This window comes from Neoarius graeffei, chromosome 3, assembly GCF_027579695.1.
Source record: "Neoarius graeffei isolate fNeoGra1 chromosome 3, fNeoGra1.pri, whole genome shotgun sequence".
NCBI classification, from domain to species: domain Eukaryota; kingdom Metazoa; phylum Chordata; class Actinopteri; order Siluriformes; family Ariidae; genus Neoarius; species Neoarius graeffei.
The window spans coordinates 92,573,792-92,717,970 of record NC_083571.1 but is presented as its reverse complement, the minus strand read 5'-3'; the positions used below and the strand labels follow the sequence as shown (position 1 = coordinate 92,717,970).

General features: G+C 42.2%; 3 protein-coding genes across 5 annotated transcripts in view; 2 read left to right on the top strand and 1 right to left on the bottom strand.

Annotated features, from left to right (window-relative positions):
• The window catches only part of xkr6b (XK, Kell blood group complex subunit-related family, member 6b), a 167,680-nt gene extending 140,060 nt beyond the window's left edge, over positions 1-27,620 (top strand). Inside the window, exons 2-3 of the mRNA XM_060917649.1 lie at positions 25,221-25,417; positions 26,647-27,620. Of these exons, the coding sequence (XP_060773632.1) occupies positions 25,221-25,417; positions 26,647-27,620 (1,171 nt within the window). The remainder of the gene's footprint in view (positions 1-25,220; positions 25,418-26,646) is intronic.
• Positions 27,621-51,740: 24,120 nt separating this feature from the next.
• Positions 51,741-131,388, top strand: ccm2 (CCM2 scaffold protein). 2 transcript variants are annotated; one of them, XM_060917647.1, is made up of 10 exons: positions 51,741-52,086; positions 107,336-107,512; positions 108,862-108,945; positions 109,042-109,225; positions 109,772-109,902; positions 120,828-120,969; positions 123,271-123,325; positions 123,473-123,614; positions 123,730-123,868; positions 129,747-131,388. In XM_060917647.1, exons 1-10 carry the CDS (start codon positions 52,057-52,059, stop codon positions 130,031-130,033), a joined length of 1,371 nt encoding a protein of 456 aa, XP_060773630.1. In that variant the 5' UTR covers positions 51,741-52,056; the 3' UTR covers positions 130,034-131,388. The 2 variants fall into 2 exon arrangements, with proteins under 2 accessions (XP_060773630.1, XP_060773631.1); XM_060917648.1 differs by lacking the exon at positions 51,741-52,086 and adding an exon at positions 106,566-106,764.
• Positions 131,389-139,714: 8,326 nt separating this feature from the next.
• The window catches only part of fam167ab (family with sequence similarity 167 member Ab), a 14,464-nt gene continuing 9,999 nt past the window's right edge, over positions 139,715-144,179 (bottom strand). For both annotated transcript variants that reach the window (XM_060917646.1, XM_060917645.1), the window contains exon 3: positions 139,715-141,060. In XM_060917646.1, coding sequence (XP_060773629.1) covers positions 140,797-141,060 — 264 coding nt within the window. In that variant the 3' untranslated portion in view covers positions 139,715-140,796. The remainder of the gene's footprint in view (positions 141,061-144,179) is intronic.

Genomic DNA, 144,179 nt, shown 5'->3' with positions numbered 1-144,179 from the left:
TTAGAAGAGCTTTAGCTTGTGTGTGTAAATATACCCCCCCCCCCCTTTTTAATTTTTAATTTTTTAAAGTTTATATCTTTTACCTATATTTTATATTTCATGTTTATTACTGTTTGCACCGCGGATAAGAGGGAAACGCAATTTCAATTCTCTGTATGTCCTGCACATATGGCATTATTGATAATAAAGTTGACTTGAACTTGAAAAATGCTTGTGGGGGGTGTTTTAGACAAATGTGCAGTTCGTTCATAGGAGCAGGTGGGGCAGAGTGCTCACTGCCCCAGTGGAGGACAAGCAGCAGACAGAAAGTTGAATCTTAGGGTTGCCAGGGTGGCTTTTATTTTTATTCCAAATTGGACTAGCTGAAAAATAGTTTTGTTTTATACCAAATAATTAAATCTAATAACATTCTGCAAGCAATGGCAAACCATCCATGCATCTATCTATAACTGCTTATCCTGTGCAAGGTCATGGGCAAGCTAGAGCCTATCCCAGCTGACTATGGGTGAGAGGTGTGGTACACCCTGGACAAGTCACCAGAGGCCTGACACATAGAGACAAACAACCATTCACACCTACAGTCAATTTAGAGCCACCAACTAGCCTAACATGCATGTCTTTGGACTGTGGGGGGGAACTGGAGCACCCGGAGGAAACCTGACAAAAAGGCCCTTGTTGGCCACTGGGCTCAAACCCAGAACCTTCTTGCTGTGAGGCGACAGTGCTAACCACTACACCACCATTCTGCCTCAAACCATTTCTACTCCAAGATATTTTGTGAATTTCAGGTAAGGTAAAGGGGAACAAAAAACTTCAGAAATGCATGTGCGCCACAGTGATCAATGTGTTTGGGGTCTGATGGTTGCTCCTTTAGGTTCCCACTACTGTAGCCTAATATAGATATTTAGGCACTGTCTAAAAGTGGAGCTCCTGATGAGTGTAGGAGTAAAATATTTGCAAGGGCACAAAATCAACCTGAATAGAACAATAATATTATAGCATACGAACCATCAAATTGTGTAGTGTATTTCACATCAATAAATTGCTGCATTGTCTTGTGACGCTGATATCAATAATGAGATACACATCACAGTCACGAATCCATATTTATTCCTTTCTTTGTCACTGCATACCATGTGCCAGAAACAACACCACGACATGGTGTGACTCTGCTGGGTGCCTGGTGGACAGCAGTGAACCAGAGCTTTCACTTTCCATCATTACTCTATAGTTATGATCAAATATTATTGGACATAAGAACTAATCGATATTGATCCACGGTAGATTTAGATTATCTAAAATTAAGGAAAGATGCTCATAACTGCTACTGAATTATACAATAATTATGTTTACATGAGTGTGCAGAGTAAAATAAGAAATCATTCTGGTAAAAAAAAGCATGCAGTGCAAAGATATGTTGCCCGCTATGAATAAAACAATTTTATTTTTTCATCAGTATTTTCCGTAGAATGTGTTAGCCAATAATCCCTTGTTATTTTTTAAAAAGCAAATTAAAAATAAGCGCTGGATAAAAACCCATCTAGCTTATGTAAATAAAGATACAAATTTCATTGTCTGGTGGTCAAGTGGACATGGTGGTGTAGCAGTTAGCACTGTTGCCTCACAGCAAGCAGGTTCTGGGTTTGAACGCAGTGGGCAATGGGGCCTTTCTGTGTGGAATTTGCACGTTCTCCCCGTGTCTGTGTGGGTTTCGTCCTGGTGCTCCGGTTTCTCTCACAGTTCAAAGACATGCTGTTAGGTTAGCATGGCTTGAGCAAGGCACCTAACCCCCAACTGCTCCCTGGGTGCTGTAGCATAGCTGCCCACTGCTCTGGGTCATTGCTTACTTGTGTGAGCATGCGTGTGTTCATTGCTTCTGATGGGATAAATGCAGAGGAGGAATTTCACTGTGTGCTTAGGTCTGTGCTTGAGTGTACGTGTGATAAATAAAGGCTTCTTGTTCTTGAAGTGTTAATGTTGCCTTGCACTTACTGTACATGGTACACGTTTGTTGTTCATATGTACAAATATTGTACAGTCAAAAAAGCCATCAAATATTAGGTCGATGCTTTACCATATTCTCTTATGTATTGAGCAAGGAGCTCCACTAGTAAGGAAAGTCTGTCCATCCATCCACTGTCTATTGCTGGGTTTCAGTCACATAACTTTTCTTAGCGGTTTCACCAGAAGTGAAATAGCTGGTGGTCTAAACAGCTGCCGTAGTGCAAACAACTAGCAATAACTTATCAGAGTATGCTCGTAATCTAGAAGCCACTGCTCACTTTAGATATATTCAGAAGATTGCTATGTGCAATGGAATTGACCCCTACAGTCTGGGAAAGAAGGATTTGTCATATGATCTTGAAAACCACCCTTCAGTCAAGTTCCCCAACATCTTGAACTATCTGGTGTTGCAGACGTCCTTCTACACCACAAAACAGATGAAAGCATGGAAGAGTATGGAAACTTACAACTTTTTTGTACGTGGCTGGGTAAAGGACCTCAGGATCAAGTTGTTGCCGAAAGAATCCTGTATTGTTTTTGCCCGTGCAAGTATGCTTTTTTCTTTTTTTAAGGTTTTCGTTCATGTCTTTACAACGAAGCACTGCAAGTTGAAGTGTAAACAAACAACAGTTCACTTAATTCTCACTTGTGTTGGCTCTTATCTCTCAGGGAAATCATTCACAAAGATCATCAGAAACCCCTTTAAAGACCTGGATCTTAGTTAAACAAGACGGAGAAGTGATCATGGTACATCGTAACTGTATGGCTGGGTAAGAATTTTGTTGCGACCTTCATGCATATGGACTTTGTGAGGAGTGAGGAGTAAACAAAGAAACAGCTGGGGACTTTAGCGCTTCATGACTAAAAAAAAGTAACGTAAAATAACACACATAGCAAGAAAAGTACTTGGAAAACACTAAGGACATAGCTGAGAAGGAGCTACAAACCTTTCACCAAGTGATCACTGCAAACTTAAGCATGCTTCGACTCCGCTCTCTTCGATTTCAGTGAGAGGTTCAAAAGCCACCTTTCTCGGCGTCTTTTTGTGAAATCCTGTGTTCATTCACCCTTTGTTAGTTCACGGGGAACCCTAAAGAAACTTTTACCAGTTTCACGGTTTGATCGATTCGAACCACCTAAAACAACGCAAGCATAAGGCATTTTTCATGCGAGCAATGCACCTTCTCTGTACAAACGCTTTGTCAACTGAGCTTTGGTAGACCACCAGCTAAAGTTTTGAATAACTAATGAGGCGGATGTGACGTCACATGAAACCCAGCAATACTGCTTATCCGTCAGGGTCATGGGTCAGACCAATCCCAGCTAACTTTGGTCGAGAAGCAGGGTAGTAAGGAAAATTTTTTATTTATGCCTCTACTTGCTTCAAACCACATCCAGTTTGAAGTTATGCCACACACAGTATGATTTCATGAGTATTCATTCATTTATTCCTCATTAGTAAGTGCTTTATCCTGATCAGGGATAGAGTGGATCTGGAGCCTATCCCAGAAACACTGGGTGTGAGGAAGGAATTTAACCTGGATAGGGCAGCAGTCCATTGCAGGTCATCATACACACACATTCACACACTCAAGCCAATCCACCTACTCGCATGTTCTTGAGAGGTTTCAGGAAAGCAGAGAATCCATAGGGAGAAGATGTGAGCCTGCTTGTTTGATTTATTGTAATCTATATAAATGAACAAGTCTTTACAGCTCTAACTGTATGCTGAAACACTATCTTCTAGAGTAGGGTGATCAGACATCCCCATTTTCTGGGGACAGTCCCCTTTTTTGATGGCCTGTCCCCAGCTGGAGCTGTCCCCGGAAATGTCCCTATTTTTAACCATGACCAACAGACCCACAAAAAAAAAAAAAAAAAAACAGACCAAAACATCTACTAGATTTCAGCAGATGCCTTCCGTATTGTTTTGTAGATCACTTTAAGACAGGCTCAGGGGCTCAGGCCGATAGCAGAGATGTTCTCGAACATGTCTTGTGAAAGCCTTTCCAGTATTTTGATTGGTGGAGCTGAGGAATAACTTTTTAGTGGAGCGCTAGAATCTTTGCTAGAATCTAAAAGTCATTCATTTATTCATTCAGCCTTGACAGATCGCTTCATCCGCTCCTGGACAGGTGAACCATAGTCTTTTCTTGTAGGCCTAAGTGACATTGTTTGTCATCTATGTTATTTAGCCTTTAAATGTGTAAGCTACATTTTGCAATGTTGTATATTGCTTATCATACTGTACTAAGATATAGCCATTGACCTAAGAAACCATAGCCTACTGCGGCCAATGCTAGCAGGAGAAAGCTCAGTGCAGCACCAATCAGTCAGCTGAAGTTTAATTAAAGTATAATTTGTTTTGGTGTGTAGTGGACTAGACATTTTGATTAAGGCTATTCATTTAGGCGAGGTCATCAATTTAGGCTATGGGACACTGGGAATAATTTGTATCCTCAATAATAATAATAATAATAATAATAATAATAATAATCAGTTCAATTTATATAGCTCCTTTCTCACACCCAAGGTCGCTTTACAATTAGGGGAAAAAAAAGAGAGTCCACCAAAAGAAGGTCAGGATGTAATTCCAATGGCGTAGCTACCACAGTCCCATCAGGCGCATGAAGATAAATCCCACACCACTTGCACAGCTGCCGTATTGCCACCAGGCAGCATCACTCGGAACACCGCTCCAAGCACAGAAGCACCGCCGCACAGAGCACTGGACAACCCCAGTGTTAAAAAGAGCAACAAGCTCACTGCAGTCCATAGCGAGGAGCACAGGCATCACCCACAGCACACCAAGGCCTGGAGGGAACCGACACCCAAAACTGGGTCCGGAGCTACGCCACAACCGGTGGACAAAACACTCAAACAAAAAACAAACATCAAACTACACGAACACAAAAAAGAAAAACAAAAGGAAAATATAAAAATGAAAAGCTCCAGTGAAATGAAAAGTTCACCAAACCCCTTATGGAAATAAAAAAAACAAGGACCGTGATGTCGCCTGGTATGGCGCAGCTGGGGCCCCACCCTGGATCCAGGCCCAGGGTTGGGGCTCATATGCGAGTGCCTGGTGGCTGGGCCTTTTCCCACGGGGCCCGGCCGGGCTCAGCCCAAAGCAGTGACGTGGGCCCGACCTCCTGTGGGTTCACCACCCACAGAGGTAGCTGTAGGGTGCCGGTGCAGTGTGGATTGGGCGGCAGTCGAAGGCAGGGGCCTCGACAACCTGATCCCCGAACACAGCAGCTAGCTGTTGGGACATGGAATGTCACTTCGCTGGGGGCGAAAAAGCCTGAGCTTGTGCAGGAGGTTGAGAGGTACCGGCTAGAGATAGTCGGGCTCACCTCCATGCACAGCTTGGGCTCCGGAACCCAGCTCCTCGAGAGGGGCTGGACTCTCCACTTCTCTGGAGTCGCCCACGGTGAGCAGCGGCGGGCTGGTGTGGGCTTGCTTATAGCTCCCCAGCTCAGCTGCCATGTGTTGGAGTTTACCCCAGTGAACGAGAAGGTCACCTCTCTGCGCCTTCAGGTCAGGGAGAGGGCTCTTGCTGTTATTTGTGCCTATGGGCGGAATAGCAGTATAGAGTATCCAGCCTTCTTGGAGTCCCTGGGAGAGGTACTGAGAGGTGCTCAGACTGGGGACTCCATTGTTCTACTGGGGGACTTCAATGCTCATGTGGGCGATGACAGTGACACCTGGAGGGGTGTGATTGGGAGGAACGGCCTCCCCGATCTGAACCCGAGTGGTGCTTTGTTATTGAACTTCTGTGCTAGTCACGGTTTGTCCATAACGAACACCATGTTCAAGCATAGGGGTGTCCATAAGTGCACGTGGCACCAGGACACCTTAGGTCGGAGGTCGATGATCGACTTTGTTGTCGTTTCATCTGATCACCGGCCCTATGTCTTGGACACTCGGGTGAAGAGAGGGGGTGAGCTGTCAACTGATCACCACCTGGTGGTGAGTTGGATCCGCTGGTGGAGGAGGAAGCCGGACAGACCTGGCAGGCCCAAACGTATGGTGAGGGTCTGCTGGGAACGTCTGGCCGAGCACTCTGTCGGGGAGGTCTTTAACTCCCACCTCTGGGAAAGCTTCTCTCAGCTTCTGAGGGAGGCGGGGGACATTGAATCTGAGTGGACCATGTTCTTTGCTTCCATTGTCGACACGGCTGTTCGGAGCTGTGGCCGCAAGGTCTCCGGTGCCTGTCGTGGCGGCAATCCCCGAACCCGGTGGTGGACACCAGAAGTAAGGGATGCCGTCAAGCTGAAGAAGGAGTCCTATCGGGCCATGTTGGCCTCTGGGACTCCTGAGGCAGCTGACAGGTATTGGCAGGCCAGGCGTGCCGCAGCTCGGGCAGTTGCGGAGGCAAAAACTCGGAATTGGGAGGAGTTCGGTGAGGCCATGGAGGAGGACTATCAGTCAGCCTCAAAGAAATTCTGGCAAACCATCCGGCGCCTCAGGAGGGGGAAGCAGTACTCTGCCAACACTGTTTACAGTGCGGGTGGGGAGCTGTTGACCTCGACTGGGGACATTGTTGGGTGGTGGAAGGAATACTTCGAGGATCTCCTCAATCCCACAGTCACATCTTCCATTGAAGAAGTGGAGGCTGATGACTCAGAGGTGGACTCATCCATTACACAAGCCGAAGTCACTGAGGTGGTTTGCAAGCTCATCGGTGGCAAGGCATCGGGGGTGGATGAGATCCGCCCTGAGTATCTCAAGTCTCTGGATGTTGTGGGACTGTCTTGGCTGACACGCCTCTGCAACATCGCGTGGTGGTTGGGGACAGTGCCTCTGGAGTGGCAGACCGGGGTGGTGGTCCCTCTTTTTAAGAAAGGGGACCGGAGAGTGTGCTCCAATTATAGGGGAATCACACTTCTCAGCCTCCCCGGGAAGGTTTACTCCAGGGTACTGGAGAGGAGAATTCAGCCAATAGTTGAACCGGGCTCGAACCTGGACCTTCTTGCTGTGAGGCGACAGCGCTAACCACTACACCACCGTGCTGCCCAATAATAGTTCTTGAAAAATAAAAAAGATACGTTCTTATTATCAAGTACTTTTATTCCATATTTTGTTTTGGTTTTTTTGTATTTTGGGGGGTTTTCTTCTTCTTCAGGGTTTTTGGGCGGTTGGCAAACCAACTTAAAGGTGCATTACCGCCACCGACCACAGTTGCTACATGCCCCAATACACATTCCTCCTCAGACTTCTTTTCCTACAAGTTATGACATGAAAAACTCCCCAAAGCTGTAATTCACGAACAGTCCATTCCACATACAATCTGTCAGTCTCTGTTTGATCACAAAACAATAAAGGTTTCCCAAATCACCATTTCAGCAACTTCAAATCAATATTAGTGTCCCCTGCTGATGATTTTCTGAATTGAGCCAAAAAGTTAATCTACTCCGCCGGCACTGCCATGATTGAAAATCATGTGATTGCATTCCTGCGCGCTGATTGGCCAAAGCTCGAGCAGTGTTCGTGAACCTTACGCACCGTGCTGTTTTACCTATCAGCATCCCCTAATCAGTGCGCCCAAATAAACTTGAGAATAATCATTTGAAGCCACATAGTGTATCATAAATTTAGACTTTGTGTACTACTTAATTTCCAACCCTTCCATACCATGACAAGGTGTGTTGTGTGCCTTTAGTCCCGTTTTTGTTATTCATTTTGATAGTACACATTTAAAACATTGGTGCGTGGTTTCTTGCAGGCGAATTCAACATCACTCACCTTTCAACCAATCAGCACGCAGCAATGTATGATGTCATTTCCAAAATGGCCACACCGGCAGGGTAGACTGGAAGTTTTCTTCTTAGTTGAAAAAAAACCCAAACATTATGATCAATATCAAAACGTTTGAATCAATATCAAAACGACTTGAATTGAATAACATGTTGGGTCAAGTAATCTTTAGTGGTTCATGATCAAAATAAGGTTGGAGGACTGGCTATAGAGCTACGAAATACATGACTTCTAATATGGGAACCCCCGGCTTTGGGATCTTTCCGTGTCATAACTTGTAGGAAAAGAAGACTGAAGAGGATTGTGTATTGGGGCATGTAGCGACTGTGCCACCGACTGGGCTGAAGTGTGGAACAGGAGATACTGGGGGGAGACAAACACAAAAAACCTATATTCTTTTAGCTATTTCTGTTTCTTTTAAATACTTGATAATTTTTGGGGTTTTGTTTTTGAGTGGAGTTTTATTTCATCCTCGGTTGGTTCAGCAACACACTCCGCCATTTTGTTTTTCTCTACTCAGCAGTATTTGAGCTGATAGTCTTGTAGTAGAGTAGCCAATCAGAGTGTGCGATTGCTCATATCCAGTGAATGTGGATAATATATATATATACACATACACACAAATTTCAAACTTTGCTATAGATTTGTATTTTATGACTTCTATGTTCGAGAGTCAGTACAAAAACACTGAAACATTTTAGATTCTCAAACATTAATTTTCCAAAGGAAATTTAAATGTGACAGAAAAACGTTAGTAAAGAAAGCAGCGCATTATGTAAGAGGCCACTTTTCAAATAAAAAAACATAATAAAAGCTACTGGGTTCCATCCATCCATTATCTGTATCCTGTCCTACAGGGTCGCAGGCAAGCTGGAGCCTATCCCAGCTGACTATGGGTGAGAGGCGGGGTACACCCTGGACAAGTCGCCAGATCATCATCAGAGAAAACCCATGCAGACACGGGGAGAACATGCAAACTCCACACAGAAAGGCCCCCATTGGCCACTGGGCTCAAACCCAGGACCTTCTTGCTGTGAGGCGACAGTGCTAACCACTACACCACTGTGCCGCCCCCAGTTCTGCAAAATGTTCAGTAAAACCTTCAGCTCATTTCCTTATAAAACTGCACTCATTGTACCTGAGACTATTTTTTTTTCCTTTTTTAATCACACCAAAAATGACTGTTTTATTAATGACTGGTTACTGCTCTTGATAGTATTTTTAATGTATAAGAATTAAATTTCCTTGCTTTTGAAGGCAACTTTGCTCTACAGCATTTGTTTGCATGTGCCTTCTACACAGTACTGTGTATGAATGGATGGATGGATAGATAAGAATATGCTCCTGAGCACTTGAAAGTGCCACATTCCAGTTGTAGCCCAGCAGACTAAGCTCACCTTAAAATAATGTTATATAGAAGTTTGTTATGGAACGGAAAGTAAATGTTTTTTCAGAGGTTTCCTGCCCAGAATGGGCTTCATATAACCAGATATTGCATCCCACTGCTCAGTCTAGATAGATAGATAGTCAAGTCAAGTTTATTTGTATAGCGCTTTTAACAATAAACATTGTCGCAAAGCAGCTTTACAGAATTTGAATGACTTAAAACATGAGCTAATTTTATCCCCAATCTATCCCTAACGAGCACGCCTGTGGCGATAGTGGCAAGGAAAAACTCCCTCAGACGACACGAGGAAGAAAGCTCAAGAGAAGCCAGACTCAAAAGGGAACCCATCCCCATCCGGGCAACAACAGACAACATTACTATAACATTAACAGTCCTAACAAGTCAGCTTCGTTGATGCTATAAACCCTCCACCAACGGAAACCCGAGTGCAAAACCGTTCACGACAACCACAGTCCCAAAGTCAGCAAGTCAACTGCAGTCCTAAAGTCAGCAAGTCAACTGCAGTCCCCAGCCACAAAAACACCACTGCAAGAGTCCAGAGCGTCCTCCAGGCGCGACCCCCAACTGTCCACATGGGGCCGCCATCCACAGGAGCGATGCGATGAGACTCCAACCAGACACAGGGCACCAGGATGGACCAGGCAGGTCCGAGGAGCAGAAGAGGCCAGCATCTCGATCCCAGGACCGACATGTAACTCAGAGGGACAGATTTGGGGGGGGGGGGGAGAGAGAGAGAGAGAGAAAATACAGGTTGTTAGGTATACCCAATGTCACCTGAATAAGTAGGAACAGTATACATATTGCACTGAGTACAAGCAGGGACTCCGGCAACTAACTATGACAGCATAACTAAAAGGGGAGAGCCAGAAGGTAACACAGGCATGAGGGAGCCCCGGGACATAAAGCAGCCAGCCACTACACCATCAACAAACTTGAGTGAGCAAGCAAGTGGGGACTGACAGCATCCATACATCCCAGTTTACCAAAACACTCTATGTCTGAGGACCCTCCAGATCTACACCTTTACCTCATAAACAACATTAACAAAAGGCTTGACTAAACAGATATGTTTTCAGCCTACACTTAAACACTGAGACTGTGTCTGATTCCTGAACACTACTTGGAAGGCTGTTCCATAACTGTGGGGCTTTGTAAAAAAAGACTCTGCCCCCTGATGTAGCCTTCACTATACAAGGTACCAGCAGATAGCCTGCACCTTTTGATCTAAGTAGGCGTGGCAGGTCACAGAGGACCAGAAGTTCACTCAGGTACTGTGGCACAAGACCATTCAGTGCTTTAAAAGGTCAATAGTAGTATTTTTTAATCAGTACGAAATTTGATTGGGAGCCAATGCAGTGTGGATAAGACAGGGGTGATGTGGTCATATTTTCTAGTTCTAGTAAGGACTCTTGCTGCTGCATTTTGATCTAACTGGAGCTTATTTATGCACTTATTGGAAACATCCAGACAGTAAGGCATTACAATAATCCAACCTGGAGGTAATGAAAGCATGCCCTGCCATGAACACCACTGTTGTTCAGTGTTCTCCTGATGGTGGACTCATGAAGCCAATGTGAGAGAGGCCTTCAGTTGCTTAGAAGTTACCCTGGGGTCCTTTGTGACCTGGCCGACTATTACACGCCTTGCTCTTGGAGTGATGTGTGTTGGTCGACCACTCCTGAGGAGGGTAACAATGGTCTTGAATTTCCTCCATTTGTACACAATCTGTCTGACTGTGGATTGGTGGAGTCCAAACTCTTTCGACATGGTTTTGTAACCTTTTCCCGCCTGATGAATATCAACAACGCTTTTTCTGAGATCCTCAGAAATCTCCTTTGTTCGTGCCATGATACACTTCCACAAACATGTGTTGTGAAGATCGGACTTTGATAGATCCCTGTTCTTTAAATAAAACAGGGTGCCCACTCACACCTGATTGTCATCCCATTGATTGAAAACACCTGACTGTAATTTCACCTTCAAATTAACTGCTAATCCTAGAGGTTCACATACTTTTGCCACTCACAGATATGAAATACTGGATCATTTTCCTCAATAAATAAATGACCAAGGATAATATTTTTGTCTCAGTTGTTTAACTGGGTTCTCTTTATCTACTTTTCGGACTAGTGTGAAAATCTGATGTTTTAGGTCATATTTATGCAGAAATAAAGAAAATTCTAAAGGGTTCACAAACTTTCAAGCACCACTGTAGAGACTTTAATATTTTTTTAGCAGATCTTCTAATTTCATTTAATATTTTTGTTACACATAACCCAAAAATATTACACATAACCCCATGCAAAAAACACTGCAAAACTACAAAGCTCTAATCAGCCTCTGCAAGATTGTAGCAACGTGACTGTCTGGCTGAGAGAGGGGTGAGAAAGACAGGGATAGTGTGAAGACAACATGAAAGGGTCAAGCATAAGGAGCATGTTGGGTGAACAGAATGGAAGGAGCAGACATGAGAGGGAAAAAGCAGGCTTCAAGGCTGTCAACCTCCTCATCAACACAGACCTTACATGTACATTATTCCCTCCATCTTCAGAGGAGAGAAAGGATTTTGGTGTTGAATAAAAACTGGCTGATCTTTAATAAACTGATGTCCAGTCAGGGTTTTGAACCAAGCAAAAATATATCTTTATGAATTAATTACAGGAATTTATAAATCATGAACAGCACAGAATTTGGCTTAGGCAGGGCTTCAGTAACCCAGTTACTTGTTTCAGTCCTCAAAAGTGAACAAAGGTATAAAAATGTATTCATTGGCACTGCTGGCGTTCACAAAGAGCGTATTCAAACATCCATCCATCCATTATCTGTAACCGCTTATCCTGTACAGGGTCATGGGCAAGCTAGAGCCTATCCCAGCTGACTATGGGCGAGAGGCGGGGTACACCCTGGACAAGTCTCCAGGTCATCACAAGGCTATATTCAAACCTACACTACACAAATAAAACAAAGCGTGAACATGGTTCACAGTGGTGTGGAGGCTCACACTAAAAATCACTATCCTACAACCCCGATTCCAAAAAAGTTGGGACAAAGTACAAATTGTAAATAAAAACGGAATGCAATGATGTGGAAGTTTCAAAATTCCATATTTTATTCAGAATAGAACATAGATGACATATCAAATGTTTAAACTGAGAAAATGTATCATTTAAAGAGAAAAATTAGGTGATTTTAAATTTCATGACAACAACACATCTCAAAAAAGTTGGGACAAGGCCATGTGAGACATCCCCTTTTCTCTTTACAACAGTCTGTAAACGTCTGGGGACTGAGGAGACAAGTTGCTCAAGTTTAGGGATAGGAATGTTAACCCATTCTTGTCTAATGTGGGATTCTAGTTGCTCAACTGTCTTAGGTCTTTTTTGTCGTATCTTCCGTTTTATGATGCGCCAGATGTTTTCTGTGGGTGAAAGATCTGGACTGCAGGCTGGCCAGTTCAGTACCCGGACCCTTCTTCTACGCAGCCATGATGCTGTAATTGATGCAGTGTGTGGTTTGGCATTGTCATGTTGGAAAATGCAAGGTCTTCCCTGAAGAAGACGTCGTCTGGATGGGAGCATATGTTGCTCTAGAACCTGGATATACCTTTCAGCATTGATGGTGTCTTTCCAGATGTGTAAGCTGCCCATGCCACACACACTAATGCAACCCCATACCATCAGAGATGCAGGCTTCTGAACTGAGCGCTGATAACAACTTGGGTCGTTCTTCTCCTCTTTAGTCCGCATGACACGGCGTCCCTGATTTCCATAAAGAACTTCAAATTTTGATTCGTCTGACCACAGAACAGTTTCCCACTTTGCCACAGTCCATTTTAAATGAGCCTTGGCCCAGAGAAGACGTCTGCACTTCTGGATCATGTTTAGATACGGCTTCTTCTTTGAACTATAGAGTTTTAGCTGGCAACGGCGGATGGCACGGTGAATTGTGTTCACAGATAATGTTCTCTGGAAATATTCCTAAGCCCATTTTGTGATTTCCAATACAGAAGCATGCCTGTATGTGATGCAGTGCCGTCTAAGGGCCCGAAGATCATGGGCACCCAGTATGGTTTTCCGGCCTTGACCCTTACGCACAGAGATTCTTCCAGATTCTCTGAATCTTTTGATGATATTATGCACTGTAGATGATGATATGTTCAAACTCTTTGCAATTTTACACTGTCAAACTCCTTTCTGATATTGCTCCACTATTTGTCGGTGCAGAATTAGGGGGATTGGTGATCCTCTTCCCATCTTTACTTCTGAGAGCCGCTGCCACTCCAAGATGCTCTTTTTATCCCCAGTCATGTTAATGACCTATTGCCAATTGACCTAATGAGTTGCAATTTGGTCCTCCAGCTGTTCCTTTTTTGTACTTTTAACTTTTCCAGCCGGCGGCACGGTGGTGTAGTGGTTAGCGCTGTCGCCTCACAGCAAGAAGGTCCTGGGTTCGAGCCCCGGGGCCGGCGAGGGCCTTTCTGTGTGGAGTTTGCATGTTCTCCCCGTGTCCGCGTGGGTTTCCTCCGGGTGCTCCGGTTTCCCCCACAGTCCAAAGACATGCAGGTTAGGTTAACTGGTGACTCTAAATTGACCGTAGGTGTGAATGTGAGTGTGAATGGTTGTCTGTGTCTATGTGTCAGCCCTGTGATGACCTGGCGACTTGTCCAGGGTGTACCCCGCCTTTCGCCCGTAGTCAGCTGGGATAGGCTCCAGCTTGCCTGCGACCCTGTAGAAGGATAAAGCAGCTAGAGATAATGAGATGAGATGAGAACTTTCCCAGCCTCTTATTGCCCCTGTCCCAACTTTTTTGAGATGTGTTGCTGTCATGAAATTTCAAATGAGCCAGTATTTGGCATGAAATTTCAAAATGTCTCACTTTCGACATTTGATATGTTGTCTATGTTCTATTGTGAATACAATATCAGTTTTTGAGATTTGTAAGTTATTGCATTCCGTTTTTATTTACAATTTGTACTTAGTCCCAACTTTTTTGGAATCGGGGTTGTATTACTATTATAGCTCTCGAGTTGTGCAACAGAAAAGCGTTCACCCTATTATCAGGAGTTTGTGTTTTGCACTCTCAGAAAACAAAGTACATCATTGTACCTTTAGGGGTACAATGGCTTGTCACTGGGGCAGTCCCCTCTAAGGTACTTATTTGTACCATTTATATACTGATTGGGAACATATAAGTACTTTTTTATACCCCTGCTCCGAAGTAGGGGAGGTATACTTGTTTTTTACCTCTGTCCGTCCGTCCATATCGCAGTATCTCCGTCCAAAACACCCTTTTTCTCAGCAACCACAAATCATAGCCACTTGGTACCAAACTTTAGCTTGGGGTTCTATACCGTGTATACAATATTCAGGTCTGTCGCACATCGACTTCCTGTTTACCGACTGAATGTATTTACAAAACATATAGGATGGATTTACAAAATTTTTGTAACATTTTTCTCAGCAACTACAAATCACAACTGCTTGATATTTGGTACCGAGCTTCAGCATGGGGTTCTATACTGTGTATACTGTTTTCAGGTCTGTCGCACATCGACTTCCTGTTTACCGACTGAATGTATTTGCGAAACCTATAGGGTGGATTTTGACGCTATTTCAAGAAGCAAAATGCTATTTCAAAATGACAGTTTACCAGGATGCTATTTGAAATCCCTGGGGAGAGACACTGCTCTTTACTTACTTGTTTCAGGGTTCATTATTTGTTGAAGTCAACATTCATAATAAGTGTCCTATTCCTTCGATTGCTTGCATTCAGATATAAGTGAGAGCGGGGGTGGATACATAAATGAGCAGTAGCTCACAGTTAAGCTTGTTGGCCCTAAAAAGGTACACATAGTTACCTTGAGGTCCAATAATGGGCTCTAGTGATACATTAGTGTAGATTGTACCTTGGAGGACAGAAATGGACTCCTACTGTATCCCTATTTCTGACAGTGTGGATCCCAGTGAGGACATAGCCACCTGTGACTGGGAATCAAAAGTGTAAACTCGGCTGTGCTCTCTGGTTGGAAGGGATGGCATACTCTCTCTGTCTCTCTGTCAGTTACAGTGACTCAAGCCAATTGTAAACATCTGTGAGCTCATGTATGCGGAAGAGCGAGGATTGCGCTTTTACTCATAGTGTTGTGTTGCCCTGTGACGCAGCATGTGCAGCAGTTCATAAAAGAAGAATGAAGGATAAAACCTGTTTTAGGTTTTATCCTTCAATCCTCCCTGTTTAGCTGTCATATGAATTGGCAGGTGATCAAACTAGTGAGAAAGCATGCAATTTATAATTTACAACAAATGCTTTGCTCAATCAATCAGCGAGACTCTTTTGGGTTTTCTGCTCTAAGAGTTGATCTTCCACAAAGAATTATTATATAGTTAATGTCAAAGTCTGTTTGAATTCTGACATGTAAACTGTACAGAGAGAGAGAGAGAGAGAGAGAGAGAGCTGGGGCACAACATTATCCTGGGCCAACATAAGAGATCCAAGGTTAACTGAAAGCGAGATGGCCTTTCAATTTCATAAAATCAATGAAATTTAGTTCCCTCTGAAATTTGGTCATTGTGATATATGTTTATTTCTGAAATATCTCACAAAAACCCAGGCCATTCTGTGACTGGGAACGTATTTAATTTAAGGGGATTCCCTAGCAAATAATGTGCATGAAATCGCTTGCTTCACACAGTCAAGCAGACAGAAGAAGTCCATGTGTGCATGCGCAGGTTTACCTTCTTCTTCTTTTGGGTTTTACAGCGGCTGGCATCCACAGTGTTGCATTACTGCCATCTGCAGGTTTACCTTTGACCGTGCACTGACAGTTCCATCATTCTGTCACTAAACAAACAGCTGATCACACTGAGGTGCTCGCTGACCGCTGATATTTATTAGTTTGGTCCTGCGTTTCCTTTCCTTCACAACATAACGTCTTTTCTTCTCGCTTTCCGTTACTGTAGTCGGTCTTTCACGTTTCATTTGCACACTCACGTCTTCCATTTTTCTCTCCTGTTTCAAATTTGTATCCCACAATGCCTCACGCGAACAGGGAAAGCCCACCACGTGATGCATGACGTAGTATCTTGAATTGCTCAATGGTGAAGCAAGAAAAAATAACGCAGAATTTAAGGCCATGTGGCCCTAAATTCATTAATTGTTCTATTTTTAAAAAACACTAATAAAATTGGAAGTCTGTGATTCGAATTCAGTAGCTTTTGGTCCACTAAACAAAAATAGTTTCATTTTCAGGAAACTTGGTGAGGGTTGTGGTGGATCTGTAGCCAGTTCCAAGAACCCATGATGGGGCTGGTATTGCATGTATAAACTAGGACAACTTGTCTAGACAAACATAACTAGTTAAAGATACACTGCCTTTCAGATTTTTCAAGTGTAGGTCATAAAAAGAATTTTCCCTGACACCCAATTATTTTTGTTTAGCTACTGAATTCAAATCACAGACTTCCAATTTTATTAGGTTTTTTAAATAGAACAATTAATGAACTTAGGGCCATGTAGCCCTAGATTTTCTGCTATTTTTTCCTGCTTCACCATGACGCAATACAAGATACTACGTCATGCATCACGTGGTGGGCTTTCCCCCTTCATGCAAGGTGTGAGAGTGCAGGCACTTACCGATATATGCGCAGAGGGAGCAGATCAGCAGACTGGCAATAAAGCCAAAACATGTGACTAAAATTGGTGTCTGTAAACTAGCGAGGGTTAGGCGATCGGTGGACAACGTGACGAGGAAAAAACAAAGAGCGAAAACAGAGAGGAAATAGCAAAAGGTCAGGAAACGCTAGAGACAGTCAGAAAAGATATAAGGCTCGGTATGTACTGAAATGGCAGGATGATAAATAGCAGAAGCGGTAATTAAGGAAATGCGTGACAGCTGTAGTTCAGTAGGCTGGGGACAGAGGGCGCTGTGTGTCATGGGAGTTGTAGTCCTAAGTGTTTGTAATCTGCTCCTTCATACCGGGCTTACTGACACAAGGCATTGTGGGATACAAATTTGAAACAGGAGAGAAAAATAGCGGACATGAGTGTGCGAATGAAACGTGAAAGACCAACTACAGTAACGGAAAGCGAGAAGAAAAGACGTTATGTTGCGAAGGAAAGGAAACGCAGGACCAAACTAATAATTATCGGCGGTCAGTGATCACCTCGGTGTGATCAGCTGTTTGTTTAGCGACAAAATGATGTAACCGTCAGTGCATAGTCAAGGTAAACCTGTAGATGGCAGTAATGCAACATTCTGGATGCCGGCTGCTGTAAAACCCAAAATAAGAAGAAGGAGGTAAACCTGCGCATGCGCACACAGACTTTCTTTGTCTGTTTGACTGCACGAAGTGAGCGATTTCATGCACATTATTTACTAGGGAATCCCCTCAGATTAAGTCACAACTGTTGGCTTTTTGCTGCTCTTCTACAACTTTTAATTTCATCGCTTTCTGTTATGGATTCACGCAGGCTTTTCAAAATCCAGTCTCAGGACAAACATGGTAGTCCCAAAATTAACCAAAGGTGAAGCCTCAGTCTTTAAATAGCAAGTCTCTCACATCTGGGAGGCAGGATTTTCCACTGCCTCCCTACAGAGCGTGAAGGCTTAGAAGGTTGCACTCTTTTAATAGGCAAATGCTATTTATCATTGAAGTATTACTGAATGATATCATTTTATTCTCAAAATATTTGTTAAAAAATCATGTCTCGCTGATGCTCTTTGCTTTGTAGTGAAATTCCCAGAGGAATGCTGAGATCATACGAATCTCCAGAGAAACAGTATTGGTGTGTATAACATACAGCAAATCTTGCAAAGTAGTGAAATGTTCCCTCTAGTGGTGCCACAGATGCAGCACAGCTATTTCTGTGATTTAGCTTTAATAAGCAGTAATCCTGTGAGTGCCATTCACCTCATCTTGACCTCATGATCACATTTTAAAAATAATGATTCAATAATTACCAGTTGCTTTTCTCCTCCTGTTGCAGGATTACTTCGATTACATCCATAAAATGAATCAGCTAATTATTCTCACATACTCACACAAGAAGCACAGTCACGTGACTGTTCTACTGTTCTGGGATGGTTCTTCAGATGTGAACTGAACGCTGAGATCCCAGACCTCTGGTCTCAGATTATCATTTCCATATGATTACTTACATGGAAGGGTGGCACGGTGGTGTAGTGATTAGCGCTGTTGCCTCACAGCAAGAAGGTCCTGGGTTTGAGCCAAATAACTGGCGAGGTCCTTTCTGTGTGGAGTTTGCATGCTCTCTGGGTGCTCCAGTTTCCCCCAAAGGCATGCAGGTTAGGCTAATTGGTGGCTCTAAATTGACCATAGGTGTGAATGGTGGTTTGTCTCTGTGTGTCAGCCCTGCGATGACCTGGTGACTTGTCCAGGGTGTACCCCGCCTCTCGCCCATAGTTAGCTGGGATAGGCTCCAGCTTGCCTGTGACCCTGTTGAACAGGATAAGCAGCTACAGATAATGAATGAATGAATGAATGGATGGATACTAATATGGAAGTCTCAGGCTCCATGTCTGTTCAGTGAGATGCCTGCCTCCTACTGGCAATTTGTGTGTTTGCAGGGTCCTTTGGAACCTCACACACTCAGCATACCCAAACAACAGTAATGTAATTCCAGTTAAAGGGGAACTGAAGTCATTTTTAAACTTGCTTTATTTCTTAATTAACGTGTTATTCAGTTACATTTTCGGTTTTAGTAACCTTATATTGTGACTCGTATTGGCAACTAATTGCAATTAAATATTATACTTATCGGGCTATTCAGTTTATAGCCATGTTGAATTTAGTTCGTTTGGTCCACGGCAGGCGTCACTTTTCCACGCAATCTTCACGAGACTTGTGCGAGACTTCGAAATATGAAGTGTCAGCCAGGTGTCAGTGCCGCCATTTTGAAAACCGTTCTCCAAACTAAATATTGCACAAAAACAAGTTTAAATGACGATTACTGCCTACTTTTTTCAAACTTTCCTGATTGCTATCAGAACAAACACAACTTCTGGCTTGATTACATCAGCATTCGAAAGAGGGCGCGCGCATCTTTTGACAATGTTGGCAGATGTTGGTCACTTTGATTTCTGCTGTATGTTTTACTTCCGTCCTACGATGTCTCGCACAGGTCTCAATGAATCTTGTTTACAGCCATTGCTTTGACATATGGACTGATGTATTCCATAGCATATTTCAAACACTCATAACTTGCTATAGCAGTGACAAAATAGCTATCAAAAATGCATTCCTGTATTTAATAAAATGAGAAATAGAATTTTGATCATAAAAAAATTTGCCTTCAGTTCCCCTTTAATAACTGCACATATTCATTTCAAATGGCTGATTCTACTGTAATTTCAACTAGATAGAGTGTGACTAAAGTAATAATAATAATAATAATAATAATAATAATGGGCATCATGATGGTGTAGTGGTTAGCACTGTCGCCTCACAGTAAGAAATTTTTGGGTTCGAGCCCAGTTGCTGACAGGGGCCTTTCTGTGTGGAGTTTGCATGTTCTCCCTGTGTCTGCATGGGTTTCCTCCGGGTGCTCCGGTTTCCCCCACAGTCCAAAGACATGCAGGTTAGGCTAATTGGTGGCTCTAAATTGACCGTAGGTGTGAATGTGAGTGTGAATGATTTTTTGTCTCTGTGTCAGAACCTGTGATGACCTGGCGACTTGTCCAGGGTGTACCCCGCCTTTCGCCCGTAGTCAGCTGGGATAGGCTCCAGCTTGCCTGCGACCCTGTAGAACAGGATAAAGCGGCTACAGATAATGAGATGAGATGAGACATTTTATTTGTAACGCACTTTACATTCAGAGCAAATCTCAATGTGCTACAAAGTAGAAACATCATTAAAAAGACAGTTAGAAACAACATAAAACAACATTTAAAAATGATACTTAAGAGTCATATATTCTGCTAAAATGTCCTTTTTTTAAAACTCTCAGCAGTTTATGGTGCCCTCAGATGGTCAGAGAGGGCATTTCATAGGCGAGGGACGGCAGAACAGAAGGCTCGATCACCCATGGTGCTGAGCTTAGTCCTGGGGTGGTGGACACGATTTGAGTGGAAGGATTGCGTTGAGGTTAGTGGGGTGAGTAATTCTTTCAGGTAGATCAGAGCATTTCCATAAATGCACTGGTGAGTAAGAAGGGAGACCTTGTATTCAATCCTGGCAGACACAGGGAGCCAGTGAAGTGAACGGAGAGTGGGTGTGATGTGTTCATATTTTCGCACTCTCATCAGGATCCTTGCAGTGCTGTTCTGAATGTATTGTAGTCTTTGAAGACTCTTGCTAGGGATCCCAGTGAGAAGTGCACTGCAGTAATCCAGCCTGGAGGAGACAAAAGCGTGGACTAGCTTTTCAGCATCTGATAAGGTGAGAGTGGGACGCAGTTTGGCACAGTAATTTGTGCTAGCTTTTACAAACCGGGACGTCTGGTCACTGTACCCTATAGATCCGGAATGGTAAGAGATAGAGAATGATGCTTAGTGAGGAAAATTGCACCCCGTCACCCTGAACAAAATAAAAAAAAAAAAAAACTAATTGACAAAATCATGAAAATTGACAGAGTTATAAGTGATTGAAAAAAAATCATCCCATTTTCATGCATCATTCCAGATCGGTGATCTGGATTAGCATCAAAAGTCATAGCAACATAATTCAGTCCAGAGGCATTCTACGTGTGAAATTTGGTGATTGATTGAAAACTGAGGGAGAAATAATGTCCTAAAAATGTTAGGAGAATAATAATAATAAGAAGAAGAAAGTAGAAAGATCCTGAGTGAGAGTAACAATTTGTACCAGCGCTGCTAATGCAAATTAACAAGTATAATATTTCAGTAAGTAAAATATTATTTACACACACATTCTTTTTTGGACACACATACACGCACACACACAGAGAAACGCCATAAAGAGTATCTGGTAGGCTGCAGTTCTGTGATCACTGATTGCTCGATTAAACAGTGATGTGTGGATTCAGCCATCACACGCTGATGATTGCTGTTGACTCTGAAAAGCAACGCTATTTGTCTTATGTGCCATTTAAGATAATTGTTCATTCCAAACATAATGGTGCACTGGCTGCATGTTGCCACTTTATTGTCAGATACATCAACTGTATACAAGAAGACAGAGTCATCTATATCCCCCGCCCTATATACCAACTGTATACCAAGTTTCAAGATATTATTTTGTCACATTTTTCAAGTTCTGCTGCAGGAAACCAACCCTACCACTTTACACTGACCTCAGCAGCCCATGGCATAAACCCACCGGACCTTTGGTCCAGGTGAGCTAAAAATTTAAATTTCTCACATTTTTTAGAATCAAAAGGCACATATACATTACTTAATCAACATATATACCAACTTTCAAGACCATACCACTCATAGTTTTCAAGTTCTGCTCCGGAAACAAAACCTACCCCTAAGACTAACCTGAGAGACTAAGTCTGAAATTGTTTCCATGGAAACATGAAAATTTTAAATTTCTCAAATTTCTTAGTATGAAAAGGCACATCTACATCACCTTGTTAACATGTATACCAAGTTTCAAATCCGTATCATGAATAGTTTTGGATATATGCTCTGGAAACGAACATTGCTCTTAGAAACTAAGTCAAAATCTATTTTCTATGTAAAAATTTGAAAAATACTTCTTTTTTTCAAAAATCCAAAATAGCAAAAGGCACCAGTTCACATGTTGCTTGATATGTATACAAAGTTTCATGAAGATATCTTCAGTAGTTTTAAAGATATGCCCCGGAAATTAAAACATGACTGGACGGAACCCGTTTCTATATCCCCCACCAAACTTCGTTTGGATGGGGGATAAAAAATGGACAGCACATTGTGTCTAAAAAGTGAAGCCACCACATGTCTAGCGCCCCTGCTGGCAGGTTATAGTGCAAATTTTAGCCCCGCCCATCCTCGTGAGGAATCCATCCATTATCCGTAACCGCTTATCCTGTGCAGGGTCACAGGCAAGCTGGAGCCTATCCCAGCTGACTATGGGTGAAAGGCGGGGTACACCCTGGACAAGTCACCAGGTCATCACAGGGCTGACACATAGAGACAAACAACCATTCATGCTCACATTCACACCTACGGTCAATTTAGAGCCACCAGTTAGCCTAACCTACATGTCTTTGGGAGAAACCAGAGCATCCAGAGAAAATCCACACAGACACGGGGAGAACATGCAAACTCCACACAGAAAGGCCCCCATCAGCCACTGGGCTCATACCCAGAACCTTCTTGCTGTGAGGCAACAGTGCTAATCACTACACCACCATACCACCCTTCTCCCAGACATTAGTTTTTAAAATGTAATTCTACTATGAAGTAAGAAGGTGTGGATAGGACTGGGAATGATATGATTGACAGGTTTTACAGAAGAGATTGGCTGCAGCTAGCCAGCTAACGTCGCCACAGAATTTGCTGCCACATACCTACTTATTAGCTCATCCAACCGACAGGCGATAAGCTTATCCCATCATGTGTTGTCTGTCTGTCGACTGGCGTCGTCCACATTTCACGAAAATCGCTTCTTCTCTCTCAATTCTTCACCGATTTTTATTCTTTTTGGCAGGAAGGTAGGTCTTTGCATAATTGCAATTAATAATGAAGATATGGAGTAATTAGGTGGCACAGTAATGTAGTGGTTAGTACTAGCGCCTCACAGCAAGAAGGTTCTGGGTTCAAGCCCAGTGGCCAACGGGGGCCTTTCTGTGTGGAGTTTCCATGTTCTCCCTGTGTCTGCGTGGGTTTCCTCCGGGTGCTCCGGTTTCCCCCACAGTCCAAAGACGTGCAGGTTAGGTTAACTGGTGGCTCTAAATTGACCGTAGGTGTGAATGTGAGTGTGAATGGTTGTTTGTCTCTATGTGTCAGCCCTGCGATGATCTGATGACTTGTCCAAGGTGTACCCCACCTCTCGCCCATAGTCAGCTGGGACAGGCTCCAGCTTGCCCGTGATCCTACACAAGATAACCAGTAATGGATGGATGGATGGAGTAATTAAGCCCTAACGATCAGTTTCCACACAAATTGCTTCTTCTCCCTCAATTCTTCACCAATTTTGATTCTTTCTGGCATGAAGGTAGGGGTACTTAGGGTGCATATGACTTCTACCTAGGTTTACTTAATTACAATTATTAATGAACTTATGGACTAATTAAGCCTTAATGAGCAGCTCAACAAAAATCGCTTCTTCTTGGTCAATTCCTCGCCATTTTGGATTCTTTCTGGCAAATATTTGAGCTGGACTGGTTGAGATTAGAACTGCCCAAGGAGATTAGAACTGCACTTTAGATCATTCCTTCTGGACTAGACGGGGCCAGAGTGAGCTACGCCATCATTGACGGTCTCGTTTGAACTTTTCTGGACACGTGCACTAATACAAACTGTTAGCCATTTCTATTTAAAATGTTTGAAACATCAAGAGATGTTAATATGAAAAAGGCTAGTTTAATATGCTAGTGCATATAGCAACCATGTATTAACAACATCCAGCCAGCCAGCTCTCAAAATTTGCTCAAAAGCTATTTGTTCATCAGTGTGCACATATACTACTCATAATATTAGGATGGATTTTGTAAGTAGGCATCCCAAATAAATGTTTAACTCACCATGCACTACCGACTGCAGTCTTAACCAGCTGCTCTTCCTGAAACCAAGGTTAATCTGTCAGGAAATGTCCAGTTCATAGCCAAGTGATAAATGCCCTTATTAGAGATCCAGAGCGATGTACAACAAACCCGGAACAGTTCGGGGTTAGGCACTTTGCTCAAGGGTACTTCAGCCATTCCTGCTGGTCCTGGGAATCAACCCAGTGACCTTTTGGTCCCAAAGCTGCTTCGCCAGCCATTCGACCATGGCTTCAAATACCAAAGAGTCTACCTCACTGTGCCTCTCGTCTCTGCTGCGTAAACACGAGAAGGAGAATGTCTCTACTGCACAGATGCCGGTTGTAAATTTGACAACATGACAGAGGTATTTTGGTTTCAGTTCTATAGAATGGGAGTGAATGGAGCCACACCGTCCATGTTTTCTACAGTCGATGATCAGATACTAAATTACTGTTTGAAAGTGTGTTGCTGTGATGAACAGTTGCATAGGTATATGCAGTACCATAACTTATTTGCAGTATCCTAATCTATGTAAATCAAAGCTTATGAACATAAGATGTATGTTAGAGGGTATAGGGAGGGAAAGTAATCTCATCGCCCCCTACTGGATGCGTTCCAACCTCTATGGAAAATGAATGGGAATATCTTTTCAAAAAATTACATTTCGGGTTACACTTCAAAGTTAAGACAATGGCTTCCATATGTTGTGCATGTCAGGCAGCTCTATCGATCCTGGTGATCATACTTTATTTTTTCCACCGATTTGAATTGTTTTGAATGTTTTTTAATAAGCTGATCAAAAACTACACGGACCTGGCGTCGCGTATGTGACGTCACCACAAGCCTAGCGCTTTTCCAAATCTGTAGCAGGTAGCGGCCGGCGAGTAGCCTACATCAACATGCCGATTTGTATAGCGGAGTTGGCGGAGTATTTCTGTACCAATAAGAAATGCATCTCTCGTGGGGATAACCATTACAGATCAGATAGCTAAGCCTACTGCTGACGTAATATGAGCGACTCTGACTACAGAGTTTGGTTGTAGTCCGTTTCTGACAGGTTAGGCGCAATTTCGATCTTTTAAAAGACAGTGAAATTTCACCTGATACTTTCACAGTTAGTAGATAATCCCAACATACACAACATATTTTTGGGGGTGTACAAGTTCCACGTCATAACTTTGTGGGATTTTTTTTTTTTAAATTGGGTCTATGGGATTTTCAATAGTATGGCTCTCGGCTTAGGAACGCTACCACTAGGATCGCTGTGTTTCACTTTCCCTCTATATTGAACTTTTCTTACTTTCTTTCTTTCTTTCTTATGGTTGGTATAATTCCCTGTTGTTTCCTCTCGTCTCAGACTGTCCCTACTTTCTTTTCCTTGTGCATCTGCATTCTGCAGGTATATCCGGACCATGTACCTCGGCATACAGAGTCGCAGGCAAAAGGAAAATCAGCGACGTTTCTATTGGGCCATGATGTACGAGTATGCTGATGTGAACATGCTTCGTCTCCTCGAGACCTTTTTGGAAAGCGCCCCACAGTTAGTGCTCCAGCTCTGCATAATGATCCAGAAGAACCGCGCTGAGACGCTGCAGTGTAAGGAATGCCCCAAGGCTCAGTGCTAGGACTGCTGACGTTTCTGCATTGTGTTACATTTAAACTGTGTCTGTGTTTGGAAACCATAATGCCCTCATTTGTGTGACTAGTCGATTTGTTAGGATTTGATGATTTATGAAATCTTATAGAATTAATATATCACAAAAGTAATTGTTTTAATTTATGTATAGTTGCAAAATACTGAAAATACTACTGTTGTACATTACAGAGGTTTCTGTTTGCTTGAAATTGTTTTGATTTGCTTTTCAGAGATATGTCGAATTTATTACACACATTGCATACGTAAGCTTTGTTTCTTGATTCGAAATTAGTTGAAGATTCACTTTTTCACGCACGTACTGGAGTGCTAAGCATTGCAAAACACACAGAGACAATTCTGCTTTTGAAGTCAGACTATATATATATATATATATATATATATATATATATATATATATATATATTTTAGTATATGACTCCCTGGATCTCATGATTTTGTGTTGCATCAATCCATTAACAACTTTTATATTCATGTATAGATGATGCACATGATTATCTTTCCATGTTGTATAGCTTTAAAAAAAAACCCACATGACTGACTTCTGTATGAGTCAAAACAGTCTAAGAACTGTTATGCTTGACACTTTTTGAGTGAGTATCCAGAATATGTGGGGACGAGCCTTTTCTGCAGTAGGACCGTTTGACACGTTTGAGGTCACAGCACTCACAGCAACTCAGACGTCTCCATGATCATCCTGAAGAACACTGAGTTGAGCAGGATGAATAGTAAACTTGGCTATGCTTTAAAAAAGATACATAGAAAAAGCAAGGGGTAAGTGTGAGAGAACGCATCTAGGAATAAGTATGAACTGGAGACATGCATATGACTTTATTACTTTGAAAGAAACAAAGTGAGAGTTTAGACTTAGTTTGATTTAGTGCTCGTTTTCTTATATTCTTATATTATTGCATTGTTTTCGCACACACTGTCACACTGTATGAATAATGTGGCTAGATCATTTTAATTTTCTTGACATTATTAAAAACACTTCAGCTGTTGTAGTCTATTAGATAACATACCTTATAACTTTGTCCCTTTTAACGTTGTGTTCGAGATAAACCTTTGCCCACTATTCAGTATGCTGTACACAACAAAGACATGTATGGTCAGTTTTATTCTTTTTGCCTGTTTGTCTTCCTTCTGTCATTCCTCCCCACCCTCACTGCAGGCATGTCAGCAGTTGCCTCTCTCTTGTCTCTCTCCTGGGTGCTGGCCTCCTACCATAAGCTTCTGCGCGACTCTCGCGATGACCAAAAGAGCATGAGCTACCGGGGAGCTCTGGTGCATCTCCTGTGGCGCGTCTTCACCATTTCCTCAAGGGCACTTTCCTTTGCCCTCTTTGCCTCGGTTTTCCACCTCTACTTCGGCATTTTTGTGGTGCTACACTGGTGTGCTATGGCCTTCTGGGTGATTCATGGTGGCACTGACTTCTGCATGTCCAAGTGGGAGGAGGTGCTCTTCAACATGGTGGTTGGTGTGGTGTACGTATTCTGTTGGTTCAACGTGAAGGAAGGCAGGACTCGATACCGAATGATAGCCTATTACTCACTGGTGTTAGTGGAGAACACTGTCCTGACTGCCTTGTGGTATGTCTACAGAGACCCCGTCACCACTGACTCGTATGCTGCGTCTGTGCTCTACGGCGTCTTCCTGTGCTTCGCCTCAGGAGTGGCCTGCATGATCCTCTACTATGGGGTTTTGCATCCTATGGGTCCCAGGCTGAGGGTCCTGGCAAGCTCTTGCTGTGCTGAGCTCCTCTGGGGCCTCCCCCTGCCCCCAGAGGCTGAGCCTATGGCCCCGACCCCAGGGCCTCGTGGCTCTCAGGCCACCCCCACTCGGGGCATGGCTTCAGGGGAATATGGAGAAGCTGAGGAGGCTGCCACGGATACCTGCCTGCCTGTATTCCAGGTGAGGTCCACAGAGCCCACTGATGCAGCAGGCCGGCCCATTCATCCCGAGGGGCCCCTAATTAAGATTGACATGCCTAGGAAGCGATACCCAGCCTGGGACGCACACTTTGTAGACCGTCGTTTGCGGCGGACCATAAATATCCTCCAGTACATCAGCCCCAATGCAGTGGGCATCAGGTACAGGGATGGGCCTCTCCTCTATGAGCTGCTCCAGTACGAGTCCTCCCTATAAAGGCACCCCCCCTTTTCTTTCTCTCTCTCTCTCTCTACACACACACACACACACACACACACACACACACACACACACACACACACAGCTTCACCTCTCTCCATTTGGGTGCTTATTTTCTTCAGTTTGATTCAGTTATTTAGCCAAGTTATTAGATTATTTCAAAGGTCTAAAAAGGTCTAAACAGAGAAAATGTAACATTTATTTTCACAAGTGAAGAGAATATTATTACAGAAATGGAGAACTGAGTCAAAAATAAGCAGTCCTTAAATGGGGCCCTTATGTGGATGTGTGCCACCAATGTATACAGTATGTTGGATAGTGTCTTTGTCCCTGTTAACTCTGAGATGCGCAAAGTCTCATGGGAATGATGGAGGACCATGGTACTCGTTTATCTTAATTTTCAGATTTCCTTGTAACTATTTTGTGCCTATTATAATTGAGTGATTGTGATGATATAGGACTGAAAAGGGATCAGGACTATCTAAACAGAGCACATTTGTTTGCGACAGAAAAGCACACAACGAACAATGTATGTTTTACACTTCTTTCTTTATTGATAAAAAGGCAAAGGGTTCTAAAGTAGATGACTTCTGGTGAAGTCTCATAGATATTTGTTTGATTACCATTACTGGCTTTCATTTAGTTTCCAATAATTAGCTATTTAAAGACCCAAATTAAGAGTAATAACACTGCAATCACTGGGCAAATAACACTGCCATAAACATTTTAGTAAATAAGAAGGCCTTAAAATATAAAATGCATTTCTGTATTCGTTTCATATCGGTTCGTGGAAGGAGTAAAAGTTAATTTTTAAAAAAAGTGCACGAGTGTTAGGCCATTTTACATCAACATAATTATGTACGGTATTATTTGTCAATGTTTGCACAGTCGATTCTATATTTTGGGTATATGGATAAAAGCTTATTAACTGTATGAGTCATTTCTATAAATAATGTCTGTAAGTGAAGAAATTCCAAAGACTGGAAGGTTCAGGGTTTAAATTTCAAAACAATGGTCAGTAAAAACACCTGTACCTTATAACTCCAACACAAAAGGAAATCCTTGCAGAACGCGGTGCTACGATTAATCTCTCCGATTCCTCCATCATTCCCTGTTCTTGTGAAGGTTCCAATTTGGATGGCTGGTAAAAATAAGCTATGAGTGGCACAACGTTTGTCAATTGTGCACTATTCTTACTATGAGTTTTTCATTAGGACGCTTTTATTATGTTGGTGTGCACTGTAAGACACACAAAAGAAAGGGTGATTTTAACTGATTTTAATTATAAAGGATGCATGCTAAGGCTGTGTACTTTGATGAATAACTCGGTTCTCCGTACGTGCCAGCCAGTGTGTGAGTGTTTCTATGGTGCTGCTCTTTTGCAAAATAACTGTAACTGTAACAGTTCTGTCACGTTATTGTCAATCTCTTGTACATAGAGCATTGCACCTCGTTTGAGGAAAAAGTAACACTAAAAGGGAATGTGGTGTGTGATGAGTTTGCCATGAAGACTGATGACGCATATGTATTATTATTATCAGTTGCACAACACAAACAGTTTTTCATTGTGTGCTATAACCTTTAGAAGTTTGTTTCTAATAAGATTTGTCTCAGCAGCTTAAATAGGTAATAATAATAATAATAATAATGACATAGAATGCCAAGGTTCACTGCAAAAACAGAGACATGGGCTACTACAGACCTCTTTGTGCCTGCTGTGATTTCAGAAGCAGACTTCAGACGGGTTGTAGTGGATGGGGTGATGGGGTTTTTTTTTTGCCAAGGATGGAAAAGAATGAGTGGACAGACAATAACGTGTATGTCTTTGCACACGCATTTCTATTCCACTGATCTTCGGGACAGTTGTTGTCCACCATTTCGGCTCCATCCTTGGTTGCTGCTTTGACCCTTACGCCCTTCTCATGAGATTAAGATTGGGTATATTCTGATGCAAATATGTTCTCCCAAGACAGCAGCCAGAAAATCATACATACCAGAATCTAACAATTTCAACAACATGCTCTTTGAAACACTATTGTTTTTGTTCCACTGAGAAAAATAATTAGCTTTAGAAAAAAGAAGAAGAAGAAAAGACAGCCCAGCAAGTTTAAGCTATACAGAGTAGATATACAGTAGCATCTTTGTGAACTGTGTAAACAACAATAGCCGGCTACACTCGATGAACCCAGAGGCCAACAGCTTTCCTAGGTGCTTGGCACATTGTCGCACTGTTGTTTGCTGGGATATTCCCTGATTCATGATCGTGTGGATGTGATGGTTGTATGAGTTGGCTGCCTGGCACCCCCTGCTGTGTTCACACTTCACATACAGACTCCGCTACTACAGTATTAACACTCTTTCACGAGAGAGATACACATTTAACCAGGTGCAAATACACTGTGATTCCTTCTCCCCTTACTCACTGCGATATCTGAAAGAATGTATACGGAGAGTTTGCATGAGGACTAAGCTGGCAAACCGAAATGTGTTAATATATTCAGATTACTGCCTTACAAGACAATAAATGACAGACGAAGAGCTGTGTAATCAACACACGCTCAAATCCTTCACCACATCATAGTACGCAGAAAAGAGTGGCCAACAACAGTCCTGTATTAACAGATACTTTGTGGTGCCTTGTTTCACTGGGTGCTCCTCTCTAGCCATGGCAGCCAGTACAGCAAACAACAATGCCAGTGTCTCTTTCTCCTTTCATACTACACACAGTACTGTAACCAAGTTTAACCGAAATGAAAAAAAAAAAAACATCGAATCGACTCGAAGTGCTAACATTCCCTAACCTTAAGAGGCTTCGTCTTTGCAAAACTAAATTACCAGAGAGATACGAACGCAAGGCAATACTTAGCATCTGCTTGAATACTGGGTTATATGTTTTCCTAATATGAGCAGATACACTGACGGCCTCTTTATGATTTTGGTCAAATTGGATTTAATCCCTAATTAGAATGTCCGTTATTCAACAGGGTTCACTTAAGCGATACACAGTTGTGAAGCTGCTTAGCAATTAATTTGATGTATTTCTGTCTCCGCCTTCCTCTGTCTTGCAAGATGAATGATCTGTCGTGCCAACAAGTTAACCTTTTTTCTGTCTGTTGTTTGTCTTGTGAACCAAAATGTCTCGCCAAATGGATTTCTGCCTGCAAAAACGTACGTAGAAACAATATGAGTAGGAGAATTATGTGGGATGTACAAGACAAGGTGCTGACTGGGTTAATTGTGGAAACCTGTATCAAGGACAGTAACGGTATAGGAAGCATCAAAGTCTCGGAAGGCCTATAGTACTGAATTCACCCATAGACTGCCCTGACATCAGCCGGCTTCCTAGCATGTCCACAGAATGCCTCGTGCGGTGACGCGTCCAATATGTTTGCATGTTAGCTTTCTTGAGTGCAGTGTTTCACTCGTTCCCTGGGTTCCTTCAAAGCATTGCCAAGTCGTGGCTCATTGCACCAGGTTCAATTTCAACCTGTACAGTTGTGCCATCTGTATTAAAACAGAGCCAAATGTTCTTTAGACAAAGTAAATTTAAAAAAAAAACAAAAAAAACAAAAACAAATGGTGCATTTATGTTCGTCGATCTGGTGCTTACAGACGAATTCTAAAGGTGCTACCACAGAATGTGGACTGCAGGACTCCATGTCGCGGCTCTCAGAGCAAGGCAGCCATCTGAAGGATCTGCTCCTTTAATATCACATACTCTTTAACTCTGGAAGAACAAGCACCTCAACACAGTTTACAGCTGAACTTCAGTCTCTTAAATACGGTGGCACTTATTATTTCTCAACATGTACAAAGAAGCAACAACGGAGGAAGAATTCAAGTCATTTCATCTGTTTTTATAAACGTACCTTGTTTTGTATGTACACTAGCAGCGTTTCCCTTCTGAGCGAGAAAAAAAAAGAGATACAAATCCATTATTTCAACATTCATTCAGAGGCGTAACAACAATAATGCTAAGAAAAGGGATTGCTGACAAAAAGAAAATGCAGAAGGTGATTGCTGTGTTGTATATTCCTGTCATCTCTATGTCCAGAACCTGTGTGTATCTTCTTCTTTTTTTTTTTTCGTTGTTGTTGTTCCTGTTACTGTAGGTCTGGCTGTAATATTTTGTTGGAAATTGATCTTATCAACGGCTATGTTTGTCAGATGAAATGCTACTGAATTTTAGAATTGTTATCCATGCTGTGAGAGACTGGTTTGAATAATACTGATTACATTTTAGATTGTGTTCAACTGTTAATGTGTTTGATGAGTATGTAACCGTATCCCAGAATTATATGGGGTATTTAAGAGCATTGATCAAATTACTCAGCAAACTATTTGCTACTGTGTGTAGCATCTACTTCTCTGACTATAATATTTACTTATGTTGAAAACATAAAGAGAGGTTTATTTGATGTTGTCAAATATAAATGAAAGTAAATTGTTTCACTGGATTCCCCGTTATTTGAAAGCAAATCTGATGTCCAGTATTGTATAATGCCCTATGTTTTAGGGAACAACATTAATGATGTTAATAACACATGGTGCTACAGTTGTTTTTGTATACTTTGATTTTTAGATGAAAAAAAAGGAATACTACAACAGAAGCGAAGAAAAAAAAACCTTGTCAAGCTTTACTGTCAATAATTAGATGAGACTTTTCCGTTAAGACACAAAAAGGAATATACAGCTTGAACGTGTGTGCAAATATACCATACGATGTATACTGTATGCACAGTTTGCCCAGTGACAGATCAAAAGTGGTTATATACAGATGTATATGTACAGATGTGTATGTGAATGTACTGATATGATAGAGATAGACTTCCCAGAGTAACATATTGTTGTTTAATAAAGAGATATTACATTCTATAATTCACTCTATCATGAAATTTCTTGCACTATTTGATCTCTTTTATAAATAGAACAATATGGATTACTATTCATGTAAAAAGATTATGTAGTGTTCCTGGGAATGCAATTGTCCTGGGACTTAAAGTGTGGTTCAGGGGTCCCCAGGGGCCCATGAGTCATAGCCAGTGGTTCTGTGATTATTTTTCTTTCTTTTTTTTCTTTTCATTGTTTGAAATCACAATCCACCATTATGAAAGTTATTATATTTATTACAGTACTTTTACAGCTATTAGACGAAGTAATGAGACTAATTTACATAATCGTTTCAATTACTGTCGCCTCACAGCAGGAAGGTTCCGGGTTTGAGCCCAGTGGCTGACAGGGGCCTTTCTGTGTGGAGTTTGCATGTTCTCCCCGTGTCTGCGTGGGTTTCCTCTGGGTTCTCCGGTTTCCCCCACAGTCTGGAGACATTCAGGCTAGGCTAATTGGTGGCTCTAAATTGACCATAGGTGTGAATGTGAGTGTGAATGGTTGTTTGTCTCTATTGGCCCTTTTCCACTACCCTTTTTCAGCTCACTTCAGCTCACTTCAGCTCACTTCAGCCCGACACGGCTCGCGTTTCGACTACCTTAGAGCAGCACGACTCAGCTCGCTTCAGCCCTGCTTAGCCCCTAAAACTCGCACGGTTTTGGAGTGGGGCTGAAGCGAGCCAAACCGAGCCGAGTGGGGATAGGGGCGTGAGCAGACACTCCCCTGTGCACTGATTGGACACTGAGGAGTGTCCTCACATGCCCACACACGCCCCGCGAGCACGCTGGGATCTGTAAACACCGTAAACCCAGAAGAAGAATAATTACGAATTACGAGAATTTCTGAAGCCTTATGCGCCTCGCCTCATCTATACGCTCTTGCCAGTATCTGTTGGCGTTGTCGGTGACAACAAGCCACAGCACCAAGACCAGCAACACTAACGACTCCATGTTTATTGTTTACTATCCGGGTTGTGAAACTACCGCTTAAAAGATCACTGATGTCACTGTTTGCGCCGCCTAACGACATCACGTGACATCCACCCACTTTCGCTAACTCCACCCAATGTGTCCACCCACTTCCAGCCAGCACGGTTCAGCGCGGTTGTAGTCGAAATGCAACTCCAACAGCCCCACTCAGCTCGACTCAGCCCAACTCAGCACGGCACGGCTCAGCCTGACTCAGCCGCGTTGGTAGTGGAAAAGCGGCATATGTGTCAGAACCTGCGATGATCTGGCGACTTGCCCAGGGTGTACCCCGCCTCTCACCCATAGTCAGCTGGAACAGGCTCCAGCTTGCCTGCGACCCTGTAGAACAGGATAAGCGGTTACAGATAATGGATGGATTTGAATTACATGAGTTAAATAACCCCAAAACAAATAGGCCAAAAAATAATGTCAACTTTGATTGAATTATACTTTGAATAAACAATGTGTTTTGTGAGTGTCAAGTTCAGGAAGAACAAGCAGTCCAGCTTTTCCAACTTATGCAAGTTTGGTTGCTCCCTGTTGATCCACATGTCATGTTAATTGGAGCACACTTTTACACCGGATGCCCTTCCTGCCGCAACCGTCCCATTTCCAGGCATGGGAAACAACCTATGGACAACTTAGAGTAGCCAATTAACCTAACTGCATGTCTTTGGACTGTGGGGGAAACCAGAGCACCCAGAGGAAACCCACACAGACACGGGGAAAACATGCATACTCTACAAAGAATGGCCCTCATCAGCCACTGGGCTCAAACCCAGAACCTTCTTGCTGTGAGGCAACAGTGCTAAACACTGCACCATTGTGCCACACGAAGAAAAAGCTCTAGTGCTTCAGAAAATATCAAAAATATTATTGCACACATTTAAATAATGAGATTAATATAACTGAATAGTTGGATTATGTTTATAAAATATATCTGTGAATTTTTTAATAGTTAATGGGATCCCTGACTGCAAGAGAAAGAGAGAGAGAGAGAGAGAGAGACTCTGCTATGGGTCACTATAGAATACAACGCATTAGTTTGTTAAACTGGAAAAGATTATGGTCAATTAAGGCCAATTAGTCTAAAATTCCAGTCATATTGGACCATGTGCACTATCTATGGAAGCCCGTTTCCACCACTTGAAAAAATGAAGTCACATAGTATGTCATAATAATGAGAGCATATCTCATAAAGATGATTTTGTCATAATTACTTGTCATAATAATGACTTATTCTATGGTGGTGCAATGGTTAGCACTGCTGCCTCACAGCAAGAACGTTCTGGGTTCGAACCCAGTGGTGTATGGGGGCCTCTCTGTGTGGAGTTTGCATGTTGTCTGTGTGGTTTTCCTCCAGGAGCTCCAGTTTCCCTGACAGTCCAAAGACATACAGTTAGGTTAACTGGCTACTCCAAATTGCTAAATTGTCCATAGGTGTGAATGGTTGTTTCCCAAGCCCAGAAATAGGAGGGTTGTGGCAGGACAGGCAGCCGACGTAAAACTATGCTCCAACTAGTATGACATGTGGATCAGTAGGGTCCACATTGGGAGTAACTCCACACATGTAAGTGGTAAAAGCTGGAAGAAGTGAGTGAGTGAGTGAGTGAGTGAGTGAGTGAGTGAGTGAGTGACAGAGGTGGACAAAGTACCCAACTTCATTACTTAAGTCAAAGTACAGATCCCACTGGTCAAATGTTACTCCGATACAAGTGAAAGTGCTCCAGTCAAATTTTTACTTAAGTTAAAGTACTGAAGTACTGGCTTTTAAAAGTACTTAAGTATTAAAAGTATATTTTCTGTCAACGCATCGTTGTATTATTGCCACAACACTTACAAAACCTAATGCCATTACCAAAGACAGAAATGTGAATTCACAAAATGAACGCATGCTGTGCCATCATGGTGGTTTAACATTAAGCTAGCTAGTCAGTGAAGCTCCACCTGACATGCTAGCAAACTCTTTTCAAACTCAAAATCATATTGGGTAGCTAACGCTACTAGAAAAGAAAGATTTCTACATTCTGTTTATTTGGCAAGATTATGCTAAAACATATTTCTGAAAGCACTTCAGATAAGTTAACGTTATTGATGTTAGCGTAACTCCGTTTTTACATGCTAACTAACAGTGTCCAAGTTAACTAGCTATGTGTTAACGTTAGCCGTGGACAAGGCTACGGCAACTTGGCGGGCAAATCCATAGAAAGTCATTTGATTAACCAGACTGCATAGCTCTAAAAGCACAGACAACTGCCTTGCAAGCTTTCTCTTGGAATAAAATGTTTATATCACTCAATATGCTTCTGCAAGTTGGATGGCGAGTTTTTGTAGGCTGTGATGTTGTTAATTTTCGGCAAACAAAGCAAACATTTAAAATGAAACGTATCTTTAATCCTTTCAGAAAACTGAAACATGGGTTCTAGGTATGGCCATGGGTGTGTGTGCGCATTCTCCAGAAGAACCGCCTCCTTCCATTCTGCCATCAACTGATCGTGTTCAAATAATGCTGCTGAGAAATAATTGAACTTGATTTTATACAGTCGATGGACGTGATGTGACCCTAGTGATTATTGATAGTCTGTCTCAGTGTCACCTGCGGAAAAAAACCCAATCATGTTTTAGAAAAGAAAAGAACATCCACTTTCAAAGCCGCTTCATAGTAACGAGTAACGAGGACCTTGATAGAAATGTAGTGGAGTAAAAAGTACTATATTTGCCTTTCAAATGTAGTGAAGTTAAAGTCATAAGTTTCCAAAAAGAATAATACTCAAGTAAAGTACAGATAGTAAAAAAGTGTACTTAAGTACAGTACTCAAGTAAATGTACTTTGTTACTGTCCACCTCTGGTGAGTGAACGAGTAATGACTTATTATAATAATGAGAACATTTTCTCAAAAATATGACTCAATATCTCCGCATGTTAGTATAAGTCAGTAGTGAGACCAGCTGTGATGTACGGATTGGAGACCGTACCCTTAATGAAGAGACAGGAGGCAAAGTTGGAGGTGGCAGAGTTGAGGAAGTTAAGGTTTGCAATGGGAAGTTGGACAGGATAAGGAGTGAGCACATTAGAGGGACGGCACATGTGGAGAGCTTGGGAATTAAGCTAAGAGAGCTGGGACTAAGATGGTATGGGCACATCCTGAGAAGAGATGCGGAGCATGTTGGAAGGAGAATGTTGAGGATGGAGCTGCCAGGCACACGAAAACAAGGAAGGCCAAAGAGGAGATACATGGATGTGGTGAAAGAGGACATGAAAGTGGCAGGTGTGGTAGAGAAGGGTGAGGAAGACAGGGAGCAATGGAGACGAAAGAGCCGCTGTGGTGACCCCTAATCAGGAGCAGCCAAAAGAAGAAGACTCAATATCTAACTATTATGTGAACATAAGTTACAAGATAGTCATAATTATGAGAAATATTCTCATGATAGAGTAAGTCATAATTGTAGCCAAATACGTCATTATTATGAGATATCACGTCATAATTATGAGATACTAAGTCATTGTTAGGAGATAAGATCTCAGTATTATATGATAGAAAGTCATAATTATGAGAAAACTCTCGTTATTATGAGATATCAAGTGATTATTGTGAAACCTTCTGGAAACAGGTTTCCATAACTATTAGTCAGGGAACATATGTAACCTACTTTGCAAAATTTGCCAAGTCTGGTTTCTCAGTATTAACCCTTTATTTATATCCCAAACAAATTATTTTTACTTGTTGTAATGTCAGCAATCACCATTTTCACCAAAAAAAAGGAAATGCTAAATATCGCATGTAAAAACATAAAAAAACATATATCCGTATCACTTAAGTCCATTATAATATCTGTATTTTTTTAAATGACCCGTTTACTAACTTTATGTGAAAATAAATCATATATTTACATAATATTATCAAATTAAGTTTAAAATGAGACATTTAAGTACATAGAGAACATAAAAAAGCCAGAAATACACTATTGCTACAGAACTTGAGAATATTTCCAGCTTATCTACATTCCGGAACTCAGCTCACAATCTCTCATTTCAGAAATTTCTGTGATACGTTTATTACTAAGCTGCTAGCAGTTTCTGGGGTTTTTTATGTCCAAACTACATCAAGAAGTAACACTTTGGCTAAGGATTCAAACACAAAACACGAAGATAAAAGCAGTTATTGGTAACACCTATTATGATCAGAAATAAAGCAGAATGAGCATTTTCTAAGAGCATGCATATTAAGCTACCTTCAAATGTGTCCACATGTTCATGATGCAATGAACTCGTCATCATTTGATATTCTATATTAATGAATAAGTAAAAAAAACGAATGATACTTCTAATTCAAAATATTATATTTGACGTAGAGGTTTCAAATTTTGTCTTATAAAATCTTTTATTCAAATAAGGAATCACTTATCCCAGCTTTTTATTGAAAAGTTGGTATGTGGACACATTGTTATTAAGCATTAGCATATTAGCACAAAGCACATTTACAGGATAGGTGCAAGGATGAGGAATCTGTTGTGGTACTGTATGCGGTTGTGTATGGAGAGTGCATGGACAGATAAGCATCAGACATTTCAGTAACTCTATAACTAACAGGTTCGCTAGTTATCTACAATTTGTAAGAAAGAGTTATATGCTTAATTATGGCTGAGACAAGCATGCAAACATACAGAAAGGCAAAGGTAGACACACAAAGAAGCGACTAACTTGCTGAAATATTTTTGCAACAGAGTTATGGGACCCCAACAGAAACTCAGTCACCTTGTTAAACACTTTTTTCATCAATCTTGAAACAAACATACTTTTAGATAAAGAATCTATAGAGTAACAAACTCCTAAAAGCAAAAAGTGATGTCAGTTGAACAGACTGAGCAGCACGCCACACCACCTCTGAGGTTCGAACTGATCCCACTCAGTAGTTTAGGTCCTTTTAGGGTTAAATGGGTATCTAATGTATGAACCATGCTTTTGACCTGAGTTAAAAGGTTGTGTGCTACAAATGACACCTATTATGGGTATAATAATTGCATATTAACAAAGGTGGACAGTAACGAAGTACATTTACTTGAGTACTGTACTTAAGTACACTTTTTGAGTATCTGTACTTTACTTGAGTATTTTTTTTAAACTTATGACTTTAACTTCACTACATTTGAAAGGCAAATATCGTACTTTTCACTCCAGTACATTTCTGTCAAAGTCCTCGTTGCTCGTTACTATGAAGCAGCTTTGAAGGTGGATGGGTTTTTTCTTTTCTAAAATGTGATTGGTTTTTTCGCAGGAGACACTAAGACAGCCTATCAGTAATCACTAGGGTCACATCACGTCCATAGACTACCGACTAGTGGCCTAGTGGTAGCGTGTCCGCCTCTCGATCGGGAGATCGTGAGTTCTATTCACGGTCGGGTCATACCAAAGACCATCATAAAAATGGTACCTACTACCATCTGGCAAGGCACGCTGCAATACAGATGTGAGTGGGAGTCAAACTCTCGTGGTTACCAGAGGACTAGCCCCCCACTGTAACCCTAGCTATGTAATAGGCGAGAGGCCGAGGGCTATGGAAACGGAGATCGGCGCCGCCCGATGCGCCACATACAGGATGGGCCTGGTTAGTACTTGAGTGGGAGACTGCCTAGGAATACCAGGTACTGTAAGGCATGGGAAGGACTTTGACGTCCATAGACTGGATAAAATCAAGTTCAGTGATTTCTCTGCAGCATTATTTGAACACGATCAGTTGATGGCAGAATGGAAGGAGGCGGTTCTTCTGGGGAATGCACACACACCCATGGCCATACCTAGAACCCATGTTTCAGTTTTCTGAAAGGATTAAAGATTCGTTTCGTTTTAAATGTTTGCTTTGTTTGCCGAAAACTCACAAAAACAATCACAAAAACTCGCCATCCAACCTGCAGAAGCATATTGAGGGATATAAACGTTTTATTCCAAGAGAAAGCTTGCAACAAAGTTGTCTGTGCTTTTAGAGCTAGCGATAACATTGCAATAGCTATGCAGTCTGGTTAGTCAAATGACTTTCTATGGATTTGCCCGCCAAGTTGCCGTAGCCTTGTCCACGGCTAACGTTAACACATAGCTAGTTAACCTGGACACTGTTAGTTAGCATGTAAAAACGGAGTTACGCTAACATGAATAACGTTAACTTATCTGAAGTGCTTTCAGAAATATGTTTTAGCATAATCTTGCCAAATAAACAGAATGTAGAAATCTTTCTTTTCTAGTAGCGTTAGCTACCCAATATGATTTTGAGTTTGAAAAGAGTTTGCTAGCCTGTCAGATGGAGCTTCACTGACTAGCTAGCTTAACATTAATCCACCATGATGGCACAGCATGCATTCATTTTGTGAATTCACATTTCTGTCTTTGGTAACAGCATTAGGTTTTGTAAGCGTTGTGGCAATAATACAACGATGCGTTGACAGAAAATGTACTTTTAATACTTAAGTACTTTTAAAAGCAAGTACTTCAGTACTTTAACTTAAGTAAAAATTTGACTGGAGCACTTTCACTTGTATCGGAGTAACATTTGACCAGTGGGATCTGTACTTTGACTTAAGTAATGAAGTTGGGTACTTTGTCCACCTCTGTCACTCACTCACTCCTTCCAGCTTTTACCACTTACATGTGTGGAGTTACTCCCATGTGGACCCTACTGATCCACATGTCATACTAATTGGAGCATAGTTTTACGCCAGCTGCCCGTCCTGCCACAACCCTCCCATTTCTGGGCTTGGGAAACAACCATTCACACCTATGGACAATTTAGCAATTTGGAGTAGCCAGTTAACCTAACTGTGTGTCTTTGGACTGTCAGGGAAACTGGAGCTCCTGGAGGAAAACCACACAGACAACATGCAAACTCCACACAGAAAGGCCCCCATACACCACTGGGCTCGAACCCAGAACGTTCTTGCTGTGAGGCAGCAGTGCTAACCATTGCACCACCATAGAATAAGTCATTATTCATCTCATCTCATTATCTCTAGCCGCTTTATCCTTCTACAGGGTCGCAGGCAAGCTGGAGCCTATCCCAGCTGACTATGGGCGAAAGGCGGGGTACACCCTGGACAAGTCGCCAGGTCATCACAGGGCTGACACATAGACACAGACCACCATTCACACTCACATTCACACCTACGGTCAATTTAGAGTCACCAGTTAACCTAACCTGCATGTTTTTGGACTGTGGGGGAAACCGGAGCACCCGGAGGAAACCCACGCGGACACGGGGAGAACATGCAAACTCCGCACAGAAAGGCCCTCGCCGGCCATGGGGCTCGAACCCAGGACCTTCTTGCTGTGAGGCGACAGCGCTAACCACTACACCACCGTGCCGCCTAAGTCATTATTATGACAAGTAATTATGACAAAATCATCTTTATGAGATATGCTCTCATCATTATGACATACTATGTGTCTTCATTTTTTCAAGTGGTGGAAACGGGCTTCCATAGATAGTGCACATGGTCCAATATGACTGGAATTTTAGACTAATTGGCCTTAATTGACCATAATCTTTTTCAGTTTAACAAACTAATGCATTGTATTCTATAGTGACCTATAGCAGGGTCTCTCTCTCTTTTGCAGTCAAGGATTCATTTAACTATTCAAAAATTCACAGATCTATCTATTATCTGTAGCCGCTTATCCTGTCCTACAGGGTCACAGGCAAGCTGGAGCCTGTTCCAGCTGACTATGGGCGAGAGGCAGGGCACACCCTGGACAAGTCGCCAGGTCATCGCAGGGCTGACACAAAGACACATGCCCCTTTTCCACCAAAGCAGTTCCAGGGCTGGTTCGGGGCCAGTGCTTAGTTTGGAACCGGATTTCTGTTTCCGCTGACAAAGAACTGGCTCTGGGGCCAGAAAAACCGGTTCCAGGCTAGCACCAACTCTCTGCTGGGCCAGAGGAAAGAACCACTTATGTCAGCTGGGGGGCAGAATTGTTAAGACCAACAACAATAACAAGACCGCGAAAGATCGCCATTTTTAAGCGACGAGAAGCAGCAGCTGTACAAACGCGAAGTCATCCATTATTATTATTGTTGTTGCTGTTGTTGCTGCTGCTTCTTCCGTGTTGCTTTTGCTTCGATGTTCGCGCCAAGGTTTATGCAAACGTAGCGACGTAACTGACGTATACAGCGACGTAATGACGTATACAACGACGTAACTGACATATACAGCGACGTAATGACGTGGCTTCCCTTAGCACCGCGAGCGATGGAAAAGCAAACTGGTTCTCAGCTGGCTCGCAAGTTGAACGAGTTGTGAACCAGCACCAGCCCCGAACTGATTTGGTGGAAAAGAGGTAACTGACAACCATTCACACTCACATTCACACCTACAGTCAATTTAGAGCCACCAATTAGCCTAACCTGCATGTCTTTGGACTGTGGGGGAAACCGGAGCACCCGGAGGAAACCCATGCAGACACGGGGAGAACATGCAAACTCCACACAGAAAGGCTCTTGCCGGCTGCTGGGCTCAAACCCAGAACGTTCTTGCTGTGAGGCAGCAGTGCTAACCATTGCACCACCATAGAATAAGTCATTATTATGACAAGTAATTACGAGAAAGTCATCTTTATGAGATATGCTCTCATCATTATGACATACTATGTGACTTCAATTTTTCAAGTGGTGGAAACGGGCTTCCATAGATAGTGCACATGGTCCAATATGACTGGAATTTTAGACTAATTGACCATAATCTTTTCCAGTTTAACAAACTAATGCGTTGTATTCTATAGTGACCTACGTATAGCAGGGTCTCTCTCTCTCTCTCTCTCTCTCTTTTGCAGTCAGGGATCCCTTTAACTATTCAAAAATTCACAGATATATTTTATAAACATAATCCAACTATTCAGATCTGTACTTTGACTTAAGTTGGGTACTTTGTCCACCTCTGCATATTAATGATGTTATAATACATAGGGCCAAATTACTCAATTCTGATTGACCAATCAAGGAGGGCTTTTTTCCTTAACACGGGGCCGTATTTCTGAAATGCTATTGGCTAGTTCGATGCTTGGTTACTGTTACAAAAATTAGCAAATTTTGTCAACAAAATGGCTGACTCTGCTGACTCAGCAATGCCGCGTTTCGCTATATTTGCTGAAGAAATGATAAACCAATTGAAAGCTGCAAACGAAAATGAAAATACCAAAAAAAAGTACAAACTTTTGGCTTTCCGTGTTTAAGAAATGGGCAGCAGAAAGACAAATAAACGACTCTCTAGTGGCATAATGAATGCTGTGAGTTAGACAAGGTGCTATCGCAGTTTTTTTGTGTCATGATGAAAGACGGGGCGTAGCGAGGATTTTTCAAAGGGGAGGGGGGGGTCACACAATGACTGGCAGTTGAAAGAAGGTTTCGCTTGTTTTGACATGGCGAATTATTATTATTTAAAGATTTTTGGGGGGCTTTTTTCACCTTTATTGGATAGAACAGTGTAGAGAGAGGAAATGAGCAGGAGGGGGGGGGGGGATTGGAAACGAACCCAGGTCCCCGGATTTATAGTATGGCGCCTTAGTCAACTGAGCCACAACACCCCCAACATGGTGAATTATTCACACAAGATGAAATACTCATAATTTGCAACTACAGCAGCTACACTGGCAGCTTGACCACTTTGTGTAAGATTGAATTTACTAAACTGAAAGGTGAAATGTTGTTCAAAATTGTCGTTAAAATAAAGATGGTGAAAATGAGTACAGTACCTCTCAAAAATGCTCTTAAAACTATGGATGGTGTAGAAATGAGGACGTCCTGTATCTTCTAACGTGAAACATTTCCATAACACATCCATGTGAGATAGCTGCAGCAGCCTTTTGCAGGTACTCGACAAGCTATGGAACACTGCCGAGAGCGGTAGGTGCTTCATAATCTTCAAGATTATTTCATCTGGCAAATCAAGAACGCCTACATCGACCAAAAAGAATGGTTGAGCTTACTGACCGTACTAATGTTTTGGGCTAATTCTATCAAACCAAACAACAGCAACTATAGCATAAGCAAACCAAGCTCATTCACCGGCAGCTTGAGCAGCTTGGGCTGGTGTTTCTTGGTCTGCCGAAGGCGATGATGCATCTTGTTTTGAGTCTGTTTTATCATAAAAAAATTGACTTAGTACTAGAATAGAACTATGAAAAATATGTAACAAAAAATAATTACAATTGCTAGTTTTAGGTAGCTTAGAAACCGGCTCTTCCATTATTGCTGTTTCTTCCACGTTTTCTTGATGTGTTCTAGAAACAGCACTAAAACTTAGCTTCGGAGCAACACAATGCAACTTTGATAGAAAAATTAGGAAAAAAAGAGTCTCTTCACGTCGAAAGAAGGAGGAAAGTTTCGCTTGTTTTGACATGGGGAATTATTAACACAAGAGGAAATACTTGTAATTCACAACTAAAAAGACTGCAGCTACACTGGCAGCTTGACCATGCTTTCTAGTGCGATCGTGTTGCGCTTGTGCGGAACTGGGTTTTCGCGCCCAACCCACAAGAAGTCCATACAAGGTTATAGAAACCCTAATGAGGCTGAGGTGACTATCTAGTTTAAAAAAAATAATGTTAGAAAAATTACAGTGGGTGCTTTTCTAATATTCTTATGCGGCTATTGAAAAAATGTATGGTCCGACAAAGGGGGGCCATGGGCACCCCAGGACCCCCCCTCCCAGCTACGCCCCTGAAAAGCAAAAGAAAGAAAGAAAGCACAACTTTATTTATCACACACTTGTTAAATTTCCTCTCTGTATTTAACCCATCTGAAGCAGTGAACGCACACATGCACACACACATACCCAGAGCAGTGGGCAGCCATGCTAACAGCGCCTGGGGAGCAGTTGGGAGTTAGGTGCCTCACTCAAGGGCACCTCAGCCAAAGGCCGTCCCATATTAACTTAACCGCATGTCTTTGGACTGTGGGGGAAACCGGAGCACCCGGAGGAAACCCACGCAGACATGGGGAGAACATGCAACCTCCATACAGAAAGGCCCTCGAAGGCCGCTGGGTTCGAACCCAGAACGGCATGGTGGTGTAGTGGTTAGCATGGTCGCCTCACAGCAAGAAGGCTCTGGGTTCGAACCCAGCGGCTGGCGAGGGCCTTTCTGTGTGGAGTTTGCATGTTCTTCCCGTGTCTGTGTGGGTTTCCTCTGGGTGCTCCGGTTTCCCCCACAATCCAAAAGACATGCAGTTAGGTTGACGTGGGGCGGCCTTGGGCTTAGGTACCTGACCCCTGATTGCTCCCCTGTGGCTGCCCACTGCTCTGAGTGTGTGTGTGTGTGTGTGTGTGTGTGTGTGTTCGCTGCTTCAGATGGGTTAAATGCAGAGGATGAATTTCATTGTGCTTGAAGTGTGCATGTGACAAATAAAGGTTTCTCCTTCTTGCTGTGAGGCAACTGTGCTAACCACTACACCACCGTGCCGCCCAAGACGCCTTTGAAAGACGCTTTAGAAACTGATTCAAACATGCAAGATAGTCTCGCGCCCTGATTGGTTCAGAAAATGTGAATAACAAATGTTGTGAACTTGAATGGCTTCCGAAGTATAAATTTGGCCCTGTATATTATAAACAAGTAATCGTATGGTTCCTTGTAAAATTAAGGATCAATTTCACTCGCGATTTCAAAGTTTGCCAATCTTCGAAATCACTCGTGAAATTAATCCTTAATTTTACTTGGCCCCATACGATTACCTATACTAATACTTTTATACCAATTTCCTAGATGTGGTTTCAGGGCTCTTTTTTATGCACAAAGTTCCCCTGAAGAATTAACTATGAAACAGCAGCCTACAAACATTACAACAAGTCCAGATTTATGAATTTATATCTGAACTTGTATATATTTTATGCCAAAGAGCAGCACATCGGATGCAATTTTTGCTTTAAGAATGTTAATGGAGAAGTACAGGGAAGGCCAGAGAAAGCTACAATCCTGATTCCAAAAAAGTTGGGACAAAGTCCAAATTGTAAATAAAAACGGAATGCAATGATGTGGAAGTTTCAAAATTCCATATTTTATTCAGAATAGAACATACACGTAGATGACATATCAAATGTTTAAACTGAGAAAATGTATCATTTAAAGAGAAAAATTAGGTGATTTTAAATTTCATGACAGCAACACATCTCAAAAAAGTTGGGACAAGGCCATGTTTACCACTGTGAGACATCCCCTTTTCTCTTTACAACAGTCTGTAAACGTCTGGGGACTGAGGAGACAAGTTGCTCAAGTTTAGGGATAGGAATGTTAACCCATTCTTGTCTAATGTGGGATTCTAGTTGCTCAACTGGCTTGGGTCTTTTTTGCTGTATCTTCCGTTTTATGATGTGCCAAATGTTTTCTATGGGTGAAAGATCTGGACTGCAGGCTGGCCAGTTCAGTACCCGGACCCTTCTTCTACACAGCCATGATGCTGTAATTGATGCAGTATGTGGTTTGGCATTGTCATGTTGGAAAATGCAAGGTCTTCCCTGAAAAAGACGTCGTCTGGACGGGAGCATATGCTGCTCTAGAACCTGGATATACCTTTCAGCATTGATGGTGTCTTTCCAAATGTGTAAGCTGCCCATGCCACACGCACTAATGCAACCCCATACCATCAGAGATGCAGGCTTCTGAACTGAGCGCTAATAACAACTTGGGTCGTCCTTCTCCTCTTTAGTCCGAATGACACGGCGTCCCTGATTTCCATAAAGAACTTCAAATTTGATTCGTCTGACCACAGAACAATTTTCCACTTTGCCACAGTCCATTTTAAATGAGCCTTGACCCAGAGAAGACGGCTGCGCTTCTGGATCATGTTTAGATACGGCGGCTTCTTTGAACTATAGAGTTTTAGCTGGCAACGGCGGATGGCACGGTGAATTGTGTTCACAGATAATGTTCTCTGGAAATATTCCTGAGCCCATTTTGTGATTTCCAATACAGAAGCATGCCTGTATGTGATGCAGTGCCATCTAAGGGCCCGAAGATCACGGGCACCCAGTATGGTTTTCCGGCCTTGACCCTTACGCACAGAGATTCTTCCAGATTCTCTGAATCTTTTGATGATATTATGCACTGTAGATGATGATATGTTCAAACTCTTTGCAATTTTACACTGTTGAACTCCTTTCTGATATTGCTCCACTATTTGTCGGTGCAGAATTAGGGGAATTGGTGATCCTCTTCCTATCTTTACTTCTGAGAGCCGCTGCCACTCCAAGATGCTCTTTTTATACCCAGTCATGTTAATGACCTATTGCCAATTGACCTAATGAGTTGCAATTTGGTCCTCCAGCTGTTCCTTTTTTGTGCCTTTAACTTTTCCAGCCTCTTATTGCCCCTGTCCCAACTTTTTTGAGATGTGTTGCTGTCATGAAATTTCAAATGAGCCAATATTTGGCATGAAATTTCAAAATGTCTCACTTTCGACATTTGATATGTTGTCTATGTTCTATTGTGAATACAATATCAGTTTTGGAGATTTGTAAATTATTGCATTCCGTTTTTATTTAAAATTTGTACTTTGTCCCAACTTTTTTGGAATCGGGGTTGTACATTGTGTGTTTGTATACCTGGAGAAGGCATACGATAGAGTGCCGAGAGATGAGTTATGGTACTGTATGAGAAAGAGTGGAGTGAATGAGAAGTATATTAGAGTGGTGCAAGACATGTATGAGAACAGTGAAACAGCAGTGAGGTGTGCAGTTGGAACGACTAAATGGTTCAAGGTGAAGGTGGGACTCCATCAAGGATCTGCTTTGAGTCCTTTTTTGTGTGCCATAGTGATGGATAGCTTGATGGATGAAGTGAGGCAAGAGTCACCATGGAACATGATGTTTGCGGATGATATTGTGATATGTGCTGAAAGCAGAAAGGAGGTTGAGCTGGGTTTGGAGAGATGGAGGTATGCATTGGAATGAAGAGGAATGAAGGTGAGCAGGAGCAAAACAGAATACATGTGCATCAGTGAGAATGGGGATGAGAGTGTAGTGAAGATGCAAGGAGTAGACGTAAAGAAAGTTGGTGAATTCAAGTACCTGGGGTCAACTGTGCAGGAAAATGGGGGCTGCTGCAAGAGTGAGGTGAGAAAGAGAATGCAGGCAGGGTGGAGCAGTTGGAGAAGGATTTCGGGAGTCGTTTGTGATAGGAAAGTCCCGGCAAAAGTGAAAGGTAAGATGCACAGTATAAGACAGTAGTGAGACCAGCTGTGATGTATGGATTGGAGACCGTACCCTTAACGAAGAGACAGGAGGCAAAGTTGGAGGTGGCGGAGTTGAGGATGTTAAGGTTCACTGCAAAAACTAGCCATCCTAATATAAGGAAAAACATAATAAATTTGAGAACATTTAGACTATAATCAAGTGAAATAATCTGCCAGTGCAGTAAGATAATTACACTTGGTAAGATTTCTTGAAATAAGAAAAAATATATAGGCATTAGACAAGTGAGAAATATCTTAAAACAAGTGGTTAAACACTCATTTCAAGCTCTTCATTAAGTTAAATAAACTCAAAATTAGCCTGTAAGTGCTTCTTTGAGTGTTGTTTCTTTCTAATTTTGAAAGAAAAGATCTTAAAACAGGAGCAACTAAACAAGATGAATAGTCTGAATTCAAGAATTGTTTTTAGGTTTTCTGTCTTAAAATAAGACAAAGCATTTACACTAAATGAAATCAAGCACAGTGTCCTCTTCAACAATATTTATTTGAATTGCTTCTTCAAATAGCAACAAATGCTTGAAACATTGCGCACACATATGTGCAAAAAGTTATAATGCAATTAATGACACTATGTCATCATTATTTAACTAAGCGTGTGATTATTACCGGGAGGTCTTGAAACAAGTTTTCACAACTAAAAATGGTTGTGAAAGATTGAATGTGATCTCAAACAATGTCTCAGTGATATAATTTGGCCTAATATGCATTTAAAGTAACTAATTTTATGATTTAGCAACTTAGGAAGAAATAAGACAAATATTCTCAAAACAAGATTAATAATTTTACACAATCTGCTATTGCTTAGCATATCACTCTCAAAAAAAAGATCAAAAAGTTTTTTTGTCTGAATAGAAGATTGTAAGGGTGGTGTAGTGGTTAGCGCTGTCGCCTCACAGCAAGAAGATCTGGGTTCAAGCCCCGTGGCTGGCGAGGGCCTTTCTGTGCGGAGTTTGCATGTTCTCCCCGTGTCTGCGTGGGTTTCCTCCGGGTGCTCCGGTTTCCCCCACAGTCCAAAGACATGCAGGTTAGGTTAACTGGTGACTCTAAATTGACCGTAGGTGTGAATGTGAGTGTGAATGGTTGTCTGTGTCTATGTGTCAGCCCTGTGATGACCTGGCGACTTGTCCAGGGTGTACCCCGCCTTTTGCCCGTAGTCAGCTGGGATAGGCTCCAGCTTGCCTGCGACCCTGTAGAACAGGATAAAGCGCCTAGAGATAATGAGGTGAGATAAGATTGTAAGACTTGGTTAGACAGCCAGTGTTTGCAATGGGAGGTTGGACAGGATAAGGAACGAGCACATCAGAGGGACAGCACATGTGGAGAGCTTGGGAATTAAGCTAAGAGAGATGAGACTGAGATGGTATGGGCACATCCTGAGAAGAGATGCAGAGCATGTTGGAAGGAGGATGCTGAGGATGGAGCTGCCAGGCACACGAAAACAAGGAAGGCCAAAGAGGAGATACATGGATGTGGTGAGAGAGGACATGAAAGTGGCAGGTGTGGTAGAGAAGGATGCTGAAGACAGGGAGCAATGGAGACGAAAGATCCGCTGTGGCAACCCCTAATCAGGAGCAGCCAAAAGAAGAAGACTCAATATCTCACTATTATGAGAACATAAGTTACGAGATAATTATGAGAAATATTCTCATGATAGAGTAAGTCATAATTGTGGCCGAATACATCATTATTATGAGATATCACGTCATAATTATGAGATACTAAGTCATTGTTAGGAGATAAGATCTCAGTATTATATGATAGAAAGTCATAATTATGAGAAAACTCTCATTATTATGAGATATCAAGTGATTATTGTGAAACCTTCTGGAAACAGGTTTCCATAACTATTAGTCAGGGAGCATGTTTAACCTACTTTGCAAAATTTGCCACACTGCAAAAAATATATTGCTAAGAGAAAATATCTTTAAAATGAGTGAATTTATCTAACATTTCTTATTAGAAGATTATTTGGACTCAAATATAAGATGTAGCTTACTTTTAGATGCTTTTCTTCATTTCCAGCTTGAAATTTTCTTATTCTATTGGTAGATAATTTTGCTAATTTTAAGCGTTCAATTCTAGAAAGAAGCAAAATTATTTGCCAATAGAATAAGATAATTTAAAGCTTGAAATGAGCAAAAGCATCTAAAAGTAAGCTAAATAAACTTGTATTTGCGTTCTAATAATCTTCTAATCAGAAATATTGGATAAATTCACCTATAGTAAAGATATTTTCTCTTAACAATATATCATTTTTTGCAGTGCAAGTCTGGTTTCTCAGTATTAACCCTTTATTTGGGACATTCCACCGAATGGGTGCCATTTGCTTGTTGTACCACTCCCAAATTAAACTTAATTTGTTATATCTTTTCAACACTGATTATAATAACACACATAGTTAACTATTCAAAATGTGTATTGGTCAACCTCAGGCTACGTTATTTATTTTTTACAAGGTTTGGAAATCAAAGATGGCTGCATTTTTTTTTAGTCCTGTTATCAAAACTCAAGTGACATCTGAAAGTAACAGGACTGAGTTTTTAGCCTAGGATTAGCTAATACATGGAATTAAGCCACATGGCGTCATTGCTAATAGTATGACCACACTTAGCACATTCTAGTGATTTACCAAAAATCTGTATTTTTAAAATAAACAAATATCATCTAAGAAATAATTTAAGTAACAGGACAGTATGTTGACATTGACCTTATCAGTCAAAGTTTAAAAAAAAATCATCAAATATACAGAAAAGTAAATGAGAGAACTAACTTTTGGTCTTCCCATGGCCTTCAGAAGACACAACTGATGTAACTTCCTGTTGAGCATGTGATTTATGGAAATGTTCCAAATTTGTCAGATGGGGTAATATGTTTGGGTAACAGGACTGAGTGAAAACCCAGGGACACAACTAAAATGTGTATTTTAACTAAGATATTGTGGATTTCTTATGAAAAAAAATATATTTAAACCATGGATAGGATATGGAGTCGCACAACTGCAAAAGAAATACTGTTCCTGAAGGATTTTAATCATGATATTTCATAGTTAAGTATAAAGTTAGAGTGCGGGGACAGGTAACACATGCTATTTTTCAGTGTTTTAGGTAGTTTTTATTAATCCTTGCAATTATATATCTTAAATTTGAAATCAGATCAATGTGCAGGACATTCTGCATCATAAGGAAATGTATTTTAAAGTACGGGCGGCACAGTGGTGTAATGGTTAGCGCTGTCGCCTCACAGCAAGAAGGTCCGGGTTCGAGCCCCGTGGCCGGTGAGGGCCTTTCTGTGCGGAGTTTGCATGTTCTCCCCGTGTCTGCGTGGGTTTCCTCCGGGTGCTCCGGTTTCCCCCACAGTCCAAAGACATGCAGATTAGGCTAACTGGTGACTCTAAAGTGACCGTAGGTGTGAATGGTTGTCTGTGTCTATGTGTCAGCCCTGTGATGACCTGGCGACTTGTCCAGGGTGTACCCTGCCTTTTGCCCGTAGTCAGCTGGGATAGGCTCCAGCTTGCCTGCGACCCTGTAGAACAGGATAAAGCGGCTAGAGATAATGAGATGAGATGAGATTTTCTAGGGACGGAAATGGCACCGATTCGGTGGAATGGCTCATTTACATCCCAAACAAATTATTTTTACTTGTTGTAATGTCAGCAATCACCATTTTCACCAAAAAAAAAAAGGAAATGCTAAATATCGCATGTTAAAACATTTAAAAAAATATATCCATATCACTTAACATCTGTATAGATATATATTTTTTAAAAAGACCCGTTTACTAACTTTATGTGAAAATAAATCATATATTTACATGATATTATCACATTAAGTTTAAAATTAGACATTTAAGAACAGAAAAAAGCCAGAAAGAAGAAGAATCTGAACTTGTATATTATTACCAAAAACAAGACTTGGCAAATTTTGCAAAGTAGCCTTGAAATAAACAAACATATAAATATAAACAAACACTGCCTGACTATATCTGTCCTTCCTGTAGCTGTAAACTTTCCTGTCCTCGCTAAGCATTCTGGGTAAAGCGTCCTACGCCCAAAATGGCGGCACGATTGAAAAGTTTGGTGCTGTTTTTGTTCTAGTTTGAAGTTTTATTTTCTTCACTTGGTCTGGTTTAGTTCTTACACAAGTACCTGCCCTGAAGTGAAGAAAGAAGGCAGTTTTCTTCTTATATTGCGGTAAATAAGTGGCAGAGCTGCGGTTTTATTCCAGCTTGTAGAGTTTCCGAGCGGGGGATCACTGCTCAGATTACCCTTACTGAGACAGAGAGAGACCACTGCTTACTGAAACAAGCCCTGGCAGTCTCCTGTATCCAATTAAACATGAATAGCACTTGTACATAGAGATGGGGGATGATGAAAAGAAAATTAAAAAGGTAAGTTTTATGCTCAACAGACTTTGTTTTAGCGGTGAAGCTAAAGACTACTTATTTACAGGAGCTAGCGTCCTAGCTTAGCCACAGAGCTAGCGAGTTCTCCAGTTAGTCTAATCCTGTTGAAGTCCTGCATTAACACTGTGTTGTTATGGATGATGATAATACATTTTATTTATAAGCGCCTTTCAAGGTATCCAAGGACACTGAACAGTAAAAAACAAACAGTATAAAGCAAAACAATAATAAAAATAATAAGAAATCAATAATAATAACGTTATTAAAAATCAAAGAGAAAAGGCCAAGCTGAAGAGATGTGTTTTTAGCTGTTTTTTGAAAGTGTTGAGCATTGGCGCAGGGCATTCCACAGCTTAGGGCCATTTACACTGAAAGCCCTGTCACCCATAGAGCAGAGCTGAGAGGAAGGGACTGCTAATAGACCCTTCCCACTGACGTCACCGGAAACCGGAAGTAAACAAACCCTGCGCCATATTGGAAGACCAACAAACTCGTGATTAGGGGGAAATAACGGCAGCGCGCGGAATTTAAACCCACGAGGCACTTGATTCATCATAAACCTACGATGGTAAACTTTTGTGCTGTGTTAGTGTTCCAACCAGGGCTTTGAACCGGTTCAAGGAACGAAAACCGGGAACTTTTTCTATTTCACATGGAACAGAAACGAAACCAGAAACTTTTTATTATTTTTTATGTTCCGTAACAGAAACGCTTATTAAAAATAATGGTAACCGGTTAATACCGGTTTTTATTTCGTTCCTCAAAGTTTCTGTAGCCTACAAATAAAGTCATTCTTCTCCTGCGCAAGTTTCTATGACCCGCTGGGGTTCACTTCCTGTGTGACGTTCGTTGATTGAATGGAGAGAGCGGGAAGGTGGACTACTAGTGAGTAAGTGCATTACTGAGTGTCTGAGCAAAGAAGAGCCTGAACGTTGCAACCTCCCTATTGGCTGTTTGTAAAAATGTATCATGGTGATGATACACGGGGCAACTTTTTGGGCAATGTTGCCGAGCAATGTTGCTGGCAACGGGCAACTAGGTGAGACACAGGGCAACTTTTCAGGGCAACTAACAATGGGCAACAACAGTTAGCAACGGCAGTTTACAGTTAGCTAAAAAAAACGATGTCTTAATTTTTGCTGTGACCATTTAATCAAGCTGTCTGTTGTTTTTTAGAGCTTTGGTGAGGTAAATTCCTCCATATAGAATATTAAAATAACTTACCGGCGTAAAAACAGATGAGGAGTCTCTCCATCGCTTCACTCCACTGACACTGAGCGGCCGCCATATTTGTTTGAAATTTCTGATCCGAACCTCACTGGAGGTCACATGACTCGATACTCGCGTTCTGATTGGCTTATCTCAAAAAGTTGCCAGAGATTATCAAAACCATTCAGAAAGAAACAATGTTGCCCAATCTCAATAGAAAAGAGTCAAAACGCAATTGCCCAGCAACATTGCTCGGCAACATTGCCCAAAAAGTTGCCCCGTGTATCATCACCATCAGTTGTTGTCCTTCCCACGGGAATCATCGCGGGCTCGAGAGACGAGACCTGACGAGTTAGTTCGTTGGTAGCAGAACAAAATGTCTGGACACAAATCGGGTTTTCAGAAAAGGAAAGAAAATAAACGGAGGGTTGAAAATACAAAAAAGGAGGCAGAAAATGCAAAACGAGTTTTAAGGTAGGACAAATGGTTACTTTTCTGAGGCAGCCCGCCGTGGCTGCCTGCAGGCTTATTTATTATAGCCCATTTAGTTAAAATAGTTGATATAAAATGTTTATAGTTATGTGATGGTTGTCCTGATTTAGACTGGTGTTTTGTTTTTTTGGGCGATGTTGCACCCGGGTCCAGATTAGGGCAGAACCGGCCCTGGCTACATTTCAGCTGTATTTGTTTTATGTATGTATGTACTTGCATAGATGTGTACTTGGTCTTCCAATATGGCGCGTAACAAAATCTCGCGGCGCGGTGACGTCATGCGGTAGCCCTCTATAGGGCCTGACTAGCCTTTGGTAACACACTCAACGAATTCTCTTTCATTTTTGGCACTTTTTCTGTTTGTGTGGATGGGAAGACATACTGAGAATCCAAATCGCCATCATTTGAAATAATTGTTTTGAATTATTTCTTGTCTTATTTAATGAAGGTTGTAATAGAATTAGCCTACATTTGGCTTAAGCTGGATGAGACAGAGACATAATTTTATAGCCATTTGTTAAACCGCTGACAGGGAACGTAATTAACCGTTCCGGTAACGAAATTTTTTTGTTCTAACCGGTTCGGGAACGTCTATTTAATGGTGGAACCCAAAACCGGAAACGTTAAAATTCCGTTTCTGTTCGGAACGAACCAATAGGAAAAAAATTCCGGTTCAAAGCCCTGGTTCCAACAAAGCTGATGGGAAAGGTGAAAAGAAGTCTTTCTACAGAATACCAGCTGTGATTGAGACACAAGCAAACCAAGGAGCTTTCTGCCAGGAGACAGTAGAACAAAATAGCAGAACAAAATGTCTGGACACAAATCGGGTTTTCAGAAAAGGAAAGAAAATAAACGCAGGGTCGAAAATACAAAAAAGGAGGCAGAAAAAGCAAAACGAGTTAAGGTAGGACAAATGGTTACTTTTCTGAGGCAGCCCGCCGTGGCTGCCTGCAGGCTTATTTATTATAGCCCATTTAGTTAAAATAGTTGATATAAAATGTTTATAGTTATGTGATGGTTGTCCTCAGTGTTCAAACTATGCCGATATTTTCGGGGGGTCCCTTTTTTCCCTGGGGGGTGCTTGCGCTTGTCTCGGAGCGCGGATCTCCAAGCACATGAGAAGCCTATCTTACGCACATATCACGCGGACTCCACACACGCATCGCGTCTGAAGTCATAACTCATCAGGGGAAATCGTGTCCGCATTGGCATGTTCAAAAAACAACCTCGCGTCAACAATGATCCCACACACAAGAAAAAAAAACAGTCAGGCTACTCAACAACCAACCTGGCAGCAGCAGTCGTTGTCATCTCATCTCATTATCTCTAGCCGCTTTATCCTTCTACAGGGTCGCAGGCAAGCTGGAGCCTATCCCAGCTGACTACGGGTGAAAAGCGGGGTACACCCTGGACAAGTCGCCAGGTCATCACAGGGCTGACACATAGACACAGACAACCATTCACACTCACGGTCAATTTAGTCATCAGTTAACCTAACCTGCATGTCTTTGGGCTGTGGGGGAAACCGGAGCACCCGGAGGAAACCCATGCGGATACGGGGAGAACATGCAAACTCCGCACAGAAAGGCCCTCGCTGGCCACGGGGCTCGAACCCAGACCTTCTTGCTGTGAGGCGACAGCGCTAACCACTACACCACCGTGCCGCCAGTTGTTGTCATATCGGTTTATTTTATCTTTGATGTAAACACACTTCGGATATGTAAATGATTCCCGTTACACATGATTGCTGTGTCAATAAACATCATTTTGCCAATATTTTAGAGACCCCCCCCCCCCCCCCCCCCCCAACATTTCCCAAATCACGTTTTCAAGGGATCTCATGTCTGTTTCAGGGGATCTCGGATCCCCCGAGTACCCCCGTAGTTCGAACACTGGTTGTCCTGATTTAGACTGGTGTGTTGTTGTTTTTTGGGGGGGGGTTGTGCGATGTTGCACCCGGGTCCAGATTAGGGCAGAACCGGCCCTGGCTACATTTCAGGTGTAGTTTGTTTTATGTATGTATGTACTTGCATAGATGTGTACTTGGTCTTCCAATATGGCGACTACCGAAATCTCGCGGCGCGGTGACGTCATGCGGGAAGGGTCTATAGGTGGACATCTGTGGAGCGAAGATTTAGAGGTAACTGGTATGGAGTTAGGAGATTTGATAAATAGGGAGGGGCCAGGTTATGTAGGGATTTGTAGACAAGTAAGAATTTTATACTGGATGCGGTATTTAACTGGGAGCCAGTGCAGGTTGTATGGACCCTTTTCAGTCACGTGACCTTCGTAAACGCGACCGCCATTTTGGACATGTAGTGGACTTCGGCTCAAATCGGTTTGAATGCGAGGAAGGCGACAAACATAAAAGAAAAAGGAGCGAGATGCAGAAAACTGTATTTACTAGTTTACTGTAATTATGATCTGGCAGCTATTTACACCGGATCCAGTGTAAATAGCTGCCGGAGCCAACGTTCGGCCGGGCCGCGAGCAAGCGCGCTCCGGAACCTCGGACGTTGGCTCCGGCGGCTATTTACACTGGATCCGGTGTAAATAGCTGCCAGATCATAATTACAGTAAACTAGAATGGAATGTTAACAGCAATGTAATGCCTTTTCTGGCTAATTTTATTCGTCTTACCTCCAACAAAGTGGTCACTACACAAGCGTTGGTATGCCGCTATCCATCTTCTCCGTCGGTCAGCATCTACCGGGATCCGATAATGATAACCCTTGCCTTGTTTGTTGATGGTTACTACATCCAGGTGCACAACAACATAGTGGCATGATGGAAGTCTTGCTGAAAATAACCACTTTCTTTGCTGCCGTTCCTCAATGCTGGCTGTGGTAAACTACTGGTAGTACATGTCCAAAATGGCGGCCGCGTTTGTCGTGACGTCACGTGAAAAGGGTCCATAGAATAGGAGTGATATGATCCCAGGGCCTGGTGTGAGTGAGCCATCGAGGAGGGTATTGCAGTAGTCCAGTCTTGAGGTGACAAAAGCATGTATAAGCGTTTCAGCTGCAGATGAAGTTAAAGAGGGACGGAGTTTGGAGAGACTTTTCAGGTGAAAAAAAGCTGTTTTAGTAATACTTTTAATGTGTGAGTCAAAAGAAAGAGTAGAGTCCAGAATAACACCCAGATTTCTTACTTCAACAGTAGTGAAGGTGAAATAACCTAGCCTGGGCCTGCCCATCCTAAGTGTGACGCAACACGAGGGCCTGTTGCGAGCTTATGGCCCTTTTCCACTACCCTTTTTCAGCTCACTTCAGCTCGACATGGCTCGCGTTTCGACTACCTCAGAACAGCACGACTCGGCTCGCTTCAGCCCTGCTCAGCCCCCAAAACTCGCACGGTTTTGGAGTAGGGCTGAAGCGAGCCAAACCGAGCTGAGTGAGGCTAGGGGCATGAGGAGACACTCCCCAGTGCACTGATTGGTGAGGAGGAGTGTCCTCTCACGCCCCGCGAGCACGCTGGGATCTGTAAACACCGTAAACCCGGAAGAAGAAGAATTACGAGAATTTCTGAAGCCTTATGCGCCTCGCCTCCTCTTGCCAGTATCTGTTGGCGTTGTTGGTGACAACAAGCCACAGCACCAAGACCAGCAACACTAACGACTCCATGTTTATTGTTTACTATCCGGGTTGTGAGACTACCGCATTTATTTATTTAAAATTGCTATTATACAACTTAATGTCCTTATACATGCGAATAAACTAACAATATTGCACATTGTCCGGTATTGCTTATTGTTAGGCTAGGCTACTGCTCCTTCCCGTCCTCTGTCCTCCTGTTACCCCTCCTCCCCCCCAGAGAGGAGTTGTACAGTCTGATGGCGTGAGGGACAAAGGAGTTTTTAAGTCTGTTTGTCCTGCACTTGGGAAGGAGCATTCTGTCACTGAACAGGCTCCTCTGGGTGCTGATGCCGGTCTGCAGAGGGTGACTGGCGTCGTCCATGATGTTCAATAGTTTGTCCATAGACCCCTTCTCTGCCACCGTCACCAGAGAGTCCAGCTTCATGCCGACCACAGAGCCGGCCCGCCTGATCAGCTTGTCCAGCCTGGATGTGTCCTCCTTGGATGTGCTGCCCCCCAGCACACCACGGTGTAAAACAGGACACTGGCGACCACAGACTGATAGAACATCCACAGGAGTTTCCTGCAGATGTTAAAGGATCGCAGCCTCCTAAGGAAGTATAGCCTGCTCTGTCCCTTCCTGTATAAGTGTTTGGTGTTGCTAGTCCAGTCCAGCTTGCTGTCCAGCCACAGCCCGAGGTACTTGTAGGAATCCACAGCTTCAACCTCAACTCCCTCGATCAGATCTGGTTGTGACCTTGGTCTGGACCTCCCAAAGTCAATGACCAGCTCCTTGGTCTTCGAGGTGTTGAGCTGCAGATGGTTCCTGTTGCACCACACAGCAAAGTCCCTCACCAGGCTCCTATACTCCGCCTCTGTCGTCAATAACAGCGCTTCCTGAAGTGGTTTATGCCTCTGATCAACAGCAATTTGCTAGTGATAAAAAAAAAAATTAGCTTAATGAATGACACAATGTACTTTTGTATTTCTTTATAGTTAACATATGATGTGGAACACCTGTTGGTTCCGGTTATAAAGTTTCCTTCTCTTAACGTTAAAGACAAAAAGGAAAAGAAAAAGAAAGCGCAACTTTATTCATCTCACACTTGTGAAATTCCTCTCTGCATTTAACCCATTTGAAGCAGTGAACGCACACACGTGAGCAATGAGCACACACACATACCCAGAGCAGTGGGCAGCCATGCTAACAACGCCCGGGAGCAGTTGGGAGTTAGGTGCCTCACTCAAGCGCACCTCAGCCCCAGGCCGTCCCATATTAAAGTAGTTTTAGAATTTGAAAATCGCCTTTGCATGTAACGATGAATACTAATATTTGTAGTATATTACAAAAAAAATCACTAAAAAATGTTTATCCGTAATGATTTTATAGAGGATTTTCTGCGATAGCCCACGAGCAAAACATCGTGCTGCGATCACGTGACCGATGACGTAGTAAATCGACAAGCTAGACAGCTCACTTCCTGTACATACTGTGACTGTGAGTGACAATTCGCGGATCTACGGATTATTTCCACTGTATACGATGGTAAAAAAGTGTGTCGCGTACGGCTGTTCTAAAACCAACAAAGACAGAGTATCTCTGCATCAGTTCCCTGATCCTGATAAGAATAATGGATACGATCTCGCTGAGTGGAACCGGCAAGTAAAGCGGATGAGGGCAGACTGGTGCTAGTTGAAGGCTAGTGCACATATTTATGCTGGTGAGTATAAAGGGAAAAGTGTTTTTTATAGTCCATGGGAGAATCTTGAGGCGCGCTTTGAACGAGCTTCCCGAACCTTTAGGACAATTAAAGGGTTCTTTAACTAAACAAGAACTAGACGATCCCTGGACGAGTTCCTGCTTTGCACTTCTACGATACAGCCGTGACTGTCCCCATTCAGGCCCGCATTTTTCTTCTCCCCAAGCTCCGAACTCACACAAAGCAGACTTTGACAGCTGCAGTCATTTCCGTGTTGTTGGAAAGGCCGCTTGAACGCCATCGGTTCGCCCCAAATATACTGCCGATCACGACGCACATTTCGGCCCAGACCTCTGATTTAGTAGAAAAAATGTTGTGCATCGACTCACCTCGACTGGAACACGATTCACTTTCGTCTTCAGACACAATTTCGTCTGAATAATCGCTGTCTGATTCACTCATTTCGCTTGTGTTTATACTGGATGCTGCCATCCTGGTCAATTTACTACGTCATCGGTCACGTGACTCCCGACTGGGATTTCCAGGAAATGCTTCCCAGAAGCTCGGTTTTGTCGCTCAAATACACCCCTTTGATGGGGAAATTTTTTATTTTTAATTTGCATACATTGAATATATATACCCTTATACTACATTTTCATCAATAGTGGGTTCTAAAATTCTAGAACTACTTTAACCTAACCACGTGTCTTTGGACTGTAGGGGAAACCGGAGCACCTGGTGGAAACCCACGCAGACACGGGGAGAACATGCAAACTCCATACATAAAGGCCCTCGCCGGCCGCTGGGCTCGAACCCAGAATCTTCTTGCTGTGAGGCGACCAGTACTAACCACTACACCACCGTGCCGCCCTGCGATGTTATCGAGAACAGGGTTAAAAATTAAAGGGGAACTGAAGTCATTTTTAAACTTTTTATTTCTTAATTAACGTGTTATTCAATTACGTTTTCAGTTTTAGTAACCTTATATCTTAACTCGTATTGGCGTATTATATTACACTTATCCACCTTTTCGGTTTTTAGCCATATCGAATGTAGTTTGTTTCGTCCACGGCAGGTGTCGCTTATCCGCGCGAGACTTCAAATGTGAAGTGTCAACGCGGCCATTTTGAAACCTGTTTACACAGCGGCCAGATCGCCATATCATTCCAATTTAGATTAATTTCGAGATTTGCCAGCTTCATCAGTGATGGAGATTATTCCATTCGACTTCGAACCAACGTGGAGTAGAGAAGAGTTGGAAAGACGACAGGATAAAGATTAGTCCGTCATGCTGGTATTTACGTCCTTACTGTCGCACAATTAAAACGTGCCAGATCAGGCGGCTGGTGGGTTTTCAAAGTGATAAATATATGCATGTATTTTTGTGATAAATACATATTATACTGAGCGCATTTCCCACATAATCCTCACTAAGGTTTCGGACAGCACTACAAAGTGGTGTCCGCATTATATAGTGAGTAGGGAGCAATTTCGGACACGGAAAACTTCCGGCTTGATTACGTCAGCATTCGATGGAGGGCGTGTGCGTCTTTTGACAGCGTTGGCAGATGTTGGTCACTTTGATTTCCACTGTACGTTTTACTTCCGTCTTACGCAGGTCTCGGCGAATCTCGTTTATGGCCATTGCTTTGACATATGGACTGATGTATTACATGGCGTATTTCACTCATAACTTGCTATAGCAGTGACAAAATAGTTGTCAGAAATGTGTTCCTACATTTTATAAAATGAGAAACAGAATTTTGATGATAAATTTGCCTTCAGTTCCTCTTTAACTTCAGTGCTTGGTCGCCACTTGGGCCAGCATCCCTGAATTCTTAGTGGCCCAGGCCAAAATAAAGTGGCCCTTAAGTTTCCTCTAGTCGAAGACAAAAAAAAACAAACAAACCATTTTTTACTTGAATAACACCCCATGGTGATTAACTTATTCCTCCAGAAATGGATTAATCAACAGCATTAATTCTGTGTAATTGTTGTTTAGGTATTGTACATTATTCAAACATTACACTACATTAGTCATTTATTTAGCTGACGTTTTTATTCAAAGTGATGAACAATAAGTGCATGTAGCCAAGAGAATCCAAGCGCGACCAGTGCTGAAGCACGATCGTAAGCACACAGTCTACAAATAACCATCCGATATCTGGAATGATCGGGGGAGTTAAGAAGTTGAAGAAGCTTGGACAAATACATAGACAAGGAATTAAGTATGGTATGTTTGTTTCCAAAGTTTGGTAGCATTTGCATCTGCATTAAAATGGTGAGCCTATGCTTCTCTGGCTGAGCTTTTGCTTCTTGAGCCTATACAAGAAACGTTACGGTACAGTCGGCTGGTAGAGTTTGATTAGACTAGAGCTCGGTGCTGATGGCTAATATGGTTGTAGTTATGGTATTTGGCAGTCGCTTTTGTCCAAAGCAACTTACAATATATAAACACTACATTATTAGTAAACCAGTACAGTAATCCCATCGCTCTACTCTGGCATGGCCTACCTTCCAGATGATAGCTGCTGCATGACTGCATGTTTTTTTTTTTTTTTTGGGCGCTCTGGCTAGGCTCGACCTCAGCCTTTAAGTAAATAAACTCATCCTCTCTTTTACACACAATTTTTCCAATTTTATTCCTGTGTAGATAATTGTACGCCTCTGCGCTTTTGTAGTTCCTTTGCTCCTCGCCATCAACGCCCTCGCTAAGAAAAAAATAACCAACAGTGTCAACGTAGCTGACGTCAGGCCACAACTTCGTCATCTATCCATTCCGTGAGGGGAGATGGATGGGGCACTTTGATCGTATTATCCCCAGAGTACATCAGAAATTCGGACCCGTATAACCATCTTTTAGTCATCTTTGATCTTAACTACCTAGCAGTTAGCGTTAGCTACAAACGTCAACATGTACCCCTTTTCCACCAAATCAGTTCCAGGGCTGGTTCGGGGTCAGTGCTTAGTTTGGAACCGGGTTTTCTGTTTCCACTGACAAAGAACTGGCTCTGGGCCAGAAAAACCGGTTCCAGGGTATAGGCCTCCAGACTAACTTTTTGACCTAGGAGCACTGTGCTCCCAACCCTTAAATTGGGCGCACCAGCAAAAATCTAGGCGCACCACTATTAAAGGTTGGGAGCACAAGCAAACGTCTTTGCCATACCAAGTATTACTCCTGTTAATCAATGTTAACAACCTTCCATTAAGTATTTGTATAGATTATAAAAGAAAAAGCCCACATTGATGGGTGCAAAAGAATTGACAATGTGTGGTATTTTAGGTGGTTCTTGGGGAAGAAGGACAAATCACACCATTTGTTACAACCAACTACTTTATTCCAGACTTGAACCTGCAGTCATGTCCAGGCATAATACTGATGTCAAGTCAAATACACAGCCAGGCATACTGACCTGACAGAACATCCTATAGAGCGGTATACAGGCATACTGACCTGACAGAATATCCTATGGAGTGGTACACAGGCATACTGACCTGACAGAACATCCTATAGAGCGGTGCACAGGCATACTGACCTGACAGAACATCCTATAGAGCGGTGCACAGGCATACTGACCTGACAGAACATCCTATAGAGCGGTGCACAGGCATACTGACCCGACAGAACATCCTATGGAGCGGTGCACAGGCATACTGACCCGACAGAACATCCTATAGAGCGGTGCACAGGCATACTGACCCGACAGAACATACTATAGAGCGGTGCACAGGCATACGGACCTGACAGAACATCCTATAGAGCGGTGCACAGGCATACTGACCCGACAGAACATCCTATAGAGCGGTGCACAGGCATACTGACCCGACAGAACATCCTATAGAGCGGTGCACAGGCATACTGACCCGACAGAACATCCTATAGAGCGGTGCACAGGCATACTGACCCGACAGAACATACTATAGAGCGGTGCACAGGCATACGGACCTGACAGAACATCCTATAGAGCGGTGCACAGGCATACTGACCCGACAGAACATCCTATAGAGCGGTGCACAGGCATACTGACCCGACAGAACATCCTATAGAGCGGTGCACAGGCATACTGACCCGACAGAACATCCTATAGAGCGGTGCACAGGCATACTGACCCGACAGAACATACTATAGAGCGGTGCACAGGCATACTGACCCGACAGAACATACTATAGAGCGGTGCACAGGCATACGGACCCGACAGAACATACTATAGAGCGGTGCACAGGCATACGGACCCGACAGAACATCCTATAGAGCGGTGCACAGGCATACGGACCCGACAGAACATCCTATAGAGCGGTGCACAGGCATACTGACCCGACAGAACATCCTATAGAGCGGTGCACAGGCATACTGACCCGACAGAACATCCTATAGAGCGGTGCACAGGCATACTGACCCGACAGAACATCCTATAGAGCGGTGCACAGGCATACTGACCCGACAGAACATCCTATAGAGCGGTGCACAGGCATACTGACCCGACAGAACATCCTATAGAGCGGTGCACAGGCATACTGACCCGACAGAACATCCTATAGAGCGGTGCACAGGCATACGGACCCGACAGAACATCCTATAGAGCGGTGCACAGGCATACTGACCCGACAGAACATCCTATAGAGCGGTGCACAGGCATACTGACCCGACAGAACATCCTATAGAGCGGTGCACAGGCATACTGACCCGACAGAACATCCTATAGAGCGGTGCACAGGCATACGGACCCGACAGAACATACTATAGAGCGGTGCACAGGCATACGGACCCGACAGAACATCCTATAGAGCGGTGCACAGGCATACTGACCCGACAGAACATCCTATAGAGCGGTGCACAGGCATACTGACCCGACAGAACATCCTATAGAGCGGTGCACAGGCATACTGACCCGACAGAACATCCTATAGAGCGGTGCACAGGCATACTGACCCGACAGAACATCCTATAGAGCGGTGCACAGGCATACGGACCCGACAGAACATACTATAGAGCGGTGCACAGGCATACTGACCCGACAGAACATACTATAGAGCGGTGCACAGGCATACGGACCTGACAGAACATCCTATAGAGCGGTGCACAGGCATACTGACCCGACAGAACATCCTATAGAGCGGTGCACAGGCATACTGACCCGACAGAACATCCTATAGAGCGGTGCACAGGCATACTGACCCGACAGAACATCCTATAGAGCGGTGCACAGGCATACTGACCCGACAGAACATACTATAGAGCGGTGCACAGGCATACGGACCTGACAGAACATCCTATAGAGCGGTGCACAGGCATACTGACCCGACAGAACATCCTATAGAGCGGTGCACAGGCATACTGACCCGACAGAACATCCTATAGAGCGGTGCACAGGCATACTGACCCGACAGAACATCCTATAGAGCGGTGCACAGGCATACTGACCCGACAGAACATACTATAGAGCGGTGCACAGGCATACTGACCCGACAGAACATACTATAGAGCGGTGCACAGGCATACGGACCCGACAGAACATACTATAGAGCGGTGCACAGGCATACGGACCCGACAGAACATCCTATAGAGCGGTGCACAGGCATACGGACCCGACAGAACATCCTATAGAGCGGTGCACAGGCATACTGACCCGACAGAACATCCTATAGAGCGGTGCACAGGCATACTGACCCGACAGAACATCCTATAGAGCGGTGCACAGGCATACTGACCCGACAGAACATCCTATAGAGCGGTGCACAGGCATACTGACCCGACAGAACATCCTATAGAGCGGTGCACAGGCATACTGACCCGACAGAACATCCTATAGAGCGGTGCACAGGCATACGGACCCGACAGAACATCCTATAGAGCGGTGCACAGGCATACTGACCCGACAGAACATCCTATAGAGCGGTGCACAGGCATACTGACCCGACAGAACATCCTATAGAGCGGTGCACAGGCATACTGACCCGACAGAACATCCTATAGAGCGGTGCACAGGCATACTGACCCGACAGAACATCCTATAGAGCGGTGCACAGGCATACGGACCCGACAGAACATACTATAGAGCGGTGCACAGGCATACGGACCCGACAGAACATCCTATAGAGCGGTGCACAGGCATACTGACCCGACAGAACATCCTATAGAGCGGTGCACAGGCATACTGACCCGACAGAACATCCTATAGAGCGGTGCACAGGCATACTGACCCGACAGAACATCCTATAGAGCGGTGCACAGGCATACTGACCCGACAGAACATCCTATAGAGCGGTGCACAGGCATACGGACCCGACAGAACATACTATAGAGCGGTGCACAGGCATACGGACCCGACAGAACATCCTATAGAGCGGTGCACAGGCATACGGACCCGACAGAACATCCTATAGAGCGGTGCACAGGCATACTGACCCGACAGAACATCCTATGGAGCGTTGCACAGGCATACTGACCTGACAGAACATCCTATGGAGCGGTGCACAGGCATACTGACCTGACAGAACATCCTATAGAGCGGTGCACAGGCATACTGACCTGACAGAACATCCTATACAGCGGTGCACAGGCATACTGACCTGACAGAACATCCTATAGAGCGGTGCACAGGCATACTGACCTGACAGAACATCCTATACAGCGGTGCACAGGCATACTGACCTGACAGAACATCCTATAGAACACAAGTCAACTGTTGAAAAAAATAAACAAAAAATGATAATAGCAGGCAGAGTCATGTGGAACTCTGCAATGAAGCGCTTCATCTTGTCTGAACAGAGACCACAGGGCCGCAGAAACTTCTGACCAATCATACGCACGCTTACTAACCGTGTTTGTTGTTTATCTTTATCAATCTGCTCCTTGATTTGCTGATTATGGTCAGCTGATCGTTTAGCAAGTTGATTCGCCAATCATGATCAGCTGTCTCGCAGGATGCATTACATCATGGAAAATTTCTTGGAACGGCCGGCGCAGCACTAGTGCTACTTCCGGGTTTCGCGTAGCGGGCGAATGGCACGTGTCAGCCGGCTGGGGGGTTATAAAAATTAATTTGATCGCATGTTTCTGCCGGGGGTGGGCGGGGACTTGGTTTTCGCGCTTCAGTCAACCAGCCGACTTGAAGCTTTTTTTTTTTTTTTTCCCTCCAGACGGCGGCTTTGTTCTGCAGCCATTATATAGGCGCAGGCCTTAATTTTTGCTCATTTTTTTTTTTTTATTGGCGCACTCTGCGACCGTGATTTCAAATATAGTCGCACCCTCAAAATTCTAGTCGCAAGTGCGACTAAACCAGTCGCACTCACGAGCCCTGGGGTAGCACCAGCTCTTTACTGGGCTAGAGGAAAGAACTGCTTATGTCAGCGGGGGGGCGGAGTTGTTAAGACCAACAACAATAGCAAGACTGCGAGAAGGTGCCATTTTTAAATAAGCGACGAGATATCATGGATGCAGTAAAGCAGCAGTCATTTATTATTGCTGTTGCTGCTTCTTCTCTGTGTTGTTGCTTCGATGTTCGCGCCAAGGTTTATGCAAATGCAGCGACATAACTGACGTATACAGTGACGTAATGACGTGGCTCCCCTTAGCACCCCGAGCTATGGAAAAGCAAACTGGTTCTCAGCTGGTTCACAAGTTGAACGAGTTGTGAACCAGCACTGGCCCCGAACCAGCCCTGGAACTGATTTGGTGGAAAAGGGGTAACAGTGGAGCAGAAGAAAGATCCTGGCTTCCACTATGATGCAGCAGTGAATCATGGGAAAGGTCAGAGTTCGGGAAAGTTGTGGGTATTGTGGAGCAATCTGAAAACTCACAAACGGCTTTGAATTTTGCGCTTTAGAACTAACCTTTTACTAGAATTCACAAACTTTGAGTTGAGGAAAAGAAAGGTACTTCAAGGAAGGAATGTTTTCATTTTTATTCTAGTATTCGTACTTCTCAAATTGTAGTCGCGTTTCAAACCAACTTTTTGTGGCCCTGGTCGTTTTTTTTTTTTTTTTAAAGATTTTTTTTGGGCTTTTTTCACCTTTATTGGATAGGACAGTGTAGAGACAGGAAATGAGTGGGAGAGAGAGACGGGGAGGGATCGGGAAATGACCTCGGGCCTGAATCGAACCCGGGTCCCCGGATTTATGGTATGGCGCTTTATCCACCTGAGCCAAGATCACTTAATTGTTTTCTTATGAAAATATAATGTATTATAGACGTATTAATAATTTGCATTTTCAAATACGAAATATTAAGTGGTTGCGCATTGCACAAAATACATTTCACATAAATCACGACTAAAACTGGCACGGTAGAACAAATCTGATTGGTTGTTATGATTCTTACGTTGCAATCGTAGAATTCAACTGTATTAAGGTAGGATTATTTCAAAAAGCCTGAATTTAATACTAACCCTGTTTTAGACATATGTATCAATCCTAACTACTGGGGACTAGTTATTGTGGGTGTGTGTGTGAAATGCTGACACAGCCGCGCACACACAGACCTGTGATAAGGACAAGGGGAGGGGTCGTGCGGGCGGGGGTTTTACATGCACACATATGGCCCTTTTCCACTACCCTTTTTCAGCTCACTTCAGCTCACTTCAGCCCGACACGGCTCGCGTTTCGACTACCAAAAACCAGCACGACTCAGCTCGTTTCAGCCCTGCTTAGCCCCTAAAACTCGCACCGTTTTGGAGTGGGGCTGAAGCGAGCCAAACCGTGCCGACTGAGGCTGGGGGTGTGAGCAGACACTCCCCTGTGCACTGATTGGTGAGGAGGAGTGTCCTCACATGCCCACACACGCCCCGCGAGCGCGCTGGGATCTGTAAACACCGCAAACCCGGAAGAATAATAATTATGAATTACGAGAATTTCTGAAGCCTTATGCGCCTCGCCTCATCTATACGCTCTTGCCAGTATCTGTCCGCGTTGTCGGTGACAACAAGCCACAGCACCAAGACCAGCAACACTAACGACTCCATGTCCTCGATGTTTATTGTTTACTATTCGGGTCGTGAGACTACCGCTTAAAAGATCACTGAATCAGTGACTTACAGAGCATCGTGGAGGAGTTCGCGGAGCGCAAGGCTCGTCGTATGCCCTTCAAATAATGCGCGCAGTAGGCTATTGATGTTTTATCATGAGCCATGTACAGTATGTCGCCGAATGTTTTTTTTGTTTCTGAGTTACATGTTCGTTTGAAGGACTTAATGTACAAAATAACATAGTTGCACCCCGGAGTGTTGAAATTGGTAAACACAGTGCATTCAGTGAGGTTTGCACCGCCCTCCTTTTATTTCTGACTCTTCCTGTCACCGTTGCAACCTCTGAGCGCTCATTCGTATGCCCTTCAAATAATGTGCGCAGTATAGGCTATTGATGTTTTATTATGAGCCATGTACAGTATCCTAATGTTTTTTGTTTCTGAGTTACATGTTCGTTTGAAGGACTTGATGTACTAAATAACATAGTTGCACCCGGTAGTGTTGAAATTGGTAAACACCGCAGTTGCGGACATTTTGTAGCCTAAAATGATGTTATGATAAGCTTTAATAAAGGGCCCGGTCATTTGCCCCGCCCCCGGCCCGGCTCTGACTTGTTCCGCCACTGTCACTGATGTCACTGTTTGCGCTGCTTAACGACATCACGTGACGTCCACCCACTTTCGCTAACTCCACCCAATGTGTCCACCCACTTCCAGCCAGCACGGTTCAGCGCGGTTGTAGTCGAAATGCAACTCCAACAGCCCCGCTCAGCCCGACTCGGCACGGCACGGCTCAGTCGCGTTTGTAGTGGAAAAGCGGCATTAGAGTCACCAGTTAACCTAACCTGCATGTCTTTGGACTGTGGGGGAAACCGGAAAGAAAGTTTTTTTTCTTTGTTTTGTTTTAAACGGGGTAAAGCCTTTACAAAAAACAAACAACAAAGAAAAAAACTCTCATATATACTAACCCTGATTAACCTGTATACCCTGTAGCCCCCACATTTTGTATGCTGCTGAATCTGTCCTTTTTTCAGTAGCTTTGTATAAACAATAACCGCTAAATGTAATGCAATGTTATGTAAGGTGATCGCCTCGGCATTCTCATTGTGAAAAGTAAGTCACATGTACATGGACTGGCATTTAATGTTGTATTTGTTCCTTTCTATTTGTTTTTTTGTCTGTTCATATTCTTTTTGGGGGAGTAAAGTCAGTTTAAAAGTGCCGTTAAATGCATAGGCCTATAGGCCAAGTTTAATGACCTTGAGGTTATCAGAGGTCATATGTCGTTTTACAAATGAAAAATGAATTCAGCACCCAAACATTTAACAAACAAGGCCATTTGCTAACTTCATTAATCATTTTAGTGCATTTCATTCCTTAGAAAGCTGAGAAACTGGGTTCAGCTGAGACGTTTACAGGCCCAAAGTTCAATGACCTCTAGAGGTCAACAGAGGTCAGATAGAGCTCGGCTTATTGCAGATTTGAATTCGGCACACCCAAATTGACAAAATAAGACTGTTTGCCAACTTTGTCTCAAAAATGCCTTTGGGTGTCACAATTCTGGATTTTGGTACCAGTCTAAAGGCCCTTTTCCACTACCTTTTTCAGCTCACTTCAGCCCGACACGGCTCGCGTTTCGACTACCAAAAAACAGCACGACTCGGCTCGCTTCAGCCCTGCTTAGCCCCTAAAACTCGCAGGGTTTTGGAGTGGGGCTGAAGCGAGCCGAGTGAGGCTGGGGGCGTGAGCAGACACTCCCCTGTGCACTGATTGGTGAGGAGGAGTGTCCTCACATGCCCACACACGCCCCGCGAGCACGCTGGGATCTGTAAACACCGCAAACCCGGAAGAAGAATAATTACGAATTACGAGAATTTCTGAAGCCTTATGCGCCTCGCCTCATCTATACGCTCTTGCCAGTATCTGTTGGCGTTGTCGGTGACAACAAGCCACAGCACCAAGACCAGCAACACTAACGACTCCATGTCCTCCATGTTTATTGTTTACTATTCGGGTCGTGAGACTACCGCTTAAAAGATCACTGATGTCACTGTTTGCGCTGCTTAACGACATCACCTGACGTCCACCCACTTTCGCTAACTCCACCCAATGTGTCCACCCACTTCCAGCCAGCACGGTTCAGCGCGGTTGTAGTCGAAATGCAACTCCAACAGCCCCACTCAGCTCGACTCAGCACGGCACGGCTCAGCCCAACTCAGCCGCGTTTGTAGTGGAAAAGCGGCATTACAAGTGCACAATCCTGTAATATGCAGTCAAGTTTACGGGAGTAGTCTTTCCCCCTCCGAATTAAACGAATTCAATCACAATATTGTGAATCCATTTTCTTTCTATAGGCTAAGTTTATCTCTGTTTATGCTGGTGTGTGTGTTCATATATGGTCCGCTTTGTGCGCAAATAGCGTAAGAATGTGTGTCGTTGACGTCACCCCCCATGCAGCGGGGGTGAAAATTCATCACTTCAGAGTGTTTAGTCCCCTACACACCTAAACTGGGATCGCAGATTAAGTGGTTGGCGTTGACTCGGTGCGAGTCAGGGAGGCTATTACTGGTGCAGCCGCGGGGTCTGTTGATTTTTTTTTTTTTTTTTTTAATTATGATTTTGGCCGCCGAGCCAAGTACCTTAGACTTGCATTGACGTTTTGTTTTCATGCCGCGGAGCTATTTGTATGTATTTTAAATGTAAAGGACTTGCCTGTAGGTTTGTGTGTGTTGTTTTATGTTTGGCATCTTTCCGGTTGTAACGCGTGTCTGTGAGAAAATTGGAGGGGAGGGTTAACAGGTGGGCACGGGTGCTGATAAAGCGCAACTGCCCTGGTAATATGCCACATGATTTTCCCGTACTAAAGCAACCTTCGGGGCTGTGGTTTTGTGGTTGGCGCAGTTAATTGTTTGAAACGCGTTGTCAGACCGCCATCACGACTACACACTATATGAAAAATATTTGCCCCCTTGCGATTTCTAATTGCCCCCTTAGTAAACTGTTCCTGGCGCCGGGCCTGGGTGTCGGTGGAACCCTGACACTTCGGGCAGAGGTGCTCTGGATTTTAAAAACAATTACGGAACACCACTCGTACAGCTCGAATGAGGGCATAAGCGAACTCTTGAAGGCTATGTTCCCAGACTCGGAAGTCGCTACAACGTTCTCCTGTGGAAAAAAACAAAACGTCTTGCATAACAAAATTCGGTCTTGCTCCTTATATAACGAAGGAGTTGGTCAAAGACGTTAATGAGGCAAGTGGTGGATTCGTCATAATGTTCGACGAAAGTCTTAAGACGACGAAAAGTAAACAAATGGACATCCACCTCCGGTACTGGAGTGGCGACCGTGTGAACTCCAGATATCTTGGCTCCCAGTTTATGGGTCACGCAAAAGCTGAAGACCTACTGAAACATTTTAAAGTAAGCGTTTGTGATTGTTTGTGTTGTGAATCGTTTGTGATTATGTATCGCTTCACGGAGGTGCCTTAAAGGTTCCTCTAACATCAGGACTTCTTTCGTCAGTTGTGTCTGCAAGGAGCAGATACAGAATGCACCTCGAAACCGAAAAGCAAAAAAAAAGACATCAGAAGCACAGGGCCTGAAGCGAAAAGCAATTGAGGAGGAATTGCAGCAATTGAAAAAGAAAAGGTTATCTGTTCAGCAAGTGTGCGATAGCCTAGTAAGGGATGCAGACAGTTTAGCAGAGAAGGCGGAAACGAAACAAGGGAGCAAGATGGCGGAATTAATTTCGAAATCAAATGCTTTCAGGAGGAGCCGCAGAGAAAAACAGGCTGAACTTAAGAATATAGATGAGGAGATTGTTCAGCTTAGAAACCTATAGGTACTATTGTAATTTCATGTTATTGTGATCTACTGACACCACTCTCCTATCTGTCTGTCTCTCTCTCTTACACTCTCTCATATGTCTATCGCTCACTTTCTCCTGTCTGTCTATCTCCTATCTATCTGTCGGTCTGTCTCTCTCTCTTAACTGTCTACCACTCTGTCCTATCCATCTATATATCTCACTATTCTATCTATATCTTATCTTTCCTCTCTGTTATCTATCTATATTATGTCTATTACTCTCTCTCCTATCAATCTCTTATCCATCTGTATACCTCTTTCCTATCTATCTCATTGTGTCTCTTATCTATCCACCTCCACATCTATGTCTTCCCTCCCTCCCTTGTTTACTAGGAGTATTTACATTTCTTTTTATTCTTCAAAATGTAAAATGGTTGAAGCAAGTTGAATGCTGGGAAACTAAGACAGAGTTTGTCTGTTTATCATCTCTGGGTGCATGGTCATAATTAGTTTAGAGACCGTTCTTTAGGCCTCGAGTTGGGCCCTCAGTTTGGCTTTTTGGCTGGTGAGTGCACACCATTGTACTGAGTATTGGTACGCCAATTGCATTTTTGTGCACCTTTAAAAGACTTTCGGCTTACCTCTTTTCTTTCTATCTATCTCTCTTCCCATCTATCCCCCTCATCTCTTATCTATCTATGCCCCTCTGTATCTCTCTCCCTCCCTCGTTTACAAGGGTACAAAATGTAAAATGGTTGAAGCAAGTGCTGGGAAACTAAGACAGAGTTTGTCTGTTTAGAGTGTTGTGAATGTTTTGATATTTCAGGCTTTCGTCTAAACCAGGGAACAGGGGCGCTGCGCCCCCTTACCAAAATGCCGATTGAACCCCAAGTCGCACTTATGCTACTGCACAACATGCAATCTTTCTCAAAACGATCTTTTCTCCGTGAAAACATCCCAGCAACACCACGTGACAATGTGTCTGATCATCAAATACGTTATTACTCCAAAAATATTCCAGTCATAGTAGATACACCGCCAGACGGTGCAAAAACAATCCGAATTGGCGTTTTCCAGACTGAGGCGCCATGTTGTTTACTTGTCGCGGCTGCTCTCGCGAGATTTGACATGGGTTACATACAAGGTCAGCTGACTTGTAGAGCGAGATTTCTCGAGACTGAATGACCTTTCACCCACCGGCGCGGGAGCTTTTGACAGAATTAGTTCGCGAGTTTAAATGGCATTTAAAGATGTCATCCCGCGGCACGAAACGGAAGAAAGCCAAAGACTGTCCGGGGCAGAAGATTACTTTTCTTTTTCAATGTTGACAATGTGTTACAATTCCCCTCTCAGATAGCCTCAGAATGTCCCATTGTAGCCTCAATTTTTCAAAGGCTTCGCACGGCGGAGGGAGGGACGGGGGGACGGACAACCGGCCCCCCCCGCGCGCTTCGCTCCCTTGCCATGGTGAGCGCCCTTATACTAAATTTTTCTAGAAAAAACCCTGATATTTTATTTAAAAAAATACACCCACATCACTTTTTTATTTTAAGTATCGTCTCTGGGTGCATGGTCATAATTAGTTCCGAGACAGTTCTTTAGGCCTCGAGTTAGGCCCTCAGTTTGGCTTTTTGACTGGTGAGTGCACACCTTTGGCATTAATGTGTTGGTATGCCTATTGCATTTTTGTGTGCCTTTAAGGCCATGACTTGGACCCTACGTTGTGCTCCTTTCTTCCAGGTTTAGACTTGATTTATTTTTTTTTTTGTCTTGAATGTGAAGATTCGACAAGCAATGCACATAATGACTTAAGTATATAACTTTTATAATAAAGGTATTTTTACTTGAAACATTTGTCATTATTGGGAATTTGATCTGGTGTTCTACGACCGCATAATGGGTGCAATGTAGGTCTTAATTCTCGTTTAAGTGGTCTTAAAAAGGTCTTAAAGTCTTAAATTTATGGTGGTCAAACCTGGGGAAACCCTATTAATGTACATGAAAGCAAAAGGCTTAAAAGTTATAACTTGTTTTAGTGAAAATAAGTACTAGAATGCAGGGTTTTGCGTGTTATGTTAATTTTTTGGGGGGGACGTTCCCCCCCCCCCACCCATCACCACCACCACACACGCACCTTAGTTTGACTTTCAAAAGTTCAGGATTTTTTTCTTTGCTCCACTTTCATCTCTAATATTAACAAACGAAATGAAACATGAAATATCTTGGGCTCATGCTGTCCGCAATGAAATACAAGTCAGTGAATTTAGAAATCACTGCGTTCTTTTTATTTGCTTTTTCCATACCGTCCCTATTTTTTTTTTTTTTTTTTCTGATTTGGGGTTGTGAATTTGTAAGACCTTATTTTGTAATCATGCCGCATTGTAAGGAAACGTTGTGGCATCTTGAAAAAGACTTGCCTCACTTCATTCAGCTGCGTTATGTGTTCGTAGGCATGTCAGTCCTGCCTTGTAGACTTTCCCTGACCATACACAAGGGAGAATAAAGGGCAGGGCTTGCTAAAGACTCAGACAGGATATGACTCCCCCGTGACTGCCTACTCAGGAACCAGGGTAGGAATCTCCCCAGCGTTGTTTCTTTTTCTTGTTAATCTGGAAAACAATAACACTGCTCCAGCTGAGCCGTCATCGTAGGAGTTTCTCAGGGAGTTTAGACCATGTTGAGGAAATGAGTGCCATTTGCTCTGTCAGCAGGTGTGGCAGGCAGCTGGAAGTGCTGCTAGGTTTTTATTTATTTATTTTTAGTTTTCGGTGACCGAAAGTAAATACGTTATTTGGATTCATTTGTTTATACGTCGTACACTGTAATACTAACTGCACAGATCATTAGGTGATGAGACGTTGCGGTGTTTTAATTGTTAATCTTGAGAGGATTAAAGCGCCCATGGAACTTGTGATTTGATCCCACATGTTGCTACGTTTCCTTTTAGGACGAGGAAGTTAGGGTGGGATCTGTCGTGGGCTTGACCATCTCCCAACCCCCCACCCACAAGTGTCAGGGGCCAGCTTTCAACATGCATCAGTATAGATGGTTTTCACATGACGTCACAGAGTCGGGGATTCCCTCGTGGCGGCCATCTTGGAGGGCTAGCTTACCGTACGGGTCACTGAGCACACATTGTAGCGCGCGAGTTACATTCATTTATATATTACATTTATAGTTACATTACTACTAGGGCTGCACGATGATAGAAAAATGTGATATTCGATAACATGACTGAATATCTCGATATCGATATGTATCACAATAATTAAATATATGTTTTTCTTACCTCTACTCGCCGTTCTGCCCTGTATCTAGCACTTTAAAAAAACACCCAATGCATCGCTTCCATTCCAACATTATTTTTTTATTGAAAAAACATGGCTACACCTGCAATGGTGTCCATCAATCATCTTTAAATCTCTTAATTTTTGTGAGCGCAGCAGAAGATGTCTTAAGTTGAAGTAAACAAAAAACTGAAAACTACATTACATTAACATAAAGCATTCAAAATGGCAATTTCAGCGGCTCCCGGGAGATGAAGGTGAGCGACACAGATTCACCATAAACTCAAATACAATCTGTTAATAACACATGCGGGTGAGAGAGCAGTGGTGTGTGTGTGAGAGAGAGTGAGAGCGGTAGTGTGTGAGAGTGAGCGAGCGGTAGTGTGTGTGAGAGCGCGGTTTTATGTTTTTATGCTTCTGTACAGCAGTGTTTTGTCCCAGTGAGCCGCCCCACCACTGTTTTACAGGTACATGTCTTGCAAAGTACCGGAGTTTGCAGTACATCACCCCTCCTGAATCCAAAGTACTTCCAAATAGCAGACGTGCATTTTTTTTTTTTTTTTTTGGAAACCAGTTCCTCCTCACACAAGTTTGTCTCGCCACACTTGCTCCCGCCATCACCACGAGGCTTTTACTTGTTTTGCAATAGGGGGCGGAGTTATCCCGCGGCGCTTGTTGACATTCAAATGTGATTGGACGGCACAGAAAAATGTGCCTTTTATCGAAATTTAAGTAATTTTTGCGGTATGTGTATCGCAAACTATGATATCGCGATATCGATACTTTTTCGATATATTGTGCAGCCCTAATTACTACTATTTAAAGCTAGCAATGGTGCACACCTGTTGTATTCACGGCTGTCGTAATAGGTCAGATGATGACGTCAAGTGGAGCTTTTATGGAATTCCCACTGTACGGGAGCACGAATCCGAGCAAACCTCAGCATACAAAGGAGAAATCTATGGCTTGCGAGAATCAACCGCAAGGATTATCAGCCTTCCAAACACAGCAAAGTCTGCTCCGATCGTTTTATAAGTGGCAAGTTGTTTAAATAAACAATCAATTGTGTTCAAGTTTGTTTTTGGAAACCAAAACATCATGTGAACACTCTCTGGAGAATGCCTAACTGGAACCGCTGAGTGTACGTTTACATTGTAATGTACACTTAATATCGCTCGTTTGTCACGTTTCTATTTGAAACTTGTCACTTCACTCACGCAAGGGTCATTTTTGAAAAACATTTTAAGTCTATTCTGTATGATTTGATTTGTGTTTGGGATGCAAACAGCGCGCCTTTTGGCGGATGCTGCCTGAATCGCGCAGATCCGATTTTTTTTTTTTAGGGGGGGCGTTGGAGTGTCTGATTATAATTTTAAAGTAAATTCTGTATTAAAATTGCTAAATAAGCAAATCCGTTACAGTCCATGAAAAAGGAAGTATAAGGATGAGAAAAAAACAGTTTAAATCGGGAAGCTGCGCACATTTGCGCAGCCTGAGTGGTGTGCAGGACTGCGCATATGTGCGCAGCTTCCTGATTTAAACTTTTTTTTTTCTCATCCTTATACTTCCTGTTTCATGGACTGTAACGGATTTGCTTATTTAGTAAATTTTAATACAGAATTTACTTTGAAATTATAATCAGACACTCCAACGCGCCCCCCCCCCCCCCCCCCCCCCCCCCCAAAAAAAAAAAATCGGATCTGCGCGATTCAGGCGGCATCCGCCAAAAGGCGTGCTGTGAATATATAAAGTTGTATATATCAGACAGCCTTTAAAGTTTGATGAAGTCAGTTTCAGGCTTTGGAGCAGGCTTTGGCAGTTTCAGGCTTTGGCAGCCCTGCATAGTCACTTGAAAATGCATCTTTGTCCACTTCGTAGGGGTCAATTCCCCCAATCAAGGCCAGTTTGGCTGCATACCGTTGTCGTGAGATGTCGTCTAATGTATCTATATACTGCTGTTTGCTTGATTTTGCCGACATTGATCTTTATTTTATAAAACTGACTATACAACTTCATAAATTCGTCCAAGATAACGTAGCCGGTAGTGGCGATGGTCCGTTTTGTTTGCCCTCCAAGATGGCAGCTGGGGGGCGTTCCCCGGAATGCCATGATGTCAGTGAAAACTATCTATAGAGGACACACACAACTTGAACAGCTATCCCTTGATCAAATGACGGTCTGCAACAAATCCATGATTACACAGATGATGAAATTTGATTGACATGGATTTATTTTATAGCCGATATGTTGGAGACAATGATTTTCCGCTTCGTAATTGAGGATCTTTCAGTTTTACTAAATTCCATTTCAATACCAGTTTCAGGTTTTCCTGTATGAGACACAAATTTTAAGGACTTAGGACTGCTTTAAAACACTGTTTGTGTGGTAGGTATAAAACGAAGAAATACGCTTGTAAATTATATTTTGATTTATATTTATAAAGTTTAATAAATGCTGAATCCATAAAAATGATCAATTCTTAAATTGGCACATTCAAATTCGACAGACAGAGTACTTATTTTCTACTTTTAATATGAAGATTTTTGTTAGGACCTTAAATTTTATTTTTTTTAATTTGGAAATTAACCTTGGGCACAGGCTCGAAATTTTGATAAACTGGAGTCAAAATTATAATTTTAAATGTATAAATTAAAACAGTCAAAATTTGCCAAAAAACTTGCACAGTATACTTTGTTTATTACTGTGACACTGTTTATAATATTTTAATTTATGCAGAGTTGCAGACCTTTAATGATATTACTAAAATAACAAAAGTGTTGCCAGGCAAAACAAACCTCGCCCGGTAGCACTTATGATGAATATAAAGGAAAATATCACAAAAAAATGATCTTGATTTTGACTGTGTGTGTGTGTGTGTGTGTGTGTGTGTGTGTGTGTGTGTGTGTGTGTGTGTGTGTGTGTGAACAGACTTGGCCAATAAACATGGTTCTGATTCTCTGCTGCTCTCAGCCAATTGGAACAAGTCAAGTTTATTTGTATAGCGCTTTTAACAATAAACGTTGTCGCAAAGCAGCTTTACAGAATTTGAACGACTTAAAACATGAGCACGCCTGTGGCGACAGTGGCAAGGAAAAACTCCCTCAGACGACATGAAGAAACCTCGAGAGGAACCAGACTCAAAAGGGAACCCATCCTCATTTGGGCAACAACAGACAACATGACCATAACATTAACAGTTTCAACATGAAGTCAGTTTTGTTGATGTTATAAACTCTTCATTGATGGAAACTTGAGTGCAAAACTGTTCATGACAACTGCAGTCCTAAAGTTAGCAAGTCAACTGTAGTCCTTAGCCATAAAAGCATTACTGTAAGTGTCCAGAGCGTCCGCCAGGTGTGACTTTCAACTGTCCACATGGGGCCGTCCTCCACAGGAGCGATGTGATGAGACTGCAACCAGACACAGGGCACCAGGATGGATCAGGCAGGTCCGAGGAGCAGAAGAGGTCAGCATCTCGATCTCAGGATTGACATGTAACTCAGAGGGACAGATTGGGTGGGGGCGAGAGAGAGAGAACACAGGTTGTTAGGTATGCCCAATGTCACCTGAATAAGTAGGAACAGTATATACATTTTGCACTGAGTACAAGCAGGGATTCCGGCAAAGCTAACTATGACAGCATAACTAAAAGGGGAGAGCCCCAGGACATAAAGCAGCAGCCACTACACCGTCAACAAACTTGAGTGAGCAAGCGAGTGGGGGACTGACAGCATCCGTACATCCCAGTTTACCAAAACACTGTCTGAGGATCCTCCAGATCTACACCTTTACCTCATAAACACCATTAACAAAAGGCTTGACTAAACAGTTGTGTTTTCAGTGTCGACTTAAACGCTGAGGCTGTCTCTGATTCCCGAACACTACTTGGAAGGCTGTTCCATAACTGTGGGGCTTTGTAAGAAAAGGCTCTGCCCCCTGATGTAGCCTTCACTATACGAGGTACCAATAGATAGCCTGCACCTTTTGGTCTAAGTAGGCGTTGCGGGTCATAAAGGACCAGAAGTTCACTCAGGTACTGTGGTGCAAAACCATTCAGTGCTTTGAAGGTCGATAGTAGTATTTTTTTTTTTTAATAATCGGTACGAAATTTGATTGGGAGCCAATGCAGTGTGGATAAGACAGGGCTGATGTGGTCATATTTTCTAGTTCTAGTAAGGACTCTTGCTGCTGCATTTTGAACTAACTGGAGCTTGTTTATGCACTTATTGGAACATCCAGACAGTAAGGCATTACAGTAATCCAACCTGGAGGTAACGAAAGCATGAACTAGTCTTTCTGCGTCATGTAGTGACATTAAATTTCTTATCTTAGCAATATTTCTGAGATGAAAGAAAGCTATCTGGGTAATGTTATCAGTGTGAGTTTCAAATGAAAGACTGGGGTCAATAATCACTCCAAGGTCTTTTACTGCAGCACGTGAAGAAACAAAGGCCATCTAGAGTTTTCTGATTACACAGTGACTTCATCAGGTTTTGCAGAAACATAGAACCGTGTGTCATCAGCATAACGGTGGAAACTAATGCAATGTTTACGAATATCATCACCCAGAGGTAACATATAAAGAAAAAAGCAGTGGACCCAAGACAGAACCTTGTGGAACACCAAACTTCAGTATGTCTAGAAAAATCACCATTTACATCACCATACTAATAGCGATCAGTTAAATAATACCTGAACCAGGAGAGGGCCGTTCCCTTAACTCCCACATTTTCTAGTCTATCCAGAAGAATGGAATGATCAATGGTATCAAATGCTGCGCTAAGGTCAAGCAACACAAGCAGCGAGAGACAGCCCTGATCAGACGCCAACAGTAGGTCGTTTACGACTTTAATCAGTGTTGTCTCTGTGCTATGATGAGGTTTAAATCCTGACTGATACATTTCATGGATGTTATTCCTATGTAAATGAGTATAACTGCTGTGCCACAGCTTTTTCAAGGATCTTGGAGATAAGGGGGAGGTTTGATATTGCCGACAATTGGACAGCTGACAGGGATCAAGGTCAGTTTTTTTTAATCAGGGGTTTGATAACTGCTAGTTTAAAGGATTTGGGTACATGGCTAATCCTAAGAGAAGAATTTATTATTTTTAGAAGCGGTTCAATTACTTCAGGTATTATCTGTTTGCATAGACGTGTAGGTAAGGGATCTAGTACACAAGTTGAGGCTTTTGATGCGGAGATGAATGAAAGTAATTCAGTTTCTCTAAGGGGAGTAAAACATTCTAATTGATGATCTGATAGTTATATTGTTAACTACAAGGTCACTTACATTGACCTTAAATTAGTAGTTTGAATTTTTTGTCGGATATTCTCAATTTTGTCTTAAAAAAATTCATGAGGTCGTTGCTTCATACTACAGGTGTGCATGTGTCTACAGTGGACTTATTCCTGGTTAATTTTGCTCCAGTATTAAATAGGAATCTAAGATTGTTATCTTCTATTAAGGAGGAGAGATTTGTTGATCTAGCAGCACTAAGAGCTTTTCTATACTTCAGGAAGCTCTTCTTCCACGCTAATTTGAACGCTACCAATTTTGTTTGTTGCCATTTACGTTCCAAATTTCGAGTGGTCTGTTTTAATGTGCGAGTGTCATTATACCAGGGTGCTAATTTTTTGTCTCTGACCATTTTCCTTTTAAGAGGAGCTACGTTATCTAAAGTATGGTGGAACGTTGACTCCAAGCATTCAGTTGCCTGATCAAGTTCTGCAGGGGCCAACAGTGACCCAATCAAAATTGGTAACTCTGGGAGATCATTTATAAAGCTCTGTGCAGTAGTTGACGTGAATGTACGTTTAATACAGTAGCGTGGTGAGGTGCACTGCGATCTCAAAAGTAGCCGGTCACCGGCGGCAAATCGCCGTCTGTGGCTTGTTATGCCGCCGGCTATTGTCAGTCGAGTCACACAATTTAATATTAAATATTTCTGACGGCAAAAAAAGTTGTGAACGTAAATTACATCCACTATGTCATGTATGTCCGTTGCCGCGTCAACTTTGTTTCCATCCTCGACATGAGTGCAGCCATTACTGCCCCTTGTGCCATATGTAAGCCGTACTCTGATTGGCTTAGAGTGTTCCATGGACTGTGAATGGTTCATACCATCATGTGACTCACAAATGGCGACGAAGAGAGTTGCAAGTGGCTCCATGCTGGATGCGTGGCTAAAAAGGTCTAGAGGGAAAGGTAAGTACGTTTTGAACGCAAGTTTATTGTCATTGTGTTGATATAGAAAAATAAATACGTCTTAGTCCACCGTTTCTCAGCCTTGCTTAAGACATTATAATCGCAGATCGTAAAGTTGACTCTGCGTTTGACAGCTGCTCGAAAAAACAAACTGCGTGCGTAACAACGCCAATCAAGCTTAAGCTAGACGACCCGCCTCAAATACCCGTCCCGGGTAAACGTTATCCCAATTTTAGATGACCTGTTCCAAACCGTTCCAAACCATCCCGCCCCATGAAAAATTCGTACTTGCATCTCTCTCTCTCTCTCTCTCTCTCTCTCTCTCTCTCTCTCTCTCGCTCTCTCGCTCTCTCATTCATATATATGAAATACACACACTCGTATAATATTTGTTGTGCCTAACCCGCACTAAATAACTAGATGTATATAACTTCTATTCAGTAGGCCCCTACATGATTAGGTTGATGAGATTTGGATAAAAGTTATTTTCAATAGAAATGCTGAGACTGTCAATGAGTGCTGCTAGCTGCTGTTTTTTAATAACGATGAAGTCAGCTGATGAAGTACATGTAGCTGCATTTTATGTAACAGTTTATCGACTGCCAAAAAATATAAACATTTTGATTATAATTGAAGTTGTTTTGTTCTTCATCTGTATTCAAGATTTCACCATATTCTTCAATAGTATTAGGGAATCTGGAGAAACTTGTCACCTTAGCTTAGTCAAAGTGCACATCAGACTTAATTATTATATCATCCATATGTGGATTTCAATCGGACTACTTATGTGTTTGCAAATATTTCTGAAATTTGATAAAATGATTGAGGTATGGTTTCATATTTCAAGTTTCCAAATAGTATTGATTACCCTTTATTTTCACTGTTAAAAGTTACCAGAGGCCACCATTTCTCAGTGCATTTCATAAAATTTTACGTGCCAAAAAGGGGGGCGGACCCCCCTTTGAAACCCCCCCTGCACGCTTTGCGTGCATTATGTCTGCCGCTAGCAGACATTTTACCATTTTGCACCCTGCTGTAAATTATTTGTACCCTGCTATTCTCCCAAACTTTGAAGCCCCTGGGTGCATATATTATTACTCAGACATATTTTTGAATGAGATAATGATCTGAGAACTTGACTGTGGAAGTATGACTATATTTTCTATGTTTAACCCGAATGTTAGTATTAGATTGAGGGTGTGACCACCATTATGGGTCGGTCCTATGCCATTCTGATTAATCCCTACTGAATCTAAAATGGACACACGCTGTTTTTAAAGGGTCTTCTGGGTTATCGAAGTGAATATTAAAATCTCCAACTAAAGCTTTGTCTCAGGAAATGACCAGATTGGAGATAAAATCTGCAAATTCAGAAAGAAACTCAGAATATGGCCCCGGGGACCTGTAAATAAGTAACGGAATTAACTAGGTAGACCTATTTTTCAAGGCTACATACATTAGGAGTATGAAGAACTTCAAATGTATTAAATTTATAACCAGGTTTTTGTGTTGCACCTAGATAATCATTATAAATAACCGCAACGCCTCCTCCTCTGCCAGTTAGACGAGGCTGGTGTATATAACTGTATCCAGGAGGACTTGCTTCATTTAATGCTATATATTCATTTGGCTTAATCCATGCTTCAGTTAAACAAAGTACATTAAACTCCTGATCAGTAATGAGTTCATTAACCATTAGTGCTTTAGATGCAAGAGATCTAATATTTAATAGCCCCACCTTTAGATCAAAGGTGCTGGCAGCAGCTGTACAGTCAGTATGATCTAATTTTATATTGATTAGGTTACTGGAACAAACTGAGTATTTCTACTTTTTTTGGTGTTGTGCTCAGGGAACAAATGTAGTGGACCCTGAGTGACTACTCTGTGCAGCTAGCAGACAGTCGGTTTAGCCTGTTTGTCTGCTCCCTGGCCTTGGCTCTGGATTGTCAGAAATTAACTGAACACACGGTGCTGCGTGATTGTTACATTCTTACAGCATGACGATACAGTGGCTACCACCTCTATATGAAGCAGTAGCCACAAAGACCTTGACCAGATGACCACCAAAGTGTTGGAGGTTCTATTTGAGACTAACGTCCATCTATCCTGAAAGTTTCATGAAGATTGGTCCAGCTGTTTTCCCGTAATATCATTAACAAAAACAAAGAAACCGAACCAAAAACAATACCTCGCTCCCTGGTGGACTCCGTCCCGGGCGAGGTAATACATTTTCTTTAGGGCTGTAATGATACACCCAACTCACGATTCGATTCGTATTGCGATTTTTGACCCACGATTCGATACACCCACGGTTTTTTTTTTAAATGTATTTTTAAAGTAGTAAATTTGACTTATTTACTTACTTACATTAACTATTTAATAACAAATAATTCAGACCACTGCAGAGAATGAGTAATATGTATGCAAAAATGAACAAATGTATATCCAAAGACTGTTTTATTTCTCAAAATAATACTGTTGAGCCGGAAGCTCTGTTTTTCGGTTCTGAAAGTCATTTTTCCAAATCGTGTAAATCCGTTAAGATTTTTTTGGGGGGGTGACTCTCTCACTGTCTCACTCTCGTAGGGCCAATGATTTTCTGTGATCGTGGAAAACAGATGGAAATTACGGAATTTTTATGGTGAAACATTGCTCGCGTGTCAAAATGTAACTGCCGCAGAAGGCTTCCGCCCAAGCAGACATGCCTTCAGTGTTGCCAGATGTTGCTAACGTTTTCCACCCCAAAATATGTTCAAAACCAGCCAAAAAGCACCTAAACCCGCCCAATCTGGCAACACTGCATGCCTTTCCGGTCAAGTGATTGTGATTGGCTTGTGGCACACCTAGCCAGCCAATGAGCTGCTTGTTTACAGATTCGCTCCCTGCGTCGCAACCAGAATGGCGACCGCTTAAAAGAAATGAATGCTCTGCCAGTGGCGAGTGTGGACGTTGCGTGACTCGCAGAAGATTGTCGCAGGTCGGCGAAAAAACGACTTGCTAATAGATATAAAAAATAAAAGTAATTTAAGTAAGTTTAAAATGTAATTTAAATAAAAAGTAAAGTATTCATATATTGAAGTTTGGAAGCGCCTCTGTTTTTGGGCTGAGGAGAAGTTTGAAAGGGTGTACCGCGATTCTGCCTTCTTGTATCGCGACACGGATCGTGGCTCTGCGTATCGCGATTTCGATACGCATATCGTTACAGCCCTAATTTTCTTGTGGGTATCTATATATAATACTCAAGAATAAAGAATCTAGATTCTGATTGCTAGCATCATTTACGTGCTAAATTAATTGTGTGCCATACACAACCACGTGGACAGCATTTGGGAAGAGTGGCTTCAGCACCTCTCTCGAGGCTTTTTTGCAGTAAGGGGCTGAATTGGTAACAACAGCACATACATCATAATGCCACATTCACTGCTTGGAGGATTGCCTTGCTTACAGTAGCATGAGTGCACGCATCGAAAAACTGCACATCAATCACGTAGAGTGACCCTTCCACATCAGCGAGAATATTCGGGACACTCCTATCCCTGATATGTTTCGTCGGCTGTCATGCAGACCTTCTTGTTGCTGAGGATTTGATTTCAAAGCAGTGAAATGTTTCCTCAAACAGACGTGCTACGTACACTACCGTTCAAACGTTTGGGGTCACTTTGAAATTTCCATATTTTTTGAAAGAAAAGCACTGTTCTTTTCAAAGATCACTTTAAACTAATCAGAAATGCACTCTATACATTGCTAATGTGGTAAATGACTATTCTAGCTGCAAATGTCTGGTTTTTGGTGCAATATCTCCATAGGTGTATAGAGGCCCATTTCCAGCAACTCTCACTCCAGTGTTCTAATGGTACAATGTGTTTGCTCATTGCCTCAGAAGGCTAATGGATGATTAGAAAACCCTTGTACAATCATGTTAGCACAGCTGAAAACAGTTTAGCTCTTTAGAGAAGCTATAAAACTGACCTTCCTTTGAGCAGATTGAGTTTCTGGAGCATCACATTATTTTGTGGGGTCGATTAAATGCTCAAAATGGCCAGAAAAATGTCTTGACTATATTTTCTATTCATTTTACAACTTATGGTGGTAAATAAAAGTGTGACTTTTCATGGAAAACACACAATTGTCTGGGTGACCCCAAACTTTTGAACGGTAGCGTACATCTCCCGCAATGCCTGTGGTAAAGTTCCACCCTGTTTACAGTGTTTCACAATAAAGGATTTCAGCTTACTGGTCTTCTGCAGAGGAATATCTGCAGCTGTACACATTTTTACAAAATTGAGCACAAATTGTTCCTGTAGGTCTTTTGATTCAGTTCCCCGAACATACAATGTTTTAAGCACTTGTCTTGGCCTATTGCTGGCATCCGTACCACTGCTAGTGCTAGGAACTTGTGGCCCTTTTCCACTACCCTTTTTCAGCTCACTTCAGCTCGCTTCAGCTCACTTCAGCCCGACACGGCTCGCGTTTCGACTACCAAAAAACAGCACGACTCGGCTCGCTTCAGCCCTGCTTAGCCCCTAAAACTCGCACCGTTTTGGAGTGGGGCTGAAGCGAGCCAAAGCGAGCCGAGTGAGGCTAGGGGCGTGAGCAGACACTCCCCTGTGCACTGATTGGTGAGGAGGAGTGTCCTCACATGCCCACACATGCCCCGTGAGCACGCTGGGATCTGTAAACACCGTAAACCCGGAAGAAGAAGAATTACGAGAATTTCTGAAGCCTTATGCGCCTCATCTCATCTATACGCTCTTGCCAGTATCTGTTGGCGTTGGTGGTGACAACAAGCCACAGCACCAAGACCAGCAACACTAACGACTCCATGTCCTCCATGTTTATTGTTTAGTATTCGGGGCGTGAGACTACCGCTTAAAAGCTCACTGATGTCACTGTTTGCGCTGCTTAACGACATCACGTGACGTCCACCCACTTTCGCTAACTCCACCCAATGTGTCCACCCACTTCCAGCCAGCACGGTTCAGCGCGGTTGTAGTCGAAATGCAACTCCAACAGCCCCACTCAGCACGGCACGGCTCAGCCGCGTTTGTAGTGGAAAAGCGGCATTAGATTCTTTGGATCGTTGGTGTTTCTGACTCTTCAATTGATCTTTTTAAGGCCGGCACGATTCACCAATGCATCGATAGATCACGATTCATCTACTGTATCGTCCACAAGTATTGCGATACCTTACTCTAACCTGTCGTTTTGTTCATTTTTTTTTTTGTTTTAAAACGATTTTCATTGAAGAAAAATGTAGTTTTTACTTCTGTTTAGCTCCGAAGTGACTTGCAATGGGGGCAGCCATTTTGGATCAGGGATCTGTTGGAAGCGGACATGAATGTGAGATTTCATTTCTAAGCCGGCGCCATCTATCACTTCTGCTTTACATTTTCCGGGTAGTGGTGATGACTCGCTCGTGGCTGGCTAGTTAATCAGTAGTTATTTAACATTTCACAAATACTTCACAAACCCTATCATGTTTGTTAGAAAAGCGAAGGAGGATAAAATGCCCATAGCAAATGTGTTTTTTTTTTTCTTTTTTTTTTCTCAACTACTGGTGATTTATAGTTACGGCCTAAAGGGCATCACTCAGCCCAGAAAATGTGGAAGTTCTGCTGTTCTTAAAAAAAGAACATGTAATTTGTCTCTGTCAAACCAGCTAATAAAGGAACTTGGCATTTTCAAGCATACTTTTCTTGTTTGTCTTTTGAATGACATTTTACCAAAATGTCAGAACGTACAGTGTATCGCGATATGTATCATGGCCACCGTATCGTGACCCTACCCCGCAATGCCACCCGTAGGTCTTTTTATTGTGCCAAGGTCCACATAATCGATCGAATGTTGACATATAGTTCATCGGGAAATTGATTCACTCTTGATTATGCGTTTACTGTCAGTACAGGCGCTGATCGTTTCACGCGTTTAAGTGCTGGTCCAGTCACCACTTTTGTTCATTTTGGCACGGCAGTATAAATACCGGTCCCTGAATGAGAGCAGTGAAGCTATTGGCTAGGACACCCAGCTCAGATATCAAACTGCCAATAGGCACATGTGATTTATGCACGCTATGGGCGAGCCTTGGAAATCCCCCAACGAAGTTAAAGGTGAAGTCCGACACCGTAGTGGCTTATTTGATACAAAATATTTAGTTTTAATTTGTGCAACTAAACTTTTTGGACATTCCGTTTCAAATACCGGCTTCCGTGTTGTCCGCGATCACAGAAAACCGTCGTCTCTACGATTTGTCCTTTACTATGTTACGTAACATCAAATACATGTTACGTAAAACAGCTCAGTCCTTTTTATTTTTGTATAGAATGTAATACTGAGGCAGTTAGAGGAAGTGTAAGTGCCACTTCTGTTTCTTTGCATCATATAACAGTATAGCCAATAGGCCTTTTGCACAATGCGCCAAGCGTGCCGAGTGGGCAGGTTTGACCCAAAACAGACCATATACAATAATGGGATAGTGATTTGATGGTGTTAATTTAATATTTAGCCGACCAGCATTTATACATGGACCCATGCAAAGACGTATTTCACTCGGTAATCATAGTGATGGCTAAAATTACAGACTTACCCGTGGTTCGAGGCCTTTTTGAAAACCAGGCATCTAACGTGCTGCTTCACTTCTTAGTCACCATTTCTAGCCACATGGTAGCGCGGCTCAATCACAGCATACGAAACATTGTCAAGACTTTGTCAGCCAATCAGATTACATCTTGGTTACAGCACACGGCAGCATAACATTCCTACGGACGTATTGGTATTTGGCCATTTAGTTGAATAAAACTTCGTTTCACATCGCACGCTGTACAGATATGTAAGCAAAAATATTTTTTTTGTTACTCAGTGAAAAATAGACAGCGGCAAATCACCGTCTGTGGTAGGATTTGCTGCTGCCAACCTGCTACTTTTCAGGCCTCCGCATTATTAGGCCAAAAAAAAAAAAAAGTGTGTTTCCGGTTACCCGACCGACCCTAATCCGTACCGCCCGACCCTAAACTTTTTTTTTTCGTTTTTTTTCCCAGTCGCGACTTTTACATATAACCCAACCACGTGAACCGGAAGTTTGTGTCACTCACTGGGAAAATCAGGGCTTTCCACAAGCGCCGGCTGCCGGCCATACAGCCGACTACACAATTAAGTCCAGCCGGCTACTTTAATGACTTATTTTTGTAGCCCACAGGCTCTAAATATTTAATTTTCGATTTTAATAAAATTAAATGTTTATCTAACGGACTGACAATAATGTCAAACTGAACCGCACTCATTTAAGTTGTGATTCGCTCTGTTTGTACCGATAATGACCACAAATTCCCCGCCGACTTCGTTGATCAAGGGAGAGTAACTCATCCGCGGCCCCAGCATGCGGTGTGCGCGCACACTCGGCGGAGGCAGTAGTGTGTCGGGGCCGTCGGAGGGAACAGAAGCAGAGATGACGCTTATTTTGTCTTTCACCTAGAGACATGATTCAAACTTTAAAATGGAGACAAATTTCTCCTGTGTGGATCTGGCATTCAACTTTTTTGCTAGGTTCTATACTTTTTGATCAGTCACAGATCAAACACCATGAGCACATCTGGAGAAATTCAGACTTTATAATGGGTGTCTATTGCGTTACACACCAGTGGAGCTCAGGAGTTTAGAGTGTAGGCAGCTTGAAAAAAAAAAAGCTCTAACTTTCTCATTTAAACTGTTTTCTCAGCCACAATTTTTATTCTACACACACAATTTTCTCAAAAGTTGTAGTCACACTTGTCTTGAATCACACAATGTGTCTCCCTGAGCGATAAGACTTAGTTTTTGAATGAGAAGCCTGAAAGTGAGGAGAGGACAGCCGCGCTGTCCCATAGACTCCCATTATAAACCTGGCAGCGCTTTTACTGCAAAATCAGAAAAGTCACTTGTTTTTAACTCACTCTAGTGTCCACATTTTTTACACTAGGGACGACAAAAATTACATTAATGTGTTCATAGAAGCCTTGTAGCACTCAATGTGAAAGAATTTTGTGAATAGCTCCTTTCGTTTCCGTGTAAATCAGCGTTGTTCGAGGAGAGGGAACTCTGAGAAAAAGCGCTCTTTGCTTGTTATATTGTGTCTTTTCCCTGCACCGTTACCAAGGCGACGAGCTGCACTCAGGGAGCAGAGAGGGGCGGGGCTGCTCTCTCTCTCTCTCTCATGGTGTATTGAGCTGTTATATTTACAGAAAAATGCATGTTAAAAGGTGTCTCATGCTGCATCAGATTCATCAGAAGGTGGTAAGTCAGGTGACCTGCAAAGAAATTCATTATATTTTGTGAAATTATTCCCGTCTAAATATAGGTTATGGCAGCCATCTTGAAAAAAAAAATTCAAAAAAAAAAAAAAAAGCCTGCCTACTGGCCCTAGTTTTGTCAAATTTTTGATTTCAGGAGTAAGTAGCCGTGTAATAAACAAGACATTACAGCGAGCTGGTTATCATCTCAAATTACACCCCTTCAGCGTGATTCAAGACTGCTCACCCTTTTGGGGTTTATTTTTGCAATAATGACCAGCTCACTGTCCATTATCCCTTATTTAGTAAACTTTGTCAGCTTGGGTGTGATGTTGGGCAACTGAATAAATAATTGTTTGATTTATTTTTCCTTTGTGGCCGCTCGCAAGATGGCCGAGGCCAGTTCGTATTCATTACAACAGAATAACCATACAAAAGCAGAATGGATCTGTTGAAGGAATTTAAAATATTACTGCTTTGACGTAATATTTTCAGTTTCACGTGACCATTTATGCGCATTGATGTAGGTTTTTGCCAAATTGTTTTTCAGATTTAACACAGTGGAATATCGATGGCATCGAAAATGGTGACGTGCTACTTTAGTGCAGAGGCTTCTGGGAAGGGTTAACTGGTCCCTTTAATGATGAGGTGACTTGTCTGCTTGTAGGCCACGTAATTAGAGCGCTTGTTCCTATAGCATTATTTAAAGTTTTCAGTGTGTTCCTGCCTCATGCCCGATATTCTCGGGATTAGACTCCAGATCCACTGCGACACTGATCATGATTGTGTGCTTTAATAAAGATGAATTACATGAGATTTGTAATTTTAAATTGTTTAGTTGTATTGGAACAGGGACTAATCATTAATCGTTTCTACTCTATATAATTAGACATATCAGGTGAGAATTCAATCCAAATTGCCTGAAACTGCTCTCGTTGAATTCAGAATTGAATGCAGAACAACGTACTTTTAACAGAATTAAAATGTTTCTCCGTTCTTGAGATATTACAAATCAAAGATTGGAAAAAATGGCTTAATTTTTAGAAAACTGTCCGAATATTCTGTATTCGGATAACACGGTCCAAAATGGGCCTCATTAACGAATGAGATCAAATTTTTTTTTTCTTAACATTTCTATTTTTCATGGTATTTACATGGAAATAGGCAGGTACATAGATGGTTGTATACTGAATACAAAGTTTGAAAAATTAGTAAAAGATTATGCAAATTAGTATTTAGTTAGTATTAATTATGCAAATTGGGTAAAAAAAAGGTTAAATCGGTACCACTCAATAAAAAATTTTTTTTTCTAATATCCTCTTTTGTGCTCTGTAGGTCTTTGTATTTCTCAAAAGTAGGGCCTACTAGTGTTTATCATTTATATTTTTAATATAATATATTCATAGCTTTCAAGGTGAATCTTGAAAAACCTGAGTCACATCCAATAAACAATTCTATTTAATTGAATTGAAATTGACACTTGCGTTTCTGACTTGCGGTTTTTTAAAATTATTATTCCAACCACTAAGATCTCAATTTTTATCAAAACAACTACAGTTATATTCTAAAATTATTGATTTACATGAATCAGTTTAATTTGAAAAAATAAGTAGGTAAAGCTATGAAAACTCACCTCAAAGTCTCCCATGAATCACAAGCAGATGGAAAACTTTGAGTACTTCATCAGGAACAGTGAGAGCGAGAGAGCATCCCTCTAAAAGTTATCTGATTAAGATTCACAAGTAATCCAGTTAGAAACTGATGAGGAAAGAGAGAGAGAGCCTGAGCACTTTCTCGTGACTCAAAAAGCACCAGCAGTTTCCTGATGTCGCACAAGCAGAGTTTTTACTCTGTTGTACCGACTTCAGCCTGCCGTTACTCCCAAAGTACTGAACAGATCTTAACCAGATAAATTTCTTTGGAAAGCGGATATTATAAGCTTTTTAATGATAGAAAATGTTCAAGAGTTAGGCAGTGACAGATTTGGAAACTTGGATGAGCGTCTGCATGCACAATTTTCACATCATGGCCTGCGAGCGTCTGATCTGCCTACAATAATTCTGATTCAATAGATGTTTAAATTTTCCCTGAACTCAAACATGTTTCTCTTCTGTATGTATCTCTGTTAAAGCTCTAGCCCTGAAAGTCTGTTACTTCCACACGGAGTCATGGACGTTTTGGCAGCCGGTATCTGATTTAAAAACTGAATTGTTGAGGCTTGCAGCACACACCTCTCCAACAGCCTGACGTTCACTGTGTGAGGAAACCACACTCGGCGAGCAAGGTTTTAGAGATCATTCGACAGACTGACTGCTTTTACCACTGCATTTGTTAAACAGGTTCTTGACCCAACATGATCTTTGCAGCAGGATTTAAAAAGGAAATAACATTTTCATGCACAAATATGGTGCTGCTGCTGCTATTATTACCTCGTCCGCTACGGAATAAGCGGGGCGAAGTATTGTTTTTGGTCGGGTTGGTTGGTTTGTTTTGTTAGCAACATTACGGGAAACCGGCTGGACCAATCTTCATGAAAGTTTCAGGATAGATGGGCATTGGTCTCAGATAGAACCTCCAACATTTTGAGGGTCATCCAGTCAAGGTCACAGTAATCAAAAAGGTGGTGTGGGGATTTATTTATTTATTTTTCATTATAAAAAAAGCTCTGAGCTCAGACTGTAGGAGCGCTGCCTCGGAAAGACTCCTCCCACAAACACGCTGACTGGATCACTACCTGCCTAATTTGCATACACTGTGCTATCATTGGATGGTTTCTTGGTTCGTTTGCATACGCAAAGGAAGGGGTTTTGGTCACGCCCATTTTTACACCCCATTGATAAACTTCCCCGCTCTGTTTTATTACCTCGCCCGCTACGGACTAGACTAAAGAAATTGCTTTCGGACGTGCTCATGCTTATTACAGAGGGAAAATGTGTTCCACTGAGCTCTAGCGCCAGGCCATTTCCGGGAAATAAGAGTTTGGGTCATGGCGACAGTGTGTGTATGTCAGCCTTGTTCGGAGGTTTCAGTTTCAAAAACTAAGAGTAGAATAATACCAAGTACAGACACGTGTGTGTAAAAAAAAAATATATATATATATATATATATATATATATATATATATATATATATATATATACACACACGTGTGTGTGTGTGTGTGTGTGTGTGTGTATATATATAATATACACCAGGCTTTTAGATAGAGGGGCGTCTGGGCGTCTTTTCGACGCCCTGTACTGAAAAAAACAAGAAATTGGACGCCCTACTTTTTAGTACGACGCCCTAATATTTCCGCCCGTGTTATGTCCGGTAACTTAGCTGAATATGTTAAAAAATCGCCGAGTCTGAGCTTTCCGAGGATCTACAAGCTTTGTTGACACCGCCATTTTGGAAATTTCAGAAGTCTCGCTTTGACAGCTGTCTTTCCCGAAGACGCCCAGGGTTACCATAGCAACAGCACGAGCCCAGAGTACAAAATATAGGCACCCGCCGCAGAGCTACAGAAACACGCGTTTCTATGGCTGCACTAATTTCAAAGTTGTGAGAGCCCTCGTTATAAATAAATGGGTTATTAAATAAATTTGGTGTACAAAGCACTTGTAATATGCGTTCCCAGAGCAGAGGGGGAAAAGATGTATGCCTAGGAGACACTGGCATAAATATCCAGACAATATAGCCGTAGACTATATTGCCGCAGCTAAATGTGGAATGTAGTCTATAGAAAACCGGCCTTACCTGACATGTTATTTATCCCGAATAAATCCTTTTAACAGTAAATAACACATTTTCATGCAGATTTTCCCAACATTACAGGCTACGTAGTGGAGAGTGTGGTAGTCGAGCCGGCGGGTAGTATTTCTAGTAGGCTAAACAATAATCAAATACGACACGTTCTAAAGGATGCTGGGATTCCAAAGAACGCACGTGAAAAGGACGAACACGTGGGATATTTGGTAAGGAAGATAGAAGATAGATTTTTCAGAGTTTTTTGGGCATGACAGGAAGAAAATGAAGAAAAGAGGAAGGCAAACAACGATTTCCAACTTCTTTCAGAAGAGAACTCATGTAAGTTTTTTTTTTTTTCTTCTGTAACTGTTGATAGTTTTTTGACATTCCAAGCCTATCACAATCCCATAACTAGACAGCCAGGTTTCTTGCATGAATAAATAGGGATGACCGGGGTTGGTTGTCACAAGTTATGGTTGTCACATTCGTCATATCTCAGCCACCATAGGGCGCTGCTCAATTCCACCAAGATAGAAATGTTTAGAATTAGTACTGGGGTCATTCTACCTGAAAAGTTATTGTGTGTTGCATGCATTTCAAAGGTGAGAACAATTTGAAGGTTTTTCATACCTAAATGTAAATTTTTAGTACCTTGGTTTTTACCTTCTAGCTTTGTAATTAATGGGTTTCTATTGAAAAAACGAATACCATTATAATGTTTGAAGACTTAGCCATATTTCCTGTGTGTTTTTTTCTTTGTTATACTAAATCTTTGGACGCTAGCGGCTTTGAAAGCAAAACTGGTCAGCCGGGGTTGGTTGTCACACTGTGTTCGGGGTTGGTTGTCACATGTAATGCAATTGCAATAGGTGCACTACTAACTGAGACAAACACAGCTACAACAAGCTTTATTTATGTAGTATTCTGCGATCAGAAAGCTTTATAGCTAATTTGTCATGCTTAATATGCAACTCCAGCTCAAAAAATCCCAGAAATATACCCATTTTAATAATAATATTCATTAAAAATATACGCAGTTTGCAGTGTATTTTGTTTTGGTGTTCCCAAAGTTGATATTGTATTACCAATCTGTTATACCTACATGTATTTTGAATACATTTTCTTTAACATTTTTACATAATTCTCAAAAATATGTATGTATTTTCGGTTCCTCGTGCCAGCGGCGCTCAACGCGCCGCTACACCTCGCCACATACAGTGACACCTGCAAAAAAGTTAGACTCCCTAAAAAAAAATCCTGCCTAAAAGCCTGATATACACACACACACATATATATATATACACACACATATAATAAAGTGTGTGTGTGTGTATATATATATATATATATATATATATATATATATATATATATATATATATATATATATATATCCAAAGGATTTCTATAACCACACCGTCACACGGTGGCTGGCTGATATCAAGAAATCCTACCAGTGGCTGGATAATGCAGGACTGACAGACAGCACAGAGGCACTAATCATGGCAGCACAAGAACAGGCCATAAGCACAAGAGCCATAGAGGCCAGGATCTACCAGAGTAGATCAGACCCAAGATGCAGACTGTGCAAAGAAGCCCCTGAAACAGTCCAGCACATAGTAGCAGGGTGTAAGATGCTAGCTGGATCAGCGTACATGGAGAGGCACAACCAAGTGGCTGGGATAGTATACAGGAACATCTGCAACCAGTATGGAATAGAAATACCCAAGTCCCAATGGGCCATACCACAGAAGGTGGCTGAGAACAACAGGGCCAAGATTCTGTGGGACTTCAGCTTCCAGACTGACAAACAGATCCTGGCTAACCAACCGGACATAGTGGTGGTGGACAAAGAGCAGAAGAGGGTGGTGGTGATAGATGTGGCGATCCCAGCTGACGCCAACATCAGGAAGAAGGAACATGAGAAACTTGAGAAGTATCAAGGGTTGAAAGAGCAGCTGGAACGGATGTGGAAGGTCAAGGGTTGCGTGGTCCCCGTGGTAGTGGGGGCACTTGGGGCAGTAACCACCAAACTGGGAGAGTGGCTCCAGCAAATCCCAGGAACAACATCTGAAGCCTCAGTCCAGAAGAGCGCAGTCCTAGGAACATCGAAGATACTGCGCAGAACCTTCAAACTCCCAGGCCTCTGGTAGAGGACCCGAGCTTGAGGATGACATGGATACCACCCCCCCGCCGGGGGTGAGAAGGAGATTATATATACACACTTTATTATATATATATATATATATATATATATATATATATATATATATATATATATATATATATATAAAATAAAGTGTGTGTGTGTGTGTGTGTATATATATATATATACACACACACACACATATATATATATATATATATATATATATATATATATATATATATATATATATATATAGTGTGTATATATATATATATATATATATATATATATATATATATATATAAAATAATGTGTGTGTGTGTGTGTATAAAATATTTATAGTGTGTGTGTAAGTTTAATTTTTTTTTAAATCCCTTCGCCACCTTAAGGTGCAGGAGGCATTATGTTTTCGGGTTGTCCGTGCATGCATCCGTCCTGAAACCTTGTGAGCACGATATCTCAAAGGCTAATGAAAGGAATTTCACCAAACTTTCACCATTTGGGCACAAAGATAAACTGATTAGATTTTGAGATCAAAAGGTCAGAGTTCAAGATTACTGTGAGGTCAAATGTCCATCCCCAAATCACAACTTAAGTTGTGTAGTCTACCAGGCGGAGGCATCGCCATCGATGTCGTTGGCGTCGAGTTCTATCTGGGTTTTTTTTTTAATATAAATTGTTTTTTGGATCATGCTTCATTTTTGTGGCTACTACCTCAGAGTAAAAAAATTTTTTTATATATAATATATGAGCATACACATGCATATTTACTGTATGGACATGGTATCAGAAAACAACTTTATTTATAAGCAGTAGCCACATGTACCCATAGGGTACCCTTTTTTTTTTTTTTTGGCAACATCTTCCTTCATATTCATCATAAGTGCTACCAGGCAACTTTATTGCTTTATAAGTCAGTGTAATTTCATTCTTTAAGCTTTTTTGCTACACAAACTGGTGTGACCTTTTGCAATAAAGATTGCAACCTATTTGTTTTAGATACTTAGTGTGCACCTTTTACACTGCTGCTTCCTGTACACACATGCATGTGCACGTACGCACCCACCCACAGGAGCTTAAAGCTTTTAAAATCTGCAGAATTCAAGGGTGTCTCTACTTCAATCTTATGCTATCCTCTGATTAATAATAGAAACCTGAGACATCGCAGTGTGTCGTTTATACTCGCTAAATAATTGTAAAAACCAGCAAGGTGATGTATATTTGCATTGATAAATATAGTAGGCATCCTTGCATTAATAGTTTTGTGCTTGCTGTGTCTGTGGTTAAAGTATAATTTGATTATTCATCTCCTTTCATGCTCCGGTTTCCCCCACAGTCCAAAGACATGCAGGTTAGGTTAACTGGTGACTCTAAATTGACTGTAGGTGTGAATGTGAGTGTGAATGGTTGTTTGTGTCTATGGCCAAGTTTACATTAGACCGTATCTGTCTCGTTTTCTTCGCGGATGCACTGTCCGTTTACATTAAAACACCGGGAAACGAGAATCCACCAGGGTCCACGTATTCAATCCAGATCGTGTCGGGTCCGGTGCTGTGTAAACATCGCGGATACGCTGTGCTGAGCTCTAGCTGGCGTCGTCATTGGACAACGTCACTGTGACATCCACCTTCCTGATTCGCTGGCGTTGGTCATGTGACGCGACTGCTGAAAAACGGCGCGGACTTCCGCCTTGTATCACCTTTCATTAAAGAGTATAAAAGTATGAAAATACTGCAAATACTGATGCAAATACTGCCCATTGTGTAGTTATGATTGTCTTTAGGCTTGCCATCCTTCCACTTGCAAGTGGTAAGTGATATGCACTGAGATCACACACACAGCGGCTCAGTCCCAAATCACTGCTCGTGCGCTCCACTCGCACGCTCTGTGAGCTGCGCAGGGCTGGAGTGCGCACCCTCCAGAGGGCACTCGCTGTTCAGGGCGGAGTGATTTGGAGCGCAGGATGCCTGCGGAGCCGAGCGTATCCGTGTATTGGTGTTGCTGTGTGCACGCAAATCGTTTTAAAAATGTTAATCTGATGATACGGGCTAATGTAAACCCCACCTATGTGTCAGCCCTGTGATGACCTGGCGACTTGTCCAGGGTGTACCCCGCCTTTCGCCCGTAGTCAGCTGGGATAGGCTCCAGCTTGCCTGCGACCCTGTAGAAGGATAAAGCGGCTAGAGATAATGAGATGAGAGATGAGCTCTCCTTTCATCTTGACTGTTCACCTCTCCAGTATACAACATGCATCATAAAGCAAACAGACATCCTGCTGCCTCAGTCAGTGAAAAACACGCTGTACTATTCATGCCTTATGATTCAGACGGCTCGAATTTATAATTCTCTGCCAAACCTCTCAGATGGTGATAAAATTCACTCACAGTACAACTGACTGAAATGTAGTGATTTAATAGCATTAAAAGATAGTTGTCGTTAACCTGCACAACAGAAATGATGTCCTAGGTGATAGTTACAGTAGTATACAGTCAAAAGTTTGTGGACATCTGATGATCACAGGCATATGTGGTTCTTCCTCAGACTGTTTCCACAAAGGTGAATGTATTTGTTTGCTGTAGCGTTAGTTTCCCTTCACTGGACCTAATGCTGCTTTTCCACTACAAACGCGGCTGAGTCGGGCTGAGCCGTGCCGTGCTGAGTCGAGCTGAGCGGGGCTGTTGGAGTTGCATTTCGACTACAACCGCGCTGAACCGTGCTGGCTGGAAGTGGGTGGACACATTGGGTGGAGTTAGCGAAAGTGGGTGGTCAGGTGATGTCGTTAAGCAGCGCAAACAGTGACATCAGTGAGCTTTTAAGCGGTAGTCTCACGCCCCGAATAGTAAACAATAAACATGGAGGACATGGAGTCGTTAGTGTTGCTGGTCTTGGTGCTGTGGCTTGTTGTCACCGACAACGCGGACAAATACTGGCAAGAGCATATAGATGAGGCGAGGCGCATAAGGCTTCAGAAATTCTCGTAATTCTTCTCCTTCCGGGTTTGCGGTGTTTACAGATCCCAGCGCGCTCGCGGGGCGTGTGTGGGCATGTGAGGACACTCCTCCTCACCAATCAGTGCACAGGGGAGTGTCTGCTCACGCCCCCAGCCTCACTCGGCACGGCTTGGCTCACTTCAGCCCCACTCCAAAACGGTGCAAGTTTTAGGGGCTAAGCAGGGCTGAAGTGAGCTGAGTCGTGCTGGTTTTTGGTAGTCGAAACGCGAGCCGTGTCGGGCTGAAGTGAGCTGAAAAAGGGTAGTGGAAAAGGGCCATAAGGGACCCAGACATGTTCCAGCATGACAGTGACCCTGTGCACAGTGAGCGTGATTCTCCCATTTGTGCGCAAGTCTTTTTTTTTTTTTTTTTTTTGAGATTGCAGTTACGTGCAGTCTCCCTTACGTGCTCTGATCACGCCCACAATGCCTTCAGAATGAAGGCAGCCTCACGAAAGAGGTGTGATTTGTTTTATTTAAAACAGCAGTAGACAATCACAACCTCTTGTATTTTGGCTGATGGGAAAACATGGAACGTGGACTTCCACATTTACCATAAATGTCATTGAATTCCATTAAAACCATGAGCCAGACTTGGATTTTGAAAATAAATGCAAAGGGAGAGCTTGGCAATATTACAAATCGCCTCGAACGAAGGCATTAGTAAATCTACCACATGACGTGTGCTGGGCCTGCGAATGTGGGTGATTACTGTGGCGGGAAAGCTTTTCGTTCAGGAGTCTGCACAGGTGGATGATGGTTTCACGGTCGAGATGAAATCACTGAATGCACTACGCATCAGTGAGCTCCAGTATATCCAGACAAGGTCAGAATACTCATGCTATCATCTTTGTGCTTGGCGAGCTCTTCCCCCATCTTTCCCCGCTCTCGAGCAAATACTGAGCAGGCGTTTGGATTTAGGATTGTTAAGGCAACCCAGAAGGTTGGTCCTGTTTATGCTCATCTGAATTGATATTTCTGTTTTATTCGAATTGAACTAATTATTTACCAATCTTGTTAATAACACCATGTGGTGTAAAACTTTTAAATCAGTGTAAGAGATGACAAGAAATGTTCTTGTAGTTTAAAATAAATGAGTCAAATTTAGGAGTATTTGAACTTAATTGTAGGTCAGAAGCACGAGTCAAAGGCAGAATGCTCATAAATGGTGTTTACATAAGAATCGCCCCGATTTTGGGTTTGTTCCACCCAAGGTGTGTAACAGTCTTCATGCTGTGTAAATCATAGATTAAAGTCAAGGGGATAATATGCGTAGATTGAGAACTGCACGGCTGCGTTGTGGGGTGTTTTTTTTTGGGGGGGGGGGGTATTGCAGAATCGTGCCCAAAGAGAGCTTGATGAAGACATGGTTCTCAAAGTTGGAGTGGTGGAAAAACTCGAGTGTCCTGCTCAGAGCCCTGACCTCAAACCCACTGAACATGTTTGGGACGAACTGGAGCACTGACTGCACCCCCAGCCGCCTCCATCACCGTCAGTCTCTGACCTCACTTATGCTCTTCTGGCTGAATGAACACATCCCCACAGCCACACTCCCAAATCCAGTGGAAAGCCTTCTCAGAAGACTGGAGGTTATTATGACCGCAAAGGAGGAATAAATCTGGAATTGGATGTTCAAAAAGCGTGTATTGGTGTGATGGTCAGTGTCCACAATTTTTTAGTTGTGTAGCGTGTATTTGTGAAAATGCTTAAGCTGCGATGGATGAGGGCCAGCAAGTGTTGGCGGGTTTAGAAAGGTGCAACTTCAGATAAGTAACTTTTTTTTTTTTTTTTGGCTCAGCCTTTACACCTACAGTAATGCTTTTATGGCTGAGGACTACAGTTGACTTGCTAACTTTAGGACTGCACTCGTCATGAACAGTTTTGCACTCAATTTTCCATCAATGAAGAGTTATAACATCAAAACTGACTTCATGTTTAAACTGTTAGTCATGTTGTCTGTTGTTGCCCAAATGAGGATGGGTTCCCTTTAGAGTCTGGTTCCTCTCGAGGTTTCTTCCTCATGTCGTCTGAGGAGTTTTTCCTTGCCACCGTCGCCACAGGGCTTGCTTATTGGGGATAGATTAGGGATAAAATTAGCTCATGTTTAAAGTCATTCAAATTCTGTAAAGCTGCTTTGCGACAATGTCTCTTTTTGTTTTAAAAGTGCTATAGAAATAAACTTGACTTGACTTTGGCTGAAGCCTGTAGAGTCTGTATTAGGGGTGTGCGATCTGACGATATAAAATCGTTAAGAATAAGAACGAGTAGAAGATCGCAGACGATCTGCCAAAGTGGAGAAATCGTATAGATCGCCTTGGCCAATGAGCGCAATAACTTTTTTTTTTTTTTTTCCCCCCCCTTTGGGTACAATAACTTGACGTTCTATGCTGGTTCCCGCCGATGCGGCAGACGTAAGACGTCCTTAACCTGACCGACCAATCATAGCGAAACGTGGGTAGTGACACACTTTCTTACACGCCTCCATGTTATGTGTGGAAAAAGCAGCGTGGAGAGCCATGGCTGACAGCCAAGCCGAGGAGTTGGTAACGAAGAAAAAATGCATCTCCGTTATCTGGAATTGATTTGGCTTTTCTCCTACTGACGAAGCCCAAACATCAGCAATATGCAAAGTGTGCACAGAACCTGTGAAAGCGTCGGATGGCAATACTACAAACTTGTTCATCCACTTGAGACGAAGGCATCCCAAGGAGTATGCCGAAAGCAAAACCGTATGGGCGGCGGGGGCAGCCACATCACAACCACCAGCAGCCTCGGGGGCAAAGCAGAAGCAAACAACGGTAGCCCAGGCATTTGAAAGAGGCACCCCGTATGAGAAGTCCAGTAAGCAGTGGAGAGAGGTAACGGATGCTGTTACTTATTATCTCACTAAAGACATGATTCCTTTCCAGCAACAAGCGCTCCCTCAGAACGAGTCTTCAGCACAGGTGGCAAAATAGTAACTTGCCAAAGGGCTACTCTCAAGCCAGATAAGGTGGACAAATTGGTTTTTCTGGCTAAAAATCTGTGATGGGGAACTGTCAATGTCTCCTTTTAAAAGGAGCAGTTTGATATTTCATTGTTAAAAATTGTTGCACTAATACAGGCCCACAGTTACCTCGGTTTGCTCTGGACCATTTTCAAAAAGCTATTTGGTGTTTTGATACTTAAATCATTTTAAAATAACCGAAGACTGTGTCTTATTCAACATTTCATATTTTACTTTCTTTTTTTTATATTCTAAGAATGCACTTTATCAGAGTGAGGATGTTCACTTTATCAGAGTGATGTTTACTTAGCGTTGTTGTCTTCACAACCAATAGTGCACGTTATCAGTGTGTTTACAATGTTTGCACATGCAAAATTGCTACTATTCATTAAAATCTGTTCAGAAAGGTTTGTAGCCCCAAAATGCCCGTTTTTGTTTTTTTCGATGGAAGATCGTGATAAAAAATCGAAATCAAGATTTTATGTTAAAAAATCGTGATATGACATTTTTGCCATATCGCCCACCCCTAGTCTGTATGTTTTAAGCCAGTATCTCACTGGGCAAATTGCGAACGTCATTCGCGAGTGTGTCTGAAACATTTGCGGGGCTTCTCAATTTCGCATGAGTTGCAAAGTGTCGCTCCTTCGCCGCTGAAATTTTGAACATTGTTCAAAAAAATTCGTGCTACAGAATTTCTCTCAAAATAGCCGCAAACGCGTCACTGGTGTCACAAAGCCGTCGCGAACCCTTCTCAAGTCAGTTTCCATGAGGCTTCCTCTACTTCCCTGCCTGCCGAGGGAAAGCCGGACTGCGACAGCCTGCAACTAGTTGGAGACACAATTGCGGTAAAATATGCCAATATCGATTCGGTGTGATTCCAAGTGAAAATGGTCACTAATTTGCATATTTTATCGCAATTGCTGTGTCTCCAACTAGTCGTGGGCTGTCGCAGCCCAGTGAGATGCTACACTAAGCAAGTTCAAATGCGTTTAAGAATGTAAGATGGTCATTGGCATGCCAGCATCAGGTAGCGATTCCACAGTCGCAGTGTGATGCCACTGCGTACTGACTGTAAGCAAGACGTTACATACTGTAACCTCAGTTCGCAATGTAATCCTTCGTGGCTGAGCAGTCTAGAGTGCTGTCCAGGAAAGGAACAGATTTTGCAATGTCGGTTCGAATCCTGGCGTCAATATAAAAGGCTGAGCACAGGTCTGTAGTTTTTTTGTAGAGTTTTTGCTCATGGAAAGTATTTATTAGGTGCCAAGTCTTGCAGAGTGGATGAGCCATCAAAATCTTTTCTACTGTTGTCCAGGAAATGACGAACCATGAACCTTACATGTATAAAACAATTTCCCTGTACTGCCAGATGTGTGGCGTTTGTAGTGAGACAATAGTGTTTCTCAACCACTGGGCCGTGGCCCACTTGATGGAATGAATCCCCCCACCCAAGTTTGAAGCCAAATCCTAAATAGTTCAGGATGTCAGTGTCCCAAATCTGGTAGCTGGTTTACTGTGCACTTTTCAAGTGGAATAAATACATTTGTGGGTAAATTTAAAAAGTACAAGCCTTTATTTTGTCACTTTCCTCCTCTACATTTAACCTGCGTGAGCGTGTAGTGGGCTGAATAACTGTTTGTGGGTAAATTATATGGATCTGTGTTGCCCGCTGGAAGAGAAGAGCAGGGAGGATTGAGAATCGAGCGGCTGTGGTTTGTTTATACCCGATACTAAAACTTGTAGCGTCCTAGCAACCATCTCAAAGACTCGTACAAAAAGCCGGGTAAAAGCCCATTTACCCGGGCAAAAACAGTACAGGGTTTATCTTGTAGTGTTTTGATCCCCAGATCTTTAACCCAACCACATATAAAAAGTTGTACTTCTCCTCTACGCTCTTCCAGGTTTTCATCTGTTTGTCTGTGTAGAACGATGTCTGCAGCACCAGGTAGTTTGAGATGTCGGGGAACTCAATGGATGGATAATTTTCCAACTCCTAATGAATGAATAACTTTAATCACGATAAGTTGATCAGCAAAGCTGGTGGGGTCGTGCATGTACAGATATACAAAAGACTAAAAATATACAATCTTTTTTAAAAAAAAACTTGTTTATCTGTTAATTATCTTCACATTAAGTTAATTAATAATATGCATAACTATTATCTTTGTATTTAGTTACGGCGACAATGGGATCAAAATTTATTCTACTAATGTCAAATTTAGCTAGTAAATTTTTCTTTCATTAGAAAAATCTTTCTCTGTTAGCATGTTAGGATCTAATCCCACTAAGTGGTTTCTATATCCACTTCTTTTGAGTGTACTTCTTGGTTTTAATAACTTGCGTGTTTGCTGTACACAAACATGGCAATATGTTCCTGTGTTAATCGCCCAGACTCCACTTTTGGATCATTAATCCCTTTTGACTGAGAATGCCCTGTATGCATGGTTTTATGTTGGCTTCTGGTACATCCCATACAGTTTTAAATACAAAGAATTAAAAAGTTTGTTTTATTGCATTTATTTAATTCCTGGGCTCCCATCTGTAACAGGGAGTGATGTTGCATCCCATTAATACACTCTACAATAGATTATTAGATTCTAATAGAATAGATGAGCCAAAATAATTGGCAATCTTTTATTTAATGGGCCTCAACTCGTTACAACTATGAATAGGTGGGCCTTTAAAGCAGAAAAGGTTGAGAACCCCTGATACAATACATGTAAAAGACTGCTTTTGATCGCATGGGCTCTTTAAAGTGCATATTCTGGACCAATTTCATTTTGTCTTTTTTTTTTTTTTTTAATATGAAAGTATGTCCCTTTACACACTCATCCAGAAGGGTAATTTTGCACAAGGCCATCTGTCTACAGCAGAAAAAAATAAAATAAAATGCGTCTGGAAAAATCCCAAGGGAGTCTGGAGCCAGATTCGTGACGTTACCTGCGGAAGCGCCAGCAGGCTGTGCGAGCTTGCACGGTTTCAGTGCACAGCCTGTGTAGACCAAGCGCACCCATTTCTCTCTCGTTGTCCGGTCTTTTGGGAAACGATGAGTACTAATCCCATCAAGATTGGTGTTGCTACACCCTCCTACGATACATCTGTTAACCATTTTTAATAATTACGTGATGACGTTGAAGAAATTTGCAGAAAACCACCAGGTCGTTTTCTCATAAACAAACCAGCGCTGACGTAGGATTCAGAGGGAGGCGTCCCACACGTGACGTCATGAAAATCAATGTTTGCCGGGAAATCCAAATGGCAAGTTTTTTCAGAGGCGGACCAATTCGCCTCAAATGGCTTGATTTCAACTGATTTTTTTTTTCTGGTATTGCGCAAGGTAAAAAAATTAGGCCAAAAAAACCAGTGTGTTTCAGGTAACATGAAATTCTAAAATAGGGTCGGTAGGTAGGAAAAAGTTTTTTTTTTTTTTTTTTTTAATTGTTTGAAAAATTTAACACACACAAACATCTTAGAAAATAACAAATTGTCTGTCAACATTGAAAAAGAAAGAAGTAATCATCTTCTGCCCCGGACAGTCTTTGGCTTTCTTCCGCTTCGTGCCGCAGGATGACATCTTTAAATGCCCAAGTGTCAACAAAAACAACTCGTGAACTACTTCTGTCAAAAGCTCCCGCGCCGGTGGGTGAAAGGTCATTCAGTCTCGAGAAATCTCGCTGTACAAGTCAGCTGACCTTGTATGTAACCCATGTCAAATCTCGCGAGAGCAGCCGTGACAAGTAAACAACTAAACAACATGGCGCCTCAGTCTGGAAAACGCCAATTCGGATTGTTTCTGCACCATCTGGCGGTGTATCTACTATGATTGGAATATTTTTGGAGCAATTATAACGTATTTGATGATCAGACACATTGTCACGTGGTGTTGCTGGGATGTTTTCACGGAGTCGGTAAGGGGGCGCACGCCGAGAGTAAGAGGGCGCAGCGCCCCTGTTCCCCGGTTTAGACGAAAGCCTGAATATCGAGGAAAATTTGTAATAACTTTACGGTCGGCAATTTCGCCGCCGAAATTCTCGGTTGGTCGGGTTACCGGAAACGCTTTTTTTTTTTTTTTTTTTTTTTTTTTTGGCCTTGCCCAAAATGTGACAGATATTTGACCAAAGTTTAATATAAAATAGGAGAATTACATTGATCTTGCTCCTGAATTTACCCATGATGTGCACTTTAAGGGCTGGTGTTAGGCAATGCTGTTCAGCATCATCACCACAAGGTGGCACTGTTGGGGCAGCACAGTGTGGGGAGCCTGCACAGAAACCAGCACTGTCAACCCGTTTCCTTAGAAATCATGAAGCTGTTGTATTAAAACAGTTTGGGTTTGTACGATCTGAGCGATTGCATAAAATGGCTGCAGCATCAGTGAAGGCTGAGCATTTTACTCACACTTGTTGATTTTGGACTGAACCCGTAAAATCACTTCTCTGAACTGTACAGTATCTGGTAATCTGAGCATCAGGCACTATCCAAGGGGAAATACCGCTCAAGATTTCAAGCTTTTTATCTTATCAGATAAGGGTTGGCTATTTTTAAGACCTAACATTTCGATAAGTGTTTTATTTGCAAGTCTCTTTCAGACCAACTGGTCATATTGGCTGACTGACTGTACAGTCAGGTTTACAAGAGCTGCATCAGTTTCAAGTCTTGCAGGCATGAAGCGGATTTATTTCTCTTGGCATAGGTCACCTGTAGCGTCTCATGTTCTCAGTAGAAGCAGACTTGTGAAATGTTGATGCTCCTATACTGTCTGAGCACTGTGCGTCCTAAATAATTAAAGTAGCTATGAGCCCAGTGAATGGAAGGGAGGCGTTTATAATGATGTGTAAATGTTAGAGATTGTCCCACAGGCTTGAGTGTTTGGGTTTTGCTATTCTACTGACGACCGGGTTTGAGATTTCTTATGGATTTAGACTTTTTGTTGTCGTCTCATTACCAGAGAAGCTATGTTTTCTTAGTAGGAGCAGCACAAGGGAACGATGCAGTTTCATGCATCTTTTGAAGTTTCATCACAGGAAGCTGTGGTCGCTCATCTTCCTTTTCATGCACGCTGCAGCATAGTTGAGTGTGTGAGCGGTTGCTTTAGGGTGTTTTTGTGCGGTGGAGTGTGCTGTCTTTTGCTGTTTTGAGGGCTGGTGGCTGCGTGTCGTTCGTCTTGTGCCACGTGCCACCTGTTGTTGGTGTAACAGCCGCAAGTGTTTGTAAAGGAGCAATGTGTTGAAGACCACTGAATGCAACAGTTACTCCTCTTCTGCTCTTGTGTGTGCTGTCTAGAGGTTCTAGCAAGAAGTCATGGAGACCGAGGTAGGTTTAGCAAAAGCATTTGATTTCTACGATTGGGAGTTAGCACTGCAAGGTTTTCTGCAAATTTGAACTGGTGCTTTTTGTTTAACATGCACTTCTTAAGCTTAGAAAATGAGGAAGGAAAAATGTACATGACCCTTTGCTACTAGGCCGGCATTAGCTGTTGGTTTCCCACAAACAAAATACAGCTCTACCAGTTGGATTAGCTGTTCTTTTCTCTTGACTTGTGTCCGGGTATGTTTCTTAAACTTTGGATAATGTGCGTGCAAAGGACTAGATGTAGGAAAATAATTGAATCCGGATACAACTAAAGTCTAAATTGGCTTCAAACTACCTTCGCTAGAAAAGCTTCTGGTCACAGTGGACACCAGTTTCCGCAGCAGATCAGTCGTGTTTAGTTAGAAGTGTTACCAACTGACCACATCCTCATAGCGGTGGAGTTATTTTGCACCATTTCCCTGACAAACTATCTCGTATCATGATTTGTGACTTACAGAGCACTTATGTATGTGGATATTTTGCTTTGCTCTTTCCTCACTCTCCCCTTCCTTTGTCTTCCCCATCGGTACAGCCGGGTATCGTGTCTCCGTTTAAGCGTGTGTTTCTGAAGGGGGAGAAAGGGAGGGATAAGAAAGCTCAGGAGAAGTGCGCTGAACGACGGGCTCTTCACACCTTTTCGCTCTCCGTCCCTGACCACCGGATTGACCCAGACATCCTGCTCAACGATTACATCGAGAAAGAGGTCAAGGTGAGACTAACCTCAGTGGACTCGCATTATAAGTGATGCACGTTGTAGGACTTACCTAGCCTTGGTGCATCTCTGCTCTTATGCAAATGGTGTCAGAGCATCTGAATCGGGGGTTCGCGAACATTTTACAGCCATGGAAAAAATTAAACAGTCCTGGACAGTACAGACTTATTTTATGTAAGATTAGGCTCATTTATTCAAATGTGTACGATAATATTCTGGCATTGTTGGAGCCGTAACGGTCCAATTTGACATTTATTATATGCATTAGAAATGAATAAGGCCAAATAAAAAAAAAAGTGTGTTTCCGGTAACCCGACCGATCGAGAATTTCCGCGTCGAAATTGCCGACCGTAAAGTTTTTCTTACAAATTTCCCTCGATATTTTAGTGTAAGCGGCGTTAGTTTGTCATTTTTTGTTTCAACGCATTCAAGTTGTGAAAGAAACGATAAAAAGTAAAATGTTTCGCCACTTCTATCAGCCCTCCTGCATAAACATGGAAGCGCACTTGTATACTGAAGGAGGAAGGGAAAACTGAGCCGAGCCACCATTTTGAATCATCGTTCAAGGCTGTAATGCAAATTGCTTCCTTTTCAGTATACAAGTGCACTTCCATGGCAGGGAAAAACACTACATTTTGCCGCCTATGTAGTCCCCTATTTATACAAATAGGAGTCATTCAGGATTCAGCCATGTTTTTGCTCGGTGTTTTTGCTCGACCCAGGTTCTACAGTAGGCTAGGCCGTCTGCTTTTAATGGAAGTAGCCTAGCCTAGGACGTTATTTTCATGTTATTTCTTGATAAGGTGTTTTCACGTTATTACATGAAAATATCATGAAATATCGCTTTCGTAGATCATAACTCGAACTCTCGCGATATATATATATTTTTTATTCGTTTAAAGATTTAAAACACTTATTTTATTATGATGTGTGGTATAAAGGATTCTGTGCCAAAATACTATTTTGTAAGATGTTTACGTGTTAATTTTTTCGAACAAAATAAAAAAAAAATTAAGAAAAAAAAAGTTTCCTACCTACAGACCTTATTTTAGTATTTCATGTTACCGGAAACACACCTTTTTTTTTTTTTTTTTCTCCCCCGGCCTAATAACTACAGCTGTGATAAAGGTGGCTTGTTCTTTCCACTGCTGTACCCAAAATAAAAAATAAAAACAGACCCACTGGCTAGACTTTATGGACCTGAATCTAGAAAACTGCTGATCTTGATTTGTTGTTACTGGTGGTTTGGGGGGGGGGGGGTTAATATATACACCCACGAACTTCAAACCGACTTTTCAAGTCAAACTTCAAATTGACTTGTGTGTATGTATTTTGCCATGTTGTAGTATCTGGGGCAGCTGACCTCCGTCCCAGGATACCTTAATCCCTCCAGCCGCACTGAGGTTTTGCAGCTGATTGACAATGCCAGGGTGAGATGACTAGTGCATGATTTTAATTTCTTGTTTGTTAATCAGTCACCGAGCTAATTGAGTGTTTTTGTTTGCTTTCTTTCTTTCTGCCCCCAGAAGTCTCACCAGCTGGCAGGTCAGCTGACATCGGAGCAAGATGCCGTGGTCAGCCTGTCCGCATACAACGTCAAACTGGTGTGGCGTGATGGAGAGGACATCATCTTGAGAGTACCCATCCATGACATCGCTGCTGTTTCCTACATTCGAGATGACTCCCTTCACCTGGTGATTTTGAAAACAGGTATGCTCACACACTTGGGTTTCTTAGCATGACATCTTGGACCAGAATCGGTGTACTATAGCTCATTATTAATACTCATCTCATTATCTCTAGCCGCTTTATCCTTCTACAGGGTCGCAGGCAAGCTGGAGCCTATCCCAGCTGACTACGGGCGAAAGGCGGGGTACACCCTGGACAAGTCACCAGGTCATCACAGGGCTGACATATAGACGCAGACAACCATTCACACCCACATTCACACCTACGGACAATTTTAGAGTCACCAGTTAACCTAACCTGCATGTCTTTGGACTGTGGGGGAAACCGGAGCACCCGGAGGAAACCCACGCGGACACGGGGAGAACATGCAAACTCCGCACAGAAAGGCCCTCGCCGGCCACGGGGCTTGAACCCGGACCTTCTTGCTGTGAGGCGACAGCACTAACCACTACACCACCGTGCCGCCCTCATTTATTAATACATGTATTATTTTTCAGAGACATGGAAAACATATAAATTATATTTAGGAGCTTTTTCATCATTTAATAGAGGGGTGTGTGTGTGTAGCCCAAGAACCTGGAGGCTCGCCTTGTCCCAGCACATGTCCGGAGCTGTCGAAGTCACCTACTCTGAGCTCTTTGTCCGAGAGTGGAGCTGTGGAAGTCTGCTGCCTGCTCGTGCTGGCCGTCGAGAACAAGGTCCCTAATCTTTTCAGCTCATTTACTAGTAATATGACCTAATCATTTGTTCAGAGTGTGCCACAGCGGTTCTTTGTGCCTCTAGTAAAGCTAGGCTTTATGACTATTATTATAGCCTAGTAATATCGTGAAAAATCTTTTCTGAGAGATCTGGTGCTCAGAGCTTTTATAGCACTGACCGGGTGACTCGGTTTCTCACAGAAACACACATTGGACTTTAAGATATTTTTAGGGGTGTAATGATGCACAAAATTCACACTTGATCACGACTTGATTTTTGATACGGCAAAAATAAGCATTGCCTGAATTAAACTATCGAGCAGGAGAAGTATAAAAGAACAGTAATTGAAACTTGAGTGTTTTGCATAATTCATTCACTCTTGGCAGGAAAAAACTGTGTATTAGAACGTAATAAAACTAAACATGCACAATGAAAAACTTTTAGCTCTCTGACCAGCAAAATTCTCACTACAGCTACTACTCAAAAAAACCCAACAACTGAAACCTAGCCCAAAAATGATGCATTGGAAAAGTGAGACGCACATTTTCCTCTTTTTCCATGGATGTGCACCTTGACCAAATGTAAATTTTTCCACCCACAACCATGCATTAAAACTATCCCAATTTGGCACAGAAACTGTAACCCTGCTAGTATGAGTGTGTTTGCTCGTGAAAATGGCATATTTGGGAGAAATATGCGTAATAGCTTCTCTTGAATTTAAAGAGGAAGCTAGGAGAGAGAGGCTTGAGCAAGTTTAAATGTTTATTATTCACGTAATAGAAGTGGTATTTTGATTAATAGCCTACTTTATTATGTAGTGTTGAATGTATTGTATAATACTCAGACATATCAAACTGAGAACTGTGTTTTAAATATGATACTGGTAGAGGACCTGGGTTAGATGTGTATGCACATCATTTAGGAGAGGATAACTCAACTGTTATAGGTTAATTTGAACCCATGGAACAACTTGATGTGTGCCAAACTCGCTATCCAGGGCGAACAGGCTGAAAATTACCAATCCAAGATGGCTGCCGGTAGCCATATTGAAAATATACATTTTTGAGCCACTCACCACAGAGGGGTGTGCATTTTTTTTTTTTTTTTTTTTTTTTTTAAATGGATTTTTGGGTATGGGGAATCCATTAGTGACATTTTCATGATTGAAGGAAAAGGGAACAAGCTATGGTCAAGGACAAGGTTAAAAAAAAAAACCCTCCAAAAACTGGCAAATTGCAGATACACAGAAAACGAGAGAGAATAACCCTCCCTCAAACATGAAATCATACCCTGTGTCTGAAATGGCTCACTCGTTCACTACTCCCTATGTAGGGAATTACTATATAGAGGACTATATAGTGAGCTCATTGGAAAAATGAAAAAACACTTTCAGACACTACTCCGTCGCGCTCGTGTTTACGTCATTACTGTCACACAGTTAAAACATGCCGGGTCAGTCGGCTGGTGGGTTTCCAAAATAATAAATGCATGCATGTATTTTTCTGATAAATACATATTGTACTGAGTGTATTTCCCACATTAATCAATACAAAGTACCTGCATCTTTCAGGTTTTCTTTTTTTTTTTTAAATCGAGGCTGAATACTTTCTTCTTTGCCTCTGCTTTTTATTAAATCAAATTTGAGACTTTTAATTTGATTTCTTTCAGCGCGACTGCAATGACAAGCCTTTAAATTACATGATTTGGGCTACACCCTGTGTTTCTGAATTTGGGCTTTTTTTCCATCATGATTCAGGGTAATTTGGGCTTTTCTACATGTGCAAAGTGCTGTTTTCCCAGTGCTGTGTGTTTAAACCTGCTGCTGCTTTTTTAGCTACAAAGTTATGAATAAATAAAGAAATCTATGAATATTATTTTTACCTTTTATTGCAAAATGCTTACAGCATTAATCTCTCGATGTACATGACAAAAATAACTAGACCGGACAATTCCCCGGGGGAAATTGTGAGAGGATGCAGTGCGCGAAGCAATTCGGTCACGCATGTTTGCTGGCCGTGAATGTGTGACCTGCAATGATGTTTCAATGCAATGATTATGTGTGTGTGCTTGAGACAGCAGCCGTCATGAAGAAGAGCTATTCAAGAGTATAAACAAAGTGACTACAGGCGGAAATTAGCATGTACTGCTATAACCTGGGACAGACATCTGTCCTTACCACAAGGATAATGTTTAATTTGTGCACTGTCCCTTTTAAAAATAAAATAAACTCTAAACTCTAAGAAGAGTGTTTGTAGTTTGCATGTACGAACAGAAGTGTTCCTAATAAAGTGGGCGGCTTAGGTGAAGTGTCATGCCGACCGAGGCTGGTTTTTTTTTTTTTTCACAAAAAAAAGAAATTCACAAAATTCTTTCACAGTGAGCGCTAGAAGGGTCTCCTGAATAGACTGATGTAATTTTTTGTCTGTAGTGTTAAAAATTAGAGACTTTTCTGTCCCGTTTATAATGGGTGTCAATGAGCTAAGACACACAAGGTCTTGAATTTTGTGCTGTGTTTTACTACGGACCAGGCTTCGAACAATGACAAATAACTCGACACTGAAAGCAGCTATTCACAAAATTCTTTGACAGTGAGCGCTAGAAGGGTCTCCTGAATAAAATGATGTATTTTTTTGTCTGTAGTGTTAAAAATAAGTACACTAGAGCGATTTAAAAATGAGAGACTTTTCTGTCACTTTTATAATGGGTGTCAATGAGCTAAGACACACAAGGTCTGGAGTTTTCTACTGTTTTTTTTTTTTATGAAGGACCAGGCCTCGAACAATGACAAATAACTCGACAACGGAAGCAGCTATTCACAAAATTCTTTCACAGTGAGCGCTAGAAGGGTCTCCTGAATAAAATGATGTATTTTTTTGTCTGTAGTGTTAAAAATAAGGACACTAGAGCGATTTAAAAACTAGACCGGACAATTCCCCGGGGGAAATTGTGAGAGGATGCAGTGCGCGAAGCAATTCGGTCACGCGTGTTTGCTGGCCGTGAATGTGTGACCCGCAATGATGTTTCAATGCAATGATCGTGTGTGTGCTTGAGACAGCAGCCATCATAAAGAAGAGCTATTCAAGAGTATAAACAAAGTGACTACAGGCGGAAATTAACATGTACTGCTATAACCTGGGACAGACATCTGTCCTTACCACAAGGATAATGTTTAATTTGTGCGCTGTCCCTTTTAAAAATAAACTCTAAACTCTAAGAAGAGTGTTTGTAGTTTGTATGTACGAACAGAAGTGTTCCTAATAAAGTGGGCGGCTAAGGTGAGGCCTGTCGGCTGCCCTCCTCTCAGTTTGAGGCTTGTCATTCAAAAACTGTAAATCCTATCGTTTAGGTAGACAAATTGTGTGAATCAGGACAAGTTTTACTACTACTTTTGAGAAAATCATGTCTGTAGAGTGAAATTTGTGGCTGAAAACACAGTTTAAGCAAGAAAGTTTGACCTTTTTTTTCAAGCTCTCTCCACTCTGACTTAACGAGCTGCACTGGTGTGTAACGCAATAGACACCCATTCAAAAGCCGGATTTTCTCCCGGAACCCACATGGCATTTGAGCCGGGACTGATCCGAAAGTGTAGAACCTAGCAGAAAAGTTGAATGCCAGATCCACAGAGGAGAAGTTTTCCTACGTTTTAGAGTTTGAATCATGTCTCTAGGTGAAAGCATGCCAGAGCAGCGGAGGTTTGAAAAACGTTGAAAAAGAGCTTTTTTTTCAATTAATTCCATAAAAATGAATGGCGGGTTTTTCGACGATTTTTTCGCGACTACGTCGCGAAAAAATCGTATTCTGTAGAGAAAAGTAATAGCATAGCGAGTCCGATCGAGCCGCACGTTTTGATATATTGTTTGTCTGTGTGCGATGTACGGTTGTGTGACCTGCTATGAAGCTACAATGCCATGATTTATGTGTGTGCTTGAGACAGCCGCCCCCTATTAGCAGCTATTCACAAAATTCTTTCACAGTGAGCGCTAGAAGGGTCTCCTGAATAAAATGATGTATTTTTTTGTTTGTAGTTTTAAAAATAACGACACTAGAGCGATTTAAAAACGAGTGACTTTTCTGTCCCGTTTATAATGCGTGTCAATGAGCTAAGACACACAAGGTCTTGAATTTTGTGCTGTGTTTTACTACGGACCAGACCTCGAACAATGACAAATAACTCGACAACGGAAGCAGCTATTCACAAAATTCTTTCACAGTGAGCGCTAGAAGGGTCTCCTGAATAAAATGATGTATTTTTTTGTTTGTAGTCTTAAAAATAACAACACTAGAGCGATTTAAAAACGAGTGACTTTTCTCTCACGTTTATAATGGGTATCAATGAAGCCTGTCAGCTGCCCTGTCCTCAGTTTGACGCTTGTCATTCAAAAACCGTAAATCCTATCGTTTAGGTAGACACATTGTGTGAATCAGGACAAGTTTTCCTACTACTTTTGCGAAAATCATGTCTGTAGAGTGAAATTTGTGGATGAAAACACAGTTTAAGCGAGAAAGTTTGAGCTTTATTTTCAACCTCTCTCCACTCTAAGTTAACGAGCTTCACTGGTGTGTGACGCAATAGACACCCATTCAAAAGCCGGATTTTCTCCCAGAACCCACATGGCGGTTGAGCCGGGACTGAACCGAAAGTGTAGAACCTAGCAGAAAAGTTGAATGCCAGATCCACAGAGGAGAAGTTTTCCTACGTTTTAGAGTTTGAATCACGTCTCTAGGTTAAAGCATGCCAGAGCAGCGGACGTTTGAAAAACGTTGAAAAAGAGCTTTTTTTTTCAATTAATTCCATAGAAATGAATGGGGTTTTTTGGGGCGATTTTTTCGCGACTATGTCGCGAAAAAATCGTATTCTGTAGAGAAAAGTAATAGCATAGCGAGTCCGATCGAGCCGCACGTTTTGATATATTGTTTGTCTGTGTGCGACATACGGTTATTGAGTTATTCGAAATCAAAATTTGCGTAGGAGGAAGAAGAAGAAGAAGAAGAAGAAATACGTAGAAGAACAATAGTTGCAGTGCTTTGCACTGCAACCTATGGGCTCCCCTAGGGGAGCCCATAGGTTGCTGTGCTGCAGCACTGCATCCTAATGACTGACTTTTCTGTCACATTTATAATGGGTGTCAATGAGGCCATTCAGCTGCCCTCTTCTCAGTTTGAGGCTTCTCATTCAAAAACTGTAAATCCTATCGTTTAGGTAGACACATTGTGTGAATCAGGACAAGTTTTCCTACTACTTTTGAGAAAATCATGTCTGTAGAGTGAAATTTGTGGCTGAAAACACAGTTTAAGCGAGAAAGTTTGACCTTTTTTTCCAAGCTCTCTCCACTCTGACTTAACGAGCTTCACTGGTGTGTAACGCAATAGACACCCATTCAAAAGCCAGATTTTCTCCCGGAACCCACATGGCGTTTGAGCCGGGACTGGTCCGAAAGTGTAGAACCTAGCAGAAAAGTTGAATGCCAGATCCACAGAGGAGAAGTTGTCCTACATTTTAGAGTTTGAATCACGTCTCTAGGTGAAAGCATGCCAGAGCAGCGGATGTTTGAAAAAGTGCTTTTTTTTCAATTAATTCCATAGAAATGAATGGGGTTTTTTGGGCGATTTTTTTTTTTTTTTTTGCGACTACGTCGCGAAAAAATCGTATTCTGTAGAGAAAAGTAATAGCATAGCGAGTCCGATCGAGCCGCACGTTTTGATATATTGTTTGTCTGTGTGCGACGTATGGTTATTGAGTTATTCGAAATCAAAATTTGCGTAGGAGGAAGAAGAATACGGAAGAAGAAGAAACACGTAGAAGAACAATAGTTGCAGTGCTTTGCACTGCAACCTATGGGCTCCCCTAGGGGAGCCCATAGGTTGCTGTGCAGCAGCACTGCATCCTAATTAGAATACAGTTAGTATTTAAAAGATGTGTTGGGGCCTGAGGAGAGCCTGGAGGAAAGGAGCCTGGGAATGAAAAAGCAAGTTCTGCACTGTTGCCATCAAAGAGACGAACCTGTAGCAGACCTGCGACACAAAAGGTTTTTCAGTCACATCACAAGAATCGGCAGCGCAATTCACAGGATGTAGTCGGGTAAAAGATCTTAGTTTAAATGAAAGGCCAGTGTCTAAGACTATCAACAAGAGGACCAAGCTCAAAGTCACTCACTACGTTTACATGCACATAGAGAGAATCGAATTTCTGCCGTTGTTCGACTGAAATCGAAGTTCAAAATGCCATGTATACACCTTAATTCGGCTGAAATTGAACCGAACTTGATTTCTCGGAATCGAGCTACACGACCTAGTTTTTGCAATTTCTGCCGAGCTACTTTGTGCATGTATACCCTATCGAACTAGTTGTCGAGCTACTTCCGGGAGTGACGAGACCACAAGCGGGAAACACAACAGCCTCGGTCGGCATGACAACAGTAGTAGCGAGCAGCAGAAGAGGTCAGGAGGAACAAACGAAGAAGGGAAAATGGCGATGTAGAGCTCTCTGAAGTGTGGGTGGAGCACAGAGGACGGCAGGACAAAGCTTCTGGTACTAATAGGCTTTTTATTGTCAGACTTTTCAGTTTAACAGCCTACTTTTATTCTTGAGAGAAGCGCGCGCGCTGTGTTCTAGTCCCGGGATGAGCTCTCCCCTCTGCCTCCTTAAATAGGGCGCAGTTACTGGGAAGACACACAAACGCAGGTTAATTACCGTCAGGTGTACCGTCGTTCTGCCACTCACCTTCCCTGGCTCCGCCCTCCTGTCACAGACCGGCGCTTGATCACGCCCCCACTGCCACAGGCAAGCAGAAACGTGCACTTCTGGAGCAATGAGGAGACAGAGTTCATGCTCATTCAGCTTAAGGAGTTGAATATATTAAAGTTCATGGACGGGAGAAAAACGCGCAATGGAGAACACGGAACTGATAACTTTGTTTACACTCTTGAATAGCTCTTCATGACGACAACCGGAAGTGTACCAACACGATGGGGCGTGTAGCGCCACCTGTGGCTCGGGTGCACAATGCACCTCACACAATAGCCCGATTTCATTGTGTGCATGTAGGATTGGATTTCTCTGGCACCTTGCTGGGACCTTCAGCTCGATTACCGACAGCAGCTCGATTTGGATGTGCATGTAAACATAGTCACTGATTCCACCCACACTTCCACAACTGTGTGAATTTAAGATGCAAGCTGTATCTTAAATACACACAGCTGTGTCCTGAATAGCTCTCTCTTATTCAGTCTTTTACCTGATTTTAAATCCTGACACTAGGTATCAGAGAGATTGCAGTTGAGGTCAGATAAAAGGCTATTTTTAGGTTTTTAAGTGATACAGGAATTATGATGAGAATTTAGCACAGTAGGGTAGTAAACATTCTGGTTCACACTCCAGTCCAGAAGGTGGCAGTAATGCACCTAAAAGCTGTTTGCCAACTGTCATAAAATAGTCATGAAAGTGTTCCGGAATTCCAGGTTTTTAGATTTTCCGCCAGATTTTTTTCTGCTAATGACCCGGAAATCCGGATATTTGACAACTCTTGAAAATCTCCGGTTTTCCGAATGGAGAAATGTATTTTTCAGATTTTTTGCGTCCCTAGACGCGGCGTAATACTTTGCATCGTCCTTGCATGGGCGCGGTCCTTAAATAGCCCAAACATAGTTCACTGATTTAAAGACAGGTGTTCTTTAACAGCACGCGTGCCGGAGCTCGTTAGGTGCGCGCGCCAAGGCGTGCCTTCAGGTGCACTTGCTAAGGCGCGCAGGACTGACACCGTTGTGCGCAAGCGCAACACAATCGCACTAGAAAGCATGTTCAAGCTGCCAGTGTAGCTGCAGTCTTTTTAGTTGCGAATTACGAGTATTTTCTCGTTAATAATTCGCCATGTCAAAACAAGCAAAACTTTCCTCCTTCTTTCGACGTGAAGAGAGGTAAGCAATTTATATATACATTTTTTTTTCCCCCCATCAAAGTTACATTTTGCGGCTTCGAAGCTAAGTTTTAGTGCCGTTTCTAGAACGCATCAAGAAAACGTGGAAGAAACAGCAATAATGGAAGAGCCGGTTTCTAAGCTGCCTAAAGCTAGCAATGGTAATTATTTTTTGTTACATAATGTACTCAGGCTGCCAGTCAGTGTGTGATGCGCACACCCTACGCCCCTGATTTACATGAGAAATTTGGTATTCATTGGTGTTTAAATTTACAGACAATACGAACTAATGTAAACAGTTGGCTTCAACTCGCATAAATATGAATTGGAAGTTTTTAGTTCACTTTAGCTTCTGCAAACGCACAACTCTACTAAAAGATTGATAAACGAGGCGCAGTGTTCCCAACATTGAAACCTGAAAGCTTTAGAAACTCTAACAGACCTTTTACTTTTTAACAGTACTGTTTTGGGATTTTGCTGAGTTTACCTTCAACTATCGTTTTTTTTTCCCCCCAAAGTAATGAACTGTGTAGGCAGGAAAATCACCGCGTTTTCTAAACGCACTCCTGAAAATTACTCATTAACTAGGGCAATTAAATTTGATATTTTTGACATGTTAATCATTAATGTACATGAAAGAAAAAGGCTTAAAAGTTATAACTTGTTTTAGTGAAAAGTACTAAAATGCACTAGAATGCAGGGCTTTGCATGTGTGTTATTAAAATATTTTCGGGGGATGTTGCCCCACCCCATTTCAGGGTTTTTTCCTTTGCTCCACTTTCATCTCTAATTAGGTAAAGCTTCTTTCTTCTTTAATGTAGAAATCTCGCTCTGGTCATTGGTACGCGAGTCTCGCTCCTCCACAAAATCATGGCGTGCCGATCACCGTTGATGGAGCATTCGTGCTCTGCGCGAGGCTTATGGCTAGTTCGACGAACCCGGAACAACATGGGAATGGTGCGGATTTCGTGTAAATTGCGAGAAATGCATGCTAATTCTCGCTAAATTCGGTGTTTTTAAAGAAGAAAGTCAAGACATTGCGTTTTATGCAGCCAAGTTTATTTAATCAACGTTTCGTTTTTTTTTGTTTTTTTTTTAACTTTTGGTAGCATATTTTGGGCGCTTGACCTTAATTTGGGCGCCTTTTTAATTTGGGTGCCTGCAACGTTATCTGTTGCAGGTTTCATGTAATTGAATGCATGATGGCATATATACTATATTGCTTGGTTAGTGACCATCAGTTGTACACTACTTTTCGTGATGCACTATGGGATACTTTGAGTGCACTATATACGGTGTAAATCCTCACTAAGGTTTCAGACAGCACTACAAAATGGTGTCCTCACTATATAGAAAGTAGGGGAGCGATTTCGGACACGGATGGAATTGGGAGACCTATGCACATAATTCAGGAGAGTACAAGAAAGCAAGCATTTGATTTGAAAATACAATTTCTTTATATTAGTGCTGTCAAGCGATTTAAAATATTTAATCGCGATTAATGTCGCGACTGTCATAGTTAACTCGCGATTAATCGCAATTTAATCGCACATTTTTGTCACATGAAAAACCATTGTAATTCTCTTATCAGCATAAAAAAGTGAATGGGCTTGCTTTGTACCAATTTTTTTTTTTTATTGCAAAGCAAAACACGTCTTGACACAGCCACTGCAAAGTGAAACCTAAGCCGAGCACCGGGGCTAGCAAAAGAACCATGAGTTAAGTGATCTACTGCTTGAGTTAGTCTACAACTCTAATCAGAGAGACAGGTTACACAGTGACTGTAGGCTTGACATGCTTGATTATAATATAAAGTACACTATTATATTAAGTTTAAGTTGTTCGTTGATAAATATTGCATTGAATCTGATCTTTACTGTTTCAGCTCACTTAACACATTTTGTACTTATACACTTTCTGCCTGTTGATGCGTCGCGCTGTCCAATCAGAGGCGGCCAAATTTGCATATTACAGGAAGGATTTCTGGGATAGCATTGAGTTTACAGTTCAGAGGGATCTGGCTTCTTTAGACGCTGTCTTAAAACTGTATAAATATTTAAAAAGAGCCAAATGAGCCAGTCTTTTGAACGGCTCTTTTCAAAGAACGGATCACAAAGATGCGGATCCCATCAAAGAGCCATAAATCCCATCTCTACTAGCGCGCCCTGCCCGCGCTGGTTCTTTGGGGAGGAGGGCAGAGGACTCTGGCTGTGCGGGGCGTGGCATTACAGTCTAGCTGCTATCGTTTTTCTAAGCAAGGTCTCTGTTCCAAGTTCCTGGCAGTTTCAAAAGCTTATGAAAAACCCACATGTCCCAGAGCGTTAATCTCGCGATAAAAAAATTATCGCCATTAAAATTGAGTCAAGTTAACGCGTTAATAACGTGACATTTTTGACAGCACTACTTTATATTAATCATACTATTATGATCAATGGAATGTTAACTTTAAAGTGGAAAATACAAAAGACTTTAGTAGGCAGCAATATCTTGAGAGCCTAAATGTTTAACAGCCAACAATACAACTTTAACATCACGTTATTACTGTTTGTGTCACACAAACCAGAGTCAGGAACATGAAGAGTAACACAATAATAATACCGACAGCCATCTTGGATTGGTCATTTTCAGGCTGTGTGCCCCGGATAGCAATTTTGGCACACGTCCCAAGTTATTCCTTGGTCAGATTAGCCTATAACATTTGAGTTATCCTCTCTCAAATTATGTGCATACATATCTAAGCCAGGTCTTAGACTATACAGTAGGCTGCATCTTTACACCCCTAAAATCTCTCTACTGAGTAGTTCACGTTCCTTCCTTTGTTAAATCGTGTATGTTTTTACATGTTGAATGAAATTTATAGTTGAATCTATAGCTTATTAAAAATGCAGCGCTGCTGTTTTGCCAGAATGTTTTGCAGTTTAGTACACTTCTTCCATTGTTTGCAGAATGCCATTGTGTTTTAGTGGCGATAGTCAGGAGTTTGATGGTTTCTGCTGGTTGTATTGTTTCAGGCAGCAGCAGAGGAGCTCTGTTTGCTCCTGAGTCAGGTCTTCCAGATAGTCTACACAGAATCTACCATCGACTTCCTGGACAGGACCATCGACTTTCTTGACGGAGCTACAACGCCCACTCGACATCTCTCCCTCTATAGCGGTGAGTAGAGAGGAGGAGATGGCTACATGTTGATCACAGCAATACGCACATGAAACAAGTTTAAAGCTTGAAGAACTTTTAATGTTTATCTTGGAAGTCACTCCATGTTCTACTAGTACTTGTTTGACCTGATGTAATCTCACTGAAATACTTCGCAAGAGGACAGTGTTAGTTCAGTCACTGACAGTGATGTTTAACTTGAGTTACACTTTAAATTATTTGTTGAGTTCTGAAACTGTTGATATAGATGAGAAATCAGATTTCTTAAATTGCATTTTGGACAGTGAACAAATCTGGTGGCACGGTGGTGTAGTGGTTAGCACTGTCGCCTCACAGCAAGAAGGTTCTGGGTTTGAGCCCAGTGGCCGACAAAGGCCTTTTATGTGTGGAGTTTGCATGTTCTCCGTGTCTGCGTGGGTTTCCTCCACAGTCCAAAGACAGGCAGGTTAGGCTAATTGGTGGCTCTAAATTGACTGTGAGTGTGAATGGTTGTTTGTCTCTGTGTCAGCCCTGTGATGATCTGGCGACTTGTCCAGGGTGTACCCCGCCTCTCACCCATAGTCAGCTGGGATAGGCTCCAGCTTGCGCGTGACCCTGTACAGGATAAGCGGTTATAGATAATGGATGGACGGACCTGTGTATTTATACAAAAAAAACCTTTTAATAGTGACTTTGGGCACTGTAATACAGCCATACAGATCATTCATGTTCATACAAACGTGTAAAAGTGCGGGTGGGTTGTCCAGGGTGTATCCTGCCTCTCGCCCATAGTCAGCTGGGATAGGCTCCAGCTGCACAGGGTGAATGGTTACGGAAAATGGATGGAGTGAACAGATCTGACTTGATTGTTGGTCACATTTGCGCACACAGCTGCATTCCTTGTAGTTAATATAGTACCAATGCAGGTATCCAGATGTTAAAGAATGCTGGCCAGAGTACATACCAGCGCAGAGATTGTTTTACATCAGAGGGGGAAAAAAAGAGCAAATTTGCTCGTTTTGATATCAAGAAATCAAATCCGAGTCTTTCCCACGCCATGCGGCGCATAGATCTCCGTTTCCGTAGCCCTCGGCCTCTCGCCCATTACATAGCTAGGGTTACAGTGGAGGGCTAGTCCTCTGGTAACCGCAAGAGTTTGACTCCCCACTCGCATCTGTATTGCAGCGTGCCTTGCCAGACGGCAGTAGGCGCCTTTTTTTATTTATTATTTTTTTATGATTGTCTTTATGACCCGACCGTGAGTAGAACTCGTGATCTCCCGATCGAGAGGCGGACATGCTAACCGCTAGGCCAACTCGCGGTGTATCAAGAAATGTCATGCATAGAATTACTGGAAAAATGTGAAATCCAGTCCAACTTGAATTGCTTTCTCATTTCTCGCATACAAATGTTGCTTCAGTTTGACTGGGAGAAAAAAGTCTCAAATCAGATCTCCCAGAAAATCAGATTTGAGCTGCCTGTTGGAACAAAACTCTTGCCATTTATCATTCAGCGTTCTTGCCAGTACTGAACTGGTTGATTTTAATTGAGGAACTTAAAGGAACAGTCCACTGTACTTCCATAATGAAATATGTTCTCTGAATTGAGACGAGCTGATCCGTACCTCTCCGAGCTTTGCGCGACCTCCCAGTCAGTCAGACGTGCTGTCACTCCTATTAGCAATGTAGCTAGGCTCAGCATGGCCAATGGTATTTTTTGGGGCTGTAGTTAGATGCGACCAAACTCTTCCGTGTTTTTCCTGTTTACATAGGTTTATATGACCAGTGATATGAAACAAGTTCAGTTACACAAATTGAAACGTGGCGATTTTCTATGCTATGGAAAGTCCACACTATAATGACAGGCGTACTAACACCTTCTGCGCGCTTCGACAGCGCATTGATACCGTCACTCCTGACGGTACGCTTGTCATTATAGTGCGGACTTTCTACAGCACAGAAAATCGCTACGTTTCAATTTGTGTAACTGAACTTTGTTTCATGTCACTGGTTATATAAACCTATGTAAACAGGAAAAACGCGGAAGAGTTTGGTCACATCTAACTACAGCCCCAAAAAATACCATTGGCCATGCTGAGCCTAGCTACATTGCTAACGAGTGACAGCGCATCTGTCTGGCTGACTGGGAGGTCGCGCAAAGCTCGGAGAGGTACGGATCAGCTCGTCTCAATTCAAAGAAGAACATATTTCATTATGGAAGTACGGTGGACTGTTCCTTTAAGGTAGCAGAAGGGAAGCTGGGTATTAAAGAACTTGTGCTGCAAGTCATTAATGACGAGGCTTGTTTTATTTTAATCCCAAGATGACTCCTCAAGCAAGGATGTTAAAGAGCCTTTTGAAGGAGGTCCAGGCACCTTGTAAGTATTTTTACTTGATTCCTGTATGTGGTGTTCAGATTTTTTATTTCTGTGATTTTGAAGTGAATTCTTGTTAACGAACTGAACATCTAGCCACCGCTGGATGCATAGGATGCTATGATGGTAATCTTTTTTGGCCAATCACAGCTCGTTTCAGAACTCGGAGACAGCAGGACATTCTCCGTGTTCATCACCATCATCCACACCAGCATCACCACAGGACAAAACAGCCAGCGAGAGTGAACTAAGCACAACAGCAGCAGAACTGCTCCAGGACTACATGACCACGGTGTGTGTGTGTATACTCAAAATACATTTTGTTGTGCTTTTTTTTTTTTAAATGATTGTTTCTTCCGTAAATTTTAAGTCTGAACCCTAAGTCTGTTTGCTCTTTTGTCTTCTAGTTGAGAACAAAATTGTCCTCTCAGGAGATTCAGCAGTTTGCCACGCACTTGCATGAGTACAGAAACGGTGCCTCCATTCATGAGTTCTGTATCAACCTGAGACAGCTCTATGGAGACAGCAGGAAGTTCCTCCTCCTCGGTGAGCACGGTTGTGGCGAAACAGCAAGCTTCAGCTTTCATCAGGAAGCACATATTAATCACTTTGTTGAAGGCTATGTGAAAAAGTGGAACTGTAGACAGGTCTTCCGGTCTGTGTCGTTGGAGGCTTCGCAGCTGAGGCTTGCCTTTATAGTCTTTTCCTGTACGACTTGTGCATGTTGACTGTCATCCTTGTTGATGTACTAGCGCAGACTATTGCCCAAGAAGCTTTTTAATTGCCCTTTTTTGGTCCCTTGATCTTTGTTAGCACACTCATCCCAAGAAATATTATCTCTAGCTGCTAACCTTTATGGCAAAATTGCCTCTAAACAGTTGCAAAGTCAGAAAAGAGCAACTTTTTCTTTCTGTGAAACGTAGACCGGTACGTAATCGCAGACGGAATTTTGTCATAGGTTCACGGTACGGTTGAGATATTTGGAGTATCAGTTGAATCAAAAGATGGGTGAAGGGTCAGCTATACTATATGGCCAGAAATTTGCGAACATCACACACACTCTTATGTGCTTTTTGAACGTCCCATTCCAGATGTAGGCTCCCTTTGCTGTTGTAATAACCTCCACTCTTGTGTGAAGGCTTTCCACTAGATTTTGGAGTGTGGCTGTGAGGATTTGCCTGGTTGGGTGAGGAGGCCCGGGGCGCAGTTGCATGGATTAAAGCAAAACAAAATTATTTGACTGAAAATTTATGAGGGGGGGGCACGGTGGTGTAGTGGTTGGCGCTGTCGCCTCACAGCAAGAAGGTCCTGGGTTCAAGCCCCGGGGCCGGCGAGGGCCTTTCTGTGCGGAGTTTGCGTGTTCTCCCCGTGTCCGCGTGGGTTTCCTCCGGGTCCTCCGGGTGCTCCGGTTTCCCCCACAGTCCAAAGACATGCAGGTTAGGTTAACTGGTGACTCTAAATTGACCGTAGGTGTGAATGTGAGTGTGAATGGTTGTCTGTGTCTATGTGTCAGCCCTGTGATGACCTGGCGACTTGTCCAGGGTGTACCCCGCCTTTCGCCTGTAGTCAGCTGGGATAGGCTCCAGCTTGCCTGCGACCCTGTAGAAGGATAAAGCGGCTAGAGATAATGAGATTTATGAGGGGTTATGGGTGGATTTCAAGCGCCTGGAATCAGGGCCGTACCCAGGATTTTTCAAATACCGAGGTCAAGCATGGCTGACAGCGCCGAAGCCCCCACCACCGGCACAACTTAAATAAATAAATAACAAACCAAGGATAGGTTTGGTGGTGAACACATTTATTTTAACAATTCTAAAACTGTGGCACCATAACTGTGGTGTTTTATCTGACATAAAAGTAGAAAGGTAGTGAACTCTTGAACTGAGTATACATACCTAAAGTACCAGTTACCTAAAGTATTGGCATTATTTACATTGCAGCATACACACGACAAAGGGTGTGAACTGCTGAATTGTAAGCTTTAGTATTACACCTTATAATAGTGTGTGTGTGTGTGTGTGTGTGTGTGTGTGAGAGAGTGAGTTTGTGTGTTATTTGTGGGTGTCTGTATGTGTAGAGACATTCTGAGCAGTAATGTAAAGGCATCAGTCTATCTGGCTGTCTTGAACTGAGATCCATTTGCATGCATTCTCTGAAACAGAATGTTCTCACCATTGCCTGTAATGTAAGTTTGGCTCACAACACATTTACTTTAACAATTCTAAAACTGTGCCATCAGAACTGTGGAGTTTTGTCTGACATAAAAGTCAAAACTGAACTGAGTGTATTGCTCAGCTACCTGAAGTATTGGCATTATTTACATTTCATTATCTTAAATTACATTAGAATGTAGGGCTATTAGTTCTGTGTGAAGACTATGTATTATGGCCCTTTTCCACTACCCTTTTTCAGCTCACTTCAGCCCGACACGGCTCGCGTTTCGACTACCAAAAAACAGCACGACTCAGCTCGCTTCAGCCCTGCTTAGCCCCTAAAACTCGCACCGTTTTGGAGTGGGGCTGAAGCGAGCCAAAGCAAGCCGAGTGAGGCTGGGGGCGTGAGCAGACACTCCCCTGTGCACTGATTGGTGAGGAGGAGTGTCCTCACATGCCCACACACGCCCCGCGAGCACGCTGGGATCTGTAAACACCGCAAACCCGGAAGAAGAATAATTACGAATTACGAGAATTTCTGAAGCCTTATGCGCCTCGCCTCATCTATACGCTCTTGCCAGTATCTGTTGGCGTTGTCGGTGACAACAAGCCACAGCACCGAGACCAGCAACACTAACGGCTCCATGTCCTCCATGTTTATTGTTTACTATTCGGGTCGTGAGGCTACCGCTTAAAAGATCACTGATGTCACTGTTTGCGCTGCTTAACGACATCACGTGACGTCCACCCACTCTCGCTAACTCCACCCAATGTGTCCACCCACTTCCAGCCAGCACGGTTCAGCGCGGTTGTAGTCGAAATGCAACTCCAACAGCCCCGCTCAGCTCGACTCAGCACGGCACGGCTCAGCCGCGTTTGTAGTGGAAAAGCGGCATTAGAGAGAGTGTGTGAGAGTGTATTATTTGTGTGTATGTGTGTGTCTGTATTTGTGTGTCTGTGTGTGAGTGAGAGTGTTATGTGTGCTCTATAATGCGATGTGACTATTAGCCTACGTTAGGTTAGGTAGGCATATGTGATAGTGCGTAGACTACACCCTGCCTGTTTTATCCAAAACCCAACTTCCCCGGCCGACACTAGTATAGGCTACGTCGCATGACGCTGCGTTAGACACGGCAACGACAGAGATGGAGGCTGAGAGATTTCAGATGACATTAGACGAATGTGAATTTTATTGGGGGGAAATACAGGTGACGTGGATGTGGACGCTGCATTTTACATTGATCACTGCTCGAATTCAGCATAGACCAATTTGAAATTTCTGAAAAAAATACCGAGGACATGACCTCGGTGTCCTCAATGGTAGTTACGGCCATGCCTGGAATGTTTAGTTTTTTTGCACCATGAACTAAATGGCTTCCTGTTTTCACCTATGTCGTACAGCTAAGCCCACCTCCACTTGTTTTTTACACCTTTATCGATGGCAGACACATCAGTGCCTTCTTTCATGCAAAGCGCATCCGTGCTGCCGAAAGCAGAATGACATGCTCCTCTGTGCTCGACGTCAATATAGAAAAAAGTTTAGATCTTCGCTTAAATTAAAATTGGGGTTTGACCTTACTTTGTGTTGAATACGACTTCAAAAACAATTCAAGATTTTATTAAGAGAAATATTGTGGCCAACATGGGTGTCAAGTTACCTAAAAGATCGCGTGAAGTTGGCTGCTATCTACTTTGCGTTCATTCTCATTTTTCTCCATCATTTCATAGGCCAGAAACAGATGTTTTTACGTAATTTAACTTGGTAGGCTATGATTATTACTTAACCGTAGTCTTCTAGACGTTTTGACTGTTTGGGGCATTGAACGCTGGTGTATGATTTTCAGGGAATAAAGTTTAGCGCATGTCGGAACATCATTGCGCTCGCAGCCTCCAACTCCTCAAACGTCCTTTAAATTGTGATATAACGTAGGCTATAAGGCACGGTTCTAACATACCTTACACATTGGCCTAACGAAAATAATAATTGTTGGGGCGTCTGCTGATTTGTTAGCTATAAATTTAGGTCTAATTACTTCCGACAGTCTGCCAGCATTGCACCGTCGGGTCTTCAAGTCTGGCTGAAGCAGAGGAGCGGGCTTTCCGGGTTTTTTTTTTTTTTAACATGCTCTATTTCTATATGTCTAAGTTTGAACTAAGTCATTTTGGCAAGATTTAATTTAATACAAAACAGAAATGGTCAGACACGAGCACGCCAAGCACATGGGAATGTATTTTGCCAATTTTGACAGCACATGTTTTTTTTAATGCCGCACCGTAGACAGCGAACATTTTAAACATGATCAAACATAGGAAATGAACGACACAAAGCATGACTCAAAAACAAAAAAGTTAAATAAACCCTGCTGATAGTTGATGGTGTTGCAAGACATCAGTGTTATAACCCAATCTCTACCCAACCACCCGTCATTTTAATTCTCCTCGGATCAGCACCGACCTCACATTTGGCCTTGGGAGAGTTCAGTTGACGGAAATCCGTCACACGACGGAAAACTTTAATCCATGCGCAGTTGCCTTCAGTTCATTCTAAAGGTCTTCGGTGAGGTTGAGGTCAGGGTTCTGTGCCGTTCTTCTACTCCAGCCTTGGTAAACCATGTCTTCATGGAGCGCTGTCTTTCTTTTTGTCATATACTGGAACATGTTTGGGCCCCTGACCCCAGGATTCCATCGAGTGGGGACCTGTGACATCACATCTGACGCGTTTCGTACTCGACGCGGCTTCATACCCCACCAAGAGCGTTTCAGAAGCGGAGCGTTTTAATCTGCCTGATTTTTGTTGACTTTATTTGGTCATTTCCACTTGATGTTTGTGCTGCACTGCGTGGTTTAAACATGAAGCAGTGAGCCACTTCTGAAAAGTGGCACGTCTGGTGGAATCACAAGCCTTGTCGAGAGCGGCTGCGATCAGCTGTGGTCACCGTGTCGCATCTGCACCTGATGGAATCCAGGCATTAGTTCCAGTGAAGGGAAATTATTATAATGCTACAGCATACAAATGCATTCTAGACAACTGTGTGTTTTGTGGTAACATTTTTGAGAAAGAACTACATATGGATGAGATGGTGCACCAACTTCTGGCTATATAGCGCATGTAGAAATGTTCCTGATCTATTTTAGTAGCTTAAAGTGCCATTCCACCATTGGATGTGTTCTTTGGCATAAAATACAATACATTTTATGACAACATGACTAGACAGAGAAATCTTTTAGCTTCAAAATGATATATCAAACATAATTTTTTGACAACGACAAGTATATTAATTTTGCGACCAAAGTCTCATCTCATTATCTCTAGCCGCTTTATCCTTCTACAGGGTCGCAGGCAAGCTGGAGCCTATCCCAGCTGACTACGGGCGAAAGGCGGGGTACACCCTGGACAAGTCGCCAGGTCATCACAGGGCTGACACATAGACACAGACAACCATTCACACTCACATTCACACCTACGGTCAATTTAGAGTCACCAGTTAACCTAACCTGCATGTCTTTGGACTGTGGGGGAAACCGGAGCACCCGGAGGAAACCCACGCGGACACGGGGAGAACATGCAAACTCCACACAGAAAGGCCCTCGCCGGCCCCGGGGCTCGAACCCAGGACCTTCTTGTTGTGAGGCGACAGCGCTAACCACTACACCACCGTGCCGCCCCGCGACCAAAGTCACCTACCCTTTTAATTTCCGCGCGGTAGTGAAACGTGATGTCATCGGCAGGTTCCCCTTCTTGTGTACCACGTGTCGGTCTATTTTTAGACCAGGAAACCCCCAAAGTGAGAGAGTCATTTCTCCTCGTATATGGGGGCCAAAAAAATTGCGAAAAATTGAGTTAATCTTTCAGTTAGCCAGATTTATTGGTATTAGCTAGATTTATTGGTATTATTTTTATCGCGTTCTATCCGCCATTGCTGATATGTGCCACGTCACATGGTACACAAGAAGGGGAGCCTGCCGATGACATCACGCGCGGAAATTAAAAGGGTAGGTGACTTTGGTCGCAAAATTAATATACTTGTCGTCAAAAAATTGTTTGATACATCATTTTGAAGCTAAAAGATTTCTCTATCTAGTGATACCATTTATATATGTTGTCAAAATATATTGTATTTTATGCCAAAGAATGCATCCAATGGTGGAATGGCACTTTAAGTATGAAAGTGTGAATTTCTATAGAAATTATTTTTCGTATAAAATTACATGTTCAGTGGGACTTCACTGCTTTTTAATTATCCTACTCATTTCTCCTGGTTCTTTGGCAGGTCTTAGGCCCTTCATCCCAGAGAAGGACAGTCAGCACTTTGAGAACTTCTTGGAAACCATTGGTGTGAAGGATGGCCGCGGCATCATCACGGACAGCTTTGGCCGCTACAGACGTACAGCCAGTTCAGCTTCTGACTCGACCACCAATGGCAATGGGGCAGCAGGCGGGTCGGATGAAGGAACGGTGTCCTCCGAGGGTGATGAGTGGGACCGCATGATCTCAGACATCAGCAACGACATTGAGGCGTTAGGGTGCAGTATGGACCAGGACGGTGTGTCACCCTGACAGCAAAACTGTGCGCTTTAGCCAATCACCCTTGATACACTGACTGACTGTTACATAGTTCACTGGTCCATGTCACTTTGTAAAATGATGCTGGAATGTCAATACTATGCCACCTCAGTTTAATCCTGGCTTTTATATATTTTGGTCGCCACATTGCAGTCAGTTCAACTGGATGATGGTGCTTTTTGAGACACTTGAAGTGCAGGTGGACATTCTGTAACTGTGCATGGCACAGATGTATTGATTTTCATGAGTGTTTATTGGCAGTATCTGCTATTGGTAATGAAAGAGTAGCTTTTTAGGCTGATCTGAGACCAGCATTTAGGTTTCTTTTATTTTAAGGCGCTAGGATGATATCAGGATTTGAAACTCCGTTTTAATTCTTGTGCGTTCACATTTAAGATGAATGCAAAAATTTGGCAAGCCATTGCAGTCAAGTGGCGATACTGTGACGGATGAGACGCAAAGCGAAGAGGAATAGCTCCGTTTTTACGAAGCACATTAAAATGATTCATATTCGTCTGTAGATTCTGAGGTAAGTCATGTGCGCGGATTTCACTGGGAAATCAAGGCAGTCGGTCGGGTATCTTCAGTATCGTATGCAAATTCATGAAAACACGGTTCCGTCTTGACAGCATGAGAGGGGGATTTTGGGGAGTGGACTGGCGCTGAGACGGCAACAGAATATAAAAGACGTTACAGAAGATCAGAGTTTTGAGGGAAGTATTTTTACATGCCCATATTAACAGCGTATTGGGAGATGAGTAAACTGGGTATCCGCCTGAAGTAATAAGTATAGCCAAGGGGTGTCTTCTCGGGTTCAGTTAGCAGTTGCGTGGATCACGGGTGTCCTGTGACTCGTCACTAATGACATGCAGCATAGTCGCCACCCCCCTCCCAGTTTAGCTTAACTTCCAATCTAGCAAGTGTTTTTATTTCTCTCATTGTATTACCTGTTTGTGTTATTCTAACTTTTATTGCATAACATTTTAAACACATTTTACTATTACGTTTTTACAACTAGTGCTGGTTGTAATTACCCCATGGTTGTTTATTTGCAATGCACTAGGTAAGGAATGTAGCTCTACGTATTTGTTGGTTTGAACCAGACAGCTTGGAGTGTTTTTTAGATTTTTTTGACAAAGCCAGTTGGCTGGCTGATGGTGTTCATTGTTTTGTTACACTGCAGAGCAAATATGTCTTATGTTGTAGCCTTCTGAGTTTTTGGTAGCCTGACATTGTGCCTTGTAGAACAACTGCTTATTATTTCATCCAACAGGGATGCAAGAATCATTCTGTAATCTGTACAGACTGTGACCAAGGAGTTGTATTAAATATTATGTTTAGTATTCAAAGTGTTGTCAATGTGCTCCAGGTTGTTGTCTGGATATTCCTGTGTTGGTTCAACCTGCAACCATGAAGTCTTTTTCCTAATAAGGACACCATATGAAAATACTACTTTGGCTTGCATGGCAAAAATCATTTTGCTTTCACTTAAGGCAACCTGCATTATAATGGCAAGATGTTTCAGGATCAGCATGCCAGTGTTCTGCACTGAATACTGCTCTTCAGTTCAACGACCTTGCACTTACATCCGGTATAATCAGTGTTGGATGCATGTGTGGCAGCAGGGAAAACGCTTCACAAGGCTGAGATGGACATTTTCTCCATTCTAATTGGCTCATAGTCTCTCGAGGCGAGGTTTTTCTGAAGTTAAACCAATATTAGAATTTAGCAAATTTACAGCCATAAATAAGAACTTGTGGAGCAGTTAAACTAACTCCTTATTAGCTCATCCAGCTGACAGGCAATGAGCTTACGCTATCGTGTTGTCCGTCGTCCACGTTTGACGAAAATTGCTTCTTCTCTATCAATTCTTAACCCCCCACCCCCTTTCCCTGGCTGGAAGGCCCAAAAGGGGGTTATGTCATGGCAATGTCCGTCCATCTGTCTGTCCATTCATCCCGGGAAGGGTACTCGCCTTCTGAAATCAACTCTCAATTTTTGGAGGAATTTCACGAAACTTGACAGGATTCTTTTGTTTTATGTTGGTAGCATGCATATTGCAATTTTGTTCTGTTCAGTTGCATTTTACCAGAGTTACAGCCCTTGATTACTGAACTTCATGAGGGTGTATTAAGCACTTAGATATAGTTGCCAGCAGGGGATATTGTGCTCTCAGAGCACTCTTGTTCTTTTTGCCAGGAAGGTAGGTCTGCCCAGATTTGCTTAATTACAATTATTAATAAACGTTGCCAGGCAAAACAAACCTCGCCCGGTAGCACTTTAAAAAAAAAGAGTGCAACTAACTAAAGGGCTTTTCAGAGGAGCTAAGATTTGCTTGCATATAATTATGAAGTAAATCTGTAACTATATGACTTTGACCTTTTTGGTGACCTTGACCAGATGACCCTCAAAATGTTGGAGGTTCTATTTGAGACCAATGCTCATCTATCCTGAAAGTTTCATGAAGCTTGGTCCAGCTGTTTTCCCGTAATGTTGCTAACGGAGAGAAACAAACGTACAAAGAAACCCCACCAAAAACAATACCTCGCCCCCTGGTGGACTCCATCCTGGGTGAGGTAATGAAGTTATGGACTAATTTAGCCTTAATGAGCAGTTCAACAAAAATCGCTTCTTCTCGGTCAATTCCTCACTGTTTTGGATTCTTTCTGCCAAATAGGTCGGTATTCCTAGGGTGTATATAGCTTGCAACATTTATTGCGCAAGGCGGCCCACTTTAAATCATTCCTTTTGGATTAGACAGGGTCAGACTGAGCTACGCCATCGCTGACGGTCTCATTTATGTAACCTTTGCGCAAAATCTTGGCAAGGTGAAGACCATGGCATGCCAGCAAAATACCCCCAACAGCATAACAGCCATCAGTCAGGGTCACACTTTTTTCAACCTATATTAGGCTGTATGTGAATTTTTTTTTTTCCCCCCCTTTCCTCATACTGCCAGGTAAAATTTTTTTTTTGCGCCACATCTTTGTGGACCAGTGCCTGTGGTTTTTGTACCACTGAACTCAAGTGTACATCTTTGTCATGAAGGGGTTCATGTTTGCATCCCTACTATAACATCCCTCTCTATGTATTTGATAAACTATTCTACGTTGAGGTTCTCAGTCACCTGAAGAACAGCTGAACCTTACATCTCACCCTAATGTACAGGCATCAGTCACTTGTTCCTGGAAGTACTTTTTTCCTTTTTTTTTTTTTTAATAAAAATAATTCAACTATTGCCACACTACTGAAATACTTGTAGTGAGCTATGTCCCAACACGTTGTTTTTTTTGTTTTTGTTTTTTTTTAATCCATACCACAGAGCATGATGGGACGTTAATTGCTTAATTGTCTCGTCCAACATTAAGGTTGTTGACACTTTTCTAGCCACAAGCTTTTGGATCTTGAAGGTTGCTTTCTGATTGGCTCTCCATACTTCCATGCACCAGTTTTCAATAAGGGGGGGAAAAAAAAACCAAATACTGGCTTTGGTAGATTGTCTTTAAAACCTTGGTAAGGTGATGTCCTCAAAGGCATTTTTTTCTACCAGAAATATGCACTGTGCGGTATTTGGGTTTTGACGACAGCCAGACAGTCGTTTGGCTATCTTTGTGCCTGTCATACTGGAAATAAAGAAATGTTGGTTGATTTTATTGCATTTATAATGTAAAAATATTGGATAATTTGATATGATTATTGGGGCAGCACAGTAGTGTAGTGGTTAGCACTGTTGCCTCACAGTAAGAAGGTTCTGGGTTCGAGCCCAGTAGCTAACAGGGGCCTTTCTGTGTGAAGTTTGTATGTTCTCCCCGTGTCCATGTGGGTTTCCTCCTGGTGCTCTGGTTTTCTCCCCACCACTGTAACTGCATGGTATGAATGTTCTAGAGGTTTTCTCCTCTGAACCAATCTAGTCAAAGGCAACAGGAAACCACTACTGTAATGTTCCCTAGAAACTCTGATGGACGTCCGAGCTGGACCTGCCATCAGGCAGAGCACTAAAGAAGAAAGATTGAGATTCTTTTTTGCCTCCTAACATTGACATTCTCTCACCTAGATTTATATGTTTAACATATTCATAATATAAATCAAATTTACTTAGTTATATAAAAAAAAACCCCAAGTTTCCTTTCATTTTGAACATGCAGCCATACATGGGAACAGACAGTTTGAGATTCCTTTAAATAGACGTAAGCCTTTGTTAATGGTCTGAGCATGCAACTTTCTCTTCTAGATAAAGAGGATTAAATGATCCCAGGGTGGATAATAAAGGAGCTGTGCTTTCTCTAGGCTGATGTGACCTCAGCCGGAGTTACCTGCAGCGATGCTAAAAGTGGAATAGGATCAGTCTGTGCTGTCCTAAAGAGACAAAATCTTTCATCCTAGACAGGTCTTGGATAAAAAACTTGGTAGTAAGCACTTCTTTCTGTAGGGCTCAAGTAAAGCCTCGACAGGAACAGGTGCTGACTTTGGCAACCCTGCTGTAAATTAACACTACTGTGTTACACAATCTCTTCTGGTCAGGACAGCTTGGTGCCTGCTGCAGCCAGAAAACCGCCAACTTCCTTTACTGTTTATTTGTGATAGAGTAGATTAGGTCACACAGAATGGAGAGGGGAAGATCTTAAGCACCACAGTCTCGTCACTCTGGCTCACTCATAGTTGCATGATGTCCGTCTTGCATTCCGGTGGGTGGGTGGGTGGGTGTGTGAGAGAAAACAGGCTTTTGTGCTGTGCCAAAAGAGCAGCTCTTAAAAGAACTAAGGTGCAGACGCACAATAAAAGGTAGGGCATACAGTGGGGCAAAAAAGTATTTAGTCAGTCACCAATTGTGCAAGTTCTCCCACTTAAAAAGATGAGAAGCCTGTAATTTTCATCATGGGTACACTTCAACTATGAGAGATAAAATGATGAAAAAAAATCCAGAAAATCACATTGATTTTTAAAGAATTTATTTGCAAATTATGGTGGAAAATAAGTATTTGGTCAATAACAAAAGTTCATCTCAATACTTTGTTATATACCCTTTGTTGGCAATGACAGAGGTCAAACATTTTCTGCAAGTCTTCACAAGGTTTTCACACACTGTTGCTGGTATTTTGGCCCATTCCTCCATGCAGATCTCCTCTAGAGCAGTGATGTTTTGGGGCTGTCGCTGGGCAACACGGACTTTCAACTCCCTCCAAAGATTTTCTATGGGGTTGAGATCTGGAGACTGGCTAGGCCACTCCAGGACCTTGAAATGCTTCTTACAAAGCCACTCCTTCGTTGCCCGGGCGGTTTGTTTGGGATCATTGTCATGCTGAAAGACCCAGCCATGTTTCATCTTCAATGCCCTTGCTGATGGAAGGAGGTTTTCACTCAAAATCTCATGATACATGGCCCCATTCATTCTTTCCTTTACACGGATCAGTCGTCCTGGTCCCTTTGCAGAAAAACAGCCCCAAAGCATGATGTTTCCACCCCCATGCTTCACAGTAGGTATGGTGTTCTTTGGATGCAACTCAGCATTCTTTCTCCTCCAAACACAAGTTGAGTTTTTACCAAAAAGTTCTATTTTGGTTTCATCTGACCATATGACATTCTCCCAATCCTCTTCTGGATCATCCAAATGCTCTCTAGCAAACTTCAGACAGACCTGGACATGTACTGGCTTAAGCAGGGGGACACGTCTGGCACTGCAGGATTTGAGTCCCTGGCGGCGTAGTGTGTTACTGATGGTAGCCTTTGTTACTGCAGGTCATTCACTAGGTCCCCCGTGTGGTTCTGGGATTTTTGCTCACCGTTCTTGTGATCATTTTGACCCCACGGGGTTAGATCTTGCGTGGAGCCCCAGATCGAGGGAGATTATCAGTGGTCTTGTATGTCTTCCATTTTCTAATAATTGCTCCCACGGTTGATTTCTTCATACCAAGCTGCTTACCTATTGCAGATTCAGTCTTCCCAGCCTGGTGCAGGTCTACAATTTTGTTTCTGGTGTCCTTTGACAGCTCTTTGGTCTTGGCCATAGTGGAGTTTGGAGTGTGACTGTTTGAGGTTGTGGACAGGTGTCTTTTATACTGATAACGAGTTCAAACAGGTGCCATTAATACAGGTAACGAGTGGAGGACAGAGGAGCCTCTTAAAGAAGTAGTTACAGGTCTGTGAGAGCCAGAAATCTTGCTTGTTTGTAGGTGACCAAATACTTATTTTACCGAGGAATTTACCAATTAATTCATTAAAAATCCTATAATGTGATTTCCTGGATTCTTTCCCCCATTCTGTCTCTCATAGTTGAAGTGTACCTATGATGAAAATTACAGGCGCCTCTCATCTTTTTAAGTGGGAGAACTTGCACAATTGGTGGCTGACTAAATACTTTTTTGCCCCACTGTATATTGTAGGTCACAGGGGCTACAACGTAAAGATCAAGCACTTTGATAAACAGGAAGTTGCACGGTCACTGCACTGTCATTTATATATTTGAACACGACACGTGTCATCATACATAAACTATTGATACTGTTATTGTGTCTATATTCATTCTCATTGATGGTGTCATTATTAAAAATGTGTGACTAGTTGTGCCCAAGTATCCTTAGTCACTTTATACTGTCTCTTGAGAGCATGGAGTTTCCCCCATTTACTCCTTGTGTGTTTTCCATTGATTGAAGCCAGTCATTCTGAGCTGCTGCGAAACGGTAACCTCCTGAATACAATTTTGAGCCGCAACCCACCCGTCCTACTTTGGTTTCCCACATGATCTTATCCTGGGGTGTCTTTTTAAAAAAAAGGTGTGGGTACATATTGGGGAATTTTTCCTTTCTCTTGCATGGCATTGCTGATGAATTAGCTCCAGGAGGTTGTCAGGATGGTTTATCCTAATTGCTCAACTGGGGGGGAAGGAACCCCTATGAAATTTTTCTTTGGCTCTTCATTTAAAAGTGACCTGACGTTTCTATTTCACTTTTTGGCGAAACTCAAAAGTCAGGAGTTTTGATTTTAAACTGCACTTATCAGCATAATCTTTGTCTACACTGTATGACTAATCTTTGACAGTGCGCTATTATTTCAGTCCATATAGAATCAAATGAAACAAAAGTAATTCTACACAGCACTGTTGAATACAACCCCAATTCCAAAAAAAAAAAAAGTTGGGATGCTATGCAAACCGTAAATAAAAACAATGTGATAATTTGCAAATCATGGAAACCCTATATTTCATTGAAAATAGTCCAAAGACAAATGTTATTGTTTTAAAAAAAAAAAATGCTCATTTTGAATTTGATGTCAGCAAGACGTGTCAGAAAAGTTGGGACGGGGCATGTTTACCACTGTGTTGTATCACCTCTACTTTTAACAACACTCTGTAAATGTTTGGGAACTGAGGAGACCAAGTGCTGTAGTTCTGAAAGAGAAATGATGTCCCCTTTTCCCCTGATACACAATTTCAGTTGCTCAACAGTCCGGGGTCTCCTTTGTCATGTTTTGCATTTCATAATACGCCAAATGTTTTAAATGGGAGACAGATCTGGACTGTAGGCAGGCCAGTTTAGCACCTGGACTCTTATTATGGAGCCATGCAGTTGTAATATGTGCAGAAAGCGGCTTGGCGTTGTTGCTAAAATAAGGAAGGCCTTCCCTGAAGAAGACGTTGTCTGAATGGCGGCATGTTGTTCCAAAACGTGTATGTTATTCACCATTAATGGTGCCTTCCTAGATGTGCAAACTACCTATGTGTACTAATGCCATGTGCCCCCCATACCATCACAGATGCTGGCTTTTGAACTATGCGCTGATGACAAGCCGGATGGTTCCTCTCCTCTTTCACCTGGAGGACACGGTGTCTGTCTATAATTTGCAAAAAGAATTTCAGATTTCATTTCATCAGACCTCAGGACAATTTTCTACTTCGTCTCAGTCCATAATAAAAGAGCTTGGGCATGTAGAAGGTGGTGGTAGTGGTTCTGGATATTGTTTATATCTGGTTTTAATTTGCGTTTGTAGATACAGCGATGAATTGTGTTCACAGATGATGATTTTCTGAAGTGTTCCTGAGCCCATATAGTGATTTCCACTACAGACATGTCTGCTTTTAATGCAGTGTTGCCTGAGGGCCTGAAGATCGCAGGCATCCGATGTCAGTTTTCAGCCTTGTCTCTTGCATACAGAGATTTCTCCAGATTCTCTGAATCTTTTAATGATCTGTACCATAGACAATGTGATCCCCAAATTCTTTGCAATTTTACACTGAGGAACATTTATTCTTAAACTGTTGCACTGTTTGCCCACACAGTTTCACAGAGCGGTGAACCCCTCCCCATCTTTACTTCTGAGAGGCTCAGCCTCTCTGGGATGCTATTTTTATACCCAGTCATGTTATTGACCTGTTGCCAATTAACCAATTTAGTTTTTATCCCCTGCTGGCTGAAAGGCCCGAAAGGGGATTATGTCGTGGCGATGTCTGTCCATCTGTCCATCCCAGGAAAGGGTAATCACCTTCTGAAATCAACTCCTCTCACGATTTTTGGAGGAATTTCATGAAACTTGGCAGAAGGCTTTTATAGGACAGTAATATGCATATTGCAATTTCGTTTGCAATATATTGTAGTGGGGAATATTGTGCTCTCGGAGCACTCGTTTTAGCATGAGACAACTTTCAGTCTTTTGTTGCCCCTGTCCCAAGTTTTCTGAAACGTGTTGCTGACATGATTCAAAATGAGCGCATATTTTTCAAAAACAATACATTTCTCAGTTTCAGCATTTGATATGTTGTCTTTGTACTATTTTCAATGAAATGTAGGGTTTCCATGATTTTGCAAATCATTGTTTTTACAGTTTACACAGCATCCCAACTTTTTTGGACTTGGGGTTGTATTCGATTCTGATTGGTCAGCAGGTTCTCCATTTTCTATAAGAGCACGTCTCTGATAATAGTGCCAGCTGTCACGAAAATCATGACTTTTTAACATCAATGTGCTCTTTTTAATTTCTATAGTTAGTTTTTTTTTTGTTTTGTCCTCCCCAAAATCTGGTGCCACTGGTATGGCAGATGTACAACTGTATTTTGTCAGGAAACATTTAACATTGAATTTTTTTTTTTTATACATATACTGGTATGGAAGGAGTCTGCAGAGTCAGTGCTTTGTAATAGTCGATATATTTTCTGCCACCAGTCTTCAGGACAGACGACTTTGCGCTTTATGGTTTCTGTGTAACATGACAAGCTGTATGATTAAGTTTAAGATAAAGGAAACTAATAAAGAGACTTGAGGGATTGACTCTTTTTATAGCTGCTGTATTACGTAACTGAAAACAACAGGATCCCGTCTCAAGAATGTTCCACAACATTAAACAGAACCGTAAAATGTTAAACTCGCCATGTTTTTCATTAATACATTAACAATTGCATTTGTGAGCAAATTGCTGGGATTTTAAGAGGAAATAAAAGACTTCTGGACATGCTGTTACACCCTATCCTTGGTTGGTTGATTGATTATTTTCCTGTAGCAGCATACCTCATCGTTTTAATTCCTTATTTGGGTATCTGTGAGTTCTCTGTACAGACCATGATAAATGTGTAGTGCATCTGTAGAGTAAATGGTTTTAATTAACATCAAGAATGTTCAAATTAATCCAGAATCTCTTGTCTTCCACACTAAAAATAGGACATGAATAACAAAACATTGAAAATTGATGTTAAAGTAGTACATTGTGTTTTTATCAGGTATACAGCAGCTAGAAAATGTTCATGAAATTTAAATCAAATGATGTTAAAAACAAAATAATGTATACGATGAAATTCGCACTAAATACCCCAGTCATAAATTACTGAGGTCCTTATTTGAGACGCTTGAAAACTTAACACACTACACCAACTGGCCCCTTTATTAGAAACACCCATTCACTTGCTGCTTTATGCAGTTCTCTACTCAGCCGATCCCTTGATGACAGCACGATGCATTCAATCATGCAGATGCAAATCGAGAGCTTCAGCTAATTTTCACTTCAAACATCAGAATGGGAAAAATTGTGATCCGAGTGAGACTTTCACTGTGGCGTGGGTGTTGGTTTGAGCCAGATGGACTGGTTGGAGTATTTCAGAAACTGCTGATCTGCTGGGGTTTTCACACACAACAGTCTCTAGAGTTTACACAGAATGGTGCGAAAAACCACTGAGTGAGAGACAGTTCTGTGGGTGGAAACAAACGCCTTGTTGATAAGAGAGGTCAGAGGAAAATGGCCAGGAAGGATCTAGCAACTCTTTATAATCGGGGTGTGCAGAAAAGCATCTCAGCACACAACAGCAGAAGACCAGAGTGGGTTCCACTCCTGCCAGCCAAGAACAGGAATCTTAGGCTCAAGAACAAGTTCCTATTAAAGTGGCCAGTGAGTGTAAGCTTCATGCACATGAAGTCAAGCTGGTACTTTTTCATTCTTCTATTTGTAAGATTATTTTCCTCTATCTACTATGATCACATATGTCTTTAGAAAGTATGTTCAAATCAATACAAGATGAAGCAGAAATTTTTCAAGCGTAATTTCTCCACATCCTGTATGCCTTACCTGTTCAATTATTTTTCTTCATTGAGCTTCTGAGGCTTGATGTATGATTTAAACTTATACAGCATATGGTGTACAATACAGAAAGCTGTAAAAGCAAGTTACTTAGAGTGCATGTTTCATTACAAAATACATAAACTATACTTCACTATGATAAATTTCACATGAGCCTTGTTTTTACATTGACGACATGATACACGTGACTTCTAAACCCTGAGCTAGCTGAGAGAGAAGCGTCTTGTGTTTATGTTCATCTTGGTGACGCCGATCAGACGGAGAGGTGCTGATAAACCAAACCCAGGTGTAACAGGACTATCACACAGAAGCTCCGAGAGCTCGTCATGCTCCTCCAGGCCAAACGTGGCATCGTTGAGCATTCGTCGGTGCAGGTGGCACGTCTGCTCGATCTTCAGTTTGTTGATATCTCCTCGCAGGCGCATGAGCTGGCGGGCAAGATGCTGGTCCTGCAAACGCATCTCCTTCTGCAAATGAAGAGTCAAGGATATCTGCTTAGAGGGCCAACAGCACAATTTTAGGTCATCGCAAATACACTCTGAATTCACTAGAAAATTATATATGTGGAGGTCTTTCCACCACATGCGCAGTCCTTGGCTTAAAATATAGTCCTTTTATTTATGGTATTTAGATGCCAGATTTCAGGATAAAGTTTCCAAAATATTTGCAGTTTCCAAAAATGATACCCGGCACAAAATTCAAGTAGTAGTTTTATTTCAAATGATTTACTTTTAGAACAAGTATAGTTATTTTTCTACTTTTCCCTCTGAAGAACAGTAATGAGTGGTAGCTCAGCAGGAAACCACAAATCCGCCTCAAACTACTATAATTGATGGAACATACTATAATTATAATGCCTGATTTTCTCTGCACAAATGTTCACATACCCTCAGCCTGGCAGATTTTGGGGAATAATAATAATAATAACTAGACAGGGACACTCTAACGAGTGCAAACCCCGCCTTTTCCCTATTAAAATACATTGGGCGAAAATTTCGAAGTTCTGCCATGACCTTGACCTTTGACCTCCAAAATTTAATGGTTTCCTTCCTGGGTGATTGGCAACACGTACAAAATTTGGTCCAAATCGATCCATTGGTTCTTGAGATATCTTGCAGACACACAGACAGACAGACAGACAGATACACACACACACAGACTGACGCAGGTGAAAATAATAACCCCTCCGACTACTGTCGGCGGGGTTAATAATAATATTTTACATGCAAGAAATAAGTGTGCATGTGTTGGTGGACTGGAATAGCCAATATATGGAGCCAACTACTCTAGTATTGTTCATATGGTTACACAGTGGAGGCTGTAGAAATACAATTATTTAAATAAAATTCATCTCTGGTAAAGGTTTGCATATAGCTTTTATTTCTTTATTCGAGTTAAATCAGATGCATATCAAGTCTTAAAAATGATTCATAAAAGAAAACGATGTCTGCCTCAAATCACAATGATTTTAGCTACTGATTGTAGATTAGTTCCCCTTTCCCCGGTTAGCTAATGAGAACGCATCAGCTAAGGCGAATTAATCAGAATCACTTTATTAATCCCCGGAGGGAAATTCAAAATTGCAACCAAGCAAAATTGCAATAAAGACAGCTTTATTCTTAAGTTCTAGAATATTAGCAATTATGCTAACTGATGATGTAACTACCTGACTAGTAGTAACCTAATAACCATATACAAAGTGTATAAAGCAATACATAGAATAGAATAATAGATATTTGGTCTCATTCTTGCTGCCACATCTATTAAAGTATGAGTTTATTTGAATTTAGATCATGGAGCTCTCTAAAACTTGCAAATTAACTTATGACTCATGACTATCATCATAGAGAAAGGTAGTGATGTGATATTTTTAAACAAAATACCACATCACTACATAAAAACTAACCAAAAACACATCTAAAATTACAAGTAGCCTATTAGGTTTAGTTTTAAAAATAAATAAATAATAAACCTGAATCATGGATTAAAGCTAGACGGCCTTTCGATTTCATAAAATCAGTGAAATTTAGTTCCTTCTGAAGTTTGGTCACTGTGATATATGTTTATTTCTGTAATATCTCACAAAATATCAGGCCATTCTGTGGCTGGGAAGTGATTTAACTTGAGGAGATTCCTGAGCAAATAATGTGCATGAAATCACTTGCTTCGCGCAGTCAAGCAGACAGAGGAAGTCCGTGTGTGTGTGTGTGCATGCGCAGGTTTACCTTGACTGTGCACTGATAGTTACATCATCCTGTCGCTAAACGAACAGCTGATCACACCGAGGTGCTCGCTGACCGCCGATATTTATTAGTTTGGCCCTGCGTTTCCTTTCCTTCGCAACATGACCTCTTTTCTTCTCACTTTCCGTTACTGTAGTCAGTCTTTCACGTTTCGTTTGCACACTCACGTCCCCCATTTTTCTCTCCTGTTTCAAATTTGTATCCCACAATGCCTTATGCGAACGGGAAAAGCCTATCATGTGATGCATGATGTAGTATGTTGAATTGGGTCATGGTGAAGCAGGAAAAAATAGCGGAGAATTTAGGGCCACGTGGCCTTAAATTCATTAATTATTCTATTTAAAAAAAAAACTAATAAAATTGCAAGTCTGTGATTTGAATTCAGTAGCTAAACAAAAATAATTGGGTGTCAGGGAAAATTCTTTTCATGACCGACACTTGAAAAATCTGAAAGGCAGTCTAACTTTAAACTGGTGGAAGTGTATTCACTCACACTCCTCTGCTCCTCTGGGCTTCTGCTTACTTTGATAATAACGAAAAACCATTGTGATTGTATGACAGTGGAGATTGAACCTTCATATTACAGAGTGACTAGCATGCTAATGCATAAACTAAATGAAAGTGTCAAAGGGCAATGCATTGAATTGGCAACATTATCCAACATTTTCGCCAAAATCCGTAGCAAAATTGGTCTTAAGAGGTTTATTCATTTACTACATTGCTTCATTTTTGCTAATTAACTATGTTTAATAAATATTAAACTTGTATCTTGCATCTCCCACAGCAGGGCTTCACTCCATTATTTCATTACTTCACTCCATTATTTCATTCTTACTCGCTAATGGGAGATGCTGGTTTTAATTTTCGAAGTGAGTGTGTTAAGGAACTGCACATCCAAAATGAGCTTTGTTTTACCTGAAATCGATAGCACGGGGTTCACGTCCTACAATAGTATTTACAATGATCTGTCCTGTATAAACAATGAGGCTTAAAGGAGAACTGAAGGCAAATTTGTTATTATCAAAATTCTATTTATCTCATTTTATTAAATATCGGAATGCATTTTTGATAGCTATTTTGTCACTGCTATAGCAAGTTATGAGTGTTTGAAATATGCTATGGAATATATCAGTCTATATGTCAAAGCAATGGCTGTAAATGAGATTTGTTGAGACCTGTGCGAGACATCGTAGGACGCAAGTAAAACGTACAGCGGAAATCAAAGTGACCAACATCTGCCAACGTTGTCAAAAGACGCGTGCGCCCTCTTCCGAATGCTGATGTAATCAAGCCGGAAGTTTTGTTTGTTTTGATAGCAATCAGGAAAGTTTGAAAAAAGTAGG

Coding starts and splice junctions, on each gene's coding strand:
- ccm2 (XM_060917647.1), top strand. CDS start 52,057: ATGGGGGATGATGAAAAGAAAATTAAAAAG. Junction 109,226..109,771: donor CCTGGTGATTTTGAAAACAG/GTATGCTCACAC, acceptor GTGTGTGTGTAG/CCCAAGAACCTGGAGGCTCG. Junction 109,903..120,827: donor TGCTGGCCGTCGAGAACAAG/GTCCCTAATCTT, acceptor GTATTGTTTCAG/GCAGCAGCAGAGGAGCTCTG.